At 36.1% G+C, this 144,179-nt stretch overlaps 2 pseudogenes; both read right to left on the reverse strand.

The window, feature by feature from the left end:
• Positions 1–40,944: 40,944 nt before the first annotated feature.
• On the reverse strand, positions 40,945–42,843 carry LOC149151310 (diacylglycerol kinase 1 pseudogene; annotated as a pseudogene).
• A 187-nt stretch (positions 42,844–43,030) lies between these two features.
• On the reverse strand, positions 43,031–121,535 carry LOC149151311 (phosphatidylinositol 4-kinase beta 1 pseudogene; annotated as a pseudogene).
• Positions 121,536–144,179: the final 22,644 nt, after the last annotated feature.

Consider the following 144,179-nt stretch of genomic DNA (forward strand, 5'->3'; position numbering starts at 1 on the left):
CCTACAACGGATCACTTCCTATTGACTTTAGCTCATCATCTAGGAATATGATTTAGAAACCTTCAGTACCTTGAAGCCTGCATGCCTTAATGGTAGGTTTTTGACTTTCGATGACAGGTTATCATCATTGGCCTTCAATTGAACGATTCTATTAGTGTTCAACTTTAGATCACATATTCACATTTCATATATTGTACTGGGAGTACCTTGAGAACCATTTTCATTATTTGTGGTTTCTCTCACGCTTGTTAACATTTCACATTATTGACTGGTAATCAAGTGGTTTCTACCATGTTTGGCTTCAAGACATTCACTCGCATGGTTAGAATCATACTATGGATCGAGAGATGGAGATCAAGACCCTGGATCTAGCTTCATCAATCCAAGTTGCGAGGGTATATTATATTCATGATTATGTAGATAGATGGTTGTGTCCATGATGTGTCTACCATTTATATGATCTTAGTTTTTCCATGCTTTTTCATTGAGTTCGCTTTACTCTGAATATGGGAGTGCCTACCTCAAAGATGATCTTTGATATATATTTTGCATTATGTTCCCTTGAATGTTTCTTGTAGGTTTCTGACCATTGCCTCTAATCCGATCCTTGGAATGATAAAGCGCTTCAATATTTTAAACTTTTTTTTCAGACTTCGCACTTTAGGGGGCAATCTGTTACACGTCAATTTGTCGCCATGACACTTGATCAGTTTATGGATATTATTACCATCCATGAACATGTTGAAACCATCTCCCTTAGAAGTCCAACAACTCAAAATATGTTAAAGTCCATGAGAAATTTGGGTCAAATAGCTCTCACACCTTGTTAAGTTCCACCTGCACCAATTTCTCTAGTGTTTCCCATGCATGCGCTGAAATTTACTCTGAGAACAACGTAGAGTTGTGCTCTGTCTGTAACTATAAACCCGCACAGGTGAATTCTAGAAAGTAAAAATAAAAACTACATTCTAGAAATCTAATTGGTCAAATATTTCCCAACTAAAAGCTTCCAGGTGATGACTATTCGAACTATAACCCTCATAAGATGCATCTCCATCCCTTTTCTCATGGTAACCTAATCCTTCACTAAAGGAGGTTCATCTTCTTCTTAGGGATTTGAAACTTCCCCCTCTTTGATCTATAAAAGGACTAGAGGTTTGGGGGATGAAGGAGGTTAGAATTAAGAGAATACAAACTTATGTTGCTAGTTTGAGATTGGAGAGCTTATTATCTAAGGAGGATATTGAAGGCATTTGAGAGGGACCTCACGACATCAAGACGAAGGTTGTAAGGCTCCTCTTATCTTCTGATTAATATAAATGAGCACTTTCTCCTATTAATTTTGTCTTTTGTGAATGATGAATAGTTTGCAATTGTTTATTATGTTCATCAAGGCAAGTTCAATCCCTAATTTCCTTGATCATTAGGCTAAGTTGTTTGAATTACTATATCACAATTTCTTTTGATCTTGTTTAAGGTTTATGTTTGCAAGTTCTACTAAGCATTGAAGAAGCTACATCAAGTCACAACCAGGGATCTTCATCAGGCATTTCATGAAACTGGTAGGAGGTCTATCCATTAGTTAGACTGCTTGTAATTCAAATAAATTTAACTTAGGGAAAGAGTCAGTTCATTTGTCATGATTGTTTCTAGTTTCCATTTAGGATCTAGGGAGATCGCTCTTGTCCGCAAGAGGGATTGTCCGGTGTAATGGTGGGACACTTTCAGACTGTGTCTGAAAGTGTCTCACTATGATAAGCCACTAGATGCCTTTGCTCAGTAAGAATTGCACTAATTGCATAGTCAGAGGCATCTATATCAATCTCAAATGGTTGTTGCAGGTCTGGTAATGTGAGCACTAGTGCAAAGCAAAAGTACTGCTTCAGCTCGAAAAATGCCTTCTGTTGGGTTTCGGACCAAAATAAATTTGCTTTCACTCCACCCTTGGTGACTTGAATTAAATACCAAGTGATATGAGAGAACCACAACACGAACCTATGGTAGAAATTGGTAAGGCCTAGAAAGCTGCGGAACTCTGTTAGAGTGGCTGAGGCTGGCCAATCCTGAATGACTTGTATCTTGGTTGGGTCCACATGTACACCCTTCTCATCAATGATGTACACTAGATATTGAACTTGGGTTATGCCAAAAGTGCATTTCTCTAGATTGGCACACAACTTGAGTTGTCGCGGGGTTTGGAGGACCTATCAAATATGATGGAGGTGCTCTTCCCAACTCTGGGTAAAGATCTAGATGTCATCTAAATACACCACCACGAACGCATTGGTGCAGGGTCGCAAGATGTCATCCATAAATCTCATGAAGGTTGTGCAGTTGTCAACCCAAAAGGCATGACCAACCATTCAAAAATTCCCTCCTTGGATTTGAATGTAGTCTTCCACACATTAGAGAGTTCGATAGGCACCTTGTGATAACCAGAATTCAAGTCAATCTTGTTGAAATATTTTGCCCCCTTGAGCTGGTCGAGAAGGTCATTAATTTGTGGGATTGGGTACCTATTCTAGACAGTGATCTTATTTAGCACGTGATAGTCAATACAAAGTCTCCAGGTCCCATCCTTCTTTTGTACCCATACAATTGAGCTCCCACAGGGTGACGAGTTTGGCCTAATTTTCCCTTTCTACAACAACTCCTCAATCTACCTCTTGATCTCATTGTTCTCCAAAACAGAGTGTCGATAGATCATTCCATTGGGTAGCAGCATGCCTGGGGTTAGATCAATGGAGTGCTTGACCTGACAGTGGAGAGGTAGCGCCATAGTTGAGGCAAAAATGTCCCTGTACTCCTCCACGATCATATCCATCTGCTGTTGATGTGAAGAGGAGCCCTGTTTGGAAGCCGTGGCCATAATCTTCTTCTTTCCCTGAGGGCAAATCATAAGGAAAACAAATTTCCTGGTCTTTGAAATTATATTACTACATTACTTTGCAGAGATCAAAGAGATGGTGGTAGGCAAGGCTACCTCCGGTATCCTGTACAACTTATTTCCCAAAGTAATAATCACAAAGTGAGGTCTAGACTCATATACAACATGTTGTTTCCACAAGTATGGTTGTCCTAATAATACATCACAAACTTCAAGAGGAGCAACAACACACAGTATCTCATCCCCAAAGGGCTTGATGCTGTAGAGAAGGCAGCGCTATTGGCTAACATGGAGATCTCATCCTTGGTGAAGCCACCCGATGGTGTATGGTTGTGGATGTGTTGTAGTCAATAGAACCAACCTCTTTAAGACCTCTGCTGAAATGAGGTTCTTTTGGCTCCTGCTATCGAAAATGAACTGTAACGGTGAACCCTTCATCCACATCTGTGAGTGGAAGAGGCATTCCCCCTCCTCTATATCTTCAGGCTCATTCTTTTGTATCTTGGTGGTGGCCACGGTCGTACTGGGCTCCACGTCAATGATCTAATTCCATTTTTCATTCCCCTTGTGAGGTTCTAACTCAAATTTGGAACATGCATCTGATTCAGAAGCCTTAAGCTCATCCACTAGTGACTTCTTGCCCCGACACTCACTTGTGTTGTGAGTGGAGCTCTTATGGAACTCACACCATTTTCCTGTGTCCTCCTTTGTCTTTGGGTTGTTGTTCTTTGCTTGCATCTTTGGCGGGTTGTCCTGCTGATCAGGTGCTCAAAAAAATAGCTCAAAATTCAAAGTTCTCGGATCGGTGTGGAACCTAGATGACTGCATAGCTCTCATCATTCTAAATCCACTGCAACTCATATCGCACAAAATGGACACCGTATTCACCCAGAATAATGTTCTGTTCACTTTACCAAACAGGTGAATTTTTTAAAAAATTGATAGCCCAATCAACAATCCATACAACTAACGTGGCGCTGACTAGGTAGATGTATGTGGCAGTTTGACTTGGGCAACGGGATCCTCCGGTGAATGGTATTGTGACAAGTGGCATTTTTTATTGGATTAAATTCTACGTTTTCAATTTCTAGGAATGGTGGCCAACCATGGGCTGACACGTGGCCTAGTCGGAGGCCGCCATGTGGCAGCCTGGGGGCCACCAAAATTATTATTTAAGTCTGGGCAGAAGTAGGGGGGGTCGAACCTGCGACCTCCCAACACAAGTCCAAAGTCTCTGCCAATATGCCATCATAGGTGTTACTTAACCATTACAATTGTAGGTTTCATTTGAATTACACTTGTGTGCCATTTGGGGGTAGGGTCAGCCCATGGGGGCCGACCCTTGGTCACACTACCAACACATGACCATTGTAGAGAGTAGTGCAAGGGCCCAGCTGGTAGGGGTGAGCCGTTGGCCTTAGCCTCAGACACATGATCCCCCACGTGCCCATATTTTTCGGAAGAAAGACGTTAGAGGATATTTAACGCATCCAACAAATTCGCCCTATTTTTGGCAAAATTATCACTCTGTTAGTGCATTTTGGGGAAAATTTGTAGGATGGTGCTGGATTTTGGGAATTTGCAATGTGATTAGTAGAAGATTGGAAAATGCCATAACTTCTTCAGTTTTTTACCAAATCAGGAGCAGAAAGAGGCTACACAGACATTTTTGGGCATTCTAGATCCATTGGAATAGGTTTCAGAGCTTTTTGAGCATTGTAAATTGATGTATTCACACTTTTAAGCATAATAGAGAGGGCCAAGCCATTGGAAGCTAGACTAAGGAGACGTGGCCCAAGAGGGGTGAACTCCTTCATCATGTGCTACTGTGATATTGTTTATGGTGATGTTTATGCCTGTTATATGATGTTTTTCAATCATTTTTTTATGTTAATTTTCATATAAAATTTACATAAAAACACTCAAAAACCCATGTTTAAACTTGAAAATAATTTCATAATCCCTCAAGAACTTTTAATATATTTTGAAAAGGAATTTTAGCACAACAAAACTAATTTTCTCAATCAAATCAAGTTTGGTATCAGAGCTCTTGGTTTTATTTGTGTAAGAAGGATTTAACTGTTTGCAAGTAAATGTCATTCTTACAAGGTTAAAACTCAAGAGAGGAGAAGGGAAGTTGGTTGAAAGCCCTGAAGTTGGGTCAAAGGGAAGGAGGGCAAGGTTGCCACAATCTCCATCACGAGTTCTTCCTTAAGTTGCAGTTGAGACTCCAGTGAGTATGTCTCATGAAGGAGAGCCTACAATGACAAAGGATGAGATGGTCTTCAGGAAGGCTTTCTTTGATATGACAGAGATGGTGAAGGTCCTCTATGAAGAGAGGAATACCAGTCTGTAGGGTTAAGTCTCCAAAAATCCCAAAGGAGAAGGTTCTTCAGGAGGAGGTAATGGAAATGGAGGTAAACCTCCACCCTCTCCACCATATTCTTTGTCTTCTTCTTCACAAGAATCTTCGCCCTCTTCCCCTAACACAACCCTTACTCATACTCCTCAACATACCTCAAAAGGAACTGGTAAATCACCCTTATTAAAACTTGATGTTAAATTTTAACTGCCCATGTATAATGGTGAAGTGAATGTAGAGAAGCTTGATAATTGGGTTCGTCAGTTGGAGGTTTATTGTAGAATTCAAAACCTTCAAGAGGATGACATAAAGATTCAATTATCTTCCTTGAGGATGAGTGCAACACTAGTATGGTGGGAATCAAACACACAATAAGAGATAATAAAAAAACACTGTAAGATCTCAATTTATTGGTCTAATTTCATTGTTGCAATTAAAATACAATTCTACCCTCTAGCTTATATGCATAAATCCATCATGAATTGGAATAACTTTAGACAACTTAAAGGTCAAAATGTGCAAGTTTACACCCAAGAATTCAGAAAAAGGTCTCTAATGTTAGGTGTAGATTTGCAATCACAAGACACGTTGCTAAAGTACATAGGGGGATTACATAGTTACCTTAGGCATACTATCCTTATGTTTAATCCAAATAATCTAGATGAGGTGTGTGTGAAAGCCACTCATCTTAAGGCAAGAGGGAAAAACACTCCAAAAGAGGGTAGTAAAAATACATTTAAGGGTAAAGGAAAAGAAAAGGGTTTCAAAGGGAAGGGAAATAAAAATGCATCTATTAAGAAGGAAGGAGAGAAATTAACATGCAAGCATCGTTCCAAAGAGGGTCACAATGAAGCTCATTGTTGGAAGCTTCATCCCGAAATGAAACCAAAAAAATTCAACAACAAGGGAAGAAAAAAGACAATTGCAACCACTCAATAAGATTTGGGATCTGATTCGTGTGATGAAACTAAAATTACAGCCATGGGTATGAAGGGAAAAGAATCCATTGGTAGCACTATTACTTCAAATTCACACAATGAAACTCCAAATGAAAAGAAGAGGATAAAACTTTTTCACATAAGGGTAATCTCAAAAAAGAGAAAAATTGATTCTCTTTTAGACAGTGGCTCTCAAGCTAATCTTATCTCTGAAAACATTGTCAAAAGTTTAAACTTGGAAACCATTCCACATAATAAACCATATACACTTGGATGGGTGTGTGACAATCCATAATTGCAAGTAACTAGAAAGTGTAAAATGAAATTTGTCATTTCTGCAAATTTAATAGCTAAAGTGGAGCTTGGTGTTGTGCCATTAGACATATGTGGTATATTTTTGGGCAGCCCATATCTCTACGACAAAAAAACTATCTTCCATAGACATGAAAACAAATACCATTTTTTCAAAGATGGAGTGGAATATATTGTGACAGCTCATATCAAGAAACTAAATCTTTCACTTGTTAATGTGGGGCAGACGAAAAAGCTAGTGAATTCAAGAAAGAATTTTTTTCTTTTAATGATCAAACCCAAGAATGATGTTGATAATGAAGCTTTTCAAGGTTTTGATTCAAAATTGAAATCTGAATTGGTTGATGTTGTTAACCAATATGATGAGATGTTCCAGGAACCAAAAGGATTTCCTAATAAGAGAGGAATCCAACATGAGATACAGTTGCAACAAGATAGTCATCTTCCTAACATTGGCATGTGCGAGATTTCAGTGATGGAAAGTGCAGAAATTAAAAATCTAATTCAAGAGTTTTTGGATAAAGGGATCATCAGGCCATCTTCTTCACCATGTGGTTCACCTGTTGTTTTGGTGGTAAAGAAGGATGGAACATGGCGCATGTGTGTGGACTTCTGTGCATTGAACAAGATTACGGTAAAGAACCGCTACCCATTGCCTAGAATAGATGATTTACTTGATCAATTGAAAGATGCAAAGTATTTTACTAAGTTGGATTTAAGGAGTGGCTACCCTCAAATTATAATTTCTGAAGGAGACATTTGGAAGACAACATTGAAAAAAAAGGTTCATTTGAATGGCTAGTTATGCCTTTTGGTTTTTGTAATGCTCCTGCTACCTTCATGCATGTGATGAATGATGTGTTGCGGCCATTTATTAATGAGTTTGTTATAGTATACTTAGATGACATCTTAATTTTCAGTAAATCTCGTGATGAACATGTCATGCATGTGAGAAAAGTACTTGATGTCTTAAAAAAAAAAAACATTTGTATTTAAAGTTGTCAAAGTGTGAGTTTGGAAAAAAATTTGTAGTTTACTTGGGTCATATTGTTGGGGGAGGTGAGTTGAAAATAGATCACTCCAAGGTTGATGTCATTTTGAATTGGCCAATTCCCAAGACAGTTACTGAGGCAAGAATTTTTTTGGGAGCAACCCAATATTGGAGGAAATTCATTGCTAGCTTTTCTTCTATAGCATCTCCTTTGCATGCATTGACAAGTGTGAAAAAGGTTTTTTAGTGGGGAGGAAAACAACAAAAGGCCTTTTATGCATTCAATTAAAAGATCAGTTCAACTCCAATACTTGCACTTCCAAACTTGAGACAGTCATTTGAGATACAAACTGATGCTAGTGACTATGCCATGGGTGTATTCCTCATGCAACATGGTAAGCTTATCTGTTTTCATTCAGAAACTTTCAGTGGTGCAATGATTAATTATCTTACATATGACAAGGAATTGTATGCCTTGATGCAAAGTGTGAAAAAGTGGAAACACTACTTGATGGGTAAGGAAACAATAATTCACACTGATCATTAACCATGGCAATACTTACAATCTTAATCTAAGTTCCAGTAATCAAGGAGCTTTCGATGGATGGGTTTTCTTCAACAATTCCACTTGGTAATAAGGTTTAAGAAAGGTATATACAATAAAGTTGTCGATATGCTTTCTAGGCCTATTATTAGTGCAGATGCTTTACTCAAGCATAATTTTGTTTTGCATGAAAGTTATATTGAGCAATATGCATTAGACAATGAATTTCAGGATGTTTATGCAAGCTTGAGTTAAGGTAACCAAGTAGAGGAATTGGATTATCATTTTCTTGATAACTTGTTGTACCATCTTGGCAAGCTTTGGATTCCACAGGGAGAAATAGTCAACATCATAAGAGAGGCACATACTTCTCTTATTGCTGGTCATTTCAGTGTAAGTAAGACTGTGGCACAGCTACAGAGGTATTGCTATTGGCTTCGTATGATTGAAAGTGTGTCACGTTTTATTAAAGGATGTTCATTATGTGCAGTCAGTAAGCCTAGAAATAGGAAGTTACGATTGTGCACTCCACTTCCAGTTCCTTCACGGCCGTAGGAGAGTGTTTCTATGAATTTTGTAGGAGGTCTTCCATTTTCAAAAATAGGTCATGATTATTTGTATGTAGTTGTGGATAGGTTTAGAAAAATGTGTATTTTGATGCCATGTAAAAATAAAATTAGAGCTAAACAAACTGCTCAGTTATTCTTTCAGAATGTATGGGTGCATTTTGGATTTCCCACATCCATTGTTAGTGATCAAGATTCTCGCTTTGTTGGGAATTTTGTAGAAAATCCTATAGATTCACAAGCTCATGCAATTTACTAAAGCACAGGACAAGAATCTACTTCTACTTTCAACCAACGGAAGCCAATAGATCGATGAAAGCAATATGAACAAGAAGAAGATAAATCAATGGCACATAACACAATATGTATTCGGGGAAAGCCTCAACCCAAAACCCCTACTATCTATATTTCATTAATCAAAAATTCAAGATGGTAATAAAATTCTTGTTCTCACAAGAACAATCCCAACACTCAATATGATCAATCTCCCTGGTCACAAGCAATCTCAATTCAATCTCTAGCCTCTTCTGCTGCTCTCTAAGCCCCTGATTCCTTGCGTCCTTGGTCAAATAATTTTGATGAATAAAATATTCTCTTCTCAAACTTGAGCTTAACCTACACAAGTATTTCCTATCCTCCACCTAATGACTTCCTTTGGCCAATACTTAGCCAAATTTCCAAGCCTCCAAGATTTTGATTCTTTGCACAATTCCTAAGAGAACTAGCCTATATTTAAAGGGAAATTCCTCATCCATAACTGCGTAATCCAAAATTAGGTCCTTGTCTGATTGCATTCATGATATTTACAACTCAGTAAATCATACAAATGATATTACGTTGTCCCTGCACTCTAGTCTCAACTGGGTATTTCTTAGAATTGACATGCATGAGTTTCTGATGAGGGAATCTTTAGTTAACTAAAGTGACACTTGTGGATGCACTAGTGCACTAAATGTTAACTCTTTATTGGTTCCACAAATAGTTAGAACTAATTTAACTGACCATAACTCAGTAAACTAAGTTATCTAATTACGACTCATAAATAAACTCATCATGGACCCTGAAATTTAGGGATCACACTTACATGACTTCAGATAGACTTTTAACTCGAAATTACTAAGTTAACTAAGTCAACTTAACTTAGCTAACTATTACAATTTCCTATGAGAAAAGAATTACAATTTTAATTCACAATTTAATTCAAGGACAAATTAAATTGGAATTTCTGGATTCTATTTTTAACATTTCTTGTTGCTATTTTCAACACTCCCTCTCAACAAGAAAGGAATTCAACTCGATCCCAATCCTGAACCTTTAGAATGTTCTACATGCAACACTTTTCTCTAGTTTTGTTGCTACAACAACTCTAGAATAAAAAAAAACCATCCAACCTGAATCAGTATGATGCATCTGTCATCAAAGTCTCTGATTGTTATTGCCTCTGTCCACTGAAAACTTTGCACTTTTTTTGACTCTCCCTTTATGCACTATTGTCAAACCTTCTCTGTGCTCTTCAATATCTGAATACTCTAGCCTCTATCACTTTGATCTCTGATTGCATCAATCCCACTAATTCCTCCTGCTACTATGTACTTTGGGCTCTCATAGCAAGGTATGATCCATGAAATAAAACCTCTCAATTGAACTTGCCCAATTTCAGCCCTCTTGGGACTATCACTTCACATCGCCCACCTCACACCTAGAGGTATGGCTACATGTTCTCCCTCTGCCAACTTGGCTCGAAATTTCCCCCTACTAGAGGTCTCTACTGAGTGGATGCCTCCAATCGATCTCCTCTTGGCTTCTCCAATTGTGGTTGCTCCACAATAATCTGAGACTGCTTCTGAGAATGCTTCTTCTGGGGTTTCATGTTGAGAGGTAATTTACTCTTCCTCTCAACCACCATGTCTCTAACATTTTCCTTTCTCATCAAGGCTTTGCATGCATCTTGTACCTCAAGTGCATACAGGTTAGTCATGCAGATTCACAAGTTCATGCAATTTAATAAATCACAAGATAAGAATCTACTTCTATTTTCAACCAACGGAAGCTGATAGATCGATGAAAACAATATGTACTAGAAGAAGATAAATCAATGGAACATAACACAATACATATCCAGGGAAATCCTCTACCTAAAACCCCTACTATCTATATTTCATTAATCAGAAATCCAAGATGATAATACAATGCTTGTTCTCACAAGAACAATCCCAACACTTAGTATGATCAATCTCCCTGCTCACAAGCAAGCTGAAGCCAATCTCTAGCCTTTTATGTTGCTCTCCAAGCCCATGATTCCTTGCACCCTTGGTCAAATAATTTAGATGGATACAATATGCTTTGATTAACCTTGAGCTTAACCTACACAAGTATTTCCTATCCTCCACATGATGACTTCCTTTGGCCAATACTTAGCCAAATTTCCAAGCCTCCAAGCTTCTAATTCTTTGCACAATTCCTAAGAGAATTAGCCCATGTTTAAAGGGAAATTCCTCATCCATAACTGTGAAATAAAAAATTAGGTCCTTCTCTGATTGCATGCATGAGTTTCTAATGAGGGAATATTCAGTTAACTAGAGTGACACTTGTGGATGCACTAGTGCACCAATTGACTATTAACTCTCTATTAGTTCCACAAACAGTTAGAACTAATTTAACTGGCCATGACTCAATAAATTGAGTTATCTAATTACAACTCATAAATAAACTCATCCTTGACCCCTAAAACTTAGGGATCATTCTCACATGACTTCAGATAGACTTCCAACTTGAAATTCCTAAGTTAACTAAATAAAATTAACTTAGTTAGCTATTACAAGTTGCTATGAGAAAAGAATTACAATTTTAATTCACAATTTAATTCAAGGAAAAATTAAATTGGAATTTCTAGATTCTATTTTTAACATTTCTTGTTGCTATTTTCAACACTCCCTCTCAAAAAGAAAGGAATTCAACTTGATCCCAATCCTGAACCTTTGGAATGTTCTACATGCAACAATTCTCTTTAGTAACAACCCCTCAAACAAAAAAAAACATCTAACCTGAATCAGTATGATGCATCTGTCATCAAAGTCTCTGACTATTATTGCCTATGTCTACTGAAAACTTTGTGCTTCTGCTGACTCTACCTTTATGTATTGTTGACAACCCTTCTCTATGCTCTTCAATATTTAACTTCTCTTGCCTTTATCACTCTGATATCTGACTGCATCAATCCCACTGATTCCTCCTGTTACTATGTACTTTGGGTTCCTGTAGCAAGATACGATCCATGAGATAAAACCTCTCAATGGACCTTGCCCAATTTCAGCCCTCTTGGGACTATCACTTCACATCACCCCACCTCACACCTGGAGGTATGGTTACATGTGCTCCCTCTACCCACTTGGGTCAAAATTCCCCCCTACTGGAGGTCTCTGCATGAGTGGATGCCTCCACTCAGTCTCCTCTTGGCTTCTCCAATTCTGGCTGCTCCATAATTGTATGATACTGCTTCTTCTGGGGTTGCATGTTGAGAGGTAATTTACTCTCCCCCTCAACCACCAAGTCTCTAACATTTTCCTAGCTCATCAAGGATTTTCATGCATCTTGTACCTCAAGTGCATACAGGTTCTTGGCTAGCACATCAATCTGTTTCATTGTCCTGCTGTCACGAAATTTTCTAGAAAAAGAGCTAATTTTAAATTAGCAATATCTCCCTCATCCAAACTCTGATTCAACTGATTTTTTTTGAATTTGGGTATGTTCTCACAAGGAATCTAGATCTGCTATTTATTTATTTATTTTTTTTTTTTCTCTGAAAATGTTGCAAAAAAAAATAATTCAAATATGCTCTGCAAACGTGCGGCCCAAAAATAAATCCGGCTCCGATACCATGTGGAAAATTTCATGTAAATCTAGCTCTGATACCATGTAGAAAATCCTATAGATTCACAAGTTCATGCAATTTACTAAAGCACAAGACAAGAATCTACTTCTACTTTCAACCAGTGAAAGCCAATAGATCGATGAAAACAATATGAACAAGAAGAAGATAAATTAATGGCACATAACACAATATGTATCCGGGGAAAGCCTCAGCCCAAAACCCCTACTATATATATTTCATTAATCAAAAATCCAAGATGATAATACAATGCTTGTTCTCACAATAAAATTCCCAGCACTCGGTATGATCAATTTCCCTGGTCACAAGCAAGCTCAAGCCAATCTCTACCCTCTTCGGCTGCTCTCCAAACCCCTAATTCCTTGTGCCCTTTGTCAAAGAATTTGGATGAATAAAATATGCTCTTCTCAACATACACAAGTATTTCATATCCTCCACCTAATGTCCTCCTTTGGCCAATACTTAGCCAAATTTCCAAGCCTTCAAGCTTCTAATTTTTTGCACAATTCTTGAGAGAATTAGTCCGTATTTAAAGGAAAATTCCTCATCCATAACTACGCAATCCAAAATTAGGTCCTTCTCTGATTTCATGCATGATATTTACAACTCAATAAATCATACAACGGAGAGTACATTGTCCCTGCACTCTAGTATCAATTGGGTCTTTCTCATAATCGACATGCATGAGTTTCTGATAAGGGAATCTTGAGTTAACTAGAGTGACACTTGTGGGTGCACTAGTGCATCAACTGACTGTTAACTCTCTATTAGTTCCACAAGTAGTTAGAACTAATTTAACTGACCATAACTCAGTAAACTGAGTTATCTAATTACAACCCATAAATAAACTCATCCTGGACCCCTAAAACTTAGGGATCACACTTACATGATTTCAGATAGACTTCCAACTCGAAATTCCTAAGTTAACTAAGTCAACTTAACTTAGTTAACTATTACACGTTCCTATGAGAAAAGAATTACAATTTTAATTCACAATTTAATTCAAGGAAAAATTAAATTGGAATTTTTGGATTCTATTTTTAACATTTCTTGTTGCTATTTTCAACATTGGTCAAGCTTGTGGGGATTCACAGGCACCAAATTGAAAAAGAGTACAACATTTCATCCGCAAACAGATGGTCAAACAGAGGTGGTGAATAAGATAGTGATACATCTTCTTCGTGGGCATTGTAGCAAGCATCCTATGTTGGGGGATGAACGTTTGCACTACATTTAGCATGCGTACAATCAGGCAAAGCACTCTTCAATTCAAACATCGCCATTTGAAGCATGTTTGGGATACTTTCCTAAGTCTCCTTTGGATTTCATTTTTGGAAAATATGTTGCTATTGATGGTCATAATGACATAGACAAAGAAAGAAGGTTGATTGAACAAATCCAATTGTTACACCAAAGAGTTCAAGAACAACTTGAAAAGAGCCAAGGCAAGTACAAAGCAAGGCATGACAAGCATCGTATAGATCACAAGTTCCAATTCGGTGATGAAGTTTGGCTTCTCATTAGCAAAGAGAGGCTCCAAGGAGAAGGTAAAAAGCTAAAACCAATTAGATGTGGTCCATTCAGAATTTTGGAAAAGATTGGTAACAATGCCTTCAGGTTGGATTTACCTTCATATATGAAAATTTATGTTGTTGTTAATGTTGAGAACTTAAGGTTGTATGAGCCTCCTTTGATTCAAGATCAAGGAGAAAATATCCAAATTCTTTTAATTGAGTATTTTCTCCTGAATACCTTAATGAACTATAGCAAGACACCATTCTTGACAGAAGAACAAGGTCTTAAAAACGAGGGAATGTGGATTACCTTCGAGTAGGACTCAAGGGAACAAATCCTTCAAAGGCTAAATGGATCGAGATTGGAAAGGTAAGGGAACTGTACCCTCACTTGCTGGACAGCTGAAAGTGATATTTTGGGGTCCAAAAGGCTTCCAATGGGGAGGAACAATCAGATGCTAAAAAAATAGATCAAAATTAAAAGTTGTCAAATTGGTGTGAAACTTGGATGACCACGTAGTGCTCATCATCCTGAATTCAACGCAACTCATTTCACGTGAAACGAACACCGTATGCTACCAGAATCATGTTCTGTTCACTTTCCCAAACAAGTGAATTTTAAAAAAAAATTAACAGCCCAGTCAACAATCTGTACTACTAACTAGACGAGTGTATGTGGCAATTTGACTTGGTCAACGAGCTCCTCTGACGAATGGTATTGTGACAAGTGGAATTTTGTTATTGGATGAAATTTTGCGTTTTTGATTGGTAGGAATGGTAGCCAACCACGGGCTGACACATGGCAGCCCGGGGGCCACCAAAATTATTGTTTAAGTCTGGGCAGAGGCAGCAGAGGTCAAACCCGCGACCTCCCAATACAAGTCCAAAGTCTCCGCCAATACACCATCACAGGTGCTGCTTAACCATTACAGTCATGGGTTTCATTTGAGTTACACTTGCGCGCCGTTTGGGGATAGGGCCAGCCCTTGGTCGCACTACCAACACATGACCACTGGTAGAGAGCAATGCGGGGGCCCAGCCATTGGCCTTAGCCTCGGGCACGTGGCCCCCCAAGCACACATATTTTTTGGAAAAAAGGCATTAGAGGACATTTAACGCCTCTGACAAATTCGCTCGATTTTCAGCGAAATTGTCACTCTGTTAGCACTTTTTGGGGCAAATTTTGTAGGATGGTGCTGGATTTTGGGGAATTTGCAGTGCGATTAGTAGAATATTGGAAAAGGCCATAACTTCTTCATTTTTTGACCAAATTAGGAGCAGAAAGAGGCTATATTGGCATTTTTGAGCATTATGGAGGCATTGTAACATGTTTCATAGATTTCTAACCATTGTAAACTAATGTTTTCACACTTTTGATCATAATAGAGAGGGCTAAGCCATTGGAAGCTAGACCAAGGAGACGTAGCCCAGGAGGGGTGAACTCCTTCATCATGTGCTATTGTGATACTGTTTATGGTGATGTTTACGTCTGTTATATGTTGTTGTTCAGCCATTTGTTTATTTAAATTTGCAGATAAAACACTCAAAAACCCATGTTTAAACTTGTAAATAATTTCATAATCCCTCAAGCACTTTTAAATATATTCTAAAATGAATTTTAGCACATCAAAAATAATTTTCTCAACCAGATCACTGGGGTTCCACTCTTTGGCTTTGTCCTTTGCTTTGCGGTTTGGGGGCGCCTTTCCCTTGCTTCAAATTCACAGATTCAAAGTCTCACTTCTTCTATTTAAACTTATGCTCAATCTTGACAGTGTATCGGTACGTCAAGTTGAGTGAGGAGATGTCCAGGAACTCCATCTTGTCTTGGATGTATCTTTGTAGACAACCGTGGTTCTTGAGTACAAAATTTCACTTAGAATCCTTGATACCCAACTTCGTGCAAAGGGTTTGAAAACATTGGTAAACTCTGGCACATCTTGGTCCCTTCCATTCCGCAATGTGGTCCACTTTATGTATTTATCCTCATATCTCCTAACAGAGTAGTATTTCTCCTTGATGGAACCCCTGAACGAATTCCAAGTGGATGCGGCTGAAAATAATGACGGTGTAATTTTGTCCTTCTTCTCACAGGAGGTTTCCCACTAGTCCTTGACATGGGGGCAGCTTTGAGAAGTGCAAAAGTGATCTTTTCTTGACTAGAAAAATCATGAATAGAAATATATCCTTCTAGCATATTTAACCATTTATCTACGACGTCTGCATCTATCTAACCTTCAAATATGGGGATGTCAAATTTAACTTGTATAGTAAAGGGCATTGTGTTTCCAGAGTGAATGCTAGAAGAATATGTGTCTCCTTTGGGTAGCTGCTGAAGGATCTGGGAAAAGTTGTCCATCATCACGTTCCTATCTCACTTGAGGGCTTCTTCAGGCAATATTTTGAAAGGATCTCCTGTCCCCTCGTCTTTCTTCTCTTCTGCCATGGGAGGCCATCAGGATGTGCAAGACTGGTCTTGCAAAGGTTCGACCAGTTTGAGCCCTAACTCCTTATATCCTGACCTCGTTGGGGACATGCAAAGAAAAATAGAGAAAGAGAAGACTGCTCTGATACCACTAATATGAACTTAAACAAGAACGCAACAAATCACAAATATAACCATAAATACAAAGATGCAACATAAATAACACTCCATTTCATTAATATCAAATACTAAAATATGCTTACAAACATAATGGAAATAAAATAGCTCAGGCGATGATAGCTTATCTCCAAGAAGAGATGTGGTGTCTACATGCCTCTAAATTGTGTTACAACGAGGCTCGAAGGCGTATTTATTATGGAGAAACAATGGAAAACCCTAAACATACAAAAACCTAACCCTAGGAGATGAAGCACCAAAACTATGGGCCCCGTTTGGGTAAATTGGTACATTAATTTCCCAAGGTCATAACTTTGGCATATGATCTCTGTTTGATGTGCACAATAACTCGTTAGAAAGAATTGTCCGAGGACTACAAATTTTGAACAAAAACATGAGTCTTTGACTCATGTTTGCTTGGTTTTCCCAAAAAATGTCATTTAGGGCCTAAAAACAACTTCAGAATTTCAGGACCTGAAAAACAACCAAAAATAGTAATTTGTGCTACAATTAAGGAAACTAACAAACTAAAAGAGACAATGTTGGGGGTCCAAGTGGAATAGGCGGGTGGCCACCAATATCCACCTAGATCACTGTGCGAGCCAAAAACCAAGATAGAAGAGTGTCTTATCATGATGTCCAAATGAGGTTGAGGCCACTTGTATTTATAGCCTTCCAAGGGTGTCCACTTTTCTCTGGGGCCGACCTTAGTAAATATGCACATGTGGGCTTTTCTTCATAAGTACTCTTTCCCTTATCCATTTTGAGTGATCTTTAGGTTGATTTTGGTTCTCTCAAAAAGAGGAATTCAATGAAATAATTATCTCCATAAAATGAGGTGACCAAAGTGGAATTTGACCGCAGTTGCATATTTTAACATTAGCGAGGAGATATAATGCAATTTGTTTACTTTCACTTCCCTTTGAAATTTTTTTTTTTCTTGATCTACAGCTAATGAATGCATCAATTGTAGCCAAACATGGAATTCTGAGGATGAGGGGATGTCCACCCATATTAGATTTAGGTTGTATAACTAAGAAGTCTACTAGATATTCCTATGAATCCAAGGAGATTATAATATCTACAATTACAACCTCTGGTTATATTCTTGATCTATCAACTAATTCAATAATTGTAGTTGTTGGTAAAAAATTAGGTAAATTTAAACATTAAATTGTGTTCATTGTCATCAGATTAATAGTTTCACACCCTTAATATATTTGGAATTGAAAGATTGTTGATAATAACTATTACCATAGGTATTCCAAGATCAACATATTTTTCAGTTTCGAATGTTTTTTACATTAAGTTGGACAAGTTTTCAATAGGATGAATTGTAGCCAAATATTTTCTTTTTTTTTAATAAATTTATTAAAATATAATTCCTTAATTGTTTTTACATAAATAAATATTTCCTTAATATCTTTCAATAAAGGAATTTTAATAAAAATATTCTTTAGTTGACTATTATGCTTAGGACTGATCACCGATGTTTCCAAAATAAAATTCTCTAGAAAAGGAGGTGTTTTGGTTACTAGTGATTGGTCCTAGTAAGATTTTGTGCTTTTGTGTAACTAATTTGTGCCAACATTACTAGGATTTTCCTCAATTTCCTCTTCATGTTACTATATGATTATGGGAGATTCCTTTTGCAAAACGTTTCTTGACCTTAAGTGAATATTTTCAACATAGACAATTGAATAGGTGGTAAGTTTTCTTTCCTCAATGTTATATATAGGTATTTCCACTTTTCTATTAGGATTTTCCACTAGCTGGGCCCGTATTTTTGTATGTCTAGGTTGAGGTTAGTTAGATGGAATTTGATGTTGCTAAGGTTGGGTTATTTGTGGTACATGAAATTATTGTTGAACATAAATATTTAGTGGTTGTTGGAATTGCTAAAAATGAATGGGTTTTTGTTGGTATGACTATTGAGGGTATGATGGATAATAAGGCTATTGATGGTTGTAGGGAGGTTGGTTTCCATATTTTTGTCCTCGCCAACCTTGTTGATAAGGTTGGCTTGGGAATTGCTAAGGAGGCCAAGCCTACCATGGCATAGGAGTGTTCCATCTATTTTGTACAAGATATCGAGAGTATTGAGGAATCTATTTAATTGGGTCTTGAGACATACCTATAGGTCAAGGCTATCAATGCCTTCTTGGTGGTGCAACATAGTAGAGTGACTTCACTATTTCACCTTTTATTTTATAGGTTTTCTTTAGCTTCAATATTGTTGGAAAAAGATTTATTGAGTGTTTCTATGCACAAATTCCACAAATTTCAATATTATGTAAAGGACATTCACATAAAGGATATTTCTTACTATATTTAGGTGAAAATATAGATAATAACTCAATATGTTCTTATTTTATATTTTTAGCTTTTAACATATCAGTTTGAGAACTAAGATCATTTATGAGTTTAGTTTTCAAATTTAGTAAGAGACTACCAAGTTTTTCTCTTGTAACTCCTCCAAAATCTAACTTAAACACTTTTGAGAGAGCATCCCATTGTCCCTCACTAGATGTAGCTCTTCCTCTAGAGTATTTAAGACAAAATTTAGTAATTTGATTGTAAGGTAAATGAGAAATATCACCTGCACCCATAAGATTAAGGACATCTATATAATCTTCTTGCATTACTTTTGAGAAAAATGTTTAGGTAACCTTAGGATTTAGATAACTTTTCTTAGAATTTTGTAGATTATATGTTAAATACCTCTAAGTAATATTCCATGCTTTCATCCTCTTGTTGACTCATCCTAAAAATTCTTTATTTAGAATTTCTAGATCTACAATAAAGTTGATATTTTCTCAAAAACTTCGTTCATATCATATCAATATAGTATAGTGGATTCTCCTAATCCGATAAACCATTTCAATGTAGAGCCTCCTAAAGTAGCAGAGAATAGATGAAGTTTTTGTGGATCACTTGTGTATCCACAAGTGCAACACTAAATATCAAATTCAAATAGGATTTCATCGAGGTCTTTGTTGGGTAGGGGTCCCCCAGCTCTAAGTTTTGTCCAAGTCATGTAAAGACTCTACATTTTGAGGACCGGAGCACGATTAGCACATGGTTATAAGAGTCAAAGGGGCTTTAGGGCGGGTCAAAGCCCCTTCTTTTGTAAAGGGATGGGATTATCTAGAGTATTTTGAGCTCCACCCATGGTTTTTCGGACCATGGTATTGTAAGGGTAAAAGAATATAAAGGGATGTCTTATCAAGTCTAGGGGAGTAAGCTAAGTTGAATGTAATGTTTTTGAGTCAGTGATTAGGATATCTTTCTGTATTCGAGTGAAGGGGAAGGCTCTTGTAGCTGTGTGCGTATAGACCTTGGTAAGTCTGTAGTTGTGTGTGTAGGACCCTGCAGTTGTGTACATAGGGTCAGAAAGATTTTATCTGTGAAGACTTGAACTAATAAAGAATAATTTGAGACAGATATGTGTACTTTCTTAAGTTCACATAGTTTCTGTGTTTTCACTTGTTTATGGTTTTTTTTTATACATTTCTTCTTCAATTGTATCATGAAAGTTCAAATACTATTTTATATGATGAATAATACATGTTAGACTAGTTATGTACATATTGCAAGTCTGTTAAGTAGGAAAACGCTTTATGACTGTAACAATAAGCTTAATGGTTCGCAATGTTTAGATTAAGCCCTAAACTGATAGAAACCTTACAAAAACACTGCATAACCCCTCTAGATGAAAAAACCTGGTTTTAGCATCCCCCAATATTGCCTCAGGTGAGACTATGGTTTGGGCTACACAGATCGTTGCTGAAAGGGCCGATAGTATAGGGTTTTGTTGGTTAGCGCAATTAACTTTGAACCTGGGTCTAAGCCCCTGAAGCTAACAAATGGTTCTATTGCTGGGATCAGGATCTATCTGAGGGATGTGTGATGTGGCAACCAACTAGAAAAGAGATGCAAAATTGGGTAGATCGAAAGTTGCATGAATTTGCAACACAAGAAAGAAGAAATTTGCACCAGTCCACAGAAAGGTGGTTACAGGGGTATATCTATACGAAACAACACGAGATCTTTTCACATCATTTGCTAACAAGATGCATGAGTGGCTTTCAAAGCTACCTACAAATGAGCCCTATTGGAAACACGACGATCCTATTATGTGGACCCCAGAGCTAGTTAAGAGAATTAAGGAGTCTGAAAATAAGGTCGCAAGAGCTATTGATTACTAGATCAATAGTATCCTCGAAGGCTTCATTACTAAATTCACAATTGACACAACAATATCCTATAGTGAAGCTGAGTGCAGATTTTTCAAAGGTCCATGAGGTAAGTATCTGAATTCCTTAAAGCTCTGGATTAAGATGTTGTTATGTGAAAAGGGTGTTATGCCTATAGATTGATGTTTAAAAGAAGCCAGATTGGATCTACGTGAAGCAGAAAAAGATTCAGAGTAGATCGTGACAAATTTATTGAGGGTGAGTACAGTCCATTATTGGGTGAATCAGAAAGTGAAGAAGAAAGGAGCAACCCTAGTACACCTAGAGGTGCAGCGCAGTCAGAAACTCAAGGCACTTCTGGGATTCCTCACTCGTCCACTCCACCTCCACCTTTGCCTCCACCTCATACACCTACACCTCCACCTCCACCATCACTATTCGACATGGCTAACGCAGTAAAGATGCCTATCTTTAAGGGTTAGGGATCAGAGAATATTGATCAATTTTGGTTTGTCCCCAAAGTTGTGTGGAAAGCGCAGCAGATCAATGATGATGATATGAAGAAAGCGCAGCGTTTCACAACGTTGCAAGACAAAGCGTTGTCATGGTATATCAAGTACAGTATGACGAATCCAACTGATTCATTATCTATGATGAAGAACACACTTAACGCATAGTTTAAGAAGCCCAAGTTGCAGTCACAATGAATTACATAAATAAAATAAATTAAGCAAGTCATCAATGAGACTGCCTGGGATGTAGATCAAAGGTTAAAATTTTTCCTGGGACAAGTTAACTTCTAGATCTCTGAAGAGCAACAAAAAGAGTGTTATATAGTTGCATTATTGCCACACCTCATATTACCACTATCACAGCAAAAGATTAGGACGCAGGCGGAAGTATTAGAAATTATGATGAAGTTAGAAGATTCACAGGTACAAGACACTCACATAGGGGTTCAGCAGATATAGTCCCAGTTAGCAAGCTTGCATATTGAACTGAAAGATTTGAAGAAAGGTAAGGAAGATCTGTTTGAGATACACTCAGAAGTTTGGTGTCTAAAGTGTAAAAAGGAAGGTCACTATAAGGAAAAATTTCATGTTTATCCTAATTATGTGGCTGGCAAAGGTCCCAATCCTTTGAAGCTAGAGCCTAGTGCTGGACCAAGTACCAAACCGAGCATATCGTGTAGTATTTGTCGAGTTGCAGGACAAACCCCAATCGATCACTGTTATTTTCTACAGAATAATGTGCAGATGCCGAAACAATTATTTTGTAAGTTTTTTCGATCAGTAGGAAATGATGAGAGCCATTATCGTAGCTATGACTTGATGGCAGAGCAAACTTCGACATATAGGATGCAAGATGAAGGCTGTGCGCACGATGATAATGGTTCACCTACAGTCCGTGGAGGATTTCAAGATTGAGGATGTGGTTGAGGAGGAGGCATTGGATGAGGACAGGGTCAAATCATATGTTATAATTGTGGCAAAGCTGGACATTATGCACAAGATTGTCAGAATCCCACTCGCCCTTTATGTCAGTATTGTAGGCAGTTTAACCATGTGATATAAGATTTCCCTATTTTAATGGCTAATATGCAGGAAAAGAAGAATCAACAACCTACACATAATTTACAAATGATGTGATTTGAGCCACACGAAGATAACCCAAGCATTAATATTGTGACACAAAGTGGTGCGGCTACAGGTGAAGATCGAGCAAAGGGTAAAAAGCCTATGGTAGATACATGGGTTAGGAAGGAGGGATAGAAGAATATTAGGTTTGATCTGCAAAATGAGAAGGTGACTTTCTTGGAGGTGAAGAATATTTTCATGGACCCCGGAGCTTCGACATCAACGATGCAGATGCAACTAGTACCCTAAAAGAACACTCCTGAAGTAGGTACTATGACGGAGAACCTTGATTCGACTGTTCTGAAGTCTTTTTTGCAGATGTGTATGAAGTTGCTAAGGGACCATAAAGTAGTGGAAGGGTTGCAAGAATTGATTGACAATTGTGCCAGTAAAGAGAAGCCACAACCTGAATAATGCGCAGTAAACAAGGTCAACAAAAAAAATAAGAGAACTAGCTGTAAAATGTGATTAACTACGCAGATTGGCGAATTTAAAATGGATATAGTAATTTTGGACTTGGGATCGGAATAAAATGTCTTATAAGCGGATGGGACAACCAAAGTTGTAATGGTCACCAATTCAGCTGCGCTTGGAAAATCAACAAAAGATTATCATGATGGGTTGATTGTAGGGTATCGTTATAGACATTGAGGGAGCAAGCATGATGGTGTATTTTGAAGTCATTGAGACTTTGGATGATAGTAATCCATATCTAGCCTTACTCAGAATTGATCGGGATTTTGATATGGAGAAGTATGGTATTTAAAAAGAACGATACCAAGGTCGTTGTTCCTTTAGATCCCTCTAAAGGAGTGTAATAGACAGAACCCATCCGCGAAGTATACGGTGATGAATACCACATCTATAAGTTAACTACACGAGATGATAATTGGATCAACCCCACCATATATGGAAGGCTAAACTAGGAGAAGGATAGCTCATGTCATTCAAACTTAGATGAAGAATTGGAGAACTGGTAGAACCGGTTGCATGAAGTTTCTACTCTGCGTTGTAATAGAATGAAAAAATCTCTTCATTGCATATCAACTGAGGTACATAATTTACCATATTATGATGGAATACACGATGTTAGTTTATTTTTTGGATAAATTTGAAAGGGATGTACCAAAAGAACAATGATTCCAGGCCTTGGATATATCTTTGAGGGCTACTTCTGCGCATTGGTGGAGCACACACAAGGATAATATAAGACATTGGAGGAGTACCAAAGGTTGATGAGGCTCAAGTGTGGTCATGAAAAAACAAGGATCACAAAGAAGTACAATGGAAAGGATGATCCTCGAGATCATTTGTCTCATTAGACTAAGGTATGGGGCGAAGAACCTCGACCAGAATGGGTACATGTATTTGTTCACACTTTGGATGTGATACCAATGAATTGGTATCTTGAAACAGAGTTGTGCCATGGCACCACCAATTGGAATGAGATGAAGGAAAGTTTTATATTGACCTTTAGATTTGAGAATGGTTTTCAGTGTATAGATGATGCCCTTGAATAAATTAGATCAACAATTTTGCGGACACCTAATGAGCCAATGACTTGGGTATAGCCCGACTTAAACATGTAGCTGCATCATGCACTGGACTGCTATAATATGACTGTTGAGGATGGAGAGGAAGATCTGTGCAACATTAATATTCTTGATTCAGAAGGAAAACATGAAATGGCAGGACCCAATGTTGAAATAACTGATGTAACGCAACCTGTTAAGACGAGGCAGGTCAACATAGGCTTAGAGGCGGAGCCCAAGTTCGCGCGCATAGGAGATTACTGAGCTGAAGATAGAGTAGGAAAGGTCTTTGAGTTACTGCATGAGTACCTGGAGTTGTTCCCAATGAAGTTCACGAAGTTTAATGGCATCATGGGAGACCTGGGTGTCATGAAAATCACTTTGAAACCAGATGTGAAGCCTGTAAAACATCAATTGTATAGGCTCAACCCAAAATACAAGGAGAAGGTGAAGGAGAAACTTGAGAAGATGGTCACAGCTGGAATAATCGAACCTGTGGAAGAATCTAACTGGGTGAGTCCAATGGTAGTACAGGAGAAAAATACCAAGGGAGAAATAAGGATCTATGTCGATTTAAGGAAGCTAAATGACACATGTGTACATGACATGTTCCCAACACCATTCACGGATGAAGTTTTGGAAAATTTTGGAGGACATGAGGCCTACTCCTTTATAGATGGGTTTTCTGGGTACCATCATATTAAGATAGAACCGGAAGATAGGAGTAAGACCACCTTCGCTACTGAATGGGGATCCTTTCAATATACAGTCATGTCATTTGGGTTGAAGAATGCACCGACGATATTTTCTAGATTTGTCGTCACAGCGTTTAAATAATTCATTCACAAGTTTAAGGATGTTTACTTTGATGACTAGACAATCTTTAGACTGTTAAAAAAGCATGTCTCGATCCTACGCTTGATGTTGGATATCTGCACAAAGTATCAAATCTCATTAAACCTGAAGAAGTGTATTTTTTGTTTACCTTATGGAATTTTACTAGGACATGTTGTCTGTAAGCAAGGGCTGATGGTGGATCCTACAAAAATCGTTGTAATTATTAATTTGGATTTGTCAAAGAATGTGAAGCAGCTAGGCACAACTCTTGGACACACTAGATATTATCGAAAATTGATTAAGGCGTACACGAATATCACTGCATTGATGGAGAAATTACTAAAGAAAGATGCCACCTTTTGTTGGGACAATGAGTGTCAGAAGAGCCTTGACGTCTTAAAGGAGAAAATGGTCACTGCGTTGATCCTGGTGTTTCTAGATTGGAAGAAGGAGTTCCACGTTCATGTGGATGCATCATGTATAGATTTGGGAGATGTCTTAGCACAACCAAGAGAGGGGAATCTTAATCACCCCATTTCATTTGTGAGTCAAAAATTATCTAAGGCGGAGAAGAATTATTCCACGACGGAATGGGAGGGCTTGGCTATGGTGTACGCACTGCAGAAGTTCAGTCATTACTTGTTGGGTGTGCACTTCAAGATGTTCACAGATCATTCTACACTGAAATACTTGGTGAACAAGCCTGTGTTGGGGGGGGAGATTTTCAAATGGCTATTATTGTTCCAAGAATATGATTTTGAAGTAATAGTCAAGCTAGGATGACTAAACATTGGGTCGAATCATCTGCCTAGAATTGAGACCGACAAAGAACTGAGCAACATTGAATATGGATTGCCTAATGCACAAATATTCTTAGTAAGGGTTGCTAATGAAAATTTTGCAAATATTATTTACTTTTTGACTACTGGAGTAGATCTTGTGAAGTATATAATGCAATAGAAAAAAGAACTAGTAGTCAAAGTGGCGGATTTTTCTCTAATTGTTGGGTATATGTATAAAATGGTCCTTGGTGAAATATTGCACAAATATGTTCCTGAGCATGAAAGAAAAAATATTTTGGTAGAAGCGCATGGTGGTGTCACGGGAGGGCACTGCGTAGGAAAAGTGACCATGCAGAAAATTTTGAGGGCAAGACTATGGTGGCCCACAATGCACAAGGATTCTAAGGACTATTGTAGTGCTTGCGATATTTGCTAGAGGATTGGAAGACCATCACGAAGAGATGAATTGTCACTGAATCCACAAGCTACTTTGTAGACTTTTGACAAGTGGGCGATTGATTTTGTGGGGTTGATCAATCCACTAAGAAATAAGACCAATGCATGATATGTTATTACTATGATGGATTATCTAACTAGGTGGGCTGAGGAAAAACTGGTAAAGGATTGCAGAACAGACGCTGCTGCGCATTTCATATTTTATTATATATTGTCGACGTTTGGGTGCCCAAATATCTTGATGAGCGATAGAGGAATGCACTTCCTCAACAACACTATTGAAGCATTAATATAGGAGTTTTAGGTACATCACCAGAAGAGCATGCCTTATCATCCTCAGACGAATGGCACGATTGAGGCATTTAATAAAATTTTGGAGAACTCTCTAACAAAGGTGTGCAATGTCAATAGGAATGATTGGGATGTGTGCATACCCACAGTGTTATGGGCATACAGGACTACTTACAAGAATTTTACAAGGTAGACTTCGTTTATACTAGTGTATGGACAACAAGTTGTAATGTCGATGGAATATATAGTACCAAATCTTAGAATTGCAATAGTCACGAATATGGTGGATAGCGATATTATGGAAGAAATATTGGAACAACTTCTCGTACTGGAAGAAGATTGTTTTCTTGCAGTATTTCACCAACAAGTATAGAAAGCACGGGAAAAGGCATGGCATGATCGACATATTAAGCAACGAATTGTTAAGAATGGAGACTTGATTTTGCTATAGGATAGTAAGTTCGCGTAGTACCCTGGTAAGTTCACGATGCATTGGCTAGGCCCATACATTATCTGGGATATCTTAGATGGTGGCATAATTCATCTCGTGAAGCTTAATGGAGAATTATTTGTTGGGTGAGTAAATGGGAGTAGGTTGAAACTCTACAAGGACGATTCCATTCTTGGTGCTGCACGATGACTATATGAATGTAGAATAGTCTTAGTGATACAAGCAATTAGAATGAAGCCTGGGACTGTAAAGTACTCTACCATTGAAGTACCTTGTCGAAAAAGGAGGGTTGTGCAACATTCAGGAGGATAGAACAGGTGGAGGAAGCTACGACAAAGCAGGGGTAACTACATTGCAGGGAAGGCTCTAACACAATTCATCTAGAGTATGACCGTTGGGGTTGATGTATTTGATTTGATAGGAAAATTTTCGTTAAAAGGAGCAAGGGAAATGCATTTAAGAAGCATATCCGGGAAAATCTGCTGCCAAATTCGCATTTATGGGAAGGATCTGGAGGGGATTGAGTGGTTTAAATTTGAAAAAGGTTATAAATATGGTACCCCACTCCACATTCGAAAACTTTGTTTGTTGAGAATTCGTTGTGTGATTTTGCACCTAAATGTGAGCTGAGCATTATGTTGCATGTCTGGTTGGAGTTGGAAGGAGCTTGAGCAAGAGTTTTTGATTCGAGAGATAGAATCCATCATGCACGCTTCACAACCAACGCATACTACTACACCAAGATCGCCAAGAACTAAGCCTACTATCGTAGCAGCAAAGACCAAGAAGCAGAAGAAGCCCCAAAGGACTCTGATTAGGAAATCACCGAGGAATATCCCCTGAGAGCAAGGGAGTAAGGAAAGAATGGATACACAAAAGCAACCAATGGAGCCCCAAGATCTAGATGAGGAAGAAATAGCCAGCATATTTGAGGATATTAGTGTAGAAGAGGTGGAACCAATATTCAGTTTGCCACCCTATATGCGATTGAGGAAGCTAACTCCAAAGGTGAAAAAGGACCCATATTCTATCAAATACAAGATATTTACACCCTTGCTACCAGAGGAAGTGCCGATTGAGGGAGATTTTTTGGCTAGGGTACCACAACTTCGCATGGAGGAGTAGGATTTTAATGATCATAGCAAGTATCCCCAATTTGATCCCAGCAAGTACCTCTAATTTGTTTATTACAAAGAAGATGGTGTGACAAGGGTTGAGCCGATGAAGTGGGTAGCAGGGATTCAACTTGCTGGGTTGCTGAATATGATTTATGTTCCACATTTTGGGTGTAGCATCATAAACACAATCTATGTGTGCAAACTATTGGCATTGGTACATGATGGGTGTCTGTGGCTCAGAATGCCAATTTTGATTAATGATATGTTAATCCAAAGGATTATTGCATTGTCCTACGAAGGAGCGAACCCCGACGACACATTTTTCGGGAAGTCTCAGGAGAAAAAGTTGGTCAATCAAATGAAGAATGACATCGACTTAGTCAAGAAGTCTCGGGACAATGCTATTAGTTCTATTAATGATGATGTTGTGAATTTTTCCGCGTCCATTTTGGCCGGTAAGATTATGAGGAAGTATTGGGCGGATGAAGTGTCAACCCCAGTTGTATCCTTGGCTATGTAGTGCAACAAGGGGGTCCAATTTAGCTGGGTTAGGTATATATGTTAGGATTTTTTGGATGAATATCGAGAAGCGTAGGAATAAGGGAAGTCATTCCACTACACGTGGATATTTCTCTTAATCGCATTGGTAGCATGGGGAATGTTGGAGTCACAATTCCCCACTATGGACCCTAATGTGTGTGAGGCTGCGAAGTATGCCACGCTGTGGACATCTAAGGAACCAACCTGGGTTACAAAGAACAAAATTTTTTGGGTTCTATTTGAGATGGATCTACGCACATTCATCAACAAAAGGCCACAACTATCACCCGCATTATTTCAACAATATAGCGACATTTCTGGCTTTAAAATGGATTTTCAGAGTGTCTTTATCCACACCAAGAAAGATTTGGAGAAGGTGTGGTATGAGCTACCATACTTAGTTTCTGAAGAGGACATCCTAATGGTCATCAACAAGTGGTCAAGTAATTGGCTAACCCCATCTGAAACAAAGACAGAGAAGGCAGGCACAAGTACAACCACTAAAGTTACACAAGCCAAAAAATCAGTGGCCAAGAAGGATACAAAGAAGGTGTCTCAAACAGTCCCAATTGACCTCGAGGAAAACTCTATGCAGGAAACCAAACGTGCAATTGAGTAGGAGACTGACGAGGAGGATTAGGGTGGTGAAGACCCTGTTGTGGACATGGAGGACATTGATTCCCCATTTATAAAAAGGACACGACAAAGGAAGAGTGTTGGCGGTGCGCAGAAGAAGTAGAAGTCAGATAAATCTACCACCACAGAACCATTGGTCCTCATTGAGGGGGGACTTTGATGAAATTGGTGACACCATCCGAGCTGCGACGAAGGATATGTGGGGGAATATTGAAGATCAATACAAGGTAGTATTGACAAAGTTCCAGCATGGCCTTAAAGAATTTCAGGTTCAGACGAGCATGATCCAAGCGAGCGTGGTACCTTCGATAGAAGATCTTACCACAAACCTCTGAGTAGTACAATTTCCAGAAGGATCACTACATGTCGAGACTGCAGAAGAAAGGGAGAGCACACAAAAATTAAAGAATATGAGCCTCAATCTTGTGTCACTCCCCCTTCAGACGTTTCATGAGCTACATTAGGGAATCACATATGAGCTCAAGGTATGGGAGAATCGAGCTGTGTTGGTCATCAATGAAGTCAAAATAAATAACCAACAAATGTTCAAAGAAAAGACTAAAGTGATGCAATATCACGAGGAGGTAGCTACATGCATCCAGCAGCTAGAAGAGGCCATCACCTAAGTATGAAGTGAGCTTCTAGAGCTCCATATCCTAGCTAAGGCATCTTCAGCATAAAAAATTCAGAAACTGACAGCAACAGTCAAAGAATCGAAGGCAAAGGTGGGAAATATTAGATTTTAGTTGCAAATGCAAATTATAGAACTTCAGATGAAGCTGCAGCCTACAATTCCACCAGAAGATCGAGAGCAACGTGAAGCTGCCATAAAAGTTGATATGGCACAAATAGCGTCTGCAGTCAAGGATTATAGTCAACTTTTTGAAGATACAATGGAAGTGCGGGCCTCGCTGAAGGAGGATCCATATGTGCAGATGATCGAAGTGGAAATCAGAGACAAGCAACTGCATTTCGATGAGCTTAAAGCAACGGTTCGGAACTTAGCACCTGTGCAATAGTTCGCCCATCTTCCAGAAGCAACACTTCTACAGGGAGAGATTGATGAGATGCGAAGGAAGGCACAAATCATCTTTGCGTGGAAATAGCCTTGGGAAAATGAGGCCTGCCAGCTCTCATAGGCAGTAGAGGGAAAATTGAAGAGCATGCAACAAACACAAAGGACAATTGGCCTCGCAGCAAAAGGGCCGATAATAGAGAAGTTCGTGGAAAAAGTTCGACAGGTCGCAAAGCAATGCACAAAAACACTTCATCCATTGAATTCTGCATACAGAGGCCTAAAATAAAATATAGAGGGCATACCAGTTGAGTGACTCGAGGAAGAGTCACATCTTTGTGTTCGGGGCCTATTAGGTAGGGGTCCCTATTGAGCCTCAAAATTACTCTTTCCCTAACAACTCTTCTCATTCCTTTTCTTTGTTTTTCCCTAAGAAAGATGCATTCTCATCACCAATAACCAGTATACACTGTCTTGAGGAGAACATTTAATGATTTACATGTTATGCTTTTTATGTTTTTCTATTTGAATAAATTTTTGTATATTAGCTACGGAACGTAGCCTATTATATAACTAACTGACTGTTCCGTAGCTACCTTCATGCTCTAACAGTTTCCAGGAGTCAGAAGGAGAAACTAGCCACATGGGCAGCTTTGAAATCATCATGACATGGACCCTGTCCTATTCAGTCAGCCCAGGTCGACAAAGAAGATGGCATAATACTACAGTCAATGGATAAGTCAAACACAAAGAGGCCGAAGGTAACATGACTCTATTTCGTGGTTAATTAATGTGTTTCACAGTGATGGGAAGCATTATCTGAAGCAACTACGTGTACCTACGGACTCCAACAGCCACCTGTACAAATGAATTCAACAACCACCATGTCTTGGATTTATTTCTCCAACAGCCGAGGAAGAAATTTCGCATATCTGTCTTCTACATGTTTGGCTGTAGCATGATTTTCTACACAAACAGTTATATGATTTTTCTTATAAATACCTGTGTAAGGGACCGAAGAAGTTAGTAATAGTAATAGTTTTAATGTGAAATCGAAGTTCTAAACTCTTTAATTTTTGGACGTTTTGTGTCCCTGTTTTAATATGAGAAGACCACACGTTTTTATGAACATCTGAAGGAATTTTCTTAGAGTTGATTAAGCAAGCATAGCCTAATCAGTTGCATAGGGCCCCTGCACTTAAGAAGATTTCATTCATTTTATTTTTCTTCTTCTTGTTAACTGTAAATTCATCATTTTCTTTCTAAAATAATGTTTATAATCATTTTCTTACTAACAGTGTTTATAATGCAATTTATATCATTTTCTTACTTACAGTGTTTATAATTTAGAGTAGTTTCCATTAGCTTGATTTCTTTTTAGTTTTTATCAATAGTTTAGAAGATAGAACTCAATGGTGTAATCTTGTTTCTTCAATTAAAAACTAACCTTGTTTCAGGATGAGAGGAGTATTGAAGAATGATAAGGATATACTATTGGATAGTTTACTTCATTCACTATTTTGCTAGTTTAAATTCTCAATTAAACTGATCAGTGTCATATACTATCTTTTCCATTTCATTTTTAGCTTACTGACTCATGGTGTTAATGAATGTTTATGGAAAGCCCTTCAAGTTGATAATTCATCCTTAAGTGGTTGAACATTTCATCTATGTAATGAGTTATTTTTTCATCTTTGTATTTGCTTTCTCTTAGATTAATGAAGTACATAATTACTTAAATGTCATCCCAAGGAGACTTTCTCCCAAAATTGAGAGGCAGAGTAACCAAGTATTTCATTTAGTTTTATTTCTGTAATTAGTTAGACATCAATTGCAAATTTCACTTTCAGTTTTTATTCATGATTTGGAAATAATGGTAAAATAAGAATAGAAACTTTGTTTCATTTCTTAGCTTTGTTTCCATATTTTTCTTAGCTCTGTTTTCATTTTTATATTTTGAGCAGTCTTTAAGAAAGTTAGGTTTAGTTTTGATAGTTTACATTGTAAATCATTAGGAATTAAAAGACTAAAAGCCCCCAAAACAACATAAAACATAAAAACGACGAAGTAAGAAGGGTTAGCTAGCACAAATAGTGCACTACACTTCATCAGTTTACGATACCTGAATTGATAATTTATGTAGAGAAATTTAGGACACTAAATTGACCAAACATTTTGGTGTCGTTGTCGGGGAAGTGTAACTAGGTAGACTTATCTCTTACATTCAAAAACAAAACATGATATGCATAGAGAAAGAGACTCTAGGGGTATATTTATAACTAGGGGCAAAAGTTCAATTCCTACAACACCACCTACTCCACCAAGAACAAGAAAAGATACACCTCCATCCCAAACTCATACTCCCATTCATAGAAATCCTGAAATTCCAGGGGTACAAATTCAATCAAAAGAATCTCCTATTTCATCTACCAAGTTAGTCCTAGAGGAGAAAAAATTTTAATCTCCAACAGCAGGAATAGCCTTTTTCACCTCCACAGGAGAGAACATTTTAGTTGAAGAATTAGGAATACCTGGTGAGGAAGAAGAAGTAGAACCTCTCTCCCATATCCCATTAATAGAAGAACCAGGGGAGGAGAAAGTAACATTGTAGGTTGAACCTTATACTGACTTTGAGGAAACTATAATGGCAGAAGAAGGAGAAGATGGGGAATTCAGGCTGTTTGGAGGGAGTAGAGGAAGAAGTAGAGGAAATAATGGAGGAGGTAGAGGAAATAATGGAGAAGGTAGAGGAAACAATGGAGGAGGCAGAGGAAATAGGGAAATAGATAATTCTTTTGGATTCCCTATAGTGGATGAGGAAACAAATGCCACAATGAAAAATATCTCACCTTCTGTCCTCCCAAACTTCCATGGGTTAAAAAGTGAGGATCCTGAAACATTCTTATTTGAGTTTGAAGTCTTGTGCAGAACCTATGACTATCTAGAAGACTCTCAAAAACTCAAATTGTTTCCTTCAACACTAAAAGGAGTTGCTTTGAAGTGGTTCATGGGGTTAGTCACTCAGTCCATTAGAACATGGAATGACATGAAAAAAACGTTTTTGGATAGGTATTTGGATTATTGCATGCCTACCAATCACAAATATGAAGTGTTCAAAATGATGCAAAGAGAGGATGAAAACTTAGAGGATTTGATTGAGAGATTCAACTATAATTTGAAAAGAGAAAAAATGAACAATTTAGATGAAGATACCTTGAAAGCTCTTTTATTAAAAGCCATTAGAGATGAGTGGATAGATATCCTTAACATGATGGGGAAGGGAGATATCTCTCAACTCCCATTAAATGATATAGGAGAATTATGTGTTCATCTCTCAAGAGGGAAATCTAAAACTAGGAAAGGTCCAAGAGATCCTTCTCTTGTTAGAGTAAACAAATCTGCACCTAGATTTGTAAGTAGGGCAGAAATTGGTAATATGCTTGATGAATTTAAAACTGACATTCTAGGGAGTCTTAGTGAGCAAATAGACACCCTTAAATTACAAAACAAGCAGAAAACCGAGGCTGATGCTTTAGCCATTTTTTGTCCAAAATGCAAAAAAAACCATGCTCTAAGAGAATGTCCTTTGGATGCAAAAGTTGTAGAAACTTGTATGATTTACTCAAGAAGCCATGAGACCAAGGGTTGTCCTTCAATTCCAAGTCTTAAGGCTGTCTTTCAAGAAGAAACAATCCCAAATTCTGCAGAACCTCTTTGTTTTGTTGCTAGAAGACCTTGGCAGGGACCACAAAATCATAGATTTAACAATCAAATGTATCTTCAGCCCCCACCAAATTGGAATTCTTGGCAGCAACCTTGGCCTCAACCTCAATCTCAATCTCAACCGTGGACATAAGGAGTACAAATTCCTTATGGGAGATTTTCTCAATATTATCAATATCCTCCATCATATCATAATTATCCTCCCCCATACATTCAACAACAAAATCATCAGCCACAACTTCAAAATCATAACCTCAACTTTCTTTACCATTTCCACAACAATCTCCACAACAAAACCAAAATCCTCAACTCTTACTGCCATTTCAGCAAAAACCAAATTAGCTACCTGCCCAACCATTACCAAACCCCAACAATAAAAATCGTCAGAATGCATACATGGTAGAAGGACAACAATTTCCAACTTATATGATCACTCGTCTAGATCTTAATGATGTTCAACTAAGATCTAGTAGGATATCAGAAAAGGAAATACCTTCTGTAGTTATTCAGGAACAAGACAGTTCTGAGGAAGATTCTCTAAAGGTCAATAAAAGTTTTGAGGGAACATCTCTCCAAAACCAAAAAATTGAAAAAGAAAAATGAAAAGAATCAGTGAACACAACTCCTATCAACGAGCAACCAGTATCTACTTCTACAACTCCTTTTCCTAAAATATTACAAATTGATAGAGGAGTAGAAAAGCAGATTACGTTGCCAAATTATGATTTTCTAGATGGATTGAAGAATGTATGTATCAAAATCTCTTTGCTACAAGCCATTAAAGAAATTCCAATTCTAGCCAAAAAAATAAAGGAGTTAAGCATAAAGAAACTAGGAAGAAAAACAAAGGAAACAAAAAGAATTCACCTGGTAGGAAAAATAGTAGACATAATGATGGGAAAAATTGTCATACAAAAATATGTGGATCCAGGAAGTCCAATTATGAAAACACATATCAATGGAGTTGAAATTCCAAATACATTGATTGACTTAGGGGCAGCAATAAACATCATGAGCAAACAAACTATGGAGTAGCTCAAGCTTCCTAATCTTCTTTACACACCTACCTTACTACAACTAGCAGATAGATCAGTAATCAAACCAGATGGAGTGTTAGAAGATATTTCAGTATCCTTATATTCTTGGGAATATCCTATTGATTTCATGATCTTAACTCCCAAGAACAATCTAGGAGGACATCCACTCATATTAGGAAGACCTTGGCTGGCCACAGCTGATGCTTTTATTAGCTATAGATCTGGTGACATGTATATTTCTGATGGTAATTCAACAAAAAAAATTTACTCTATATCCTCTAGCAAAAGCAATCACCGAAGTAGATGACAAAGAATGGATTGATGATGAAGATGATATTCAGCCTCTCTTTACTATTTCATATATTAGTGAAGATAGTCAAATTTTAAATACATTGGAAAATTTTGAATCATCTTCAGAATATGACCATGAGAAATTTCAAGAAAAATCTAATGTTGAATATTTGTCATCTAGGCAGATGTCTCTCTATTCTATGGAAGAGTTTGGTAGCTCTACAATTGAAATTTTTCTAGGTAGGACATTAAACATAAACAAAAACTTGGAGAAACTACAACAAGAAGAGCTAATAAAAACATTACAAAAACATTCTGCTACATTTGCATGGGAATACACTGACATGAAAGGCATTAATCCTAAGACTTGTATCCATCACATCTACATTGAGGAAAATTGTAGACCTATTAGACAACCTCAAAGAAGGATGAATCCAAATCTTAGGGAGATTGTGAAAGAAGAGCTCCAAAAATTACTGAATGTAAACTTCATTTACCCAATTTCAGATAGCCAATGGATTTCTCCTTTGGTAATTGTGCCTAAAAAGAATGATAAATGGAGGGTGTGCATTGATTACTGAGAACTGAATAAAGCAACCCTTAAAGATCATTTTCCTTTGCCTTTTATAGATCAAGTGTTAGATACATTAGCAGGTAAGAAGTATTTCTCATTCTTGGATGGTTTTAGTGGTTATAATCAAATTTAGGTAGCACCTAAAGATCAGGATAAAACCACATTTACTTGTCGATGGGGAACTTCTGCCTATCTAGTACTTCCTTTTGGGTTATGTAATACACCTGCAACATTCCAAAGAGCAATACTAGGGATTTTTTCTGATCTAATCATGATTGTGTAGAGGTATATATGGATAATTTTATAGTCTATGGGAATACATTTGAAGAAGCTTTGGAAAATTTGGAAAAAGTTCTTAAAGATGTAAAGAAACAAACCTTTCACTAAGCCATGAAAAATGTTTTATGATGTTTACAGAAGGTATTGTTTTAGGACATCACATTTCAGGAGATGGGATTAAAGTTGACAAATCTAAAGTTGAAGTCATCTCTAAATTATCAATTCCAAATTGCCAAAAGGATGTTAGAAGTTTTCTAGGATTTACAGGATACTATAGAAGGTTTATAGAAAATTTCACTAAAATAGCATCCCCACTCTTCAAATTTCTTACCAAAGATTGTGAATTCAATTGGAATTCTGATTGCCAGTTGGCATTTGAAACCTTAAAAACAAAAATTTCTGAAGCACCCATTTTAAGAGGTCCAAATTGGAAACTCCCTTTCCATATTTCAACAGATGCTTCAGATACAGCTCTGGGAGCTGTATTGGGACAAAAAGATTTGATTCCTTATGCCATTTACTATACAAGTAAGAATTTGACTCCCACTGAGTTAAATTATATTGTGATTGAAAAGGAATTTTTAGTTGTTGTTCATGCAATTAACAAGTTCAGACACTATATAACAGGCTATGAAACCTTTGTTCATATATATCACTCTGCAATTAGATATTTACTGAATAAACCTATTACTAATGGAAGAGTTACAAGATGGCTTTTACTTTTGCAAGAATTCAACATTACTGTGCTAGATACACCTGGAAAGCAAAACACAGTTGCTGATTTCTTGTCCAGGATTTAGAATATCAAAGAAGATTCTCCGGTGGAAGATAAGTTTCCTGATGAATATATTTTTGCAATAACTACTCAAACTCCTTGGTTTGTACATATTGCTAACTATTTGGTTACAGGAAAGTTACCTTCACATTTGTTTCCTAGAGAGAAAAGAAAAATTATTCAAGTAAGTGCAAGATATTCATGGATCACTAACGAATTGTATAAAACAAGCCTAGATCTTATGATCAGAAGGTGTGTTAGGGAAGATGAAATGCCCAAGATTCTTAAGGCATGTCATGATGATCCATGTGGTGGACACTTTACTGAGAAGAGGACATCCTATAAAATCCTTTCTTTAGGATATTATTGGCCATCCATCTTCAAAGATGCTAAAGAATATGTCAGGAGATGTGACAGCTACCAAAGGGTAGGGAAACATGCTCCCTCAAATGAAATGCCATTACAAATTTAGGTACTCATCAAACCTTTTGAAAAGTAGGCCTTAGATTTGATTGGGCCAATTAATCCTCCATCTAAGAAGAAGAAGTATATATTGGTATGCACTGATTATTTCACTAAATGGGTAGAAGGCAAAGCATTACCTTTTGCTAATGAAAAATCTATAGTTAATTTTCTTTTTCAAGACATGCTTCACTTGTTTTGGTGTTCCAAGAGAAATTATAACAGATCAGGGATCTCAATTTACATCTAACATGGTGGAAGGGATTGTGGAAGAATACAAGATCAAACATAGGAAATCTACTCCCTATCATCCACAAGCAAATGGTCAAGTGGAATCTACAAATAAAGTGATTGAAGGAATCCTCACCAAGACTGTGCATCTATATAGAAGAGATTGGGTGGAAAGGCTTCCTGAAGCCTTATGGGCCTATAGAACTACATGGAGGAACACAATGGGACATACACCCTATGAACTTGTTTATGGGAAACAAGTCATGTTCCCTATAGAGTTCCAAATCAGAACTTTCAAGATGGCAGTCTAACTGGGACTAGATTTATCAGAGGCACAAAAGCACAGGCTAGAGCAATTAAATGAACTTTTGATGAAATCAAGAAAGAGGCAGTTCAAAGGGCTAGTATAGTCCAACAACATAAGGCTAAATGGCATGAAAAATATATCAAGGACAAGAGGTTTCAAGTGGGAGATTGGACACTATTTTTTGATTCAAAGTTTACAGATTTTCAAGGGAAGTTTCAAACTCATTAGCTTGGGCCATATGAGATTGAAAAATTATTTAGTAATGGAGCAGTGAGGATAAGAACAATAGATGAAATTGAAACTCCTCTTCTTGTGAATGGTCATAGATTAAAGATATATCAGAAACCAATTTCAAAAGACGAGTTCATTAAGATTTTCCAAGACAATTCTGAAATGAAGCTAGTGAAGGAGAATTCTTCTTCGCCACTAACTTAGTCTTTATTTTTTACTTATATATATATATATATATATATATATATATATATCTATATCTATATATAGATATAACAAATAAAAAATAAATAAATTGTATAAGGTTGAAAAACAATCATTGATTGGCATACTTATACAGAAAATACAGGGTGAAAATCAGAGGTTTCTGACACCCTATATTTTCCATTTTCTTTATGTAATAAGTAGTGACAAAAATCTACAGTCACTCTGCAGTTTAGATTCTGCAAATTCATCATCTCATCTCACCTCACTCCATTTTATTTTTGCAGTTTCACTTCATCTCATTGTCATATTTCATCAATAAATTTTTCAATTTTTCCTTTTATAGCTTTCATTCCATTTTCATTTCATTTATCATCTTGTCTTACATCTCATCTCATTTCACTTACATAACCACTTCCATTTCATTCATGATCCATAAGCCATATTTCACTTTCTTTTTCACGTTCTGCAACTGATTCTGTTCTGTAGCTAATCTGATTCTGCAACTACAATTTGTTTATCAGTTCAGGCACAAGTGTACAACTCATAATAAAATCATGTATGTAGGGAATTGAAAAGAAATCAATTTTTGAAGACCAACCATGCTCAAGGTACCTGTGGATCAACATCAAAAAAATTAGCAAGCGAAAGGTAAAGGTTCCAAAGGTAAATGCAAAGATTTATTTCAAAAATCAATTTGAAAACATAAGTTTGTATAGTATGTATAATCACATGTCTCCTTAATCAACCATCATTTGATTTGACCGCCACTATATCTCCACCATATCTTCCATCTTTAATGACAAACGGTCTTAATGATTCTTTCATAAGAAACCTCTACTTCAAACTCCATAACCTGTACTCAAACAGTCCTCCACAACTCCACTTGTTAACGGTCAAGATGACGACGTGACCTACCTATCTACGACTCTCTAAACCCTTACTATTTATTTATTACACATAAACCCTTAAGTTTATCTCTCATATACACACAGTCATTTCATATACACGGTCTTTCCATTTTCTATATACACAGTCATTCCAATTTTTCATATACACATAGTCTTTCCATTTTCATATATATGCAGTCATTCCATTTCCATACACACAATTATTCCATTTCTTAAATAGCACTCATTTTATAGACAGTAAGAGTAATTTTGAAGGTTAACAAAAAACAGGGGATATGGGGCTTATTGTCAGGACAGAGCCCGTAGGGGTAAAGTATATGGAGGGGTATCCACAGCTTAAAGGGATGCTACAGAAGGCCAGATGTTTAAACTTTATTGAGAAATTTGATGGCTACCACAAGGAAATTACCAAGTCTTTTGCAAGGTCATTTGATGGCACAGAAGTGTAGATAGGAGATATTAAATTTGCAATCATAGAATCCTTCATAGAAGAAGCAACAGAGCTGCCGAGACAAGGAGAAAGATGGTTTAAAAACAAGGAATTTCATGGTGAATCTTGGAAAGTGATCCTTAGAAACCCAGGTATGGATGTTATAGTATTTAGGAAGGGAATTCCTATTTCAGCACTCAAGCACAAATGGGGTAATATGTTGTTGATATTGCAAGAATTCACTACATGTGAAGGAAGATTTTGGTTTATGTATGTTTACCATATACGCTTATCAATGAATTTCTTAGAAAATGGAACCATCAACCTTCCCTTATTCCTTCTAAACAGTCTGAGAAGGATGGCTACAAATGTCCAAAAGAAAATTGAATCCATAGAAACAACTATGTATCATCATGGATTAGTGAAAATACTAGTTGAATTCCTTTTGAAAAGTATAGGGGATACCTGGTGTTATCTCAAAATCGGACCCTGATAGGCTGCTGGTCAAGTTGATTCTAAGTAACTATTTCAAACCTACTTTAGGCTGAGGCTTAGCCTCCTCAACCTGAGAGGGCTCTCTCTAGATGGGCTAATGATTTTGATTAAGATAAGATGGCTAACTCTTTGTGAAATAACTGAGACAAATATGGATGCTGGAAAAACATTAAACAAGTTTCCATTGGGCCTATGGAGTCAACAATATCTTAATAAACAATGATCTTGACTTTACATAGAAGTCAGGGCATTCAGCATTTGAATATTCAGAACACAACTCATATGGAACCACAGTTTATAAATGCATACAGGAAATCAGAGCACAATCAGTGAATTCTGAGTGATTATACATTTGTACAACTGTAAAAAATTAAGGAAAAGACAAGATCACACATTCTGAACATAGAAATCCTTCATGAATCCTAAGAAGTAAAGCCAAATTATATTACTGAAACTCTGTCTTTACATAAGCCAACTACAATGCTCTGTCATAAAGTTTTCCAACCCTCATTACATTGCTGTTACAGCTATATATAGAGTTCTTATTCTAACTGATCGAGATTCCTCCTCAAGCATGAGGGGAATTCGAAAAATACTTCTATTGACACCTATTAACCTTTAACTAACTAATAAATACAACCGACTGTTGACTGGAGTTTTTAGAGATCTAAATCAAGTAGGATTCTAACATCGTGTTATGCTAATAATAGCCTTGATTACAATGGTTCTTGTTCTTTGACATCTGGTTCCCTTCTGGTGGTGGCTGTGATGGATGTTTGTAGCTGCTTGCTGGCCTTTAATGTCGTATCTTTTTACCTCTGCTGAGAAACAGGAAACTGTCCCTGTTTTTATGCCTTTGTTTTCCTCAAAGATATTCGGAAGTAATTAGCCATGTTCTTTATCCTTTAATTACCCAAAATGGAGCAGACTGCCACGTCCTTGATGTGCTGTAAGCTTTTCCCATGTACCTGCCAATGTTCGTTACAAGGACACCTTCTGCATCCTCAGGAACTTCAATGTCCACACCATCCACTTCTAGTCGAATATGCCAAGGCAAATCAGCACATGTTCTATCCATAATGTCCTTGGCACCTTCTCTTGCATACAAAAGCTTATTCAGAAACTGGTTATAAAACTTCTCAGGGTTTTCTTCTCTTAGGATATGAATGTCTAATGCAACCTTTGCATCACATCCAATTCCAAGATAATTGTTCAAGAATTTCACCGTTTGGTCACTGTTCTGATATTCTTTCGTGGATTTTAATGATTGATCGCCATCACCATTCTGAATCTGCTGTGATATTTTCCCACTTATTGTGACTCGCCAGCGATCAAGCATCGTAACTGCTGCATGATCGATATGGTGCAGAACCATACTTAACCCCCCTTGTCTCTCTACTTCACCAAGGCCTCCTCCCCATGACAAAACTCTAGCTAAATCATTTCCTGTCCCAATAGGGAGTATGGCAACAGGTGGGGGGAATTCATAATTGTGCTTCTCAATAGCATCAAGCACCCAACCGACTGTACCATCACCATCACAAACAAGAACTCTGAAGTGTAGCACTTGGTCAAACAAGGCCAAACCCATCTCAGGCCCCTGTTTAGAGCTCGGCTCAAACACCTGGACAGGGTTTAGAAGAATATTTAAGCGCCTTGTAAGAGAAAGGCCATGTTGAGCACCGCTCTTTTTGTTGACGAAAACCAAAAGAGGCCTACAATCAGGAGGTAAATTGACTAATTCATATTGCTGTTTCATCTCCTGCAAACCACTGCTGGACTTTACTGATGCACACTTTGTCTGGCCCTCTTTGACTCCTGCTCCTCTGCTATTTTCATCGTCCTGATATGAATCTCTTCCATTTCCACAATCATTGGTCCTTTTGTCTCCTCCTGTAATTCCATTAAGTTCTTGCTGTGAATCTTTGGTACTGTCTCCACAAATGTCCAATATGCCATTGCTCATAGCATTCTGAAGTGAAGAATCATTCCCTCGTTTACTCTTCCGCCGCCTTTTTCTGATACGGCCCTGAACAGAGGATGCCAATTCATTTGCTCCCTGGGTAATAGAACATAAAAACCCACCAGTAATAGTCTTATTACCTAAATCTTTAACACACAGTGGTGATATAACAAGCCTTTTGTAAAAACCCAAATCACAAACAACGTCCAATTTTTCTAACATTTTTGTATGACATTCAATATGAACCAGACGTTGACACCACAGACAACGCCAGATAGGAGAAACCGCCAGATACGAAGCACATCATGGCTCTTTACAAAAAGTACAGTAAAAAGATGTTTCAGGAATGTCCTCTATTTCATTCCATACTTCAGTCCAGTGATGCAGCAGCTGTTGAGAATCAGCCTGCGCAACACATTTACAATCTCTGGATGCAATCTTAGAACAGGACAGATGTGCCGCCACGCCACAAACAATACAGCATTGAATTGAAGAATTCGAAATTGCCACGGGACCAAGGGACTGTGGTGGCAGAAATGACTTCAAACACACACAACAGGTGGAAGGTTGTCCGCGATAACCAAACTCTTGGTTCCACGAATGGTGAGCCTCCGGGGTTCTCAACTTTGTTTTCGACTTTCGCGTTGCTCTAGCTGCAGCTTTCATTGACATCCAACGAAGAGAAATATTTCTTTTCCATTGTAAAATAACATAGGAAATAGCTACAACCCCCACCAACGCAGAGAGTAGCAACGCCGACACAAATAAACTGGAGTCATAAAAACTTGATCGTGAGAACTCAAGGACTCCGACAAACGCCTTGAAGCTATCCATTCAAAACTTGTTTCGCTTTGTCGGTTGCGAAGTCCTGTGCCTTGATTTCGAGCAATGCTAGGAAATAACCGTTCTTTATGTGAAGGCTGTTTCGTGTCAAGATATCTGTATCCTCCTGAAGGTGAAGCAAAAGCTCCTCAACAGAGATGGCTAACGGAAAACAGAAACCTGAGAATGAAATGCGCCCGAGCAATATAAATTCTCACAAGATACCATTCAGCACACGTTGGTAATAATCATACTGCCTTGTCCGCCAGGCATCTAAACTGCTGTTGATGAGAGATAGAACCAAAGAAACACATTGCTCTTCTGTCAAACTTAAATGAAAGCGCTTTCGCAAATTTTGTATTGTTTTTGGTCCACCTTTGAAACATGGGAAACCGGAGTCCTGCAACATTTCAACCAGCAATATGATTCGTTCTGCATGTTTTCTACATGTCAAAAATCCCTGAATGCATAGGACTTTGAAATAGTCGAAGAACTCGCTCGGACTACCCTCTGCATCAGAATCCATTACCTCTAGAAGTTCTCGAGTCAACTTGAAGGGAGCACTTTCAAAATTCACACCACCAGGAGAATTGGATAGCATAAAACCAAAATCAATATGTATGATATGTCCTTCCTCATCCATCAACAAGTTTCCATTATGTCGATCTTTCACCTGAAGTAGGTAGCACAATATGGAATATCCAGCCATGCTCTCAACAAAGTTTCTCTGAGCAAGCTTGAAAGAAGGTGAGTTTTCCTTGTATTTGTCTGTAAAGAACTCCCGCAAGCTTGTGATGTTTGGATGCCTGCTTTTAATAGCATGTAATGATGCCGTGTCTGGAATCGTTTCGATCAAAGCAGTATACGAAGAAGTAACAAGAACTTCATAAGGACGCAACCAAAGCGGTAGCCCTGCCTCCTGGAAAATATCATAGAAATGAGAAATAAGCTGCACAGCAAGATGCTCCTGCCTGCAATCATCACCACTTTTCACAATAATAGAGCGGAGATCCCAGCCAGGTAATTTCCCATAGATAGAAGCCTTTCTGATCCTTTCCTTTTTCACCTCCCATAGCTCCCCTGCTAATGCATCTGTTGCCTTTGGCTGGTCACCAGAGTCTTTTGATTGATGCCAGCAAGCAACTTTCCATTAAATACATGTCTCTTTCTCAGCAACAACTGCAAACATGTGCCAGTACCAAGATACCTAACGACCTAAGACACAGCGGATTCTGATAAATATGACAGCTGGGTGAGATTTGTTATGGATCAGCATGAAATCACCTAAAACATGTTGCGCTGCGAAACTGCTAAAAGGATTTATGCGCTGCGGAAACACTTCAAAATTATTACATGAGCTACGAAATAACCTAAGGAGCTTTGTGACACATAGTAACCTTTGAACAAAACTGACACATGGCTATGAGACCGGGGATGAATGAGAATACATAGTTGACTCAAGACTCTAAAAACAAAAATCAAACTTAGACTAGCACCGACCTTTTTTTTTTTTTTTACCATCAAACTAATGTGAGCGGTTTTGGAATTAGAATTCTTAAGTGATAACACTTGGGAAGATTTCTTGGTAAGAAATTTTTTCCAGGATGCTCCAAAGTCACCTGAGGAGAGTCATGTTAAGAAAAGTAGGAGGAGAAAGATCAGCATTAACATTCAAAACAAATCTGGAACCTCCTCACAAAAGAATGATGCAGAAACTGTTTCTAAACCAGAGGTTAGAAAACAGACTAAACAGAAAGGAAAAATGAAAGAGAGAGCTGAAGAAATCAATCAAGGCATTCCTGAACCTTCATCACCACAAGAAGATGAACATTTACTCTCCAAAAGGCTGACCAATATTAAGGAGCAAATCAAGAAAAAGAAGGAGATAGGGAAGAGGAAGAAGGACACAAGAGAAGAAACCATAAGCTTCCAAAACCTGAAAAGGAGCTCTAGACTCCGAGGTAAGGTGAGGAAGGTAACATCAAAAGGATCCCAGTTCATAAACTTAGAGGAAGAAACCACAGTTCAATCTCCTGACAATATTCCACCTGAACATAGTCCAAAAAAATCTCCTCCACAAAATTTTGAAGGCAGCTCAAGCAGAGCTTCTCCTGGCATAGATCCAGTACAGCGGCAAATCTATGGCTACATAGAGTCATTAGAGAGAAAGGATACCGCAATGGATCTAGGATCCTCAACCAATCTAGAGTAGCTTGTCAATCCACAAGAACCTCTAACTAGCTCTCTCAAACAAGAAATCTTTGAGTTAGAGATTTTGAATAGGCATATTCAAAAAGAAAATGAAACCTTGAGGGAACAGAACAAGTTGGATAGAGCCATTCATGACAACACAATGTTACACCTAGGATTATGGTACAAGAAAACTAGGAAGTTGAAGAGGAAAAATATGAATTTGAGCAGAACACTTATCAACCTCAAATACAGAGTTCCTATGAAGAAGCCCAGGATGGCAGTTAGTGCAAGGAGAAGTAAGAAAAGGAAGTTGGATGTGCTAGAAAAAGTGTTAGAATAGATGCAATAGGAGAAATAAGTTCACATTTTTGAAAATTGCATGGGGACATGCAATGATTTTGCAGTGGGGTTATGTTGAGCCTCAAAATTACTCTTTCCCTAGAACCTCTTCTCATTCCTTTTCTTTGTTTTTCCCTAAGAAAGATGCATTCTCATCACCAATAACTGGTATATACTCTCTTGAGGAGGACATTTAGTGATTTACATGTTATGCTTTTTATGTTTTGTTGTTTGAATAAATGTTTGTATATTAGCTACGAAACACAGCCTATTCTGTAGCTAATCCGCTGTTTTGCAGCTACCTTCATGCTCTAACAGGTTCCAGGTGTTATAAGGAGAAACTAGCCACATGGACAGCTTTGAAATCATCATGACATGGACCCTGTCCTATTCATTCAGCCCAGGTCAACAAAGAAGATGGCATAATACTACGGTCAATGGATATGTCAAACACAAGGAGACCGAAGGTAACAGGACTCCGTTTCGTGGTTAATTAATGAGTTTCACAGTGATGGGAAGCGTTCTACGGAGCAACTACCTGTACCTACGGACTCCAAAAGCCACCTGTACAAATGAATCCAACAGCCACCACATCTTGGATTTATTTCTCTAATAGCTGAGGAAGAAATTCTGCATATATGTATTCTACGTGTTTGGTTGTAGCATGCTCTCCTCCAAAAACAGTTATATGATTTTTCTTATAGATACATGTGTAAGGGACCGAAAACGTTAGTAATAGTAATCGTTTTAATGTGAAATCGAAGTTCTAAACTCTGTAATTTTGGGTGTTTTGTGTCCCTATTTTAATATGAGAAGACCGCATGTTTTTATGAAAATCTGAAGGATTTTTCTTGGAGTTGATTGAGAAACCGTAGCCTAATAAGTTGCAGAGGGCCTATGCAATGAAGAAGGTTTCATTTCATTTTATTTTTCTTCTTCTTGTTAACTGTAAATTCATCATTTTCTTTCTAAAACAATGTTTATAATCATTTTCTTACTAACAGTGTTTATAATGCAGTTTCAATCATTTTCTTACTAACAGTGTTTATAATGCAGTTTCAATCATTTTCTTACTAACAGTGTATATAATTTAGAGCAATTTCCATTAGCTTGATTTCTTTTTAGTTTTTATCAGTAGTTTAGAAGATAGAACTCAATGGTGTAATCTTGTTTCTTCAATTAAAAACTAACCTTGTTTCAGGATGAGAGTAGGATTGAAGAATGATAAGGATACATTGTTGGATAGTTTACTTCATTCACTGTTTTGCTAGTTTAAATTCTCAATTAAAATGATCAATGTATTTACTATCTTTGCCATTTCATTTTTAGCTTACTAACTCATGGTGTTAATGAATGTTTATGGAAGACCCTTCAAGTTGATAATTCAACCTTAACTAAGTGGTTGAACATTTCATCTATGCAATGAGTTATTTATGCATCTTTGTATTTTCTTTCTCTTAGATTAATGAAGTACAGAATTACTTAAATGTCATCCCAAGGAGACTTTCTCCCAAAATTGAGAGGCAGAGTAACCAAGTATTTCATTTAGTTTTATTTCTGTAATTAGTTAGACATCAATTGCAAATTTCACTTTCAGTTTTTATTCATGATTTAGAAATAATGGTAAAATAAGAATAGAAACTTTGTTTTCATTTCTTAGCTTTGTTTCCATATTTTTCTTAGCTTTTTTTTCATTTCTTTTTTAGATTTTGAGCAGTCTTTAAGAAAGTTAGATTTAGTTGTGATAGTTTACATTGTAAATCATTAAGAATTAAAAGACCAAAAACCCCCAAAACAACATAAAACATAAAAACAACAAAGTAAGAAGGGCTAGCTAGCACAAACAGTGCACTACACTTCATCAATATACGATACCCAGATTGATAATTTATGTAGAGCAATTTAGGACACTAAATTGACCAAACAGTTCCCCAAGTCTAAGTTTTGTCTGAGTCATGTAAAGACTCCACATTTTGATGGATCAAGTCTTCATGGATCAAATCTTGAAATTGTACATCATGCCTACTCCAATTGTGTCAGATCATGATCCCACCTTCACTAGAAATTTTTGGCAGGAGTTGTTCAAACTACCTAGTACGCAACTCCAAAATAGTACATCATATAAACCCCAAACATATGGTCAAACCAAAGCGATAAAAAAATGTTTGGAGACATACCCGTGGTGTTTTGCTTTGGACATACAACATCAATGGGAACAATGGTTACTTTTGGTTGAATGGTGGTATAATACCAATTATCATGACACAACCAAGATGACATTGTATGAGATGGTGTATGTCCAACTCCAACCTTTGCTAACTTCTTATCTCATGGGATCTTCCAAAGTGTAGGCAGTTGATAAGTTGCTTCAAACTAAGCCACCACTCTTTCTCTTCTGAAGGGTAATCTCCATCAAGCATAGAACCAGATTAAACAATACGTTGACCAACATTTCTCAAAAAGTTCTTTTCAAGAGGGTGACCTAGTGTTTCTTCGACTCCAACCCTATAAGAAAACGTCTCTTAAATAAAAGGCTTCCAAAAATTAGCTCTAAAATTTTATGGGCCTTATATGGTGATTTAGCATATTGGCTCCGTTGCTTAAAAAGTGGCCCTACCATCTACTTCCAAAAGCCACCCTAAATTTCATGTCTCTTTCCTCAAGAAAGTAGTGGGGCATAATTGCAAGTTCCAAACCATACTGCCTGAATTGGATGAGGAAGGTTCTATTTGGCTCCAACTAGAATGGGCCCTAGATTCAAGAGAATGACATCTTCATAGCCTCACTATCAAGGAACTCCTCATCCAATGGAAAGACACCTTACAAAAAGACGTTCCATGGCAAGCAAGAACTATTCTCCATAAATTTTTGCAACTCTAGCCTTGAGGATAAGTCTATTTTTGAAGGGGGAGGGAATTTTAGGGTCCAAATCTAACCTCCTTTATTAATTTAATAAGTCCAAGGGTCCCCATAAGAGTCATGATTAGTTAGTGTAATAAGTAAATATCGTAAACATTCTAAGTGGTTGACCTGCATTATAAAAAAGGGGCCACAATCAGTTATAATAAGCCATAGCTAATGAATAAAGTGGTTAACCTGCATTAGACAAGGGACCATAAGTAATTAGGGTTTTTGGTCTCATGAAACTATATATTGTCATATATAGTAAGGGAAGTATTGTCTTGTGATGTGTAATTGAGCTCTACTCTACTAGAGGTTACCCCCTCAAAGAGGCAAGTAAACATTATTGCCGCAGATCTTAATAAAACATTTCCATTTCTTATCATCTCTTGTGTTCTTTTTTATGGTATCTCTGGCATATTTCACACTTCTGATATTCTCGATAGGATAAGCATATTACGCTAATGGTTGATCTAGTAGCATGCACTTTCAATTGGTTGATGGAAATTAAGTTTATGTATGCTTGTTTCTACCAAAAAAAAAACCATAAAAGGAAGCAATCAACAACTTGTCAAGAAAAAATGATAGTTGTGAGGTTGATCTAAAGAGAAGAGAAGCTTCGTTGAGAAAGGAGCAACATCTAAATATGCTAGGTAATATTTTTTTTAATCTTATCTTTTGATGTCTTCACACACATTGATAAAAAAAGTGAGTCACATTATTAAATAACAACAAAAATAAAAATAAATTATTAATGAAGGGAACCATTTATAGTTATGTTAGAAAATTATATATTATAGAGCAATGGAACACATAAAATATATTGCAGAAATATAAACACAGAAAATGCATAAAACAAGAGAGACACAGATATATGTGGTTCACCCAATTTGGGCTACGTCCACAAAGAAATAGCTCGTCCTTCCTTTTATATTATCCAACAAACAAAAAAGATACAACCTACAACAAATCCGTTGTAATTCCCTCTTCGCTCTCACACAATCTCCTCTCTCTTTCTAGCTCAGAATACAGATCTACATAGACGCAACACAATTCCCTCATATAAACATAACTTCTACCATCAAATCTCCGCCTAATGAACGACCCAGATTGACTACGAAATTACAACATTTTACAAGGAAATTTTACATCTATTTTTAGCTTTGGGGGCGTTGCCCCCGATCCCCCGCCAGGGGGGCTCCAAATAATCATCGTCACCCCCCTAACGGCGTACATTTTATGGGTGGCGTTGCTGCCACATTACGAACTGGGGTCCAATGTGGCGATACCTCTACATAAAGAAGATAATTAGGCTTCACACCCAACAAGTTATGGGAATTAAATAAATGCTTTAGAAATAAAGGTTATAATTTGCAAAGATGGAAAGAGACATAAACAATGTGAGGGGTCAAAGTACACTTAAATGAAAGTTAAAAGTATAATCCCAAGCAAGTTAAGTAGTGCTAGAAAGGTTTATTTTTTTAGTTCGAAGATTTTCAAAGATTGTATATACTCGATGAATATAAATTTCTCCAGTTAAAATTATGAAAGTGTCACATAAGTTCAAATATTTGAGTATATAAGTCAGAGTACTTGAGCCAAAGCTAAGGCATGAAAGGTCAAGAGTTTGTTAATTTGTATAATTTGAGAAAATTTCATGTCACAAAGATATGGGAAATGCCAAAGTTTGTAATGAAATATTTGTACAAGTTAGGCTCTTTTTGAAGTTAAGTTAGTATCAATTACTAGTTAAATTTATGGGTGCATGTTTGGGGTTACCTAGTACCCAAAGTTTAATATCATGGTCAAGTCATTACATGAGAGCATTTTGATGTAATGAAGCCTTGTAAAGTCAAGCGAGTAAAATTTATTGAAGGTGACAAAACTAAGACAATCTTTTCAAAGTTGATTAAAATATTTAGAAATTGTCATGTCATGAAAAGTATGTTTAAAATAATCTAGTTATCATCATAGTGACATTTATTTTGGCCAACTATTGTCACAAGTTTGAGTCCATGTTGGAACTAGCCATTCTGATACTAGATAATGTTTGTAGGAATTGTTGGATACTAGACAAAACATGATCATGTGAACAATATCATGATGAAGATCTCAAACAAGTTGCTGATAAAAGAAGTATAATTTGATGTAGATGATGCAACCTTTGTAGGATGAAAAAGATGTCAGCAAAAGGAAGATCGATGAAGAGTAAATATGATACTTCTATACAAACAAAATCATATGATAATGTAATCAAAAAGAAAAGAAGAGAGAAAATGAGTGGTAAGAAGAAGACCCACACATTTTGAATTCTAAAGAATAAAAAATATAGAGAGAAGTTCCAAGGTAAATAAGGACCATAAATACCGAAAGCCCAGGTCTAGGGAAAGAGACAACCTAGGTGAGATACCTAGCGAGATGAGGAAAACCTGAAAAGGAAGAAGAGGCACATTAAAGCTTGAAATGGAAGAGAGAGGAAGGGTAGCACATTGAATCTCAAAGGAATGGATTAATAGAAGGAAAATTCCATAGAAAAATGAAAGAAGATGCATACTTCATAATAGAGAAATATGACAATTTGAGTGACATGAATAAAATGTAATAAGAAAAAAGGAAAATGTAGACTCTTAGAAATTATAAAAAGAAAAAAGAACATGGACACAATGAAGTAGAAAAAGCAAAGAACAAAAGAAATAGAAGAAAAAGGTAAGAAACAACAAAAGGAACGAAGAAATGCAGGGAAAGTGCAAAAAAGGGAGATGTAGATACAAAATAGATGTAGCGATAAGGAATCAAATCAAGGTAAGAATAAAGACAAATGTTAAATGCAGATGCAATAAATCCATAAAAATGACATCCCTTATGAATTTTCCTTAATAATTTATTTTTAGTAATGATGGAAAGAAAATAGTCTTGGTTATATATTGTATATAGGATAATTTAGCCTAAAATGAAAGTTGAAATAGTATGTTCCCGAGTCAATGATGATGCATGCCTAATGAGGCAAGTACACCCCCACTAAAAATTTTATGGTGAAGTAAAAATCACTTTGTAATGTATTGTTCATGTTCAACTGAAACCATTGATGTAATGAAGGTTAGTGGAAAACTAAACACTTTATAATGTATGGTTCATGGTTAGCCAAAATGATTGATGTAATGAAAGTTCATGGTAAACCAAAATCCAATTGCTATCAAATAGAACCCATTGAATAAGATGTAAAGGTGGTGAGTTAGGAAAAGAAGCTCCATAGTGGGTAGACTCACCAATTTAAGGCAATTCACACCTAGTAGAAACACCAATCTTAGTGGCAAGCATATTAAGGTAGATTGCAAGCCATGAAAACTAGAGTTGTGTTGAAGATGTGATGGAGAGAAGAAAAATGTGAAACAAAAGTTTGCAAGATGATAGTTAGAGATAAAGGGAACTCATGGACAAAATCCCATGAAGAATTATTTGTTCCTTAGTAGTCTACTGTAGAATCATGGACAACATGGTTATAGGTAAGCTAAAAATCGAAGATGGGGATGAGGATAATGGAGGGGGAATAAAAGGTACATGTATGCAAACATGTGATGCAATAATAGTTGATGAACCATGTAGGATAGAGAGTGTCTTAGAGAATTGGGGGATATAGAGGTTGGTGACCCATGTATTCTGATGGATGGTTACTCTTTTATATGGATTTCAACAATGTTTATATTTTGTAAGTGCAAGTGAAAAATATTGTGGATGATGAAGAATAAGAATGAAGAAGACCAAAAATCATAGAAGAATACAAAGAGTGGTGAAGGATAATATAATATAATATGAATATGGGACCATTCAAAATATGATTGAAGAGATCACAACTATTCATTAAGGGGGAGTATGAAGGAATAATTCCTATTTATGATCATATTTAAATAAAATGAGGATTTATAATAATGCAGGCCAATTCTATAAGTCTACATAAGAATGAGAGATGGGAAGAAATGGGAGAAGTAAGTGATGAGTATTTTTTTGGAGATTCATGGAAAGATTTGAGGAAATATTTTAAGAGATAATTATGGAAATGATAACTAAAATTTCAGTTATAATGTATTTGTTATGGTCACCTATTCATATATGAATAGACCATTTGTATAATAGAAAATCACATGGGAATGATTTGATAATATAATTTCCCCTTCAATACGTTTTTGAGCATACATGTTTCGATGTTTGTTGCTTTGCTACAATGTATGGTATTGTTTAGTTTTTGGTGCTTTGAACTGTAAGATAATCTTGCATCTTTGATACATCAATATAGCAGGCACTTTTTTCAATGGAACATTTAGATATTGGGTCACCGTGGTGGAACCATGCTTCTCACTCTATCTCTTAGATTCTCATGTCTTTCGATTCAAAGAAACTTATGGTCATAGTACAAACAATTTGGTTGAGTTCAACTCACTACTCTATTTATTAAATTTTTCATTGAAGTTTCATGTTTTTTTGTTATAGGTAATGGGAGATTCATTATTAAAAATAAATTGAATAAATCACTTAGTACAAGTTGTCAAAAACTTGCTTCACTCACTACCATGTGAGCTAAAAGGGATGGTCTTACTATTTCAACATATTGATTTTTCTCATCTTTTTAGGGAGTATATTACAAAAGTTGATGGGATTTCTAAAGCAAGTTTATCTATGGATGAAAATGCATGCATGTTAGAATAATTTTCCTACAAAATAAATGGTTTGATGTTGTAGATGATTTTTAAAGATATTTATGGTGGTTTGGTTGACTGCAGGATTTTACAAACCATGCTTATTTTGGTATGTTTAGAGTCATAAAATATTGACAATGTGAAAATCAATAGTTTTGTCGTTTGTCTAGTCCTTGAAGTCTATTTTTTCCCTATGATGGTAAAGCCTCAATATTTAAGAATATTTTCCCTTTTGACGCTAGAAGCATATGAAGAATACGATTTTTTCCTATAAACAAAAAAATACATTTTTTTGGGAGAAAATATTATTAATTTATTTTTATAGTAATAATAATAGTAAATTAATTTAAAATTATAATTTAACTAAATTCTAAATTGAAATATGCCCATGAGGCATAGAATAGATAGTGATGGGGTATACTATTATGGTTGTTGGAAATACTAAGAGGGGGGCTGAATCAATATTTCACTTAATTTTAATTACTTTTATAGCATTAAATATCAATTCCACAAATCAAATAAGATAATAAACAACACATCACATCACATGAATAGTACATAATAAATTTTTAGGTGGAAACCCTTCCAGGAGAAAAAACATCGAACACTTTTAATATATGTATTGAAAATTACATCAACAGGAAGCTCCAACTTCCAAGATTCTCCAACAACAACTAGAAGGAGGCTCCAACCCCCTGGTTTTATCATCTCTAATTGAATGGATGTGCCAACACCCTTATTTTACTAGCCCCAACTAGAACGATGCTCCAACACCCTATTTTTATCAGCTACAAATGTAAGGATGCTCCAACACCTTGCAAGCTCCAACTTGCCCTAGCACCACCTTCCCACCCTAAAGTGTTATCAAACTCCCTTACTAGGGATAGTGACCCACTTACAATTATATACAAATGAAACTTCACTTTTATTTCTATTGATATGTGCTTAGATCACAAGATATATAAAATGGAATTTCAATCAACAAACTCTAACAAGGTGTCACCGTACAATCAATGCAAATATCAAAAGTTCAAGAATGATTCTTGATTACTACTAAAGGTCTACTATTACTCTTTTGTCCAAAATCTTGTCACAACACTTCACTAACTATTTCAAATATAGGATAAAAAATTAACAAGGATAAATTATTTGGTTCATACCTTAGTTTTTATGAGAAATTCAACATAAGTTTGTAGTCAAAAGTATGCCTTGTCTATCATTTTTTGCTTCAGAATGTATTAAATGGAATTTCCTTGAATATTCTCCTAATTTCTCCTTCAATAACTTCTCAACAATCCTCAAAATAGGCCTTATACAAGTCTATCCTTGGCACTCAACAATGGCCAAAAACACCCCTTACAATTTCTTTAGATTGTATTGTGGATCATCCCTTCAAACAAGTCTTAATTTGATTGTATAAACATAACTCAAAACATGCCATTTTAGCCCCTTTGACTATGGCATGACATCCTCCTTCTTTGCTATAAAACTTGGTCCTGAAATCCCTCTAAACTTAGCTTCAAATATTGTGGCCTAACTCAGTTCAAACAACATCATGATAAAACTATGGGGCTCTACCTACAAGAACAAACTAGTGGTTAAATTTTGGTGTGATCCCGTTGCAACTCTAACCAAACCCAAAAATTATCCTCTTTGAACAACCTTAAATTCTCCTCGGGATGGATAAAGTTTACTTGAAAATTTGGCCGAAAATTTGTGTTATATAGTTCCTTTAAAAAAGTTGTAATATGACTCAAAGAGGAGGCTAAAATCCTATACTGAAAATGGGATAAATATGCCTCAGATTTCCCTAGAAAAGGTGTAAAGGAAACCTTAGGAGTAGGGTGACAATAGACATCAAGAGGTGTTGATGAATCTAGGGCAACTATATAAGGTGTTTTCTCTTACTTTGATAATTACTTGTGATGTATTTTATTTAACTTGATTAGCTTCTTCTTTCACTTGATTATTATTATGATTTTATCATCAAATAGCTACCACACTATGAATATCAAATATACAAGAGGACATAATATATAGTCTATTATCTAGGGCCAAAATCTCTACTCTTGAGAGGAAAACCAACAAGAACTCTTCTCTTCTTATAGAACTTTTTTTAGGTCCCTATACTACTAGTGTATCCCCTTATTTTTATTATCGCAACCCCCTTATTTTATTGTTGTGCCCTTACAATATTATTGTTATGTAGGCTCTGATTATATTGTGACCCCTTAGAATCCTATATATAAAAAGGAGGTCTTTTCATTTGTATCATACAAGAATTGTTCATTTGTGTAATATAAAGGAGGTTTCCCCCTCGAAGAGGCTAATTTTGAAGTCGTTGATCTATCTCTTCTTCTATTTTGTGAGCTGGTTACATAACATTTGGTATCATAGCTTTGGATTCTAGGGTTCTGCTGCATCAAACAGGTTATCGTGGAATTTTTGCTATAAAAATTTTTCTATGAAGCTTCAGAAGCTAAAATCTTAACTAACTTTGTGTCTGAATTTCATATCTTTTCTCACTATATTTTTGGAGATATGAGCTGAGGAAGTTAGGGTTTTTGCAGGCTCCAAAATTCCATCTCAAGCAGGTGACCTATGGAAAATTATCATAACTTTCTCTTTGAGCATCAGATTTGGATTTTGTAAGAAGTGGCAGAAAGAGGATGGATTGTAGGGTTTTTGGTATTAATTTCAGGGCCGAAGGTAGAAAAAGTGACACATGGCACTCCATACAAGTTATCTCTATTGAACCAGTCTATAATCAGGCCATTGTGGGAGATTGGGCATAACTCTTTCTTGAAGAATCCAATCTCGATAATACCCGTGGGGTTGGAAAGAGGACTCAAAGGGATACCACAGGACGAAATTTCATAACTTAAAGAGAAATTTCAGAGTTACAATTGTTTCACAATTGAGCTCCTAAAAGTAAGAAAAAGGTGTGTATTTAAAAAACAAAATTACATAACTTTTGTTTGAAAAATCAGTTTGAAGTAATTCAAAGGGCATATTGAAGCATAGATATCATTGTTTGATTTCAAACTAACTTGAATCAAGAAAATAGAAACACCTATTAAGCAACCCGAGATCTCTACCATAACACATGAAGAAGAGGAAGAAATGCAACATGATATATCAAAATTATGAGACCAAGTGCAACAAATTTCGCTCTCACAAAAAGTAATGAAAGCTAAGATGGATGGTTTGAAGAATGGAATTGAAGCTAAGATAAATGGTTTTATCTATGGCATGGAATCTAATATCGATGGTATAGAATCAAAATTGAAAGGAAACATGGAAGGTTTGAAGGAAAGCTGGACAAAGTTGCTGCAAGAAAGGCTTCCTAATGACAAAAAGGTAGTAGAGGAAACTCGTGATGAGAACAAAAAAAATGTTAATCATGATTTCATAGAATCTAACAATGGATTGAAGACCCACCATATTCCAAATATCGATATGAGGAAGTTTGATGACAAGGATCCCGTAACATGGATACTATAGTTGGAGCAGTATTTTGAAGTCCATAATGTGAAAAACACACAAAAGTTACATATTGAAACTTTATATTTAGACCCCAGTCAGTTTGCATGGTATTGATGGCTTTGGTCTCGTAACAAAGTTTTCATTTGGGCAATTTTCACAGAGGAAATTATAGCACATTATGAGGATACAAAGAGCAACACCTTCTTTAGCCAATTGATAAATCTCAAACAAAAGGGTTCAATGGAATAACACATTGAGGACTTCCAAAAGTTGAATATAAGGGTAAATGATATTCCAAAGAAGCATAGGATTGAAGTCTTCATAGGGATTTTAAAGGATAACATCCAACATGAGGTTTGCCTTTGGAAACCTAATCCATTGGAAAAGGCATTCAGGTTGGAAAGCAAAATTATGGCAACAAGGAAACCTACCACTCATAACTATAAATATGGAAGTGTTGTTGCTCCTAGCCTTCCACAACCTACAAGGTTGACACCACAACAATTGGAAGAAAAAAGAGAAAAAGGGCTTTGTTACAGTTGTGACACTAAAGGTCATAAGTGTGCTGAGAAGAAATTAATTTACATAGAAGGGGAAGAGGAGGAAGAAAAGGAACAAGAAACACCAAAAGAAGAGGAAATACACCAGGAACCAACCCCAAAGAAAGAATAAATGAATATTACAATATCTTGTAATGCATTGACAGTAATTAACACTCCTCAAACTCTCAAGGTAAAAGGACATATCAAGAAGAAAAAGGTAATAGTGTTGATTGATTCTGGTAGTACCCATAATTTTATTCAATGTAAGATAGCATTAAATTGCTTCCTATATCCAACACCAGAGTGTCAAGTGGTGGTTGCAAATGGAGGAACCATAAATTTCTTGGGAAAGTGCCATAATATAAAGCTATCCATGGGAGAATATGTATTTAATGGTCCAATGATTTCCATTCCAATTGGTGGTGCTAATGTTGTACTAGGAGTCAAATGGTTACAATCTTTGGGTACGATAGCTTTTAATTTTCAAGAACTTTTCTTGAATATTTTTTGGGAAGGAAAGGAAGTTGAATTAATGGGTATCACAGGGAAACCAAGAAAGATAATCAGCTCTAATAGCATGACAAAGCTTCTAAAGAAAGAACAACAGGGTGTAATTACACAATTATGTTCACTAGAGGTTCAAACATCGAAATCATCTATTTATCCATATCTCCAAAAAGTATTGGACAATCATTCTAAGGCTCAAGTAGTGGAAGATCACATCGAGAATCAAAAACAAGTTCTCCAACTCTTAACATATAACCTCAATTTGGCGCAGAATAGAATGAAACAACATGCATATCAACATCGCAATGAAAGAAGTTTTGATTTAGGTGACTGGATATTTTTATGGATACAACCATACAAACAAAGGTCCCTCAAGCAAGCTAAGAAGGATAATAAATTATCACCAAAGTATTATGGTCCCTAAAAGGCATTTCAAAATATTGGTACTATGGCATACAAATTGGAGCTTCATGCATCTTCCTGTGTGCACCCAGTTTTCCATGTTTCATGCTTAAACAAGGTTATAGGAGAAAAGATCCCAGCTCAAAAAAAAATTGCCAAAACTTGACGAAGAAGGAAAAATCATATTGGAACTTGAAGTAGCCATGGAAACAAGAACCCAACAGCTACAAAATCGATCAATTTTAGAGTATCTCATCAAGAGGAAGAACTTAGGCGCTGAAGATTCCACATGGGAGGATTAGAATTTTATACAAAAGCATCCAGAACTACTCAAGCGTTGAGGACAACATTTTTTGGAAGGAGAGGGGCATGTTAGATCCCTATACTAGTAGTGTAGCCCCTTATTGTTATTAGTGCAACCCCCTTATTGTATTGTTGTGCCCATGTAGTCCCCATATTTTTATTATTGTGCCCCATAGAAGCCCACTAGTGTTATTGTTGTGCCCTTACAATATTATTGTTATGTAGGATCTAATTATATTGTGACCCCTTAGACTCCTATATATATAAAGGGGGTCTTTTCATTTGTATCATCCAAGAATTGTTCATTTTTTTAATATAAAGGAGGTTTCCCCCTCAAAGAGGCTAATTTTGAAGTCGTTGATATATCTCTTCTTCTATTTTGTGAGATGGTTGCATAACAACTTCAAATGACGAATTCCAAGACCTGTGACCCTTGAAAATGACCCCTCCAAGACCAAGTCAAACTTCTTCTTAATGATCTTCTCTTCCAAAAAGTCAACTTCAGTCAAACTAGCTTTCCAAAAGTTGCAACTTCTCCTTCGACCTCTTTTTCAGACCTTTGATTTCTAACTGCAATTTTGGCTATTGCAATAACCCTATCTTTTGGCACATGTGAGAGAATGATGGATATTTCTTCCTCCTTTTTCCCTCTTTGGGATTGGCTTCTTTTATTTAACTATTCATCTTGTATTTTGATGCTTCTTTGACCCTTGAATTGACTCCTTAAACTTACTATAATTTGGTCTTTCTATAGCTATAGGGATGCCATAACTTTCTCTTTGCACGTGTGAAAAATTCAGCCCAAAAATAGTCCCAAGACTCGGATTCTTCTTCCTTATAATTTTGTTTCTTCGATGGCTCTAGGTCTCCTTATCTTCTCTTGATCAAACTTATTATCAACTTCACGGATTCTCACAAATGTGGTTGACATCCCTCTTATACATAGGCTTCTAGAGAGCCCTATTAGGCTGACATGCCATCTCTAGGAGGTCGAATTCACTAATTGATAGGTCAAATTATTGCTTGAACGTTAATAAGGTCTTGGAGGGTCTTTGAATCTAATTTGATTATAATAAAATTTTTTGACTTGATAGAATAAGCCCAAGATGGTCTTCCATACATGACAATGACTCAATTACAATCCCTATAAGCATTCAATGGGTGCTTGACCTATGAAAAAATTAACCTTGAGCATGAAACCCATGCATCAATAATGAAACTAATAAATTTATTTTTCTCTTCAATATCAAATACATAAAATCATGGTTACATATGTCATTATGAATAACAAACCAAGTTACATATTTCAACACTCCCTCTTACTAGGGAAGTATTCATAATCCATACATGGTACTTGGACATTCTCAAACTGAAGAATTCTCATAAGAAGAGTTGGATTGGTAAGCCATCTCATAAGATATTATTTTAGCTTATCTCATTGCATCTCATCATACCAACCATCATTATCACACAACAAGGCCTTGACTAACAACTTTTTCTCTCCACAAGATCAGAGCATAATGCTGGAAAAACAATGGCTAATAAACACCATCATCATTGTCTCTTAAGGCACATACCCGACCCAGATGTTTACAAGATATGTCCTTTTAGGAAAATTCATGTCTTGGAATAACACATCCTCAAGGAATTTCCTCTTCGACTAATCTTACCTATTGGATTCCCTACCACATCCCAAAGAGTATCAGAAACTAGATGCTTACCCAAACCTCCATTCTTTCTTCATAACATGAAGACAAGAATGATGTGTCTATCTCTCCCTCTCAACTAGGGAGGATATGCTCATTCCTATAAAATGAATATACTCAAGCTCCCTCTTAACCAGGGACTTGCCCAAGCTCCCTCTCAACTAGGGACTTTTTTCCAACAACAACTATATGCTCTTTGGTGAATATCATGGTATTATCAACTGCTTGTAAGGCTCCTCTTTCTGATGTCATGAAATTCAATTTTTTCATCATGGAGCCTTCATCTTCTAGATCTTGTTTGTAGGGAATCAACCATCTTCTTCATCACTTTCCTTAAACGAAACATAGGGTTGAACCAATAGTCATTTCAACCTTATTTTCATTGGAAAGTGATCTTCTAGTCCACATTTGACTTTTCTTCATACAAATACCTCTTCCAAGTAATGTTTCTTTCAGAATATTCCATCCAATCACATGAGTGCTTGTTGTATGTGACATCTACAACTCTCTTTTGGTAGCCATGTTTCAACCCAACCATATGATTCCAAAAATCAAAATGAACATAAAATCAAAATTACCTTTTTATGATGGCCTTTCGTCATGACATCTGCTTCATGCAACATCAACATCCTGCACATGAATGACTCCATATCCAAGACATTCAATATCAAGGGTCTCCTTCTTTTTAAGATGTTATCAGGGTCTTCATACCTTCTCCATGGAGATGGTATAAATAATTCTTATACCTATCAGATGTTGATCACTTATCTTATCTTACATGACTATAAATTTACCTTTCATGAACTCTTCTATACATGGTTCTTACAACATAGAAACCATGATAACGACCTCATATTCCATATGAGGTCATATTATGTTGATTTCATCTTATCAATATGTAGAAGAGTTCAAGGCACATTGTCTACATGCCTTCATGCATCATTATAATGGAATATATCATTCTTCTTCGATCATGCCCATGAGATAGAGAATTCAACCATGTTATCTGCAACTATATGATGACATGAATATATACATAAATTTTCCTTCTTTTGTTCATATAACTTCCTTTTAGAAGCCTCCTCCCATTCCTTGAAGATGAAATTACTTCAACCAATTCAACATGTTGCACATCTTTGTTATCATACCAGACCAGTGGATCCCACACAAGGTGGACCATAGACTATCAGTGAGACACTTTCCTCTTCCAAGTGAACCTTCTCATAAATATTCTAGTGGAGGATCTCAATGATCTTGATTCTGAAAATGCTCCTTTATAACGATGATGTATGATGACCTTTATTTATACTATATCATGCTAGAAAACTTTCTTCCAACCATAAATATTGCTACTTTAGTTGTCCTTATATGCTTCCAATGGAGATTCCATAAACTACTTTCTTTCTATCATGATGACTGCTACAACCATGTAGACTTCTACTTCAGCTTTCTTTCCATGCTTTTATGATGATGTCATCTCCATCAACTTTCTTTCCATGCATCTTATCATACTAGTGATGATTTCTATTCTCTTCTATAACTAAAAATAACTATGTGAATGAGATTATTCAGTCATAGTAGATATTTTTCACTTCCTCCTTTGTTTATTTCTTCTTTTTGGATTCTTCCACTTGTTCAGTAACATGGGCTTCATTTCTTATATTTCTCTTCTTGTTTTCATTATTGAGTTTGGGACAATTCCTTTTAAAGTGCCCATATCCTTTACATTCATAGCATTGTATCTTTGACATATTGTTTTTTTTTTCAAGGATCAAACTTTCTAAACTTTCCTTTTCTTCAGGCCACAGCATCATATGCTTGAACTTGTTCATTTGACCCAACATCGCTCTTTGATTTCAACCTGGTTTCTTCAATATTACATAATGACAAAATTTCAATGAATGGAGTGCCTTCCTTCTTCCTGTAGATACTTGATACAATGTTTCCCCATTCTCAAGTATTGTATTGAGCACAACGGTGGTTATTTCTTTATCGAACATTATTTCCACTATCTTTTAGTTGGTCTCTTATTTGTGACACCCTCATAAGATATGAGGCTATTCATTCTTTCTTTGATACCTTCATCTTATATAGCTCGGTTCTCAATGATATGACTTCTCGTGTAGTGCTTATGGAAAATAGTCCTACCAACTTATCATAGATTTCTTTTGATTTCTACAACTTTACTACATAAGGGATGAGGGAATACTTGATTGATTCTATGAGGATTCTTTGAGCCCTTATTTCCCCTTTCATATACTTCGATATTTCTTGAGATTCTTCTTGTGATGGTTTGGATATTGAACCCTTAACATGTCCAATAACTTCATTCTCTATGAGGATCTAATCTGTCCTCTTTTTCCATGTAAGGAAATTTGATGACCCAACCAGTTTGTTTCTTTCCTTGCATAATGAAGTTATGTTGATAGTAGATTCAGACATAACTATAAAGATACTTGTCAAGTGAAGATGTTCCTAGATGATCATATCTTTGACTTGATGCTTTCTTGATGATATTTCTTCCTTGGTGATATTATTAACGATGTTTGAGATATGATCTTTGCTTCAATGTGAGGGAGATCACCTTGATTCTTTGATGATGATGCTAATTCTTCTTCTTTCTCCCTTGGATGATTATTGTAAAGTGTGTGAGCTTCCCAAGAATTATTTAGGTGTATAATCCTTTGTTGAATGAGGTAGGTTCTTTAAGATCTTGTTCTTCCATAAAGTGTTGATCCTTCTATAAGATATGATCCTTGAGATGAGATGGGTAGTCCTATTTAATGCTGTTTAATTCCTTCCTTCAATATTAGGAGTGGATTAGTCCTTTTCGATGATATCCTTGTACTCGACCCTTATGTGTCCTTCAATTGATGATCTTTGAATTACCTCTTAAATTTGTTGTAGTCACCTTAGCTCTAAAACTATGTTGAGAAGTCTAGGGAAACTAGATAAGGTGGTTTCTCTTACTTCAATAATTGCATATGATGTATTTCTATTTAACTTGATTAGCTTCTTCTTTCCCTTTATTATATTATGCTTTTATCATCAAACAACTACCATACTATGAAGATCAAATATACAAGAGGACATAATATTTAGGCTATCATCTAGGGCCAAAACCTCTCCTCTTAAGAGGAAAACCCACAAGAACTCTTCTCTTCTTAAAGAAATTCAAATGACAAATTCCAAGACCTATGACCCTTGAAAAATACCCCTCCAATACCAAGTCAAACTTCTCCTTGATGAACTTCTCTTCCACAAAGTCAAAATAGCTTTCCAACAAATGCAACTTCTCCTTCAGCCTCTTTTTCAGACCTGCAATTTTTTAGTGCAATTTTGGCTAATTCACTAACCCTAGATTTTGACACGTGTGAGGGAATTATGTAGAGTTCCTCCTCCTTTTTCCTTCATTGGGATTGGCTTATTTTATTTGGCTATTTGGATTGTATTTTTATGCTTCTTTGACCCTTCATTAACCTACTTAACCTGATTGTATTTTGGTCTCGCTATAGTTGTAGGGATTCCCTAACTTCATATTTGCATGTGTGAAAAATTCAGCCCAAAAAACGTCCCAAAACTCAAATTCTTCTTCCTTAGAGTTTTCTCTTTCTACGCTACATCTAGGTCTCCTTATCTTCTCTTGATCAAACTTCTTATTAGCTTCATGTATGCTCTCGAATGTGGTCAACTTCCTTCTTATATATCGACTTCTAGAGAGACATATTAGGCTGAAATACCATCTCTAGGAGGCTGACTTGACTGTTTGATAGGACGACTTGTTTCTTGCACGTTGACAGGGTCTTAGAGGGTCTTTAAATCTAATTTTGATTCAAATAAATTTTGTTTACTTGATACAATAAACCCAATATGGTCTTCCATACATGGAAATGACTCAATTGACTTGTTAACTCAGTGACAAGCCCTAGAAGCACTCAATGGGTGCTTGACCTATGAATAAAATAACCTTGAGCATGAAACCCATGCATCAATAATGACAATAATAAATTTCTTTTTCTCTTCAATATCAAATACATAAAATCATGATTACATATGCCATTATGAAGACTGAACCTAGTTACATATTTCAACAAGAGGGGGTCAAAAATTCCACAGTTTTCCTCAAGAATGGCCTGAATTAGTGCCTCGTAAGGATTCGTGGAACAACCTAAATGTAGCCTCATAATAGGGTCAAAAATTTTCAATGAAGGCCTCACACTTAGCCCTTCTTCTTGACTAGATCATGCATGTCCAACCCAACAATATAACACATCAAACAACCCTCAATTTGTTTGTTTTTTCTATTGAGATACACCAAGAAGATAGACAAAAAATCCCAAATATCCTTAGAAAACTCAAAATCAATCTTTTTGATATGTGTGACTACATATGTTAGGATATTCCGACACATAGGAAATAGTTAAGTACAACTTGGTCTAGTATAGAGTTAGGTAAAGTGTGTTTCTTTACTATGTACATTTTGTAACTTATAATCCGATGGTCACGATATGTAGTGATCCGACGGTTCATTCTCTCCTCGGTATTATCGACACTTGATCCATGGCTTAACACCCGATTGGTCCATGATCTCTATTTAAAGAGCATGGAGGGTCATTTGTAGGGTAATCCATCTATGAGAGAAGCATATGTAAATTTTCATTCTTTTATTAATAAATTGCTTGAAGTGGCCGCGTTGGCTCAGGTCATGGACTGTTTCCCTCTTTGAGGGTTTTAACCACGTCAAAATACTGGTGTATTGATCTGTGATCTGTTTGTGAGCGGTGTCCTTTGGTGTTCTGTCTGAGGAACTTACCCTGTAAATTCCTACATGGTATCAGAGATATTTGAGGGCCACATCCATTGGTGATCCAAATCTGAAGCCGGTAGAACTGCATCTGACTACCGTTTCCTAGATCTACTGTTTCTGACTGCTTTCGGGCCGAGAGGACTACTCTGTTGTGTTGGGAGCATCTGTTCCAGTGAGGAACCCCTTTCGTTTCACGCGAAAAGGTTTCCGGTAGCCCTAGCTACGTCATTTTTAAGATCTGGAGGTATACAGTGTTTATTTGCAGTTTACAGTTATTTTCTCTCTGTTTATTTCGGTTTTCGGTTTATTTAGCTTTTTTTATTACCGGATCTATACCTTTCATTTCTGCGTATGCTCTTTGCCCTGCGACTCTGTGCGATCTGGGCAAATCAGAAACAGAAAGGAAGGATTTTTCTCATGCGTATGCTCTTTTCCGCTGCGCCTTAGTGTGATCTCGGAAAATCAGAAACATTGAGGAAAATATTTAGTTTCCGACTAAAGTTAACTTTGAGCCTCAAGGCTCGTTTTTGAAAATATCTTGTTTCTGGCTAAAGCTAACTTCGAGCCGCAAGGTTCGTTTTTTTTGTATGTCCGTGTTGGGTTTTGTGTTTTTTGTTTTGTAGGGAAAAAGAGCTTTCTCAAAGCAAGCATGCAACCCAAAGCATCAACCGCCGCACCCCCCCCCCCCCCACCCCTCTCTCTCTGTCTCTCTCAAACTTTTTGTATAGCTCACTTGGTGCAAAGCTAATTTATGAGAGTAGAGGTCTTGGGTTCAAGTCTCCATTTTGTGGGGGCAGATTTTTTCATTTCCACACATTCCCGCACTTCGTCAGCGACTTCATCAAATTTTCTTCAAAAAGCCATTACTTCTTCATCGGGAAGCCGTTTTCATAACCATTTTTTTTGAAACAACCTAATTTTTTGAGATCTTTCCATTGAAACACTTAGTTTCAGCATCTATAGCTTCAGTTTTTTTTTTATGGAAAGTCCATGCCAAGTTATTCTTGACAACACCAACTACTTCCAATGGTGGTCCTACATTGTGGATTTACTTAGAAGTAAAGGTCTTTACAAAATAGCCACAGGCCAAGAGACCAAACCGAAAGATGAAGACAAGGCAGCTAAATGGGAAAATAGGCAAGACCAAGCACGTGGGTTGATAGGGATGTCTATTTCTCCAGATCTTAGATTCCATATTGCAGAACTTGATACTCCTGATGAAGCAATGAAACAGATTACTAAAGTCTTTGGAATTAAAAATGAAATTAAAGCCCATCAACTTGAAAATGAATTGCTTACATTGGACCCCAATAATTTTTCTTGCATTGAAGATTTTTTGTCCAAGTTCAAGACCCTTAGACTTCTCTTGGAAGGTGTTAAGGTTAAGAAAAAAGATAGTAGCCTTATCTACTCCATTCTTACTAAGTTGGGACCAGCCTATTCTGTGTTTGTTTCCACCTTCCATTCTACAAGAGAAGCCTTCATTTCTCAAGGACAAACCTACAAGTCCCCTTCCTTTGATTCCTTTTGTGATTCTTTAATAAGAGAACAAGAAAAACTCTTACACCTTGGTCTTCTTCATCTTGGAAACTCTTCTAAGAAAGCGTTAGCCGCCCAGCAGCAACCAAATCCAAAGAATCCTAAGAATTTGTATCCTAAAAAGAATTGTTCTAAAACAAACAAGGGTCCTAAGCAATTTCAGCCTCAAAATGAAAAATCATTTCAACAAAATGATAAGACAAATAAAAACAAAGGGAATAAGACTGATAGACATTGCAACTTTTGTAATTGAGATGGCCACTTAGAATCCAAATGCTTTAAGAAGATGGAAGCCTTGGAAGTAGCAATGAAGAATCATAACATCCATTTGGAGCACTCTTCAACTTCAACTTCATCTTCAGGAATGGCACTTTCTGCATGTGGTTGTCAAGCATCTCAGTCTGGCTATGCACTAAATGTATCTTCTTCTTCTCATTCTCATGAGTGGCTCATTGATTCTGGAGCTTCTTATCACATGGCCAAAAACAAATCCATGTTTTCTTCTTTAAATGATTGTAACACCAAAAATATATATGTTGGTGATGATAGATCTCTTAGTGTTGTAGGGACTGGAACTGTTCATATAGACAATGGTCAGTTTAATGATGTATTATGTGTTCCAACCTTATCCTGCAACCTTCTATCTGTATATCAGATAACTCATTCAGGTGAAGGTAAAATCGTTGAATTTTCACCTCACGATGTTGTAATTAAGGACCTAAGAGATCCTAGACAGATTTTAGCTACTGGAATTGCTGATGATTCTACAAGGTTGTATAAGTTTCACAACTTTGGGTCATCAAATCTTCCCTCAGTATTTGTTGCTCATAATGATGAAGTGAGCAAACTTTGGCATGAACGATTTGGTCACTTAAACTATCGCCCTCTTCAGAATCTATGTAAAGAAAATATGGTGACAGGTCTTCCAATGGTATCTTGCAGAGATGGTGTTTGTTTCGGATGTGTACTCGGAAAACATCATCGGGACAGTTTTGAAAAACGTGCCTCTTGGCACGCCTCAGCCCCTTTACAGCTTGTGCATAGTGATTTATGTGGTCCACTTCCAGTTGCTTCATTCTCTGGCTACAAGTATTTCTTAACTTTTATTGATGATTTCTCCAGACGCAATTGGGTATACTTCTTAAAACTCAAGAGTGAAGTATTTAACATGTTCTTGGCATTTAAGGCCTTTGTTGAAAAACAATCTGGACATCAAATTCTTAAGCTAAGATCTGATAATGGCAGAGAATATGTTAAAAACACATTCATCAACTTTTGCACTGAGAATGGAATTCAAATGCAACATGTTGTTCCATATACTCCACAACAAAATGGTGTAGCTGAAAGGAAGAATCGCACCTTAAAGGAAATGGCTAATTGTATGCTTCAATCTAAAGGACTTAGTCTTAATTATTGGGCAGAAGTAATTAACTGTGCAAATTACATAATAAATCGCACTCCTACTAAGGTTTTAAAGAATATCACTCTAGAAGAAGCATGGAGCTCAAGCAAACCAGATATAAGTCACTTTCGTGTTTTTGGAAGTGAAGCATGGGCCCATATTCCAGATGAAAAACATAAAGCTTTAGAACCTAAGAGTGAAAAATGTATTTTGGTTGGATATTCTGAAGATGTCAAAGGATATAGACTTATTCCACTTAAGTCCAAAAATGTTATCATTAGAAGAGATGTAAAGTTTGCTGAAAATATATCGGCCTGCGAGCCTAGTTCGGCGGATGTGCCACCTCTCCCTATCTCTTCTACTTTTGAAAATATTTCTTCTTCAGATGATGAAAGCGAGGATGAAAATCCTCCCCCACCTTCTCAAGATCCTCCTTCAGCTCCTCAGCTTCCAGAATGGGTCCGTGCTACTTGAGATGCAGCAGGTGATCTTGCTGGTGATCCTACAGATCAGCGACGTACACGTTCTCAGTTCGAGAGAGCCTCTTCTTTACTGGCTCAAGCTTCGGTGAATTATGATCCTGACACCTTTGCAGAAGCTTCAGGCCATCCAGATTGGGAAGCAGCTATGAATGAAGAATATCATTCATTATTGGCAAATGATACATGGGATCTTGTTCCTCTACCAAAGGGACGAAAACTTGTTAGATGGAAATGGGTTTACAGAACCAAGTATGGACCAGATGGGAAAGTTGATAAACATAAAGCTCGTCTTGTTCTAAGGGTTTTTCACAAGTTGAAGGCATTGACTACACTGAAACCTTCTCCCCTGTTGCCAAAATGAACTCTATCCGCCTTGTTCTTTCCCTTGCTGCCTCTTTCAAATGGGAAGTCCATCAGATGGATGTTAAATCTGCCTTCTTGCATGGGGACTTGCATGAAGAAATCTATATGGAACAACCTATTGGCTTTATACAAACAAACTCCAGCCTTGTATGTCGACTTAAGAAATCCCTTTATGGTCTCAAGCAAGCTCCTCGAGTTTGGTATGCCAAAATGGATAACTTTCTTTTAGAAAATGGCTTTTCTAGGTGTCATTCTGACAATACTGTCTACACCAAGAAAGTGGGCAAGTCTCTTATCATTCTTGTTCTTTATGTTGATGATCTTATCCTGACTGGTAGTGATCCAAACCTTATAAACCATGTGAAGTCTAGCCTTAAAAGGAAGTTTGAAATGACAGACTTAGGACACTTACATTATTTTCTCGGTCTTCAAGTCTTGCAATCCAAGGAAGGTATTTCCCTTTCTCAGTCCAAGTATGCCTGTGATATTCTATGCCATTTTCACATGGAAGACTGTAAGCCAGCCCGTTCTCCCTTTCAGTCTGGAGTCAAACTTTCAGTCACTTGTACTTCTCCTGAAGTTGATGCTACTTTATACTGTCACCTTGTAGGAAAACTTTTGTATCTAACCCATACTCGTCCTGACCTTTCCTTTGTCGTTTACCTTGTTGCTCGGTTTATGCAAAACCCACATGAAAGTCATTGGAAAGCAGCTAAAAGAATACTTCGTTATGTTCGAGGTACAGTTCAGTTTGGGATTCATTACAGTGCCGAAGCAGCTCCTCTATTGGTTGGTTTCACTGATTCCGATTGGGTTGGTGACCCTGATGATCAGAAGTCTACTGCAGGTTATGTGTTCACTCTTGGTTCAGGACCTATTACATGGGCTTGCAAGAAACAAGGTGCCATTTCTCTTTCTTTAGGAGAAGCAGAGTATCGTGGTGCCGTAGAAGCTAGTAAGGAAGCCTTGTGGCTTCGTCAGATCCTGTCAGAGTTTGGCTTTCAGCAGCAACATCTGACTACACTTTGGTGTGATAATAAAAGTGCCATTCAACTATGCAAAGATCCAGTCCAACATCAGCGTAACAAACACATTGAACTGCACATGCACTTCATCAGAAAGCTCATTCATGACCATGTTCTGGAAGTGCAATATTGTTCAACAGATGATCAAGTTGCAGACATCTTTACAAAGGCTCTCACAGAGGTGAAGTTCACTAAACTTCGATTTATGGTTGGAGTTCAGGAAGTTGTCACTAAGGGGGGATAGGCTCTAGTTCCTCCTTCCTTCTCCTATTGTGTCATATTTGTAAATCCATCAATCCTATCCCAAGTTGTTCTTAAGGGGGGATGTTAGGATATTCCGACACATAGGAAATAGTTAAGTACAACTTGGTCTAGTATAGAGTTAGGTAAAGTGTGTTTCTTTACTATGTACATTTTGTAACTTACAATCCGATGGTCACGATATGTAGTGATCCGACAGTTCATTCTCTCCTTGGTATTACCGACACTTGATCCGTGGCTTAACACCCGATTGGTCCATGATCTCTATTTAAAGAGCATGGAGGGTCATTTGTAGGGTAATCCGTCTAGTGAGAGAAGCATATGTAAATTTTCATTCTTTTATTAATAAATTGCCTGAAGTGGCCGCGTTGGCTCAAGCCGTGGACTGTTTCCCTCTTTGAGGGTTTTAACCACGTCAAAATACTGATGTATTGATCTGTGATTTGTTTGTAAGCGGTGTCCTTTGGTGTTCTGTCTGAGGAACTTACCCTGTAAATTCCTACAACATAGACCATTCAAAATGAAACAAATTGATAGATGTGAGAAAAATGGTACCACATGGAGGAGAATCAAGCCCTTAAAATAAATTTGAAGGAGGGACCTAGATGAGGATCGAATAGCCCTTAAACCCATGGAGCCAACCTCAATAAATTCAACCTTTGTAGGCCAACTTGACCTTCAAGAAAAGATAAACTCGCCCTTTAAAAAATCTTACCTTAAACCTTCCTTTAAAGCTGAATTCTCAATGAAAATTTCCACTTATGGAGGGTCGACTTGGTCAACATAAGACTCACACAATTTAATAAATATTTTCTTCAAATTTGACCAATCATAAATTTCCCTTTATCATATTATTTGGGGCATCTTCACCACACTATTGTGGCACAACCTTTTTCAAGGCATGTCTCTTCAACCATGAGCAATGATGTGGTGTACCAACTATTGTTAGAAATTGCATGACGATATTATCAGTTGATTATGTTCTAGTGTGAAAATTCATTGTCCTTCCCATCCATTTACTTCAACAATCATGGGGATTCATTTAGTTTTTGCTTGGGTTGACATCAATTACAACAAATTTCTAACAGTCTCCCCCTTTGGCATTGATAGCAACACACTTATTTCCCATATGAGTGTTGCTCCCCTTGACTCCATGCTTCTGATCTTCCTCTCCTAAATTCTCTCCCCCTTTGACATCAATGGAAAAGGGTAACTCCACCTAAAAAAATATCTTCCTCTGTCTTCTTACAATATTCCTTTCTCCCCTTTCTTCTTCTAGGGATTCTTTTCCATTGGAACTTTCAATTAATGTAATTCACTGACATATATTAAAAGCATTCATGACTAGAATTTATTTATTTTCTTCATTGCTCCCAAAGAGGATGAACTCTCATGAATGATTCTAACATCAATGACAACACCCTTCAACCATATCCCCTTGAAAACTTCTCTCCTAGTCATGCATGCCTAACATATTTCACCTAAATAAATCAACATATATGACATGAGACTTTTCACAACTCTATCATCAAGCCACTATGAATCTACCTTCCCAAATAAAACTGCTCAAAGCATAGATCTTCCAATTTGTAACCACTTCTAGTTAGACTACCCATCTTCAACATTCATAATACTAGGGGTATTCAAGCCAAATTTCCTAAAATGATATATGGACCTGCTTTTTTATAAGATCATTCTAAATCTTGACATCTTCCTTTGTACCTATAGATTCATCATAGTCTTGCGACTTTACAAATCCTATGAGCATGACCTCTGGGATTTCTTCATTCACTTTTTCCTATTACTTATGCTTTACTCTACAAACCTTCTTGTACCTAATATCAACATTTTCCCTTATGGAAGACTTCATCATGCTTCCACTATCACGAGCTATGTGCCACCTAAATGACGGAGAAATTGACGTATAGTTTATGTTGATGAAGCCATTTGGATATTTGTCTTGTGTTTATGCAAACTTGATTCTATGGCTTTGATAATAACCTTGATAACCATCCCTATTATAAGTTTTGTTAAAAATAGCAAGAAGAAATCCTAATTTAATTCATCCTTGAATTAAATTAGGAATTAAATTGTAATTATATTCTCATAGCAACTTGTAATAGTTAACTAAGTTAATTTGACTTAGTTGTCTTAGGAAATTCGAGTAAGAAGTCTATCTAGAATCATGTGGAGTGATCCTTAAATTTTAGTGGCCTAGGTTAAGTTATTTTGAGTTGTAATTAATTAACTCAATCTAACTGAGTTATAGTCAGTTAAACTAGTTCCAACTATTGGAGGAACTAGTAGGAGGTCTAGTACTGGGGACGGGCACTAGTGCAACTTCACTACTCCACCAGTTAACTAAAGATTCACTCATAAATAACTCATGCATGTCAATTCAAAGGAGGACCCAGTTGAGATTAGAGTTTAGGGACAATGTACTATCAATTGTATAATTTTCCGAGTTGTACATATGGTGCATGCAATCAGTGGAGGGCCTATTGATGGATTGTGCAATTATGGAGAGAGAATTTCCTAATTAAATTTGGGATAGTTATCTCAGGAATTACACAAGGAGGTAGGGGCTTGGCAGGAAGCAGAATTAGCTAAGTGTTGGCTTGAGTTGGCTTGTGAGGCAGAGAGATAGATTGTAGTTGTGCAAGAATTGTTCGAGTTGAACAAGCATTGTATTTTCTTCCTAGATCTTCTGGTTAATGAAATATAGATAGTCTAAGTTTTAAGAAGTTTCTTTCCCCAGAGAAATATTGTGTTATGCGCGATTTAAATTCTTCCTTTTCTACTTATTGTTTTCAATAAATTTTGTTTTTCGCTGAAGAGTAGAGTAGATTATTGTCTTGTGTTTTAGCATATCACATAAGTTGTTGAATCTACAAGTAAAAGTCTACATGGCATTAGAGCTTAATACAATATAGAAGAGGACAATTCGAGTTTGTTGTGCAGATGAAATCAAATTTGCGGGTTCATACTTCACAGTCATCAATATGTCATTCTACAGTTTGAGACTTGAGTATGCCTTGGAGGGAAGCTCAAATTATATAGCTTGGAAGGATAGGATGGAGGCAGTGCTAGAAGACAAAGGGCTCAAGGAATTCATAGATCATGATAGTTTGAAGCCTCCAACATCTGATGCTAAAGATTTGGCTGAATGGAGAAAGTGTGTGGCAAAAGCGAGAAGGATTATCCTAGAAGGATTTCGAGGTCACATTGTCTCGAATCTCCACGGTAAGGAAACTCCATTTGCAATGTGGAAGGCATTGACGAGCCTATTTCAAAATAGCGGTGACCGCAGGAAGCTGGAACTAAAGGACAAACTCAGAAAGATCAAAATGGAGAAGGCCGACTCAATTCCAAATTACTTGACCAAGTTCACCCAATGCCGAGATGAGCTTGGAAGTATCGGGATTACTATTGCTGAAGACGATCTGGTGAAGGCTAACACTTCTAGGACTTCCCAAGAGTTGGCACAGCTACCAAGACTCATTTAATGGGAGGGAGAAGCTACCAGAGTGCGAGCGGTTGTGGTCTAACTTGGTACAGGAAGATATTCGGCGAACACCAAAGACGGATCCTCATTAAAGCATGATGATGAGGATAATTGTGCCTTAGCGAGTAAGGCAAAGAAAGAGAAGGGGAAGTCATCCCATTCCAGATCACATTCTTATCAAGGCAGGAAGAAGAAGGACATGTCGAAAGTCAAATGCTTTCACTGTCATGAGCTGGGACACTTTGCCACAAAGTGTCTGCTCAAGAAGGCTGATAAGAAACCGTCAAGAGGAGTGGTAGGTGTGTTAGAGTCGGTCTGTTCAGCCCTCCGTCAGAGATCAAACCCTCTTTTGTTTCATTTCATTTTTAGGTGCCTCATTCAGCTCAATCATCTGCATTCCATTAGGAGCATCGATCTTCTGATGGAAGGGTCTTGTCTCCATACTTTCCTCATGTCTTGTACCTGCTAGTTCGTGTCAGATCATCAAAGTTCATCAAAATCAATTTTATAGTCATTATGGATGGTCTTTTGGTCAGCCAAGAGTCATGTCTGTCATTAGGTCTAGGGTTTCACAAATTTTGTCTTTAAAGTGTCTAATAATGCTAGCAGGCCATGAGGATGTTCATAATAAGTTTTTATTCCAGATGTTTCATTGCCAATAATGCTCGAGAATGATTCTTCTTCAAAACTCCGTTTTGAAGAAGAAAGCGTCAAATTTATTTTTTGTAATAAATATGTAAATTTTTTTAAGGTTTTTCAACCTATATAGTTCTTCAGTGTAGTCCTAGTCATCCTTTGCCAAAATCCAAGCCATCATCCCTGCAAAAAATTACCAAGAGGTTCATCATTTAAGTCAAAAAATCAAAAGGAAACAACGAAAACAAAGTTTGTATTAGAAAGTGAAAAGTGCCAAAGCAAAAACATTATAAAAGTGGGTTTCATGAGCTAAAATCTCAAAAGCTCTTGGTCTATAAGCTATTCCTTCCTTTGATAAGCTCATTTTCAAAAGAGAAGCAAGATAGAGCAAATTTGATGAGCAAGTGAGAAATTGGGTGAATTTGGGCGAAAATCGGTCGGCGCGGCGCACTGAGCAGGAGACGCGGCGCACTGGTGAGGCGCGGTGCACTGGGCATGAATACACAGTGTTATTTTACACAGGCGCGGCGCACTGGGGAGGCGCAGCGCATACAGCCAGGAAGCCCGAAAATCACCAGAACGACCTCCAATCGCCAAAATCGCATGAGTTCACCTTGTTCCAAGTAGGTTGAGCTTAACTTTTGTTGTTTATCCAAGTTTGGTGCTGATGTTATGATGGTTGATGTGGTGAATGTTTTAACAAATGATCAAACCCTATCATTACAAATTCCTCAAACAAAAATTGTTGCCTAGGGTTTGATCAACTTTTTTGCTACCAAGTTCATTTTCCCTCCATCATTCCCTTACCCCATTTTTCCCTGTTTTCATGGTTCCCTAAGTTCCCCTACCCCCTAAACTCACTAATCCCCTATCCCAAGTTCCCTTTCCCAAATTTCCTATTATAAAATCCCAAACCCTAACCTTATACAAAACCTCCCAAACATCCCATATTTTCCCTATCTAAATTTATCCCAATAGTCCCAAAAATTCCCACTATTTTCCCCTCTCCTAACAGTCCCTTGTATCATTGTTTTCCCTTGGTAGCAGAGGTTGCACAATTATTAAAGAGAGTCCAACACAGTTTGACACATCAGCACCCATCTCTTCAAGACAGTTTTTCCACCAATAGTCATGGCATCTAATCCTTCATCTGATTATGAAGTGGAGACCCAAAGTGACTCACCTGCAGAAGGACATGCACCCCGGAGGCCTCATAGAGGTGGCAGACATATCAGAGAAGAACAAACCACCCTTACTGAATTACAGGCCTGCCCTCTTGCCATCTCTTGTTTCCAGCATCAGTCATGTTATGAGTTTTGTGAGAAGGTTGCTAATGTTCAATTTCATCATGAGTTGGCTCGTCTATTTGTACTGCATTTACATGGTGGCCAAGCCACTCTATCGGGTGTTACTTTCACACTAACACCAGGTTCCATTTCATTAGCAATCGGCATACCAAACATTGGAGAACCATGGAACAACAGGCAGAAAATTAACCGGCAACACTATGAACCGTACATCAAGCCCAGATTTTTGAGACAGCTCAAGAGAGTGTTTCCATTTCGGTACCTCAAAGATGAATATGCGCCTTTAATGAAATTGATCATGAAGTATTTCAACTGTCAGGGCCGGTTCTCCCGCTTGTATGCCTATCACATCAGGCTGTTGAGGCATTTCACTCGGGTACAGATGATGAACATTCCTTATTTCATATGCCGAAACATAGAAAGGATGACCACCCTTGTGCAGCACAAGACCCCTCAGCAGTAGCTTAACAGTGTTTATCATTTTGTTCTCATCAATATTGTGGTGGTTCATCAGCTTGGATTACAGGGCATCACTTGGGATGATTTTATCTCTCGTGAGTTTTTCAGAGCTTCACAGGGATCTTCAGAGGCTGGACATGAGACAGGTGGACCTTCTTATTAGCATGAAGGTCATGAGACACATACTGCTACTATGCCAGTATTCATTACTTATCAGAAGGGCGCTAGACAGTTATTTGCAGCAGCAAAGCGAGTGTTATCTCCACCTGGGGTGGAAGGGGCCTCGCTTCCGACATCAGCACCACAGGTATAGGAAAAAGGCAAGAGGCCAATGCAGGATGAGGGGCCTTAAGGTGAACGAGATACCGACTTCATTCTCATTCAGGATGACGATACAGACATGGGCCCGCAAAGTGCCAACCTTAGAGATATCATCCAAGAGCAGCAGACAGAGATCAAAGCCTTGTCCCTCAACTTGGAGAGGGCTAAGTGGATTATAAAATACTTGGAGCAAAGGAATAAGCGGCTTGAAGATCAGCAGGTGATTATGGAATTACAAAACATTAGGGAGAATCGTCAAGCTGCGCAAAGGAGGAGGATTGAATTCACTTCATTGGAGCAAGAGATTAATGATGATCGGGAGTCTTGGCTCGAGAGAGTCAACATCCACTTATAGAGACTACTGTACAAGGTCGATAGGGACAAAGCAATTTTGAGACACATGGCTTTCTGTTACATGGCGCGGAACAAGGTTTGCAAGGCACGAATAAGAAATTTAAAGGCAAAACTAAGGAAGGCATCAAAAAGGAAAAAGAGACAAAAAGAGCATGATTGACTCTGGATATTGGCCAAGGCATCCTTGGCCCATCATAGCTCTTGATGAAGAAGGTCCAGCCCAAATTTCAAGAAATTTGGAGCAATTTTTGCATTTTGAAATCTTTTTGCACTAAAAAACAGGGTTTTCCTCCCTATGTGTCGCGCCACGTGGCACTCGCTTTCGCTAGAGGGCTCCAAATCCAAAAAACTTTGAATTTATGTATTTTTCATGATAAATTGTGTTTTCCTACCTATGGCCAAGAAATTTGGGCAGGTTTTGAGCCCTCAAAAGGTCAAAAAACACTCAAAAAATGACCTCACTGCCCTTATTTTGACATACAGGAAGCAATCTTGGGAGATTAGACATTTGGAGGGGAAAATGGACACCAAATCCAAAAATTCCACTTGGGTTGGAAAGTAGACAGGTAGGGCTTTCCAACAAGCTATCATGAGCTCAATTTGGACTTCGGGAAGGGCCTCAAAATCAGCTCCAAAGTTGCACTACGCATAGAGATTTTGGGCGCGACGCATAGAGAATTTTGGCCTATTTTTCACTCTCCAGCTCAGAATTTCGTCCAATTTTGACTAGTTTCACTTTTTGATGTTACCCTTGATCTAAATTGATATAACTGTATGACCATGATGTAATTTTGGCACATTTTTACTTGTTTTAGTAGATTCATTCACCAAAAGGTGAAATGTGAGTGAATGAATAAGTTTCCTAGCATATAGAGGCAAGTTGTTTCTTTACCTATTTTTCAGTTCCTTATTTAGATATGGTTGAAACAGCTCCTAGAATGATGAGCTCGACCCCTAGAGGCATGGGAAGGAGTTAGGCTTGTCTATATCATGTAATTTCTCAGTCATTTTCAGGGTTGGACACTTGGGATTGCTTGGCACTTCATTGTACATCTGATTTCTACATTTTTGGCAAAGGAAAGACTAGGATTTTGCAGCACTTGTTGGGATCCTTGTGGCTCTGTGTTTTGATGGTGTTTTTCTTCATGTAATTGTAAGTTCATTGATGTTTTATGTATGCCATTTCCCTTCTCTTTGCTTCTGAAATTAAACAAATTGAGTGACAAAGGTAGAATTCATTTGGCTTGCTGTGCTCTGCCTTAAAATTTGTTTAGTTTTATATGTTTTCATCTGTTTGGAGAGGATTCTTGCAGCCTCTTGCCCTCTTCAGCTCCTCAGCGGTCTTTTCCATCCATTTATTTAATCTAAAGCATCAAAACTACTGCCTACCTTGCCCCAACTGGAACTCTGCAAAAATTTGGCCTCATCCCCGGACCCAAATTTGCCTTTCCCTTTTTCCAACAAAAAACCCCCAAAAAATCAAATCAAATCCTTGCACTTCATACCTAGCCTAAGATTAGTTGTTAAATCAGTCATCTCAAGCCCCCTCTGATTATCTTTTGCTGAGATTGACCTAGAGAGAGCCCTCTCTTGTCCTCGTAGGGCTAGCTACGAGGCTGAACGTGGTTTGATGTTGGTCCTAGAATCTTACCTTTTCAGCCTGAGGTAAATCTAGGTGCTAACAAGGTGAATATCTTGCTTCACAGTTCGAATTGGAATTTACGCTCATCTCTTGTATGGTGTCATCGATGATGGGTAGTGTGTGGTACCTGGATAGTGGAGCTTCTTTCCACATGACTGGTAACAAATAGATCTTCAGTAACTTGGAGGAGAAGGATCTTCAAATGCATATCTAGATGGGTGATGATGGGAGTTATAGCGCTACCAACATCGATAAAGTTACCTTTCAAAGGGAGTCAACTTCTCTCTTCACTTTGCAAGATGGTATGTATGTTCCTAGTTTGAAGAAGAACTTGCTATATGATTCCATGTTGGAGGATAGAGGCTATGATGTGATATTTAGTAAGGCAACGACATTCCTTTGTCACATAGCCACAAGAAAGGTGAAGAGGATAGGGGTTCGAGTGAAGAACCTACACAATTTGGAGGTAGAAGATTGTTCTGCCTTGAGCACTAAAGAAGAGAAGGTGCACAGTCGAGACATCATTGAGTTGTGGCATAGGATATTTGGTCACTTTCACCATGGCACTTTGAAGATCATGCAACAAATTTCTACCAGTCTTCCCAAGGGTACACTAGAGTAGGTAGACAAATTCAAAGGGTTTACATTGGGAAAGTACACCAAAGCTTTCTTTCATGACAAATACGGTTGAGCACAAGCGATCCTTGATCAAGTTCACTCAAATGTTTGTGGACCATTCTCGACAACATCCATGTCCAAGCATAGGTATTATGTGATATTTGTTGATGATTTTTATTGTAAGTGTTGGATCTTCTTAATGCAGAAGAAAGATCAAACTTTTTCTAAGTGTTGTGTATTTAAATCATTCGTCGAGAAATATACAGGTAGGAAAGTTAAATCTCTCAAGAGTGATAACGATGGAGAGTATGTGTCGAATAAATTCAAAGACGTTTTTGCATCAGAAGGCATTCGATAAGAGTTGATAGCACCTCATAACCCACAACAGAATGGGGTGGATGAAAGGAAGAACATGATTATTGTGGGAGTGGCATGAGCGATGTTGCATGATCAGGGCCTACCATTACACTTTTGGGTTGAATCATGCAACACAACTGTTTATTTGCAGAACATAAGCCCTCATCGAATTCTTGGGATGACTACACCATAAGAGGTTTTTTCAGGGAAGAAACCAAATGTGGCACACTTCCAGACTTTTGGTTCATCAATCTACTACTATGTAACCAAATATGGATGGAAAAATCTTGAGCCAACAAAAAATTTGGGCATATTTGTGGGGTAAACTGATACACCTCACAACTATAGGGTGTACATTCCAACCAATAGGATGACAATGGTTTGAAGAGATGTAAAATTCGATGAAGAGAAGGCCATGAGATGTTCCCTGGAGACAGAAATTCAGCTACATGTGGTTGAGGTTTTATCTCCAAAGGAGGAACCTCAGGATGATGTGGAGTAGCCACATGCAGAGGAGCAGGGAGTGGAGACACCCACTCATGCAAAGTCTTCCAGAGATAGGAGAAACCACACTAGAGAGACTGACAAGTTATTGCATGATTCTAGAGAGAATGTGGGAGCACCCACATCACAGTGCAGGTAGAGGAAGTCACTAGAGAGGTACATTTGCTACATGGCTCTGATGAGAGGATGTGTAGATATTGATCCATCCTCTTTGAGGAAGTAGTGCAACAACCAGTTTGGGTTGATGCCATGGTTTAGGAGTATGACTCCATTGTTAGGAATAGTGTTTGGGATTTGGTCCCAAGACCAACAGACAAGTTAGTGGTGAGTTCCAAATGGATTTACAAAGTAAAGCAAGAAACATATGGTAGTGTGGAGAAACACAAGGCCAGGTTTGTGGCCAAAGGGATTTCTCAGGTGGAGGGGATTGATTATGATGAGAATTTTTCTCTTATTGCAAGGTACTCATCAATTAGGTCCATTCTAGCACTGTCAGTACATATGGTATGGAAGATACATCAGATGGATGTAAAGACAACATTCCTCAACTGCATGATTGAGGAAGAGATGTACATTGAGCATCCTGAAGGATTTGAGACCTTCAACAGAGAGTCACATGTGTGCAGACTCAAGTGACCATTGTATGGACTGAAACAAGCACCCTCTACTTGGTACACCAGGATTGATATCTATTTCACCAGTTTGGGCTTCACCAAAAGTGAAGCAGAGGTGGACCTTTACCATATTGTGTTTGAAGGTAAATTGTTGATTATTGTTTTAAATGTCGACCATTTGATTCTGACAGGTGATGATAAGTTGATCAAGTCTTGCAAAGAGGATCTTGCAAGAGAGTTCAAAATGAAGGACTTGGGGCTCATGCACTACTTTATGGGGATGGAAGTATGGAAAGGAGATGAGGAACTGTTTGTCTCTTAGGTAAATTATGTGAACGAGATACTCAAGGAGTCCCATGTGGAGAGCACTAAACCCATGGAGACTCCTCTATCTAGTAACTAAAGGAAGGAGGATGCTACTTCTGATGAAGTAGTGGAGGCTACTATTTACAGGAATCATGTGTGTTCACTCATGTATTTGGTGAACACACAACCAAACATATGTTGCGCATTTAACCAACTTAGTCAAGCAAAGATCAAACTGACCAAGTTGTATTGGAAGGAAACCAAACATGTTTTGAGATGCCTTAGAGGCACTACTCAGTATGGTCTTTGGTAGAGACGGATAGAGGGAGTGAAGCTTCAAGGATTCACCAATGCATATTGGGAAGGGAGTCCATCTGACAAGAAGAGCACATCAGGTGGGATCTTCGTTATTGGGTCAGCAGATGTTTCTTGGTATAGTAGGAAATAGAGATTAGTTGCACTCAATTCAACAAAAGTAGAGTACATGGCTGCTAGTCAAGTATCTTGTGAGGCTATCTAGATGAGGAAGATTCTTGTTGATTTTTTTGGTCAGCAGATGGATCCAACTGTGATTTAATCAAAGTTGTATCAAACTCTTTGAGAATCTAATTTTTCATGATCGGTCCAATCATATTGATATATGGTATCATCATCTTCGATATTGTGTGCAGAGGAGAATTATGTTGTTGGAGTAGATTCCCACAAAAGAGAATGATGCAGATATTTTGACAAAGGCTTTGTCAAGATGAAAATTTGAGTTTCACAAAGGCAGGATTGGGGTAACAGATAATCCATTTCTTCTTGAGAGGGAGTGTTAAAAATAGCAAGAAGAAATCCTAATTTAATTTGTCCTTGAATTAAATTAGGAATTAAATTGTAATTATATTCTCATAGAAACTTGTAATAGTTAACTAAGTTAATTTCACTTAGTTGTATTAGGAAATTCGAGTTGGAAGTCTATATAGAGTCATGTAGAGTGATCCCTAAATTTTAGGGGCCCAGGTTGAGTTCTTTTGAGTTGTAATTAATTAACTCAGTGTAACTGAGTTATAGTAAGTTAAACTAGTTCCAACTATTGGAGGAACTAGTAGGAGGTCTAGTAGTGGGGACGGGCACTAGTGCAGCTTCACTGCTCCACCAGTTAATTGAAGATTCACTCATAAATAACTCATGCATGTCAGTTCAAAGGAAGACCCAGTTGAGATTAGAGTTCAGGGACAGTGTACTATCAGTTGTATAATTTTCCGAGTTGTACAGATGGTGCATGCAATTAGTTGAGGGCCTATGGATGGATTGCACAGTTATGGAGAGAGAATTTCCCAATTAAATATGGGCTAATTCTCTCAGGAATTTCGCAAGGAAGTAGGGGCTTGGCAGGCAACAAAATTGGCTAAGTGTTGGCTTGAGCTGGCTTGTGAGGCAGAGAGATAGATTGTACTTGTGCAGGAATTGTTTGGGTTGAACAAGCATTGTATTTTATTCTCAGATCTTTTGGTTAATGCAATATAGATAGTCGAGGTTTTGAGAAGTTTCTTTCCCCAGAAAAATATTGTGTTATGTGCGATTGAAATTCTTCATTTTCTGCTTATTGTTTTCATCGATCAATTTTGGTTTCCATTGAAGAGTAGAGTAGATTCTTGTCTTGTGTTTTAGCATATCACATAAGTTTTTGAATCTAAAAGTAAAAATCTACAAGCTTTGCAATCCCTATCCTTTTACCCAATATTTGTACATGAAAAAAAATATCCAAAAAATATATGAGTGTAATTGGATGAGATGGATTTCCTTGATGATCTTCTGAAGACATTATTTCTTGGAGGAGGTTCAATCCTTTGTTGATCCTTTCCCTTGATTACATCAACAACATTTTCAATATTCTTTTGGCTTTCAATTTGATTTGTACTTCAAAGGATAATGAAAATATTTTCTTTGGCCTTACTCTTTTAGGGCTTAGAACTTGTCTCTTCATTGCATGGAACTTCACTTGCTTCTTTTACCATCATATTTAAGACATGATTCTTCTTTTCAACATCCAAAAATTGCTATTTTTTCCATTCCTTGAGCTTGTCCATTTCACCTGGAGTTACATCAAGGTCTTTTTTCTTTTCAATAACTTATACCTCGTGATTATAAATAGATTCCTCTAATCGATTTGTCAATATTTTCTCTCTCCTTTCTAATTATTCTTCTTCATTGATGTCAGATTATTTGATCTAAGTATGTTATCTATTTGTATCATGATCATCATCATCTTCATCTTGACCTACATGCTTCTTTGGGTAGAGATTTTGAAGCTTCTTCCAAATCCTGTTGGTTGATGAGCATTGATCTGCCTTGGCTTTCATGGAATCTAGAAAAGCATTAAAATGTCATTCATGGCTTTTGAATTATACCTTCTTGATTCATTAAGATATGTATTTATAGAAATAATATAATCCCATACATAATAACCATGACCTTGCAAATAGACTTCCATTCTAGATTCCCATATTTCAAATTACATTTCATCGAACAACGAAGCTAGACCAACCTAATTCTCTTCATCAGCTATAATAGGTCCTAAAACTGGTGCATTACTGTAGATTTCCTTTGGTTGTTTGGATGCATGCTTCCTTGAATTTCCCATATATGATCTCCTAATATTTTCCTTCCATCTATTATGATGCAACTGAAGGAACTAGCTCTGATATGAATTGTTGGAAATATTTGGTGGGGCGGGGTAGTGGGTTAGTAAGTATTTCACTTAATTTTAATTACTTTCAAAGTATTAAATATGGATTCCAAAAATAAAATAATATAATCATCAACACATCACATCACATGAACAATACACAATACATTTTTAGGTGGAAACCCTTTCGAGAGAAAAACCATTGAATGATTTTAATATATGTCTTGAAAATTACATATATAGGAAGCTCTAACATCCAATATTCTCCAACAAAAACTAGAAGGAGGATTCAAACCCCTGGTTTTATCATATCCAACTAAAAGGGTGTGTCAATACCCTACTTTTACGAGCTTCAACTAGAAGGATGCTCCAATGCCATAGTTTTATTAGCTCCAACTAAAAGGATGCTCCAACACCTTGCAAGCTCCAACTTTCCTTAGCACCACGCTACCATCCTAAAGTGTTCTCAGGCTCCAAACTAAAGGAGAATTCAATCTATGCGTTGCACCACCCAACCACCCTAAAAATAGAAGATAGAAAAATAAATGTGGGCCCTTGTACTAGGGAGAGTGGCCAACTTACAATGATATAGAAATGAAACTTCATTGTTCTTCTTGTTGATATGTGCTCAAATCATAATATGTATACATTGGAAATAAAATCAACAAACTCTATCAAGCTGTCATGGTGTTATCGATGCAGAGATGAAAAGTTTAGGACTGATTCTTGATTACTACTGAAGTTATGCTATTACTCTTATGTACAAACTTTTTTCACAACACTTCACTAGCTATTTCAAATATAGGTTGAAAATTTAACAATGATAAATGCTTTTGTTAATACCTTAGTTTTTATGAGAAAGTCAACATAAGTTTGTTGTTAAAAGTATGCCTTCTCTATCACTATTTGCTTCAAAAAAATTTAAATGATCTATCCTTGAATATGCTCCTAATCTATCCTTCTTTTGTGGCCACCAACAACCCCCCTACTTCTTTTTAGTATTAGCAATAACGCTAAAGAAGTGGGGACCCTTAGTAATAAAAAATCCAAAAAGATTTTATAAAATTTTTGCATTATACTCCTAAAAAATGCATCGCACGAAGAAGAGTCAAGCATTCCCTTTATGAGCACATTAAAACAACTGCGAAGAAGTGGCGCGAAATTCATCACATTGCATACATTGAGAAGCGCCCATAAATGACTAATCTTAAGAAAATCTCTGATGGCCAATATGCGATATCGCATATCGTAACATCGCATAAGCAGCACACGAAGAACTTGACGAATTGCTGCGATATCTGCGATCTGCGATGCCGCAATACTGCGATCTATGCGATAACTGCAATGCCGCACAACTGCGATATGCGATATGCGATATGCGATCTGCGATCTATGCGAGTCACAGAAATCACCCATCGCAAATTTTTCTCGGCCCAACACCCAAGAAAAGCTGTCCCTAAACCAAAAATTGAGTGCACGGCTTAAAGAAAATTAATGAATGTACGTCAAGGTATTCATGAAGGATAGTTTTGTGTTTTTCAAAGAGTCAGTTCACTGTGGGTGTCATGACTTTACACATTCATAGAACTTGAAGCTTTCATGTCGAAATTTATTATCATTACTTTTTCCTTTGCGTGAACTGCAAGAAACATCTAAAGAAAAAGGGGAAAGCGCCAATGCTCGGAGAACAGGGAAGAGATGCTCTCATACACGGATGCCGCATACAACAGAAACGCAGATTTCAGAGTGTTACTAAACAGATACTGATATCAATAGGCGATTCGACACTCAAGGTCAAGAAACTCACAAAAGCAGCATGTTTACAAAATTCTGAAGCTCATGCCCGGTAAAGGAAAAAGCGCTAAAGGCGGAAAACGCACCAAAAAGGCCCGGATCAAAGAACGGAGGCAGTTTTTGATGGCGCTAATCGCGCATCGCTAAGAAAATTGTTCAGAAAGCAAAGTCCCTAACTTGCTTAGTCATCCACGAGTCCGGAAACCTAGATAGCAAAAGTAGAGGTAGCTAGGAGGAATCTGGGTTGTTACCAAGCATACACGCAGTAAATTCGCTCAACCAGGAGATAATTCTCAAAATTATCTTCCAGTTTACTAAAAAGAGGTGCCAACACTTGTCATTTCTATTTTCGTAGCTCAAACAAAAGCAGAAGACGACCAGCCGACTCTTCCCAGGCAAATGTTGCATACTCACAGCACTAAGGAGCAAATGCAGAAATAGTTAGAAATTAGATTCAATTTTTAGAAATAAGTTTACTTAGATAAAGGGCGGTCATTTTAACCGTATCTGAAATTTATGTAATTAAGTTACTTAGTTAGCAGTATTTAAACCCTTCTCATGCATTTGGAGAAGGGTCTGGAAATTTGTCAAAAACTTGTCCTCAGAACATGCACTTCTGCACCCTCAGAGGAGGGTTTTGATGAATGAATGGATCAAGGTTTATTAATTTTTGCATTTGATGTCTGCTACTGATGTTGCACTTTTGTACTCTTAGTAGATATCAGAACAAGGAGAGATAAATCATCATTACTTGAAGCTTATGAGTAGGACCAGTCATAAATGGTACTTTTATCTCTTGGCCATTTCTGCTTATATTCTTGAAGTGATATACAGTTTTCAGTTGTTTATATGTTATTGCATGAATGTGTGAGTTACCATTTGGCACTTTTGTACGGTGGAGTCATTCATTTATGTTTGATATATGAATAACTTATTATGCGATATGCTGTTCACAACTGTTTTGCCTAACTTTTTATGCAAAGTGGTTCATCTTAATTGATTTCTATTCTTATGATAGCTGAATGATCTTTATTACCAGTTATTGTTTTAAATCTCTTTAGATCGCATAATAGAAGAAATACACCCCAGGTTAGCATAGATTAGATGTGTTGTTTTTATTAGATTACAATAGCATAGAATTAGATTAAAGTAGCTTAGATCAACATAATCAAACTCTGCACACACACACCCTTAGATTGGGAAACTGGTCCCATTATCCCCAGTCGGACCCGCTATACCAAATGGATAAGGAGCTACCAACCAAGGTCCGAACCGGGTGGGTACCCCCTTGTTGTCGACCCGATTTTCGGGGCTTCAACATATTTGGCGCTAGAAGGAGGGCCCAAACTATGAATGGAACTTAAATCAAAATCTAAATACCATTCTAAGAGTAAATCGCCCTTATCATCTCCCCCGACTTCTCCAATATATTTAAATCCAGAGTCGGAAGTCGCTCGAGCATCAATCGCTGCTGCACACCTTGATATTTCAGACCAATTTGCCATTAAACCTCCTAAAGTCGAATATCTGATTCACAAACTTTAGGGATTTTCCATTTCTCCTCAGAGGTCTGATAAATCTCAAAGCAGTGTGACGTCGCAGTACAATCCTGCTCATCCCCTAACCAAATTGAAAAGTGAAAAATTTGGCATCCAGCCGACTGAGTTGCCTCTTCCCACCAGGAAAAGAGCAAGGAAATCACCACAAGAGTCTGACAGTGAGATTCTTTCATCTACATCACCCATTTCAACTACCTCACTGCGAAGTCAACCACCCACACCTCCATTCCAAACCATCATTCATCCATCTACCACAATCCCTCTTCAATCATCCACGATCATAGTATCCTCATCTTCCCAACTGCAGAGATCATCTCCTGCACTTTTCTCTACTAGCAGCTCAACGATGGCCCAATCTCCATGGAACAACCCTGGGGCAGTCTTGATGCCTGCACCCTTGAGCCCAATACCGGCCCACCCTGAGAAATGGCTGCCTAAATTCAATCCAGAAGCAGGCATGCTAGCAGAAGAACACATAAACAATTTCATGCTTTCTATCAATATCAACGGAGTTACTAGTGAAGATGTTGTTGTTCGGCTTTTCCCATACACACTGCAAGGAACAGCCGGGTCATGGTATTTTTCATTACCTTCCAGGTTTATCACAAGTTGGGATATCTTTCACAATCAATTCCTTATCAATTTTGGTGATGACAGATCAACAGCAACATTAATCAATGACCTATCCAATCTCAAGGCCCAAGCTAAAGAACCTATCAAAGATTTCGATTTACGGTTCAATAAAATTCTCAACAAAATTCCTACTGCTTCCCAACCCAGCGAAGAAGTACGATGTGAATGGTATATTACTACTTTACCATCAAACATAGCAATCTTCGTGGATAGAGAAAATAAAACAACTTTAGTTGAAAACATGACAGAGGCGATAGCAGTAGAGAAATGTGTAATCGCCCTGGAAAAGAGATCTGCGATAGAGGAACGAAAGTCTAAAAAAGTCACCTTCAAGGAAGACTCCAAGAAGAAACAAACAAAAGACCCTTTCGATTTGGAAGGGTTGCAGAAAGTATTAAAGACCATGTCTAATGAGATGATTGACATAAAAAAACAAGTAGCAGAAACTTCTTTAAAAAAGCCCTACAGAACTTTTAAAAGAGGTCCTTCAATGGATACAAAACCACCCAATGGCATCTCCAATGCTGAAACTGAGGAAGAGGAAGAAGAAGAAAGTGCCACTGAAGGGCAAACTGATGACGAAGAAGTTGTGGAATTACAAGGAATGTGGGATTTCATCCTCCCACAAGAAGAGGATCAAGAAATATTTCCGGTTAGCACACGAAGCAAAAATCAGCTTGATCCTCCCCAAACTACCCCTAAGCAGAAGGGCGCAAGCCCTACAACAAAAGATAAAGTCGCAACAAAGAAAGCAACAACTAAAGCGACTCAGTCTAGCCCAGTCCGAGCAGATCAAACAACTCCATCAAAAACACTGATAGTGTCGGATGAAATGGAGTAAAATATTGTTGATGACATGAAAAAGACTAGGGCTAATATTACCCTTTATGAATTGAGAAAATTGAAGCATCAACAGAAGATAATGATGAAAGAATTACATGCTGTGCCTATTGTACCTTTGCCTGCCGCTGTACTCTCTCAAGCTTCCCATAACATGGGAAGACCTCCAACTAACGCGATCAATAAGATTGATCCAAATGATATCGCCTTAATTGGAGGAAGATCAAGATCTCACACTCCCCCGTTTCTTCTCACTTACGAGATTTTCAACAAAAATGTGCACAATTGTCTGGTAGATTTCGGTGCTTCTTCGAATATTTTACCCAGATCAATATGTGCTAAGCTAAATGTTCAACCACAAAAATCCGCAGTGCGTATAGTTCAGCTTGATCGATCTCAAGTCGAAGTGATTGGTGAAATTAATCAAGTAACCATAAGATTGTCATCTAACCCGAAGGTATGTCAGGTTATTGACATTCTAGTGGCCGATATCCTAGAATTCTATGGATTAATTCTTAGCAGGGATTGGTCCGAGAAACTCCATGGATACTTTGCAACCGACTGGTCGCACATGTGGTTACCATATAACGGTAAACCGAATCAGATAAAGGTTGAACGATAATTACACCAGAAGTACATAGTAACGGAATTAGAGGGATAAAATGAAGCAGTATCGTATAACAGCAGTATCATAGGCAATTACTCGGTAGATTCTTTTCTCGGTAATTTCAATGCTCACCCATCACCTTACTTAGAAAATTCAGTTTTGTCCCAAGTCGAAATTTTTTCCCAAACTGATAATTCAAAGTCTGTTAATTTTGTAGATGAACCTGTAAATACATCTTTGTTTTGGAAATTATATTTCGATGGCTCTAAATCTAACGAAGGAGCAGGAGCAGGATGCGTTCTGATTAGTCCAGAAGGAAACAAGACCATGCTTACATGCAGACTCAAATTCAATTGCACAAACAACACAGCAGAATATGAGGCCTTGGTGCAAGGCCTATACAAAGCAATCGGGTTAAACGTCAAGTATCTTCAGGTCTTTGGAGACTCTGAGATTATCGTCAAACAGGTACGTAACACTATACATTGCCTATCAGGTCATTTAAAACACTATCAATCTTTAGTACAAGATCTAACTGAGCATTTCATAGCATTTAATATCTCTTCAATCCCGAGACTCCAAAACGCGAGTGCAGACCTTTTGGCTAACGTAGCCTCTAGGCTTATTCCCTCCGAAGATTTTAGTCCAGATAGATTCTCAATAGAATTGATCTTTAGACCATCCATCCTTGACAACATTACAAATTAGAGAGTATTCAATGACGATCCTGATATTGTAAATTTCCTCACTTCTGAAGGATCCTACTCCAATCAGATAATTGACGAAGACCATCACGATCGACAAACACAACAAAATAGCACTGATAATGCTATACCTAAATAGGTGGTTAAGTTATAAGACTTGTACGATTTGAAAAATCGGTTTAAAAGGTCTACCAATTCAAAGCTCCACAGTTCAACTCTGAACTACGAATTAGTAAACCTAGGAACCGATGATAAACCATAAAACATTAACCTAGGCATAGGCCTAGCCCCTCAAGAAAAACTAGTGTATATTTGTCTTTTGAGACAATATAAAAATGTTTTTGCCTGGAATTACGATGAGCTGAAGACATACGACACTTCTATCATTCAACACACTATTCCTATGATTGAAGCCGAAAAACCTATCCAACATAAATTGAGAAAGATCCACCCCAATTTAGAAAATCAGATAAAGACTAAGCTAAATAAGTTATTAAAAGCCAGAATAATTTTCCCCGTCAGACATTCCAAATGGGTCTCCAATATGGTACCCATTAGAAAGAAAAACGGAGATATTAGAATCTGTATCGATTTTCGGAATCTTAACAAAGCCTGTCAAAAAGACAATTTTCCTCTTCCACCTATGGAACAGATATTACAGGCAGTAGCAGGCTCAGAACTAATGTCTTCCTTGGACGGATTTTCAGGATATAATCAAGTGCTGGTGCATCCCAATGATCAGTTGAAAACCACATTCAGAACTAAATGGGGCACATACGCATATCGGAAGATGCCATTTGGTTTGATTAATTCCGGCGCTACATTTCAAAGAGCCATGGACATCGCATTTAAGGGTTTAGTCAACAAATCTGTAGTGATTTATTTGGATGATATAACAGCGTATTCCAAGAAGCGAAGCGACCATCTTAGAGATTTAAAGCAAATTTTTCAACGATGTTTAAGGTATGGGATTTCACTTAACCCGAAGAAATCTTTTTTCGCATTAAGTGAAGGAAAACTTCTAGGATTCATAGTGTCAAAGTCTGGTATTCACATTGATCCTGACAGAATCAAAGAAATCTCAGAAATATCCCTACCTCATAATAAAAAAGCCATGCAATCTTTCCTTGGTCAAATCAATTTTGTAAAAAGATTTGTCCCAGATTTTTCACGAATTGTGTCTCCTTTGCAAACCATGATTAAAAAGAATTCAACTTTCAAATGGGGTCAAGATGAACATGAAGCATTCAACCTGATCAAACAATATATTATTAATGCTCCATCTTTAGCAACCCCGAATTTTTCAGAATCTTTTGTTTTATACACATTTGCCTCAGAAAAATCATATGCCGCGATTCTAACCCAAGCCAATCAAGAAAAAACAGAAGCTCCAATTGCGTTTTTTAGCTCAAATCTACAAGGTGCTAAACTCAATTATTTAGACGTAGAGAAACAGGCCTATGCTGTTTTCAAAGCAGTTAAATATTTTAGACCTTTCTTACTCAAAACCCATATTAAGATCATAGTATCGTTTCCAGCGGTAAGAAATCTTCTAGTACAGAAGGATATGGGCGAGAAAAGAGCGAATTGGATCACTGCTTTACAGGAATATGATCTTGAGATCAAACCAGCAAACATTGTAAGAGGTCAAGGCTTCTGCAAGATGTTAGCTGGAGCATCGCAAATCCCTGAAATGCCATCCGAAGAGGTACAAATGTATGAGGTAAGCCTGAACGATGCAGAATCATTGTATGCTGATATCATTTATTATCTTAAGAACGGGTATGCTCCATCACACCTGGATCACACTAAGAAAAGAGCTCTGAGATTGAAAGCTAAACAATATCAGCTCATAAATGATATTCTCTTTAGAAAGAATTATGATTCTGTTCTTCTTAGATGTCTTGAAAAAACTGAAGCCGAAAAAGTTTTGCAGGAACTCCACGATGGACCAGCAGGCGGACACTATGCTGGAGATACTACTGCACATAAAATTTTACGTGCTGGATATTACTGGCCTACGCTGTTCAAAGATTCACACAGTTACGTGACCAAATGTCAAGTCTGCCAAACTACTGCTGGAAAACAAAAGAAGTCGTCCCTACGACTACAACCGGTAAACATCGAGCAACCATTCAGCCAGTGGGGCTTGGACATAATAGGTGAGATCGTTCCTCACTCTTCTAAGCAGCATAGGTACATCCTCACGGCAACAGATTATTTTACTAAATGGGTAGAGGCAATTCCTCTCAAGACAGCTAATTCTGAAAATATTATCGAATTCATAGATCAATTTATAATCACTAGGTTTGGATTGCCAACGACTTTAATATTTGATAATGCATCATACTTTTCTGGAAATGCAATGACTGAGTTCGCACTTAAAAGGGGATTCAAACTAAAATATTCGGCCAATTACTATCCGCAAGGTAATGGGTTAGCTGAGTCAACAAATAAAAACCTAATCAGGATTATTAAAAGAACAGTTGACCAGAACCAAAAGAATTGGCATAAAGCTTTGATAAACGCTTTATGGGCAGATAGAATAACAAAAAAAGCTTCGATCGGCACTTCCCCCTTTAATTTAGTTTATGGGAAAGAAGCAGTTCTTCCAACTCAGTTAGTCATTCCCTCTTTGTCTTTAATACAGTACATTGATGAAGTACCTACTTCCTCCATACAGCTAAGACAAATGGAAATAATCAAATTAGAAGAACAGCGAGAACAAGCTAAAAGAACCCATGCTCATCATCAAGCGCTAATAAAATCCTCTTTTGATTCAAACAAAATGACCAGAAAAAATTTTCAGATGGGAGATTTAGTTTTAAAATGGGATAAAGCTCATGAAGAAAAGGGCAAACATACAAAATTTCAAAAGATGTGGCTTGGTCCTTTTCAGATTGTTGAAGTCATAGGTCCATCAACGTTTGTCTTACAGGATCTAGCAGGTAGAAGGGATTCTTTGCCTGTGAATGGTCAAGTCCTTAAAATATATTTCCCATAGAAGATTATTCTTCTATTTTGTAGAATAGTTTCTTTTTCTTTTTATTTTTCTTTTTCTTTCTTTCATAATAAAACCGGTTGTTAATGGTTACTATCGGTATTCGCGAAAAAGGCACCAATTCTCTTTCAGATTTTGAGCTTTTCGCTTGTATAAAAAAAAAAAATTTGAAAATCTGATCTTTATTATTGACAGACACAGTTAAAAACTTTAGCCTAGATATGATATTAGTTTCAACTTCAAAAAAAAAAAATTGATGAAAGCAACCTTTAGCGAAGGAATTGTTTTATATCAGCGCAATGAAAGGTATCAATAACAAAATAAAGATTCTCTGTAAAACTGCTATTTGCAAACTCTATTGTTGTCGTCCAGAGCTTTTTTAAGGAAAACAATGATATCCTCCCTGTTAAAGAAAATCGCAGCATTCAGAGGGATATCCAAGAAACACTATATCTCAAAGAATAAGAGGTCTCATCACGAGCCGGCTTATCATGATCACAGATATTATAACTTTGCTGACTTTGCCAAACACTGTCCATCAAAACAGGGCAATGACTCAAGATTATTGAAATCAAAAGACAAGGGGTCTCATCACGAGCCAGCTTGTTCAGCAAAAGTGTAAATCAAGTGAATGACTGTGTCATAATTTGGCTACCAAACCAAGACATTGTTCTTTAAGAATAAAAAAGGAAAAAGTGTCAAAATGGATTTTTCTTTGAGGGTTGTAGGTAACCTTAAACGGGATAAAGGATCATTGCTGGGTAACAGGTAACCCTGTCGAGGCTATGGACGCCTGCTGGCAGCAGAGGCTCTACCTACGGCAAACGAGCATATTTTAAGGCTAGCACACAGAGAAAACTTTATTTTTTTTTCTTTTCATGACCAAGTAATGGCTGATGTAGATACAAGGACAAGAATGAGGAAGCAAACAATTAGAAAAGAAAGAATTTGAAACAAAATATCATTGATAGAACAAGGCATAATGTACTCTGTCTGTCCATAACAAAGTTTAGATTTATGAAAATTTTTCTGTTTTGGAAGTTTAAAGAATTCAATAGAAAAGCAGAGATAACTGGTTCTTCCAAGTGAATCGCCATTGTTGTGGCCACCAACAACCCCCCTACTTATTTTTAATATTAGCAATAACGCTAAAGAAGTGGGGACCCTTAGTAATAAAAAATCCAAAAAGATTTTATAAAATTTTTGTATTATACTCCTAAAAAATGTATCGCACGAAGAAGAGTCAAGCATTCCCTTTATGAGAACATTAAAACAACTACGAAGAAGCGGCGCGAAATTCATCACATCGCATACATTGAGAAGCGCCCATAAATGACTAATCTTAAGAAAATCTCCGATGGCCAATATGCGATATCGCATATCGCAACATCGCATAAGCAGCACACGAATAACTTGACGAATTGCTGCGATATCTGCGATCTGCGATGCCGCAATACTGCGATCTATGCGATAACTGCGATATGCGATATGCGATATGCGATCTGCGATCTATGCGAGTCACAGAAATCACCCATCGCAAATTTTCCTCGGCCCAACACCCAAGAAAAGCTGTCCCTAAACCAAAAATTGAGTGCACGGCTTAAAGAAAATTAATGAATGTACGTCAAGGTATTCATGAAGGATAGTTTTGTGTTTTTCAAAGAGTCAGTTCACTGTGGGTGTCATGATTTTACACATTCGTAGAACTTGAAGCTTTCATGTCGAAATTTATTATCATTACTTTTTCCTTTGCGTGAACTGCAGGAAACATCTAAAGAAAAAGGGGAAAGCGCCAATGCTCGGAGAACAGGGAAGAGATGCTCTCATACACGGATGCCGCATACAACAGAAACGCAGATTTCAGAGTGTTACTAAACAGATACTGATATCAATAGGCGATTCGACACTCAAGGTCAAGAAACTCACAAAAGCAGCATGTTTACAAAATTCTGAAGCTCATGCCCGGTAAAGGAAAAAGCGCTAAAGGCGGAAAATGCACCAGAAAGGCCCGGATCAAAGAACGGAGGCAGTTTTTGATGGCGCTAATCGCGCATCGCTAAGAAAATTGTTCAGAAAGCAAAGTCCCTAACTTGCTTAGTCATCCATGAGTCCGGAAGCCTAGATAGCAAAAGTAGAGGCAGCTAGGAGGAATCTGGGTTGTTACCAAGCATACACGCAGTAAATTCGCTCAACCAGGAGATAATTCTCAAAAATATCTTCCAGTTTACTAAAAAGAGGTGCCAGCACTTGTCATTTCTATTTTCATAGCTCAAACAAAAGCAGAAGACGACCAGCCGACTCTTCCCAGGCAAATGTTGCATACTCACATCACTAAGGAGCAAATGTAGAAATAGTTAGAAATTAGATTCAGTTTTTAGAAATAAGTTTACTTAAATAAAGGGTGGTCATTTTGAACCGTATCTGAAATTTATGTAATTAAGTTACTTAGTTAGCAGTATTTAAACCCTTCTCATGCATTTGGAGAAGGGTCCGGAAATTTGTCAAAAACTTGTCCTCAGAACATGCACTTCTACACCCTTAGAGGAGGGTTTTGATGAATGAATGGATCAAGGTTTATTAATTTTTGCATTTGATGTCTGCTACTGATGTTGCACTTTTGTACTCTTAGTATATATCAGAACAAGGAGAGATAAATCATCATTACTTGAAGCTTATGAGTGGGACCAGTCATAAATGGTACTTTTATCTCTTGGCCATTTCTGCTTATATTCTTGAAGTGATATACAGTTTTCAGTTGTTTATATGTTATTGCATGAATGTGTGAGTTACCATTTGGCACTTTTGTATGGTGGAGTCATTTATTTATGTTTGATATATGAATAACTTATTATGCGATATGCTGTTCACAACTGTTTTGCCTAATTTTTTATGCAAAGTGGTTCATCTTAATTGATTTCTATTCTTATGATAGCTGAATGATCTTTATTACTAGTTATTGTTTGAAATCTCTTTAGATCGCATAATAGAAGAAATACACCCCGGGTTAGCATAGAATAGATGTGTTGTTTTTATTAGATTACAATAGCATAGAATTAGATTAAAGTAGCTTAGATCAAAACTCTTAGATCAGCATAATCAAACTCTGCACACACACACCCTTAGATTGGGAAACTGGTCCCGTTATCCCCAGTCAGACCCGCTATACCAAACGGATAAGGAGCTGCCAACCAAGGTTCGGACCGGGTGGGTATCCCCCTTGTTGTCGACCCGATTTTCGGGGCTTCAACACCTTCAATAACTTCTCAACAAGCCTTAAGAGGGGCCTTATACAGGTCTTTACTTTTCCCTCAACACTGGCCAAAATCACCACTTACAATTGCTTCATAATGTACTGTGAATCAACCCTTCAAATAAGTCTTAATTTGATTGCATAAAAAAAACTCAAGATAAGCCCTTTTAGTACCTTTGGTTATGGCTTGAGCTCCTCCTTTGTTACAAAACTTGTTCCTGAAATGCCTCTAAACTTAGCTTTAGATATTGCGGCCTAACTCAGTTCAGACATCATCATGATGAAGGGCCAACTTGCTCAAGATAAGACTCACACAAATTAATCTATATTTTCTTCAAATTTAACCAATCATAAAGTTGTCTTTAACATCTCATTTGGGGCATCTTGACCAAGCTATTGGGGCTCCAACTTTGACAAGGCATATATCCTCAACCATGAGGATTTATGTGGCATGCCACCTACCATTAGAAACTGCTTGACGAGTATTATCAATTGATGATGCTTTAGTGTGTAAATTCATTGTCCTTCCCATCTATTTACTTCAACAAATTTGAGGTTTCATCTAGTTTTTTCTTGCGTTGACATCAATGGCAACCAATTTCCAGTAAAGGAACTCCTTGATGTGAAGGTCACTAGTTTGAAACTCCGTGGGAAAAAATCTATCCATGTTAAGGACTGGTGTGGCGCAGGTTGGGTGGGATCCCCGAGTGATTTTGAAGGCTTAGATGCCATTGGCTCATGATTTCTCAAGCCAAAGGTTAAGCATGCAGTCATCTCAGGAATCACATAACTTAGCCAAAAAAAATGTTGAGCTGAAATATAAAAAAAATATTATTTATAATTAAGATAATGATTCTTTTTTATACAATGATTTAAAAACTTAAATAGAGATATACAATTTAATAAGATTTTATAATTTTAAAGGGAATATATATATATATATAACTTTGAAACCCACATGCTTTTAATATTTTATTAATATATTAAAGATTGAAATAAATACATTTAAAAAAACAAATATATTCATATATTTATTATTATTTTCTTAAATCATCCTAGATCCATCTTAATTTCGGATCTACCAATGGTCGAGAGGGGTCAAATCTCTTGAGATGAAAACCTCATTTATAGTGAAAATAAATTTGATCCGTCATTCTACAACCCAGTATGATGTGTAACCCTGTGCGTCGGCCATAAAGTTAAAATTTTGCTAATGTCCCCCAAAATATTTTTTTTTAAATCTAAAAAAATAAAATAACCATACAAAACATTTAAATAATGGTTTCTCATTAAAAAAATTGCAAGTGAAGAAATTGGATCCCTCTCGGCTCATTTTAGATCCATATTTAAGATGGATCTATGTTGGTTAAATATTAATGTTCACTTGGATAAAATTTACTTCACATAAAACATTTAAACTGTGATACCAATTTACATAATTTATATATTAAATTTCACTTGGACAAAATTCACCTCACACAAAAACATTTTAAATAGAATATCAATTTACATAATTTATATATGAGACACTTATTAATTTATACTTGATATACCTCCCACAAAAACATTTAAACTATCATATCAATTTACTAAATTTATATATCTGAAATACTAATTATTTTTTACATTGATAAAATTTAGCTCATACAAACATGTTTTAACTATGATGTGGATTTATGTAATTTTTGTAGACAACATTTTAGTTTTATAAGTATTCAAATTTCATGCAACGTTTCATATGAAATAAGAGTTGAGTATGTTTATTCAATTTCACCTTTCGGAAAATAATATTATATGATTTTTCAAATTACAAATAAAATCTAATCTAGTATTTTTTTTGTAGGAATAAGGTGTTGGTAAGTTTTATAGTTGGGCGAGTTTATTGTCTCAATGTGAGTTCATTGTGTTTATTTAGTTTCAGTTTTGGCAAATAATATTATATTATTTTCCGTGTTATAAATAAAATCTAATCTAATATTTTTTTTAGAAATGAGGTGTTGGTAAGTTTCATAGATGGGTGAGTTTGTTGTCTCAATGTGAAGCCAAAAAACATTTACAAACAAATAATCTTATTTCATCACTATAGGTTATAGATTATATAGTTCGAGAATTTTTGAAAAACAAACATATCTTAATTGAAGATTTCGATTCTCCTTTACTAAAATAAATTATACTCTTTTAGTTTTTTTGAATTTTGTCCATACTTTATTTACTTTTGTAATCGATAACATTATTGTTTATATGTGTTTTTTTGTTAAAAAAAAAATTAATTGAGTCAACCTATTCATTATTATTCTTTATTTTTCATTAATTAACCAATATATATATTTTTAAATTTGCTTAACATAATGTTATGTGACAACATCTCTCATACACTGGATAATAGAGTACTTCTTGATATAATAATTAATTAAAAACTAATTAATAATATCTTATATTAAACTATGAAAAGAAAAACTTTTTCATTATTTTAATCATTATTTTTATCCCATTACAAAATTATAATAAATTAATAATATTTTTTTATAAAAATTTTATAAATTTTTAAAACTTATTTAATAAATTATTTTTTATATTATTAAATAATTTAAATACTCACTTTATTTCTCGCTCCATTTTCTCTTCGTCCATCTTTCATACCGTTTTGTAGTTTTGAGATATCCAATGAGGAGACATAGAAAAACATTTATAGCTTTCCATAATTTACACTTTTTAGAGCACTAACCATCTTTTGGATTCCTAATTATGCCTATCTTTTAGCTTGCATACTTATTTCAAACGTTTTTCCAATAAGATGAAATATAGATATTTTTTTGGGTCAAGGGATGGTTTACTTCGTGTCATTGCTTGGTATTCAATATTCATGGTCATAATTAGTTTGTATATTTATTTCAAAATTTATTTTAATAAAGTTGTATATCTTTTTAATTTAATTATTGAATTTTAAAAGTATGTTAACTACTATATTTAAATAAGAGTTATATTGTAGATATTTTCGCTTAGTTTAAGTATAGTTAAATTTGAGTAAAAACAATGAAGACATATATGAATGGATGAACAAAGTGTTTTTCAACATATAGTATCGCTAATGGCCTCGGACTGATATAGTATGTAGACATTGGAATAAATCAACACTAAATATAGTTTAAAGACAAATGGACAATACAACCATAAATCTTACTTACCAACTTCCCTGACAATATTTCATTTATTTAGATGAATATAAAGAGTATGTTGTTTCTTAGACAACTTTGAAAAATATGTTGTGATGTCAACAACCTTCAAAGTCTTTAACAAGCAAACAAGCCAATAAAGTGTACTATGAGAGTAAAGATTTGAACGTGTCTCAAATATTTATGGCAAAGTAATAGCATATTATGAGTTCTTTCTATTTAAATGATACATTTATAAATTTTAAATATATATATATATATATATATATATATAGGAATAGGAGGAATGACCTGTTATAGAGTTTTGTGAACCCAACATTTCGGACTACCAAGTGAGTCCATCATCAGGGGATGCGTCAATAGATATTCTCCGGATCTTAATGATGTATCCAGGAGCTAGATTTAGGTTATATATATAGGATATTAAAGAAAAGATGTAAGAAAATAGGTCGGCTATTATTTTACTAGTTTTTCATTTATTTAATTAATTAATTAATTTAATTTTTTTTTAATAAATTAGCTAATTAATAGGTGTAAAAAGTTTTATATTATAAATTTAAAAAAAAAATACATAACTAAAAAAATAAATGTATTTAGATAGAGAATTTAACTTTTTTAAATAAAAAATAAATGTATGAGATTTTTTCAAAATACTTTTTAAAATTAAAAATTCAAACCAGTAACCAAGTAATTCAAATTCGTGTTGTATTTAAGTGGTTGATAAGTAATTCAAATTCTTGTTGTATTTAGGTGGTTGATAAGTCACCGCATTAATGATACAATTATAATTTAATGGGTATATGGTGATTGGGTGCTCTATTAAGGCACTCCTTGATGTGAAGTCACTAGTTCAATTATGACCCTCAATCGATGTGATACATTGGGCATGATGAAGATGTAGTCCCACCAAACTTACAAAAAAAAAAAGTTTCAATGTGACTCCATTAATAATTCCTTTCCAAATAAAAAAAATAAAATAAATTACACTCGCTAGACAACATTAGAACATTAGCACGGTATCTACCCTATGACCCATTGATAATTCCACTACGCTTTTGACTTGGGCCTTGGTAAAGACTCTTCCCTCTACATGTGGCTAAAGGGACTTTGGCATTGTTTTACGAAGCTCGAAGCATATTTCTCTATTAAATTAAATGATGTATTTGTAATTGCCAGTGGATCCTAATTGTTGCATGTACAAATATGGTGGGTTGCAACTCTAGTGTTCTCTTCAATCCTAGAAGTGGCAATGCAAGTATGAAAATATGGTACATAGAGATGTTATGGTAGGAAGTTTGTGCACGCATTTTGAAGAAACACGAAGGAATTTCTGCAAATGCAATTCACAGGTTTGTTTTGGGGTGAACATTTATAAATTCTTTTGCTTTTTATGGTATTGAATTTGTTGTCATCTGCCCCATTCCATTTTTTGCAAGGGGCCATGGTATAATACAATTCAGTCTTCTTGGTGTTTGCCTCTGACTATGTGATCCCACTGCTCAAATAGTTCTTATCGAATATCTTAATTATCCATTAAAGCAATCGATGAGTTTCATATTTTTGCACGTTGCTTCTCGATATAGAGTTCAGTTAAAAATAAGAGCGAGAAGATGGGCCTGTGGATATTATTGGCTTTAGGGCTCAACGCGTAGCTATTGTAGTCCTAGGCTTAACAATCCTTTCATATCCTGATTGAGGGTTGTGGTTGTACATGCCAGAGTGCCAAGCGGAGCGCTCAAAATCAAAAATCCTTATATTCGATCCTTGTATTCACATTGGAATTGGGCTAAATCAATTTTTGAAAATGCAAAATTGATATAACTTTTAATAGGCAATGAACGATCATAAATGCAACTAACAAATATATCGTACAATAAATAAAACAAAATTAAATTCAAAAAATAATAAGATAAAATATAGATATTTTTTTGGGGAAGGGGACATCTTTTAATAATTATCTACCCTTGCATTCACATTGGAATTGGGCTAAATCAATTTTTGAAAATGCAAAATTGATATAACTTTTAATAGGCAATGAACAATCATAAATGCAACTAACAAATATATCATACAATAAATAAAACAAAATTAATTCAAAAAATAATAAGATAAAATATAGATATTTTTTTGGGGAAGGGGACATCTTTTAATAATTATCTACCCTTGCATTCACATTGGAATTGGGCTAAATCAATTTTTGAAAATGCAAAATTGATATAACTTTTAATAGGCAATGAAAAATCATAAATGCAACTAACAAATATATCGTACAATAAATAAAACAAAATTAAATTCAAAAAATAATAAGATAAAATATAGATATTTATTTGGGAAGGGGACATCTTTTAATAATTATCTACTTCCTGGAACTGCTTATTATTTAAAATCCATGATCATAATGAGGTTTGACATCAGAAATAAATATCCAAAAAAATTCTTTGAATACACATATTTCAAAAGCTATATAGGATCCATAAGGATAAGACAATGAATGATAATGAATTTGTACTAGGAGTGTCTTTTAATTCTAAAAAGCAAATCTGATGGGACAAGGAAATAGATTGAGCTATTCCTATCCTTATCCTTTAAATTGTTTTTCCTAGTGGTTGAATTCTTGTTCCAAAAATGGGTCCATAAAGAATTTGCTTCTTTTACATTAATGACATGTCAAAGATAGTTGATTTTTAACTATAATCACTACACATCTTTGATGATGGAGATAATAGTTGTGTAAATGGAATAAATTTTTAACCATAAGCACTGATGGAGATACTCATTATGTAAACGGAATGAGGTTCAATACATGAATTTGTAAAGTTGACTTAGTTTTGGGTGTGTCCTAATCATTGTAATACATGTAATATGTTAAATGGTAAGGCTCACATATGACCCCATGAACTTTATTTTATGAAAATATATTTATACACATCCATAAGTAATGTTAAATGCATGAATATAGCTTTAGTCATCCCAATCCCATTCCCATATACAATAAAGGTAAATGAATTGACTGATCCACTATAATGCATGTATTATGTTAAATGGTAAGGCTCACATATAACCCCATGACCTTTATTTCATGGGAATATATATATACACATCCATAAGTAATGTTATTTAACTACAATAGTAGCATGCATGAATATAGCCTTAGTCATCCCAATCCCATTCCCATATACAATAAAGATGAATGAATTGACTGACCCACTACACTATGTAGAAGATTATTTATCCCATACTCGACATTATATATATCTTGCATCATAGTTGTAATGGTGAACACAAGATAGGTATAGGGAAAGGTATACGATGAATACCATGTAGTTTTGAAGTAAAAGATACTAAACTTTTATCAAAATGTTATTATTAATAATTTTTCAATACTAATTTTAGGAGATAAGGGTTTATTAGTAAAGTTGTTTAAGAATTTTAATGGTTAGAGAAGAAAATATATATAAGAATGATAAACCACGATTTTTAAGTGTGGATAGGTTTTTAACATTTTTTAAGGATATAATAATGGGAATAGGTAATTGAGAGGAGTTAATTAAAGTTAGAAATATAGAAATTATACCAAAGGAATGGTGCTTAGTAAAATATGTTTGAAAACCTTTATTATGAGATTATTTCAAGAAAAGTTAAGAATTACTACATATAATACATGAAAGGCCATGTTGTTATTAGTAAATTTATGGAGATCTAAACATTAAAGTAAACTCTAACCTAGTAGGTGAGAACCATATGGGAATGTAAAGGGTAGTTGACCTCAAATTTGGCTCTAAGGGATTCTGTTTTTCTATATTCAGTAGCATGGAAGACTATGAAAGTGTATTTATATAGGGACCCTAATTCTTCAACTTTTATAATCTCCACCTAAACCATTGGATACAAATATTTAGCCTAAGAAAATAAGATTTCATATAGGCACCAATTTGGATTCACATGTACTCACTCTTGTAAGAATAATTAAAGGAAGAGACTCTGGTAGGGGTTATAAACACAATATTCATCTTCATCAATACCTCAAAAGTTATGAGGAAAAGTATACAAAATTCTTATGCCTACATATATGTATACGTCAATGGTTCTTGAGTTGTACCAAACTCAATTTTCATCAACTTACAAGATATTGAATGATTACAAACCCTAAACTGTGAATATGCACCTTTTAGATGTTAAAATGGCATGAGTAAGCTCATATCTTAATATATTGTTCCCTTAATTCAACATCAACGTAAGAAAAATAGGTGGAAGAAACAAATCGAGATGGATTTACGAAAGCTCGTTGAAAATGCAAACCAAATATAAAACCCTTATATGAAGTGTCCAAACATACTTAAGAAAATGAAAAGAATTTCAATATATGCTAGAAGAGAACAATGTGATGGAGAATACCCATAAACGACCACCTAATTTGGTTACATGAGAAGTTTCATAACTTAAATTCTACGACTGCTTATGGAGGAGACTAAGAGGAGGAAAACACGTTCCAAGAAATAGAGCTTATGTATAGGAAGATAGAAGACCATCAAATATGAAACCCAAAAATAGAAAAAGGATTAGGACAAGGAAATGGAAGAATGATTGAGAATGGATGTAAATGAATAATTCTCACACTAGTACAATTGGGCTCAAAAAATATATTTTATTATGACAATATCTTTTTAGAAAACCCTTTGTGTATTTTTTTTCCAGAAAATTAGCTACAATTTAATTTTTTTCTTAGATTTTTGTGATATACATCAATATATACATATTTATAAAAGCCCCATTATCATGATGGACAAGTAAATTCGAATTTACCTTATAACTATCATCACATAAATGGCCTATGTAAATGTCATTTTTTCCATGTTATTAGTGTCTATATATCCATGTTTAAGCATCAATATATTGACATATTGACATATAGATGTTATTTTGATTATTCTCCATTGAAAGGTTAAGATTATTATGATCATGGCTACTTATATTTTCAAGATACTTATCAATTAGAAGTCAACAAACCAATGTTATCCTAATAGTTTTTTAAAATCATATAGTGCTTGTAAATATATTATTACCATCGTTCTATTGGAGGGCCTAAAAAACTAGTTGACTAGGCCAAATGGCTAACCATTGTAAAGAGTACGTCAACCAAGTATTGTTATCAACAAGGTAGTTGGGTTCGTTGACTACGTGGTCAAGTAAATCATCGAAGATAGTTATGGTAGTTCTAACTGGCTTCTTCTGATGTTAATGTATAAGTAGACATGGATATGCAATGTAAAGGGTTGTCATTGATGATCATATTATTTTAAAGACTACTTGTTGTGACTTCCACCATTACTTTCTTCTCTTCCTTGTTTTATGCATGCATGCATATATATTTTTGTCTTTTATGTATTAGAGGAAGAAAAAATGAATATAAATCCAAGTGGAATGTGGAAATACAAACCTATGTTCAACCTACAAAAAAATAAATGGAATAAAAAGAAAAAATAATATTTGAAATATGTGATACCATAGACCCTCATCCATCCAAAAGAGAAGAAGATCCAAAGGAATGATAAGTTAATGGAACACCGACCGTATTTGAGTTAGAAGACAAAAATTAATCATGTGCAAAAGTGAAAGTAGCAATGATAGTTATGGAATTGGAGCTCTACAAAATTGCCATTCCTGAACCCATTTTTGTTTTGAGGCCTATTTGGTTGCTAGTTATTGATCCTGTTAAGCTTCCTTGCTTTTTTATGACTCATTTGTGCTAGTTTTGTTATGAATTTCATTAATTTCTTTTTCTTGTTCTTCAATGATTATGGGAGATTCCTTTCGTAACCTTAAGTGGATATTCTCAACAAAAACAATTACATAGATGGGAATTGTCACTTCCTCAGTGTTGTATACAAGTATTTCCACTTTACTATTAGGATTTTCAATTGGCTAGGGTGGTAGTTGTGTAGGTATAGGTTGATGTTGGTTAGATGGAAACTAAAGTTGTTGAGGTTGGGTAATTTCTGGTACATGATATTGTTGTTGAACATAAGGATTTTTTGGTTGTTGGAATTGTTGAAAAGGAGGGGGTTGTTGATCCAAGTGGATCTTCAAAAAGTACCAATGGCATGGTAAAAGGCTCAAAAATTCAAAGTGGAAGAATTTGGATAAACTTAGCATTGGATCGAAGTGCTTGTCATCCTAATTCCAACAGTGTAAACAACACTCAAATCCGAGTTCATATGAAGAAGTTAGAGCAAGTCAAATTTTATGTTTGACTTGGACAGATGGCAGGAGGAGATGACGTGACAGAAACTCTTAGGGAATGGGGAAGCGCCAAGGGGCAGGGTTCCATTGGCCCTACATATCGCAGAAGGAAGAGGTCACGACTTAAAGAAAATCGGCCCCAAGCAAGCCATGATTACAATGCAATCAAATCACAATCGCCCATCACAAAAGGAGAAGGTGAAAGAATCAGCCCCGAAGTAAGTCCTGGTTGCAATGCAATATATCGCAATCACATAATTATGTTGTGATTTGCGATATCGCAATCGCGTTTAGAAAATGGGAAGCAATTGCATGTTGTATTAATTTTGGTTTCTGCCAATTGTGATTTTCGATATGGACTCCCAGACCCGATATATTATATATCGTGGTTAATAGTTCGTCGAGTCAGCGGTTATCGCAGGGTGCCTGATGTATGGGATTTTAGTCTGTCCATCGATTGGAAAAGCCGATAGTAAAAGGTCGTTGGGTTAGATGTGCAGCTAATAGTTTTGCCATATTTATGAGGTTTGTTTCCACATATTATGTGGAACCTGAGATCCTCTATATTAAAGAAAACAGACCTGCCTGCTAAACTTGTCATTGGTTTAAAACTGCCCGAGAATTGAGAGATTTACCACCAACATATATAAAGGACTATTCGCGTTGGTGAGAGAGGGGGAGAAGTTGTGGGATTTCTCAGAATACCATTGCAGAGCAGCGGCACCTGCTCCCGACATGTGGCCAGAACCTTGCCTCAAGTATCTAAAGGTTCTGAGAGGTGCAAGAAGCCCAATTATTAGAATTGGGCATTCGAACAAGCATTTCTGCACGATTTTTCGCTAGGATTTTGGTGTGCTCTCTATTTCTAGAGCTGGGCTCTCCATTTGTCCGTCATCTTCCATATTGGAGGTCTAAGGGTGTTTATGTAAACTCTACTTGTATTTCTTATCTTTTCATGCCACTTAATAAATGAAGGCCTCCCCACTATTGATCCAAGCCCGAAGACATAGTCCAAATTGGATGAACTCCATAATAAAATCTCTATGTCTTGATCTCGTGCATGATTATGTCTTTTTATCTTCGTTTTATATGCTTATGTTCCATGGTTTTTAACAAGCTCAATTACATGTAATTCTGATGCATCTATAAGAAAAAAAATCATGGATCAAGTGGTATCAAAGCAATTCTTAGTTGATGTGAGTGCTTGAGTATGCTAACTAGAAACAAGATTCAAAGGATGTACGCCACGAAGAGGAGACATGGTAGATGTTGAAGCGAGTTGGGAAGAGAAGCAGCCTTTTGCTGATAGGAAATTATGTGCGTGAATGACCGATTGTGCATCCATGGAGGATGATAAAGAAATGCATGAAGCCTTCCTGAGGATGTCCTGAATGGTGGAGATAATGTATGGCACATATGAGAAAAGAAGAGAGGAGGATAAAGGAAGATCCGAAAGAAATGCTTCATCCACATCTTCTGATGCGTATGCATCTTATTCACCGCCTTCCTTGTCTTCTCATCCCTTGAATGAGGAGATTAACCAGAGGCTTCAATAAGAGAATGTTGAATTAAAGAGGCTACTACGGGAAGAGAAAGAAGAGAAACAGAGGTTCTACACCAGCTACAAGCTAAAGATGAGGATTTGGAAAAGCTGCAGCGTAACTCCCATGAGGTAAAGAACAATTCTTCAACTCCGTGTTTTTTTCCTGATAATGGTTTCGCCGTTTTTGAAGAACATACCACAGGTATTAGCTCCAAACTGTTAAAGAGAATGGGTATGAGGGGAAAGGCCTCGGCATTAATGACTAGGGCATCATAAACCCCATCAAAGTAGTGGAATTACCCCGACATACAGGACTTGGGTATGTCAGGAAGGAGATTGGGGAATGCGCTAAAATAGCGAACAAACCATCAATGACAGATGATGAGAAGCCCTCACCAATTCTTTCCAAATCGACCGTGGAGGTAAAAGATGTTGATTTATCTTTAGTTTCATCTTCACATAATATAATTTCTGTTGGAAATGTGGAGATACCCATTACAGGGACAAGCATGAGACTCCTTACCAAGATGAGGTACAAAGGAGAAGGACTTGGTGTTAATGGCCAAGGCATAACTCAACCATTGGAGGTTGAGCAAAAACCTCGATTTGCAAGTTTGGGGTACACTGAAGGACAATGCTCAAAGGTGTCAAAAGCTTCCATGACATTTTTGAACCCGTCAAGGAAAGAGGATGATGGGAATACATCACCATCAACCTATGTCTGTATGCATTGCAGAAAAAGAGCTGAGTCAAGCTCTTGTTCCCATGATCATACCAGAGACCAACAGGAAAGGTATAACAAGACTTGGTATTCTAATGTTAATTTTGATTACAATCATATTTTTAATAATGAATGAAAATCATGGCATAGAAGAACTTGCAGTTTTTTTGCAGATTGCATAACCATGTGCTTGTTGAGTGTTATGGGAGAATAGTAGCACGAAAGAGGATGAGGCATGAAAGACCCTCTCAACAGTAGGCAAAGAAGAAGGTAAAGCATATTTGGAGGAAGAAGACTTATTGTATTCATTGTGGCAGAGGTGGTCATCAAAGAGCCATGTGTTAGAGGCTCCATCCAGAGTAGCGTTGCAAGGACAAAGCGTATGTGCACGAACCAGGTGTAACAATTGTTTAACCAAAAAATGCGCCGCACTGAGACAACTCATTCACTTTGAAAGTGAAAGATGGTTTTTCTAGGTGTGGTAGAATGTCATGGCCTTATTTTTAAAATCATATGTTGCATGTTAAAATGTAAAAGTGATGATGTGTTTTCCATCACTTGTTGTAGCAGCAATGATGTTTGGCCTTATTTTTGTAAATCATATGTTGTAGTGATGATGTGTTTTCCATCACTTGTCAAAGAAGCAATGGTGCTTAGCATTATTTTTTAAATCATGTGTTGCAGTGATGATGTGCTTTCCATCACTTGTTGAAGCAACCATGATGTTTGGCCTTGTATTGATAGTTGGGGTATTGTTTCCATTTTTATGTAAACTTGACCACATAGTATGTGTTATAAACTCATGGAAAGTACAGTTTGCTTGGCTCATTATTGCTCATAGAATTAAGCATGTAATTTGCAAGATTATTGTACTACAGGTTTGTTGGGGATGCAGGTGTTAGCTCATCACTTATGGCTCTGAAGGACAAAGGTGAAGGAGAAGGAAGGATGGACCTATTAGGACACTTGTGGTGCAGACAATGTACACAGCAGCTGCAGATTATTTTAATGCTTTTGGAGGACCAAAAGCTTCTCAATGGTGAGGATTGATCTAGGTGGATCTTCAAAAAGTACCAGTGGCATGGTAAAAGGCTCCAAAATTTAAAGTGGAAGAATTTTGATAAACTTAGCATCAGATCGAAGTTATCATCATCTTGATTCCAACAGTGTGAACGACACTCAAATCCAAGTTCATATGAAGAAGTTAGATCAAGTCAAAGTTTATGTTTGACTTGGATAGGCGGAAGGAGGAGATGATGTGGCAGACACTCTTAGTGAACGGGGAAGCGCCAAGTGGTAGGCTTCCATTGGTCCCACATATCATAGATCGCAGAAGGAAGAGGTTGTGTCTTAAAGAAAATAGGCCCCAAGCAAGCCATGGTTGCGATGCGATCAAATCACAATCGCTCATCGCAAAGGGGGAAGGTGAAAGAATCAGCCCCCGCAGCAAGTCCTGGTTACGATGCGATAAATCGCAATTGCATAATTATGTTGCAATTTGTGATATCACAATCACGTTTCACAAAGGGGCAGCAGTTGCATGTTGTAATAATTTTGGTTTCCGTTGATTGTGATTTGTGATATGGACTCCTGAATCCGATATATTATATATCGTGGTTAATAGTTTGTCGAGTCCACAGTTATCGCAGGGTGCCTGATGTATGGGCTTTTAATATGTCTGCCTATAGGAAACGACGATAGTAAAAGTTCTCCGGGTTAAATGCGCGGTTAAGAGTTTTGCCATATTTATGAGGTTTGTTTCCACATATTATGTGGAACTCAAGATCCTCTGTATTAAAGAAAAAAAACCCGCCTACTAAACTTGTCGTTGGTTTAGAACTGCCCAAGAATTGAGAGATTTACTACCAACATATATAAATGACTATCCGTGTTCGCGAGAGAGGGAGAGAAGCTGTGAGATTTCTCAAAATACCATTGCAAAGTAGTGGCACCTGCTCTCGACAGGTGGCCGGAACCTTACCTCAAGTATCTAAAGGTTCTAAGAGGTGCAGGAAGCTCGATTATCAAAATTGGGTGTTTGGACAGGCGTTTCTACATGATTTTTCACCAAGATTTCGATGATGATGTATGTTTCTAAAGATGGGCTCTCCGTTTGTTAGTTATCTTCCAGATTGGAGGTATAAGGTTGATTATGTAAAATCTACTTGTACTTCTTCTCTTTTCATGCCACTTAATAAATGAAGGCCTCCCCACTGTTGAGTCAGGCCCGAAGACGTAGTCCAAATTGGACAAACTCCGTAATCAAATCTTTGTGCCTTGATCTCATGCATGATTATGTATTTTTATATTCGTTTTATATGCTTATGTTCCATGGTTTTTAACAATCCGAGTTACATGTAATTCCAATGCATCTATAAGAAACAAATCTTGGATCAATTGTTGTTGGTATGGCTATTGGAGGTATGATGGATCATAAGGTTGTTGAGGGTTATAGGGAGGTTGGTTTCCATAGTTGTGTACTCACCAACTTTGTTGATAAGGTTGTTTCAGAAATTATTTGAGGAGGCCAATCCTACCATGGCATAGGAGTATTCCTTGCATTTTTCACTCGATATCAAGAATATTGAGGAAACTAAAGGGGATCCTGAGAGATATCTATAGGTCAAGGCTGCCAAGTCCTTCTTGGTGGTGCAAAATAGTAGGATGAATCTACTCATTCACCTTCTCTTTTATAGGTTCTCTTTAGCTACAAAATTGTTGGAAAATTTTTTATTGAGTGTTTCTATGTGAAGATTCCCCAAATTTCAATACTACCCAAAGGACATTCACGTAACGGTGTTTCTTTCTATGTTTATGGGAAAATATAAATAATACTTCATTGTGTCATTCTTGCCTCTTTTTACCTTTCAACGTATCAATTTTATAACCAAGGGTATTTAAGAGGTTAGTTTTAAATTTTCTAAAAGATTTCCAAGTTCTTCTCTTGTAACTCCTGTCAAAGTTGACATAGTCACCTTTGAGAGAGCATCTCATTGTCGCTTACTAGATTTAGTTGTTCCTCTCGAGTATCTCTTGCACAATTCAATAATTTCATCATAAGGTAAATGAGAAATCTCACCTTCCCCCATAAGTTTAAGGACATCTATATAATCATCCTAGATTCCTTTTAAGAAAATTGTTTGGGTAAACTTAGGACTTAGATTACTTTGCTTTGATTTTTATAGATCATATGTACCTCTCTTAATAGTCTTCTATACTTTCATCCTCTTTTTGATACATCCTCAAATGTCTTCTTAATAATTTTGGATCTACAATAAGGTTAATAGTTTCTCAAAAATGTATTTCTTATGTGATTCCAATATAACACAGTGGATTCCCCTAATCCCATAAACCATTTCAATGTAGAAGTTTTTAAAGTAGAGCATGGAATAGATGAAATCTTTGTGGATCACTTGTTTATCCATATGTGCCACATAAAATATTAAATTCAAATAAGAAAGCATAAGGGTCTTCAATAGGAATACCATAGAAGATTAAAATAATAGAAGGAGGAATATTCTTCCTTTTTACCTCAGTTCCCAAGATTGTAGGTGCATCTAGGATGCAGAATACAAAAGTAGTTTCATCATCTTGGTTTTCTTCTTCTTTGTCTTTAGCTCTTCTTCCTCCTACATTTGATCATCGTTCATCATGGTCTTCCTTTTCTTTTATTTCTCTTTTTGCTTCAATTCTTGCCAATTCTGCTCATATTTCTCTTTCTCTATCAAGAATTTATTGTTCTCTCTCTCTTTCATGTATTTCCGCACATTCCCGCACTTCGTCGGCATCTTCATCAACTTTTCTTCAAAAAGCCATAACTTCTTCATCCAGAAGCCGTTTTCAGAGCCGTTTTTTTTTAACCAGCCTAATTTTTCGAGATCTTTCCATTGGAACACTTAGTTTCAGCATCTATAGCTTCAAATTATGTTAAGATGGAAAGTCCATGCCAAGTTATTCTTGACAACACCAACTACTTCCAATGGTGGTCCTACATTGTGGATTTACTTAGAAGTAAAGGTCTCTACAGAATAGCCTCAGGCCAAGAAACCAAACTGAAAAATGAAGATAAGGCAGCTAAATGGGAAAATAGGCAAGATCAAGCACGTGGATTGATAGGGATGTCTATTTCTCCAGATCTTAGATTCCATATTGCAGAACTTGATACTCCTAAAGAAGCAATGAAACAGATCACTAAAGTTTTTGGAATTAAAAATGAACTTAAAGCCCATCAACTTGAAAATTAGTTGCTTATATTGGACCCCAATAATTTTTCTTGCATTGAAGATTTTTTGTCCAAGTTCAAGACCCTTAGACTTCTCTTGGAAGGTGTTAAGGTTAAGAAAGAAGATAGTAGCCTTATCTACTCCATTCTTACTAAGTTGGGACCAGCCTATTCTGTGTTTGTTTCCACCTTCCATTCTACAAGAGAAGCCTTCATTTCTCAAGGACAAGCCTACAAGTCCCCTTCCTTTGATTCCTTTTGTGATTCTTTAATAAGAGAACAAGAAAAATTCTTACACCTTGGTCTTCTTCATCTTGGAAACTCTTCTAAGAAAGCATTAACCGCCCAGCAGCAACCAAATTCAAAGAATCCTAAGAAGTTGTATCCTAAAAGGAATGGTCCTAAACCAAACAAGGGTCCTAAGCAATTTCAGACTCAAAATGAAAAATCATTTCAAAAAAATGATAAGACAAATAAAAACAAAGGGAAGAAGGCTGATAGACATTGCAACTTTTGTAATCGAGATGGCCACTTAGAATCCAAATGCTTTAAGAAGATGGAAGCGTTGGAAGCAGCAATGAAGAAGCATAATATCCATTTGGAGCACTCTTCAACTTCAACTTCATCTTCAGGAATGGCTCTTTCTGCATGTGGTTGTCAAGCATCTCGGTCTGGCTATGCACTAAATGTATCTTCTTCTTCTCATTCTCATGAGTGGCTCATTGATTCTGGAGCTTCTTATCACATGGCCAAAAACAAAGCCATGTTTTCTTCTTTAAATGATTGTAACACCAAAAATATATATGTTGGTGATGATAGATCTCTTAGTGTTGTAAGGACTGGAACTGTTCATATAGACAATGGTCAATTAATGATGTATTATGTGTTCCAACCTTATCCTGCAACCTTCTATCTGTATATCAGATAACTCATTCAGGTGAAGGTAAAATCATTGAATTTTCACCTCACGATGTTGTAATTAAGGACTTAAGAGATCCTAGATAGATTTTAGCTACTGGCATTGCTGATGATTCTACAAGGTTGTATAAGTTTCACAACTTTGGGTCATCAAATCTTCCCTCAGTATTTGTTGCTCATAACGATGAAGTGAGCAAACTTTGGCATGAGCGATTTGGTCACTTAAACTATCGCTCCCTTCAGAATCTATGTAAATAAAATATGGTGACAGGTCTTCTAATGGTATCTTGCAGAGATGGTGTTTGTTCCGGATGTGTACTCGGAAAACATCATCGGGATAGTTTTGAAAAACGTGCCTCTTGGCATGCCTCAGCCCCTTTATAGCTCGTGCATAGTGATTTATGTGGTCCACTTCCAGTTGTTTCATTCTCTGGCTACAAGTATTTCTTAACTTTCATTGATGATTTCTCCAGACACACTTGGGTATACTTCTTAAAACTCAAGAGTGAAGTATTTAACATGTTCTTGGCCTTTAAGGCCTTTGTTGAAAAACAATCTAGACATCAAATTCTTAAGCTAATATTTGATAATGGCGGAGAATATGTTAACAACAAATTCATCAACTTTTGCACTCAGAATGGAATTCAAATGCAACATACTGTTCCATATACTCCACAACAAAATGGTGTAGCTGAAAGGAAGAATCGCACCTTAAAGGAAATGTCTAATTGTATGCTTCAATCTAAAGGACTTAGTCTTAATTATTGGGCAGAAGCAATTAACTGTGCAAATTACATAATAAATCGAACTCCTACTAAGGTTTTAAAGAATATCATTCCAGAAGAAGCATGGAGCTCAATTAAACCAGATGTAAGTCACTTTCGTGTTTTTGGAAGTGAAGCATGGGCCCATATTCCAGATGAGAAACATAAATCTTTAGAACCTAAGAGTGAAAAATGTATTTTTGTTGGATATTCTGAAGATGTCAAAGGATATAGACTTATTCCACTTAAGTCCAAAAATGTTATCATTAGAAGAGATGTAAAGTTTGCTGAAAATATATCGGCCTACGAGCCTAGTTCGGTGGATGTGCCACCTCTCCCTATCTCTTCTACTTTTGAAAATATTTCTTCTTCAGATGATGAAAGCGAGGATGAAAATCCTCCCCCACCTTCTCAGGATCCTCCTTCAGCTCCTCAGCTTCCAAAATGGGTCCGTGCTACTCGGGATGCAGCAGGGGATCTTGCCGGTGATACTACAGATCAGCGACGTACACGTTCTCAGTTTGATGGAGCCTCTTCTTTACTGGCTCAAGCTTCAGCGAATTATGATCCTGACACCTTTGCAGAAGCTTCAGGCCATCCAGATTGGGAAGCAGCTATGAATGAAGAATATCATTCATTATTGTCAAATGATACATGGGATCTTGTTCCTCTACCAAAGGGACGAAAACTTGTTAGATGCAAATGGGTTTACAGAACCAAGTATGGACCAGATGGGAAAGTTGATAAACATAAAGCTCGTCTTGTTGCTAAGGGTTTTTCACAAGTTGAAGGCATTGACTACACTGAAACCTTCTCCCCTGCTGCCAAAATGAACTCTATCCACCTTGTTCTTTCCCTTGTTGCCTCTTTCAAATGGGAAGTCCATCAGATGGATGTTAAATCTGCCTTCTTGCAATGGGGACTTGCATGAAGAAATCTATATGGAACAACCTATTGGCTTTATACAAACAGACTCTAGCCTTGTATGTCGGCTTAAGAAATCCCTTTATGGTCTCAAGCAAGCTCCTCGAGCTTGGTATGCCAAAATGGATAACTTTCTTTTAGAAAATGGCTTTTCTAGGTGTCATTCTGACAATACTGTCTACACCAAGAAAGTGGGCAAGTCTCTTATCATTCTTGTTCTTTATGTTGATGATCTTATCCTGACTGGTAGTGATCCCAACCTTATAAACCATGTGAAGTCTAGCCTTAAAAGGAAGTTTGAAATGACAGACTTAGGACACTTACATTATTTTCTTGGTCTTCAAGTCTTGCAATCCAAGGAAGTTATTTCCCTTTCCCAGTCCAAGTATGCCTGTGATATTCTACTCCATTTTCACATGGAAGACTGTAAGCCAACCCCTTCTCCCTTTCAGTCTGGAGTCAAACTTTCAGTCACTTGTACTTCTCCTGAAGTTGATGCTACCTTATACCATCAACTTGTAGGAAAACTTTTGTATCTAACCCATACTCGTCCTAACCTTTCCTTTGTCGTTGGCCTTGTTGCTCGGTTTATGCAAAACCCACATGAAAGTCATTGGAAAGCAGCTAAAAGAATACTTCGTTATGTTCGAGGTACAGTTCAGTTTGGGATTCATTACAGTGCCGAAGCAGCTCCTCTATTGGTTGGTTTCACTGATTCCGATTGGGCTGGTGACCCTGATGATCGGAAGTCTACTGCAGGTTATGTGTTCACTCTTGGTTCAGGACCTATTACATGGGCTTGCAAGAAACAAGGTGCCATTTCTCTTTCTTCAGTAGAAGCATAGTATCGTGGTGCCGTAGAAGCTAGTAAGGAAGCCTTGTGGCTTCGTCAGATCCTGTCAGAGTTTGGATTTCAGCAGAAACATCCGACTACACTTTGGTGTGATAATCAAAGTGCCATTCAACTATGCAAAGATCCAATCCAACATCAGCGCAACAAACACATTGAACTGCACATGCACTTCATCAGAAAGCTCATCCACGACCATGTTCTTGAAGTGCAATATTGTTCAACAGATGATCAAGTTGCAGACATCTTTACAAAGGCTCTCACAGAGGCGAAGTTCACTAAACTTCGATTTATGGTTGGATTTCAGGAAGTTGTCACTAAGGGGGGATAGGCTCTAGTGCCTCCTTCCTTCTCCTATTGTGTCATATTTGTAAATCCTTCAATCCTATCCCAAGTTGTTCTTAAGGGGGGATGTTAGGATATTCTGACACATAGGAAATAGTTAAGTATAACTTGGTCTAGTATAGAGTTAGGTAAAGTGTGTTTCTTTACTATGTACATTTTGTAACTTACAATCCGACGGTCATAATATGTAGTGATCCGACGGTTCATTCTCTCCTCGGTATTACCAACACTTGATCCGTGGCTTAACACCCGATTGGTCCATGATCTCTATTTAAAGAGCATGGAGGGTCATTTGTAGGTTAACCGTCCATGAGAGAAGCTTATGTAAATTTTCATTCTTTTATTAATAAATTGCCTGAAGTGGTCGGGTTGGCTCAGGTCGTGGACTGTTTCCCTCTTTGAGGGTTTTAACCACGTCAAAAATACTGGTGTATTGATCTGTGATCTGTTTGTGAGCGGTGTCCTTTGGTGTTCTGTCTGAGGAACTTACCTTGTAAATTCCTACATGTTATCCTTATTTGTTTATGTCTTTGATTTCTCCTTCAAAAAAAATTGAAAATTCTCTAGTCTAATCAAATATTCTCTTTAATGTTTTACTGAGCAAGTGAGGTTTTTCTCTCTCAGATGTTTATAGTTCTTCAAGCACTGGTTGAGGAATTGATTTTCTTAGTTTTTTTACTAAGGAGGTTTTTGGTTGTACTTTTTTCCTCTTTTATTGTTGAGAGAATAATGCTTTTATTTCTACAAGTGTCAACCTTTTCCCTGTGGATTGTTTTTGTTCAAATTTTTCAATATTTATTCTTCTAAAAATTCGTGTAGTTTGTTCTTCTCATTCTTATTTAGTTTTTGATGTTCTTGGTACCACTATAGGTTGATAAGTAGTGGGAGGGTTTTGTTTTATGTAACTAACTTTCTTATCTCTAGGTCTAATGTATTAATGCATATATAATATAATTACAAACTAAAAGGTAATTCAAAATTGCATATATAAACATGATTATGACTCTCAAAGACTCAACTAAAGTAAATATGTAGGTTCTTACCTCTTGTCTTCTTGCCTCACTCCTCCATGTCCTAAATTTTTATATTTTGAAAAATTGAATGTAAAATTTCAAGAAAAAATTCTAGCTCTAACTCTAACCCAACATATGCTTCCCTTGCAATGGTACCAAAATTTTTAGGCTAATTAGAAGCATAAATTAGGACATATTAATTTAATCAATCCGGGTGTCCATAAACTTAGAATAATATGACTATATGTAGAGAATTAGACTCAAAATTTTGTTGCCACGTTAAGAAATGGAAAATGATCATTTGTCCTAAATATTAGAGCTAAGTTACTTAAGTTAACTAGTAGGAAAATTAAAATCTAAAACTCTAAATTGGAAAAATCAAGAAATCATGAAACAAAACTATGATGTAACAACTCAAACAACTGAAAGAAACTAATCACACTTCTTTAAAGTAAAAGAAAATTTCTTGAAATTGAAAGCGCACTACTTAAAATATTTTGGAAGATCAAACATTCACCAACATCCCACAAGTTGTAGTTTCTTTGGATTCAAAAGGAAACAATGGTTGACTCCTAAGTCTCATACTTATCTATCATTGTTTAGTTCAGGAATTAAAATAAAAGGACATATTCAAAAATGGAAAGAATGCTTAAGTAAGTCCAATTTGGTGAACATGCATGCATTGTGACCTTGTCCAAATGGATGGAATCCCCTAATATTTTACTCAACTCTTAAATAAGCTTGTTTTGCAAGACATTTACTAATCTATGAAAGTAAGATTTATAATTCTTTGATGAAATACTAGTTTGATAAGCAATGCATGTACTAGGGCCTTTTCCAATGGATGGACATTCCTAATATTTTACCTAGTCTATCAATAAGCTTGTCTTCAAGAGTCTTAACTAATCTATAATTAAAAAGACTAATTTTTTTTTATGAACAATAATAAAGCTATGATATCTAATAGAGAAATAAGGATAATAATGTAAAATAGAGTATTATGCATAGGTGTAGACAAGTAAAAGAATGAAATTGAAAATAGGATTAAGATAGCTAAAATATCATGAAAGTAAATGTTTTCTCACATACATATGGAAGGGAAACATGTGAAAATATTCACTAGCATATATACTTAAGGACTACAAATGGAAACATGGAAACATGGAAACAAGTAAGAGATTGTGGGGTTAGGTACACCTTAGCTTGCACATTGAAGGCTACCAAATAATGAAAAACCACAAAGGTTGTATGTATTACTAATAAAGAAGCTAAAATTAGAGCTTCAATGATGAATTTTCTTAAGATCAAAGTTATAATACAAATCTAATAGTTTAAAATTAAAAATTTGTTTGGCAAGCTTCACTAGCTTTACTTTTATACACAAGCTTTGAAACAAATTACTATAAATTTTCTTTAGAGCTAACAAGAAAATATTCTAGTATTTCTTCTTAATAAATGTAATCTTACACACATTGGCCAAGATCATTGGAAAAATCACATTTTAGCATATCTAGATGAAGTTCTTGTGTAAATATGTGTTTTAGTAAACAAAGTGGCCACATTGATAGCGCGTTGACTAGACCTTTGCGAGTTTTTTTTCATGAAGTGAAGATGAATATCACCATCCTAGGATCATGGGTGACAAAATCCATGTCCCTATTTTTACCCAACTTGTTTGCAATATCAAAACAAATGGGCATTTACTAAAAATGTCATTTTCCAATAAAAATTAGGTAGATTGGATTTACAATGCATACATCTTCATGAAATTCTAAAATTAAAAATGAATGACAAAATACTTTAGGGAGTCATTTAATGATCAAAATTTGTTCAAAATGTAACGAAAGATATATGAAATGGGTTTATTAAGGTCATAATGTTGTTCAAAATGTAACAAAAGTGATATGAAATAGGTTATTAAGGCTAGGATGTCGTATTTTATCAGAGTAAAATGTCATCAACATAGAGGATCAACAAGGAGTTATAATTTTACTAATAAAATAAATGGAATAAGTCGTGAGATTATCCTTCTGACCTAATTTTGTCTCTACTATTGTATCAAATGAAGAATTACATCCACAAAAATACAGAATAAAACATTTAACTATAATGTAAATTAGGCTCTCTGCAAATTTGATTATCAAAAAGATATTTATACATGTGAGGAGAGGTCTCCACAACCACTATCTCCTATAATCTCTCAATCATCTCTAGAAATATCCCAACAATCACCCCATAAATATCTCACAAATCACTCCACAAATATCTCCATAAATTTCTCTCACACAAAATTAACAACTTTAACAATTACCAATTAACAAATGATTCATTATTCCATCATTTCCACCCCATAATGATCATTTGGAAATATTCCAAGATCATTTGTGAATTGTCTTCACCTTCAGTCTTTTGAATGTCTTGAGTTGTCTTTGTCTTCAATCTTTTGGATTCTTCTCCATGTTCAATCTTCATATTCATTTGTATCCTTAATTATCGTTGTCTTCATGCACTACATCATCTAGATCTTGAGTCAATATTATGAAGTGCATCATCTTTATATCAAGGATTTCTTTCTCTTACCCCTGACCTTAACATAGGTTTTCTTTGTGGTTTACCCTGAACCATTACAAATTCAAAGTGATTTTGGCTTATCACTGACCATCAAGTGGTTTTGGCTAAACACAAACAATTCATTACATCAAGTGGTTTTGGCTGACCATGAACCTACCTCTAACATTACAAAGAGGTTTTCGGATTACCATGAACCATTACAAGAACTATTCAAGCTTCATTTGACTCAAGAAACAACTCTTTCCTTAATAACAATTAACTTTTTGAGAACCAAATAACTCATGAAATTTATGTGAGAAATATTGTTGTACTATTGAAGATTTGACTTTGTAGAAACTCTGAACGTAAAAGAAAACCTTTTCCATTCATTTAAATCAATCCAACCACATTGCATTTTTATGAGTGTTTGATATATCCTTATTCCAACAGCTATAATGATCATGACTTGACCACAAACACTGCAAGGATGTAGATTCCAACAATTAGCTTGTAGATGTCCTTTCCTTCTATAATGATTGTGATATTGTTCTTGCTTCTTCATTTGATAGGGATGTAAATTCCAACATTTAGCTTGTAGATTTCCTTTACTTCTACAATGATTACAATATTGTTCTTGCTTCTTCGTTTGATATGTTGTACTGCTAGATGATTCACCTATTATCAATGTTTCTCCTTTGACAAATTTGTTAGCCGCATCACTCGTGTGCCCTTCATAACCAAGGCCTTCATACTTTGTTCTTACACTTATTTGTATAGGTTTTTGAATTCGTTGACCTACCTTTCCTAAACTTCTTCCATCATAACACATTTTGTTAAGAAGTTTAGAACCAAATCCCTTTGTATGCTTTTCAAAATTTCCAATTTCACCAACTTCAATTTGAGATTCATCACCTTCAACATGTAATTCATTTTTTGAACTATCATCCTCAACTTCATAACATGCAAAAGATACATGGACATTTTCATTCTTAGCATCACAATCACTAATTATGAGGTCACTTGTATCACAGGCTACATCCCATTTTGTTTTTGCTCGACTTAATTGTTTTATTTCTCTTTCTAGTGTTGACAATACATTTTCTTTTGTCATTAGTTCTTGTTGTGAAGCTTCTATCAATTGATCTTTTTTATCATTAGGTTTTAGAAGATCACTTATATGTTCATCCAATTAAAACAACCCTTCTTCTTGCGTATTTACCTAATACCTAATCTTTGGTGGAATCAATATAGTCTTTAAAATACTTGTTTCTTATCTAATTGTCTTGTTTATATTGTTTAATTAGTTTGTCAATTTGGTGAAGTGTATCATTTAGATCCTATTGTAGCATTTCTATTTCATAATTTGCATTTTGTAGCATTTTTCCTCCTTTTCCCATTTTGCAGTGCTAATTGTTTCACATTCACTTGAACATGCTCACTTGTTGAAGAACAAGGTGTCAAGTTCAATCAATAATGCACCTATATAAAAAATAATAATACTTAAGTGTTGGGTACCACTGAAAATGCACCTTATGGCTCCAACTTTACTCAACTCAACTAGACTCTTTATATTAAAAAAAAAATACTCTCAACTTCAAATCAACTTGACTTAAATATGAACATTAATTCCTTGATTTCAAATTTCTTCATTAACTTGACCTATACATCAATTCTTAACTTTCATTTGACAATGATTTTCACATGCCTTCTCACCTATACTTAAAATAAAAATAAAATTACATGACTTTAAATTGATGTTTCATTCTCAACTTTACACTAATTTCTCATATTTTATTCCATTCTTTCTTATAATACTAACTCTCTTTCCAAACCCTATCTATCATCAACCTTCATTCTTCTCCTATCATGCATATAACAAAAAAATATTCTCATTTCAATAAACCACTAATTCTCTCTATTGCCCAAATCATATTCTACACACTCTCTCAAACTCATTATTCTTGCATTAAAAAATATACATAAAAGAACCATAGAAAATTTAAATCCATGAAAAATTACCCCTCTTATTTCATATTTTATGTTCACTTTATTTTAGATTTTAAGTTAACAAAACCTTCTTGCATACCAGATTTAATATTTAAAAAACTTCATCCATGCCACTCCACACGTCTTTCAAGATGAGTTTTCTCCATGGTTATTTCAACACAGTTTTTTTTAACGTAGGTCTGCTCCACGCAGCTTTCAATACGACTCTGTTCCACGCAGATTTCAACACAATTTTCTCTAATGCAGATCTTCTCAACGTAGCTATTCTCCAACGCAAGTCTACTCCACTCAGCTTTCAATATTTTCAAGAGAAAAAGACTGTAACACTCTCATTAAAAGTACATGTTATACATTGTCGAAGATCTTGTTCACATTACAGAGCATATAATCTTGATGAGAATATCCTAAACGTAGAGCAGAGTCTGACATAGAATTGCCAAGAATGTCACCTTGTAGTCGCATATGGAAACAAAGGAGCATATTCATGGATCTGAAAGAGTTGAGTCTAATTAATGAAACATATTGCCGTCTAATTAATGAAACATATTGCAGAAGATGAAAAAAGGAAAATTACCGAGGCCTGCAAAATGATTAACAAAAATCAAAGGAACTCCAGCAAAGGGAGATCCCCTTAGAAAGAAGGGACATAACATGCTTGGAAAGTGCATCCGCTTCAGATTTTTGTTCCCGATGGACATGTTGGAAGGAGATCTCGGGCGTAATAAAAGTGTTTTAGGCCCGAAATCCGCTGCATCCAGTTGAAAAGTGAGAGGATCTGTAAGGCGTTGCGATCCTGAATCCATCTGATCGTAGACTGGTCTGCTACACGTTGTTCACACACTGTCTGCTTCAGCTGTTCACATGCTAGTATGCTCTGGTTGCTCACATGCTTCGGTTTCTACACACGCTGCTCACCAATATTACAGCATTCACACTATGTGACTTCTCCAGCATTCACACCGTCTATGCATTCACACAATTTTTAAGGTCACAAATTTCTCAAACTCTTTGTAATGGATACCAAATGAAAAATGATATCAGGAAAATTACAGAGCAAAACATTTAACTATAATGTAAAAGAGGTTCTTTGCAAATTTGATTATTAAACACAGATATTTATACATGTGAGGAGAGGAGGTCTTGCAATTACCATCTCCTATAATCTTTCAATCATCTCTAGAAATATCCTAATAATCACTTCATAAATGTCCCACAAATCACTCTGCAAATCTATCCATAAATTTCTCTCACACAAAAATAACAATTTTAACAATTACCAATTACCAAATGATTCATTATTCCATCCTCTAATGGTCAATGGAAATATGAAATGGTAAATCCAATTAGGACCTCTTAACACTAGTGTTGTGGATAATTTTTCAAGTTTCTCAAAAGAAATTTGGAAGTTAGAATTCCAATAAAATTGAATATCATTAGCAAGCAATTTGAACAATCGCAGGGCTATTTTGCTAAAGTTTTTGACGAACCAACAATAATACCCTCCATGACCTAGGAAACTTCTTTTTTCTCTTTGATTTGATGGAATTAGTAATTTAGCAAAGATTTCAATCTTGCATGGATCTATTATGATTCCTACAACATATATATGATGTCCCCATACAATCCCTTGCACTCAATGGGTGCTTGACCTAAAAATAAATTTCCTTTGAGCATGAAACCCATGCCTCAAGAACACAAATAAAAAAATTATTTTTCTCATTTCATTAAATACATAAAATTACGATTACTTATGTCATTATGAAGACCGAAACTAGTTACATATTTCAACAGAAAGAATAAGTAGGGAATCACACAAGTTGTTGCATATGAGATATTTGTCTTTTAATTCCTTCATTGATAACCTGAGTGAAGATAAATTTAAAAAACATCTTATGGACCTAGCCAATCAAAAACAATTTTGAATCCATACCTAGTCTTACTATACAAGAATATACTTCTTATCCCCCAAGCCACATGAGAATTCCAGTCATCATGGAGAGCCTACTATATGGCAAATTCATGATGATTACAGCTTATTATGAAGACTAGATGGTGCACTTCAAATTAAGCACCCAATCAAAATGGAGAAACTATCTAGCTAATTTTAAGAGTGTTAAATATTTCATTTTATTATATCTATAAATTATGCCAAGTTGAAGAGTTGTAGTTAACCTCAAAGAAGTTCAATAATCACATAATTATGTTACTAATTCATTCTATAAATATTGTAAAAGTCTCAGTAAGAGAGGTTGAATTTTTTTGAATGGTGTTGATAGTGACTACAAACCAGAGCTAGGAGGTTGGTACTTCTATACTCATTGTTTAATATTAAGAAGTCTTGAAGACCATTACTAGAACTATATTATTGCATGCATCTTATCATTTTTTTAATGCTCTTAAGTATTTCATGTATGTGTATACTTGGGAGATGTATACTTCCAGGTTACAAAATATTCTGTAAGTAGATGGTTTCTCTCATTTGCTTACTACTTTAGTTCTATACCTTTCATTCTATGAGCACTTATTAGTTTGGTATACTAACTAATCTATAGTTGTTCTAGTAATTTAATCATCCAATTTTCTATCTGATCTCAACTAATTGTTTTCTTAATTTTGCAGCTATATGTTCATTAACTCAGTGCTTCCTACTTCTTCTCTATCTTCCACTACTAGCTAGCTTCATCATTTTCATCTTAGTGCATTTAGTAAGTTTTAGCTTCAAATCTACATACCCCTCCTATGAAAACCCCTCATATCTCATAGCATTCTTGAAAAACCAAGAATGGTTATTAGGTGATAATCTAGATGGGTTTTTTACCCAAAATGGTGTGAGGTATAATTGGGACCTTATAGTAGAGAAAATTCATTGACTATTTCTGGGTCCTTTTTCCTTGTCAATAGTTAATTTGGTGTTATAAGGAGGGCCTAAATTTTCATGGTTGGTAAGATCTCTCAATCATACCATTTAGATATTCCTAGAGATCAAATTCATACCCAACAACCTCATACCCCTCTAATATTTCATATACCAAAAGGGAAACATGCTATGAAGATGTTCCCTTAGAACTAGAACACTTTAGTCTCCCCATGAAGAATTCTTATATTCCATTCCCTACTCCAAAGTAATCACCTTTAGATGTAACATTTATGCATACACTAAGCATATTAGACAATTGCCTATAGTTCCTCTCCTTCCAAGGTGAAAAGGAATAGAATATCTCTCACCAAAGAAAGTGTTTTGGTTGAGTCTATCAAATACCTTATTGAACTATCCCTTAAAAATTTATTTTAACCTTTTGATCAAATCTCCCTCACTCCATCTAGTTCTCCTCCTCATATTTCTCATACCAATCACATTGATACCTCCTGCAATTCTCAAGAATAAATTACTAATGCTTATATAATGGTAGGTCAACCTCAACCTAGGTGGTTATCATAAAGGGCACTTAATTTCTAGTCCCTATTCCATCCTCTTCCCAACCGCCTCAAAAGAATTTTTCCAAAATTTGATCCTGAAAAATATGTTACTTCTAAAGATAATATTTAGAATTTTTATCTGGTATTGTTTCTAATGGATGTGGAATATGAAGATGTAGTCTACAAGTTATTTCCATAAACATTTGAGAATAAATCAAAACCATCATACTAAAATATTGTAGCTACATCGAAAGTTGGATGGGATGCTTTTGAAAGAGCCGTCCTAAGTAAATTTGAAGAAGAAAAGTTCTCAACTACACTGCTTAAAGAGCTCATTGCAATCAAAATGGATAAGAAGGATAAGGTCAAAGAATTCAACCAAAACTTCATTACTTTGTTGAAGATTTGGGTTGCTTCTCAACTTGTTGATTCTATGGTAGTCAAATCTTACACCTCATATTTTGTCTATTCTATATCCATGTTTGTGAAGAGAGCAAGAAAGAATATTTTGGCTAACAATTTCAATGAATCTTTGATAGTGGAAAAGGAAATACTACCCTTGGTTGGGAACTCAACCAAACAATAACCAAAGGCCAATGGGAAGATGACTCTTATTAACACAATTGGAAAAGAGAGAGGATATATACTTGGATAGTGTGCTCAAACTTGTTAAAAAAAATGTTAAACAAAGTGGTAGATCTAAAAAAGAATTCAGGGGAAAGGTCATCAGGACAAAGGCCCTCTAGACCCCTTCAAAAGAAGAAAAATAACCATTCAAAGCTTCTTGAAATATCCATTATGAATCTAAATTTATATTACTTTGGCATGGAAAACATATTCTCATATCATCAAGTCAACCATTCTAAAAGGAAATGCACACAATGGGTCAACTCCATGACTCCAGTCATCAATTAGCTCTTGGAACAACAATCGTTATCTGACAAGCAACTTAGTGTTGGACCAAAAGTTACACTAAGAGGGGGAGGATGAATTTGTGAGAAGACAATTTACAATTTAATAATATTTTTATAAGCATACATCCATACAACAATAAACCATAAACATTTTATCATCAGTTATAACAATGCATCATAACACGATAAACAACAATCAACAACACAAGAAAACATCACATCATAAGGAGGCACAATTTTTTAGGTGGAAATCCAAATAGGAGAAAGCCACAAACTCTTCTTCTATTTAATGTTTAATTTATTTACATCAATTTTCAGGCCCTAAACCACAGGAGGAAACTACCCCCAAAATATGCAATATGCCACTTGCGATCGGCTACAACCTAATTGAGGCACCGACCTCGAAGATGCAAGAAACTACTCACCATAGGATACAACCTAATTGAGGCTCCAAGTTCAAGGATGAGTAGGCTCCAACCTAAATAATGAGTAAGATACAACCTGCTCTAGGCTCCAACCTCAGCAATGAGTAGGCTTCAACCTCCTTTCTCTGCTTTCTTTTGGACCTCTATTTCATAACATTTTGAAACTAGATTCACCATCATCATATATAACAAAATCATAAGTATGTCCTAAACTGCAATTAATACATATATTCACTACCACTATCTCTAACATAGCATCACTCACTATCTATGCCATACAACCTGCAACTAATATACTGCCATATAACCTATAACCATTGTCATGTAACCTGCAACCATTGTACTTCTATACAACTTGCACCAAAATGGTCATATCAATCACTCCTACCCGTTGTCACACTATTGCCCATATTATGATTCAACCAAAATTTAAATATGATCAATCAAACCCTTCATCATAATTTTTTCACTTCATATATCCAAAACACCTGCAACATGCTCAAAGACCTTCAAGAAAAACAAAAGAGAATTTTGGCCATCAAATATGACTCAAAATAGAAACAAACCATTTTGGTTGCACCTGTCTCTGAACTATGATCATCCCGATTCTTTAGGATCTCAATTTGGATAAATAATGCTCCCAAAATTTATAAAAAAACATATACAACTATATAAATGATCCGAATTTAAACAGGAACACAACAAATTACAGATATAACCATAAATACAGAGATGCAGCAGAAATACTTCATTTCATTAATGTAAAATATTGAAATATGCCTAGTAGCAGAAATGGAAATAAACTAGCTCGGGCGATAGTAGCTTATCCCTAAGAAGAGATGTGGCGGCTACATGCCTCTGAACTGTCTTACAATGAGGCTCGAAGGCCTATTTATTATTGAGAAACAATGGAAAACCCTAAACATCCAAAAACGTAACCCTAGGAGATGAAGCACCAAACTATGGGCCCTGTATGGGTAAATCAATACATCAACTTCCCAGGGTCGTAACTTTGGCATACGATCTCCGTTTGATGCTCACAATACCTTGTTAGAAAGATCTATCTTAGGACTACAACTTTTGGGTGAGCAACATTGATCCATGGACCCATGTTTCTCCCTGTTTTCCCAAAAAACTTCATTTAGGGCCTCAAAATGGCTGCGGAAGTTCAGGACTCGAAAAACTATTAAAAATAGTAAATTGTGCTACAATTTGAAACTGAAAAACTGAAAGAAACAATGGTGGGGGTCCAAGTGGAATTGGCGGGTGGCCACCAATATCCACTTGGATCATTCCTCCCCCCTTAGGAAGAAATGGTCCCCATTGTGTTGAGTTCCTCTATGAGATGAGGAAACGTCTGCTGAACTTGGTCCCTGGTGAGCCACTCGATACAGTTGGATCTTCTGCTGGTGAGTGTGCTTGATCTGTGTGTCCATGATCTAATCAGTTGCAGCTTGCTCCATGCAATCTAGATTTAACTCTGTTGGTGTCAGTTATTCTGCAATGTCAGATGTGTGTAGTAATGGTGGAAAGTATGGTCGAAGGCGGTCCACATTGAACACTAGGTGCAGGCTAAGGAATGGGGGAATGCTGAGCTCAAATGCATTGTCTCCCATAGCCTTGGTAATGGTGTAAGGACCATATTGGAGTGGTCTGAGTTTCTGATAGGCTCCGATAAGGCGTTCCTTTTGCAGATGCAACCAGACTTTGTCACCCACATCAAACTTGTGTGGCACCCAATGTTGATCATGTCGCTACTTGTACTTGGCATTTGATTTCTCCAGAATGTCGTGGACCTGCTGGCGAATATGTTGGATGTGCTCAATGAAGTTGTTTTCATTATCTATTTCGAACTAGACATGAGCTGAATGTGCCTGAGTAGCTGCAAATGGCATGGCCACATCAATGGGACATAGTGGTTGGAATCCCAAGCTGACCTAAAAAGGGTTGTGACCAACCGAGCTGTGGAGAGCCCGGTTATAGCTATGCTAAACATAGGGGAGTCTCTCATCCCATGTGTGTGGATGCTTTGAGTTGTACATGCGCAGAATGTGTATGATCATCCTATTGACAACCTCTGTCTGGCCATTAGTTTGGGGATGGAAGGCTGTGGACTTAGTGAGTTTGGTGTCCAACATCAACCAGAGACTGAACCAAAATGTACTGAGGAACATGTTGTCCCGATCTAAGATGATAAACTGTGGGAGCCCAAAGTGTACCCACACTCGTTCAAAGAAGAGTTTAGCATTGGCTTCTGCAGTGATATTCTTCTTGCAGGCCGGCATAATGGCCATCTTCGAGACCCTGTCGACAACAACAAAAACATAGTCATTTCCATGCTTAGTAGAAGGAAGGCGCGACATGTAATCCATGGAGATGGATTCCCAAGGTCAACTAGGGGTAGGCAGCGGGGTATGGAGGCCTTGCTTCTTGATGGTTAGTTTGGCAATGGCATAGGCAATGCAGGATCTGATGTACTTCCGACATCATATCGAAGATTCAGCCAATAGAAATACTTCTGCAATACTGCCACCATTTTCTTGACCCCAAAATGATTCTTCTTTTCAACATCCAAAAATTGCTATTTTTTCCATTCCTTGAGCTTGTTCATTTCACCTGGAGTTCCATCAAGGTCTTTTTTCTTTTCAATAACTTATACCTCGTGATTATAAATAGATTCCTCTAATCGATTTGTCAATATTTTCTCTCTACTTTCTAATTATTATTCTTCATTGATGTCAGATTATTTGATCTAAGTATGTTATCTATTTGTATCATGATCATCATCATCTTCATCTTGACCTACATGCTTCTTTGGGTAGAGATTTTGAAGCTTCTTCCAAATCCTGTTGGTTGATGAGCATTGATCTGCCTTGGCTTTCATGGAATCTAGAAAAGCATTAAAATGTCATTCATGGCTTTTGAATTATACCTTCTTGATTCATTAAGAGATGTATTTCTAGAAATAATATAATCCCATACATAATAACCATGACCTTGCAAATAGACTTCCATTCTAAATTCCCATATTTCAAATTACATTTCATTGAACAACGGAGCTAGACCAACCTAATTCTCTTCATCACCTATAATAGGTCCTAAAACTGGTGCATTATTGTATATTTCCTTTGGTTGTTTGGATGCATGCTTCCTTGAATTTCCCATATATGATCTCCTAATATTTTCCTTCCATCTATTATGATGCAACTAAAGGAACTAGCTCTGATATGAATTGTTGGAAATATTTGGTGGGCCGGGGGGGGAGGTGGGTTAGTAAGTATTTCACTTAATTTTAATTACTTTCAAAGTATTAAATATGGATTCCAAAAATAAAAAAATATAATCATCAACACATCACATCACATGAACAATACATAATAAATTTTTAGGTGGAAAACCTTTCGAGAGGAAAACCATTGAATGCTTTTAATATATGTCTTGAAAATTACATATACACGAAGCTCTAACATCCAATATTCTCCAACAAAAACTAGAAGGAGGATTCAAACCCCTGGTTTTATCATATCCAACTGAAAGGGTGTGTCAATACCCTACTTTTACGAGCTTCAACTAGAAGGATGCTCCAACGCCATAGTTTTATTAGCTCCAATTGAAAGGATGCTCCAACACCTTGCAAGCTCCAACTTTCCCTAGCACCAGGCTACCATCCTGAAGTGTTCTCAGGCTCCAAACTAAAGGAGAATTCAATCTGTGCCTTGCGCCACCCAACCACCCTGAAAATAGAAGATAGAAAAATAAATGTGGGCCCTTGTACTAGGAAGAGTGACCCACTTACAATGATATAGAAATGAAACTTCATTGTTCTTTTTGTTGATATGTGCTCAAATCACAATATGTATACATTGTAAATAAAATCAACAAACTCTATCAAGCTGTCATGGTGTTATCAATGCAGAGATGAAAAGTTTAGAACTGATTTTTGATTACTACTGAAGTTATGCTATTACTCTTATGTACAAACCTTTTTCACAACACTTCACTAACTATTTCAAATATAGATTGAAAATTTAACAATGATAAATGCTTTGGTTAATACCTTAGTTTTTATGAGAAAGTCAACATAAGTTTGTTGTTAAAAGTATGCATTCGCTATCACTATTTGCTTCAAAAAAATTTAAATGATCTATCCTTGAATATGCTCCTAATCTATCCTTCAATAACTTCTCAACAAGCCTTAAGAGGGGCCTTATACAGGTCTTTCCTTTTCCCTCAACACTGACCAAAATCACCACTTACAATTGCTTCATAATGTACTATGAATCAACCCTTCAAATAAGTCTTAATTTGATTGCATAAACAAAACTCAAGATAAGCCCTTTTAGTACCTTTGGTTATGGCTTGAGCTCCTCCTTTGTTACAAAACTTGTTCCTAAAATGCCTCTAAACTTAGCTTTAGATATTGCGGCCTAACTCAGTTCAAACATCATCATGATGAAGGGCCAACTTGCTCAAGATAAGACTCACACAAATTAATCTATATTTTCTTCAAATTTAACCTTGAATCATAAAGTTGTCTTTAACATCTCATTTGGGGCATCTTGATCAAGCTTTTGGGGCTCCAACTTTGACAAGGCATATCTCCTCAACCATGAGGATTTATGTGGCGTGCCACCTACCATTAAAAACTGCTTGATGAGTATTATCAATTGATGATGCTTTAGTGTGTAAATTCATTGTCCTTCCCATCTATTTACTTCAACAAATTTGAGGTTTCATCTAGTTTTTTCTTGCGTTGACATCAATGGCAACCAATTTCCAGTAAAGGAACTCCTTGATGTGAAGGTCACTAGTTTGAAACTCTATGGGAAAAAATCTATCCATGTTAAGGGCTAGTGTGGCCCAGGTTGGGTGGGATCCCCGGGTGATTTTGAAGACTTAGATGCCATTGGCTCACGGTTTCTCAGGCCAAAGGTTAAGCATGCAGTCATCTCAGGAATCACATAACTTAGCCAAAAAAAATGTTGAGTTGAAAAATAAAAAAATATTATTTATAATTAAGATAATGATTCTTTTTTATACAATGATTTAAAAACTTAAATAGAGATATACAATTTAACCCCTCTCAAGAGATTTGACCCCTCTCGACCATATTCTACAACCCAGTATGATGTGTAACCCTGTGCGTCGGCCATAAAGTTAAAATTTTACTAATGTCCCCCAAAGTATTTTTTTTTTTAAATCTTAAAAAAAAATAAAATAAATAAATAACCATACAAACATTTAAATAATGTTTTCTCATTAAAAAAAATTGCAAGTGAAGAAATTGGATCCCTCTCAGCTCATTTTAGATCCGTATTTAAGATGGATCTATGTTGGTTAAATATTAATGTTCACTTGGATAAAATTTACTTCACATAAAAACATTTAAACTATGATACCAATTTACATAATTTATATATTAATTTTCACTTAGACAAAATTCACCTCACACAAAAACATTTTAAATAGAATATCAATTTACATAATTTATATATGAGACACTTATTAATTTATACTTGATAAATTTTACCTCCCACAAAAACATTTAAACTATCATATCAATTTACTAAATTTATATATACTAATTATTTTTTACATTGATCAAATTTAGTTCATACAAACATGTTTTAACTATGATGTGGATTTATGTAATTTTTGTAGACAACATTTTAGTTTTGTAAGTATTCAAATTTCATGCAACGTTTCATATGAAATAAGAGTTGAGTTTCATATGAAATAAGAGTTGAGTATATTTATTCATTTTGACCTTTTGGAAAATAATATTATATGATTTTTCAAATTACAAATAAAATCTAATCTAATATTTTTTTGTAGGAATAAAGTGTTGGTAAGTTTTATAGTTGGGCGAGTTTATTGTCTCAATGTGAGTTCACAGTGTTTATTTCATTTTAGTTTTGACAAATAATATTATATTATTTTCCGCGTTATAAATAAAATCTAATCTAATATTTTTTTTAGAAATGAGGTGTTGGTAAGTTTCATAGTTGGGTGAGTTTGTTGTCTCAATGTGAACCCAAAAAACATTTACAAACAAATAATTTTATTTCATCACTATAGGTTATAGATTATATAGTTCAAGAATTTTTGAAGAACAAACATATCTTAATTGAAGATTTCGATTCTCCTTTACTAAAAAAAATTATACTCTTTTAGTTTTTTTGAATTTTGTCCATACTTTATTTACTTTTGTAATCGATAATATTATTGTTTATATGTATTTTTTGTTAAAAAAAATTAATTGAGCCAACCTATTCATTATTATTCTTTATTTTTCATTAATTAATCAATATATATTTTTTAAATTTGCTTAACATAATGTTATGTGACAACATCTCTCATATACTGAGTTGTAAAGTACTTCTTGATATAATAATTAATTAAAAACTAATTAATAATATCTTATATTAAACTATGAAAAATAACTTTTTCATTATTTTAATCATTATTTTTATCCCATTAAAAAATTAATAATATTTTTTTTATAAAAACTTTATAAATTTATAAAACTTATTTAATAAATTATTTTTTATATTATTAAATAATTTAAATACTCACTTTATTTCTCGCTCCATTTTCTCTTCGTCCATCTTTCATACCGTTTTGTAGTTTTGAGATATCCAATGAGGAGACATAGAAAAACATTTATAGCTTTCCATAATTTACACTTTTTAGAGCACTAACCATCTTTTGGATTCCTCATTATGCCTATCTTTTAGCTTGCACACTTATTTCAAACGTTTTTCCAATAAGATGAAATATAGATATTTTTTTGGGTCAAGGGATGGTTTACTTCGTGTCATTGCTTGGTATTCAATATTCATGGTCATAATGAATTTGTATATTTATTTCAAAATTTATTTTAATAAAGTTGTATATCTTTTTAATTTAATTATTGAATTTTAAAAAGTATGGATTAACTACTATATTTAAATAAGAGTTACATTGTAGGTATTTTCACTTAGTTTAAGTATAGTTAAATTTGAGTAAAAACAATGAAGACATACATGAATGGATGAACAAAGTGTTTTTCAACATATAGTATCGCTAATGGCCTCGAACTTATATAGTATGTAGACATTGGAATAAATCAACACTAAATATAGTTTAAAGACAAATGGACAATACAACCATAAATCTTACTTACCAACTTCCCTGACAATATTTCATTTATTTAGACGAATATAAAGAGTATGTTGTTTCTTAGACAACTTTGAAAAATATGTTGTGATGTCAACAACCTTCAAAGTCTTTAACAAGCAAACAAGCCAATAAAGTGTACTATGAGAGTAAAGATTTGAACGTGTCTCAAATATTTATGGCAAAATAATAGCATATTATGAGTTCTTTCTATTTAAATGATACATTTATAAATTTTTAATATATATATAGAGAGAGAGAGAGAGGAGGAATGACCTGTTATAGAGTTTTGTGAACCCAACATTTTGGACTACCAAGTGAGTCCATCATCAGGGGATGCGTCAATAGATATTCTCCGGATCTTAATGATGTATCCAGGAGCTAGATTTAGGTTATATATATGGGATATTAAAGAAAAGATGTAAGAAAATACGTCCGCTATTATTTTACTAGTTTTTCATTTATTTAATTAATTAATTAATTTAATTTATTTTTTTTAATAAATTAGCTAATTAATAGGTGTAAAAAGTTTTATATTATAACTTTAAAAAAAAATACATAACTAAAAAAGTAAATGCATTTAGATAGAGAATTTAACTTTTTTAAATAAAAAATAAATATATGAGATTTTTTCAAAATACTTTTTAAAATTAAAAATTCAAACCAGTAACCATGTAATTCAAATTCGTGTTGTATTTAAGTGGTTGATAAGTAATTCAAATTCTTGTTGTATTTAGGTGGTTGATAAGTCACCGCATTAATGATACAATTATAATTTAATGGGTATATGGTGATTGGGTGCTCTATTAAGGCACTCCTTGATGTGAAGTCACTAGTTCAATTATGACCCCCAATAGGTGTGATACATTGGGCATGATGAAGATGTAGTCCCACCAAACTTACAAAAAAAAAAGTTTCAATGTGGCTCCATTAATAATTCCTTTCCAAATAAAATAAAATAAATTACACTCGCTAGACAACATTAGCACGGTATCTACCCTATGACCCATTGATAATTCCACTACGCTTTTGACTTGGCCTTGGTAAAGACTCTTCCCTCTACGTGTGGCTAAAGGGACTTTGGCCTTGTTTTACGAAGCTCGAAGCATATTTCTCTATTAAATTAAATGATGTATTTGTAATTGCTAGTGGATCCTAATTGTTGCATGTACAAATATGGTGGGTTGCAACTCTAGTGTTCTCTTCAATCCTAGAGGTGGCAATGCAAGCATGAAAATATGGTACATAGAGATGTTATGGTAGGAAATTTGTGCACGCATTTTGAAGAAACACGAAGGAATTTCTGCAAATGCAATTCACAGGTTTGTTTTGGGGTGAACATTTATAAATTCTTTTGCTTTTTATGGTATTGAATTTGTTGTCATCTGCCCCATTCCATTTTTTTGCAAGGGGCCATGGTATAATACAATTCAGTCTTCTTGGTGTTTGCCACTGACTATGTGATCCCACTGTTCAAATAGTTCTTATCGAATATCTTAATTATCCATTAAAGCAATCGATGAGTTTCATATTTTTGCACGTTGCTTCTCGATATAGAGTTCAGTTAAAAATAAGAGCGAGAAGATGGGCCTGTGGATATTATTGGCTTTGGGGCTCAGCGCGTAGCTATTGTAGTCTTAGGCTTAACAATCCTTTCATATCCTGATTGAGGGTTGTGGTTGTACATGCCAGAGTGCCAAGCGGAGCGCTCAAAATAAAAAATCCTTATATTCAATCCTTGTATTCACATTGGAATTGGGCTAAATCAATTTTTGAAAATGCAAAATTGATATAAATTTTAATAGGCAATGAACGATCATAAACGCAACTAACAAATATATCGTACAATAAATAAAACAAAATTAAATTCAAAAAATAATAAGATAAAATATAGATATTTTTTTGGGAAGGGGACATCTTTTAATAATTATCTACCCTTGTATTCACATTGGAATTGGGCTAAATCAATTTTTGAAAATGCAAAATTGATATAGCTTTTAATAGGCAATGAACGATCATAAATGCAACTAACAAATATATTGTACAATAAATAAAACAAAATTAAATTCAAAAAATAATAAGATAAAATATAGATATTTTTTGGGGAAGGGGACATCTTTTAATAATTATCTACCCTTGTATTCACATTGGAATTGGGCTAAATCAATTTTTGAAAATGCAAAATTGATATAACTTTTAATAGGCAATGAATGATCATAAATGCAACTAACAAATATATTGTACAATAAATAAAACAAAATTAAATTCAAAAAATAATAAGATAAAATATAGATATTTTTTGGGGAAGGGGACATCTTTTAATAATTATCTACCCTTGTATTCACATTGGAATTGGGCTAAATCAATTTTTGAAAATGCAAAATTGATATAACTTTTAATAGGCAATGAACGATCATAAATGCAACTAACAGATCATAAATGCAACTAACAAATATATCGTACAATAAATAAAACAAAATTAAATTCAAAAAATAATAAGATAAAATATAGATATTTTTTGGGGAAGGGGACATCTTTTAATAATTATCTACCTCTTGGCACTGCTTATTATTTAATATCCATGATCATAATGAGGTTTGACATCAGAAATAAATATCCAAAAAAATTCTTTGAATACACATATTTCAAAAGCTATATAGGATCCATAAGGATAAGATAATGAATGATAATGAATTTGTACTAGGAGTGTCTTTTAATTCTAAAAAGCAAATCTGATGGGACAAGGAAATAGATTGAGCTATTCCTATCCTTATCCTTTAAATTGTTTTTCCTAGTGGTTGAATTCTTGTTCCAAAAATGGGTCCATAAAGAATTTGCTTCTTTTACATTAATGACATGTCAAAGATAGTTGATTTTTAACTATAATCACTACACATCTTTGACGATGGAGATAATAGTTGTGTAAATGGAATAAATTTTTAACCATAAACACTGATGGAGATACTCATTATGTAAAGGGAATGAGGTTCAATACATGAATTTGTAAACTTGACTTAGTTTTGGGTGTGTCCTAATCATTGTAATGCATGTAGTATGTTAAATGGTAAGGCTCACATATGACCCCATGAACTTTATTTCATGAGAATATATTTATACACATCCATAAGTAATGTTATTTAACTACAAAAGTGGCATGCATGAATATAGCTTTAGTCATCCCAATCCCATTCCCATATACAATAAAGGGGAATGAATTGACTGATCCATTGTAATGCATGTAGTATGTTAAATGGTAAGGCTCACATATACCCCATGACCTTTATTTCATGGGAATATATATATACACATCCATAAGTAATGTTATTTAACTACAATAGTGGCATGCATGAATATAGCCTTAGTCATCCCAATCCCATTCCCATATACAATAAAGATGAATGAATTCACTGACCCACTACACTATGTAGAAGATTATTTATCCCATACTCGACATTATATATATCTTGCATCATAGTTGTAATGGTGAACACAAGATAGGTATAGGGAAAGGTATACGATGAATACCATGTAGTTTTGAAGTAAAAGGTACTAAACTTTTATCAAAATGTTATTATTAATAATTTTTCAATACTAATTTTAGGAGATAAGGGTTTATTAGTAAAGTTGTTTAAGAATTTTAATGGTTAGAGAAGAAAATATATATAAGAATGATAAACCATGGTTTCTAAGTGTGGATAGGTTTTTAACATTTTTTAAGGATATAATAATGGGAATAGGTAATTGAGAAGATTTAATTAAAGTTAGAAATATAGAAATTAGACCAAAGGAATGGTGCTTAGTAAAATATGTTTGAAAACCTTTATTATGAGATTATTTCAAGAAAAGTTAAGAATTACTACATATAATACATGAAAGGCCATGTTGTTATTAGTAAATTTATGGAGATCTAAACATTAAAGTAAACTCTAACCTAGTAGGTGAGAACCATATGGGAATGTAAAGGGTAGTTGACCTCAAATTTGGCTCTAAGGGATTCTGTTTTTCTATATTCAGTAGCATGGAAGACTATGAAAGTGTATTTATAGAGGGACCCTAATTCTTCAACTTTTGTAATCTCCACCTAAACCATTGGATACAAATATTTAGCCTAAGAAAATAAGATTTCACATAGGCACCAATTTGGATTCACATGTACTCACTCTTGTAAGAATAATTAAAGGAAGAGACTCTGGTAGGGGTTATAAACACAAGATTCATCTTCATCAATACCTCAAAAGTTATGAGGAAACGTATACAAAATTCTTATGCCTACATATATGTATACATCAATGGTTCTTGAGTTGTACCAAACTCAATTTGCATCAACTTAAAAGATATTGAATGATTACAAACCCTAAATCGTGAATATGCACCTTTTAGATGTTAAAATGGCATGAGTAAGCTCATATCTTAATATATAGTTCCCTTAATTCAACATCAACGTAAGAAAAATACGTGGAAGAGACAAATCGAGATGGATTTATGAAAGCTCGTTGAAAATGCAAACCAAATATAAAACCCTTATATGAAGTGTCCAAACATACTTAAGAAAATGAAAATAATTTCAATATATGCTAGAAGAGAACAATGTGATGGAGAATACCCATTAACGACCACCTAATTTGGTTACATGAGAAGTTTCATAACTTAAATTCTACGACTGCTTATGGAGGAGACTAAGAGGAGGAAAACACGTTCCAAGAAATAGAGCTTATGTATAGGAAGATAGAAGACCATCAAATATGAAACCCAAAAATAGAAAAAGGATTAGGACAAGGAAATGGAAGAATGATTGAGAATGGATGTAAATGAATAATTCTCACACTAGTACAATTGGGCTCAAAAAATATATTTTATTATGACAATATTTTTTTAGAAAACCCCTTTGTGTATTTTTTGTCCAGAAAATTGGCTACAATTTAATTTTTTTCTTAGATTTTTGTGATATACATCAATATATACATATTTATAAAAGCCCCATTATCATGATGGACAAGTAAATTTGAATTTACCTTGTAACTATCATCACATAAATGGCCTATGTAAATGTCATTTTTTCCATGTTATTAATGTCTATATATCCATGTTTAAGCATCGATATATTGACATATAGATGTTATTTTGATTATTCTCCATTGAAAGGTTAAGATTATTATGATCATGGCTACTTATATTTTCAAGATACTTATCAATTAGAAGTCAACAAACCAATGTTATCCTAATTGTTTTTTAAAATCATATAGTGCTTGTAAATATATTATTGCAATCGTTCTATTGGAGGGCCTAAAAAACTAGTTGACTAGTTCAAATGGTCAACCATTGTAAAGAGTACGTCAACCAAGTATTGTTATCAACAAGGTAGTTGGGTTCGTTGACTACGTGATCAAGTAAATCATCGAAGATAGTTATGGTAATTCTAACTGGCTTCACTTGATGTTAATGTATAAGTAGACATGGATATGCAATGTAAAGGGTTGTCATTGATGATCATATTATTTTAAAGACTACTTGTTGTGACTTCCACCATTACTTTCTTCTCTTCCTTGTTTTATGCATGCATGCATATATATTTTTGTCTTTTATGTATTAGAGGAAGAAAAAATGAATATAAATCCAAGTGGAATGTGGAAATACAAACCTATGTTCAACCTACAAAAAAATAAATGGAATAAAAAGAAAAAATAATATTTGAAATGTGTGATACCATAGACCCTCATCCATCCAAAAGAGAAGAAGATCCAAAGGAATGATAAGTTAATGGAACACCGACAGTATTTGAGTTAGAAGACAAAAATTAATCATGTGCAAAAGTGAAAGTAGCAATGATAGTTATGGAATTGGAGCTCTACAAAATTGCCATTCCTGAACCCATTTTTGTTTTGAGGCCTATTTGGTTGCTGGTTATTGATCCTGTTAAGCTTCCTTGCTCTTTTATGACTAATTTGTGCTAGTTTTGTTATGAATTTCATTAATTTCTTTTTCTTGTTCTTCAATGATTATGGGAGATTCCTTTCGTAAAAAAAATCTTGACCTTAAGTGGATATTCTCAACAAAAACAATTACATAGATGGGAAGTGTCACTTCCTCAGTGTTGTATACAAGTATTTCCACTTTACTATTATGATTTTCAATTGGCTAGGGTGGTAGTTGTGTAGGTATAGGTTGATGTTGGTTAGATGGAAACTAAAGTTGTTGAGGTTGGGTAATTTCTAGTACATGATATTGTTGTTGAACATAAGGATTTTTTGGTTGTTGGAATTGTTGAAAAGGAGGGGGTTGTTGATCCAAGTGGATCTTCAAAAAGTACCAATGGCATGGTAAAAGGCTCAAAAATTCAAAGTGGAAGAATTTGGATAAACTTAGCATTGGATCGAAGTGCTTGTCATCTTAATTCCAACAGTGTGAACAACACTCAAATCCGAGTTCATATGAAGAAGTTAGAGCAAGTCAAATTTTATGTTTGACTTGGACAGATGGCAGGAGGAGATGACATGACAAACACTCTCAGTGAATGGGGAAGCGCCAAGTGGCAGGGTTCCATTGGCCCCACATATCACAGATCACAGAAGGAAGAGGTCACGACTTAAAGAAAATCGGCCCCAAGCAAGCCATGATTACAATGCAACAAATCACAATCGCCCATCACAAAAGGAGAAGGTGAAAGAACCGGCCCCCGAAGCAAGTCCTGGTTGCAATGCAATATATCGCAATCACAGAATTATGTTGTGATTTGCGATATCGCAATCGCATTTAGAAAACGGGAAGCAATTGCATGTTGTATTAATTTTGGTTTCTGCCAATTGTGATTTGCGATATGGACTCCCAAACCCGATATATTATATATCGTGGCTAATAGTTCGTCAAGTCGGCGATTATCGCAGGGTGCTTGATGTATGGGATTTTAGTCTGTCCGTTGATTGGAAACGTCGATCGTAAAAGGTCGTTGGGTTAGATGCGCAACTAATAGTTTTGCCATATTTATGAGGTTTGTTTCCACATATTATGTGGAACCTGAGATCCTCTATATTAAAGAAAACAAACCTGCCTTCTAAACTTGTCATTGGTTTAAAACTGCCCGGGAATTCAGAGATTTACCACCACCATATATAAAGGACTATTCGCGTTGGTGAGAGAGGGGGAGAAGTTGCGGGATTTCTCAAAATACCATTTCAGAGCAGCGACACCTGCTCCCGGCATGTGGCCAGGACCTTGCCTCAAGTATCTAAAGGTTCCGAGAGGTGCAGGAAGCCCAATTATTAGAATTGGGCATTCGAACAAGCATTTCTGCATGATTTTTCGCTAGGATTTTGGTGTGCTCTTTGTTTCTAGAGTTGGGCTCTCCATTTGTCAGTCATCTTCCATATTGGAGGTCTAAGGGTGTTTATGTAAACTCTACTTGTATTTCTTATATTTTCATGCCACTTAATAAATGAAGGCCTCCCCACTATTGATCCAGGCCCGGAGACGTATTCCAAATTGGATGAACTCCATAATAAAATCTCTGTGTCTTGATCTCGTGCATGATTATGTCTTTTTATCTTCGTTTTATATGCTTATGTTCCATGGTTTTTAACAAGCTCAATTACATGTAATTCCGATGCATCTATATGAAAAAAAATCCTGGATCAAGTGGTATCAGAACAAGTCTTAGTTGATGTGAGTGCTTGAGTATGCTAACCAGAAACAAGCTTCAAAGGATGTACACTACGAAGAGGAGACATGGCAGATGTTGAAGCGAGTTGGGAAGAGAGGTGGCCTTTTACTGATAGGAAATTATGTGCGTGAATGACCGAATGTGCATCCATGGAGGATGATAAAGAAATGCACGAAGCCTTCCTGAGGATGTCCTGAATGGTGGACATCATGTATGGCACATATGAGAAAAGAAGAGAGGAGGAGAAAGGAAGATCTGAAAGTAATGCTTCATCCACATCTTCTGATGCTTATGCATCTTATTCACCGCCTTCCTTGTCTTCTCATCCCTTGAATGAGGAGATTAACCAGAGGCTTCAAGAAGAGAATGTTGAATTAAAGAGGCTACTACGGGAAGAGAAAGAGGAGAAACAGAGGTTCTACACCAGCTGCAAGTTAAAGATGAGGATTTGGAAAAGCTGCAGCGTAACTCCCGTGAGGTAAAGAGAAATTCTTCAACTCCGTGTTTTTTTTCCTGATAATGGTTTCGTCGCTTTTGAAGAACATACCACAGGTATTAGCTCCAAACTGTTAAAGAGAATGGGGTATGAGGGGAAAGGCCTCGGCATTAATGACTAGGGCATCATAAACCCCATCAAAGTAGTGGAATTACCTCGACATACAGGACTTGGGTATGTCAGGAAGTAGATTGGGGAATGCGTTAAAATAATGAACAAACCATCAATGACAGATGATGAGAAGCCCTCTCCAATTCTTTCCAAATCGACCGTGGAGGTAAAAGATGTTGATTTATCTTTAGTTTCATCTTCACATAATATAATTTATGTTGGAAATGTGGAGATACCCATTACAGGGACAAGCATGAGACTCCTTACCAAGATGAGGTACAAAGGAGAAGGACTTGGTGTTAATGGCCAAGGCATAACTCAACCATGGAGGTTGAGCAAAAACCTCGATTTGCAAGTTTGGGGTACACTGAGGAACAGTGCTCAAAGGTGTCAAAAGCTTCCATGACATTTTTGAACCCGTCAAGAAAAGAGGATGATGGGAATACATCACCATCAACCTATGTCTGTATGCATTGCAGAAAAATAGCTGAGTCAAGCTCTTGTTCCCATGATCGTACCAGAGACCAACAGGAAAGGTATAACAAGACTTGGTATTCTAATGTTAATTTTGATTACAATCATATTGTTAATAATGAATGAAAATCATGGCATAGAAGAACTTGCAGTTTTTTTGTGGATTGCATAACCATGTGCTTGTTGAGTGTTACAGGCGAATAGCAGCACGAAAGAGGATGAGGCGTGAAAGACCCTCTCAACAGTAGGCAAAGAAGAAGGTAAAGCATATTTGGAGGAAGAAGACTTATTGTATTCATTATGGCAGAGGTGGTCATCAAAGAGCCACGTGTTGGAGGCTCCATCCAAAGTAGCGTTGCAAGGACAAAGCGTATGTGCATGAACCAGGTGTAACAATTGTTTAACCAAAAAATGCGCCGCAGGGAGACAACTCATTCACTTTGAAAGTGAAAGATGGTTTTTCTAGGTGTGGTAGAATGTCATGGCCTTATTTTTAAAATCATGTGTTGCGTGTTAAACTGTAAAAGTGATGATGTGTTTTCCATCACTTGTTGTAGCAACAATGATGTTTGGCCTTATTTTTGTAAATCATATGTTGTAGTGATGATGTGTTTTCCATCACTTGTCAAAGAAGCAATGGTGTTAGGCCTTATTTTTTAAATCATGTGTTGCAGTGATGATGTGCTTTCCATCACTTGTTGAAGCAACCATGATGTTTGGCCTTGTATTGATAGTTGGGGTATTGTTTCCATTTTTATGTAAACTTGACCACAGAGTATGTGTTATAAACTCATGGAAAGTATGGGATGCTTGGCTCATTATTGGTCATAGAATTAAGCATGTAATTTGCAAGATTATTGTACTACAGGTTTGTAGGGGATGCAGGTGTTAGCTCATCGCTTATGGCTCCGAAGGACAAAGGTGAAGGAGAAGGAAGGATGGACCTATTAAGACACTTGTGGTGCAGACAATGTACACAGCAGCTGCAGATTATTTTAATGCTTTTGGAGGACCAAAAGCTTATCAATGGTGAGGATTGATCCAGGTGGATCTTCAAAAAGTACCAGTGGCATGGTAAAAGGCTCCAAAATTTAAAGTGGAAGAATTTTGATAAACTTAGCATCAGATCAAAGTTCTTGTCATCTTGATTCCAACAGTGTGAATGCCACTCAAATCCAAGTTCATATGAAGAAGTTAGAGCAAGTCAAAGTTTATGTTTGAATTGGATAGGCGGAAGGAGGAGATGATGTGGCAGACACTCTCAGTGAATGGGGAAGCACCAAGTGGTAGGCTTCCATTGGTCCCACATATCGTAGATCGCAGAAGGAAGAGGTTGTGTCTTAAAGAAAATAGGCCCCAAGCAAGCCATGGTTGCGATGCGATCAAATCACAATCGCTCATCGCAAAAGGGGAAGGTGAAAGAATCGGCCACCGTAGCAAGTTTTGGTTACGATGCGATATATCGCAATTGCATAATTATGTTGGAATTTGTGATATCACAATCACGTTTCACAAAGGGGAAGCAGTTGCATGTTGTACTAATTTTGGTTTCCATTGATTGTGATTTGCGATATGGACTCCCGAACCCGATATATTATATATCGTGGTTAATAGTTTGTCGAGTCCACGGTTATCGCAGGGCACTTGATGTATGGGCTTTTAGTTTGTCCGCCGATAGGAAACGCCAATAGTAAAAGTCCTCCGGGTTAAATGCGTGGTTAAGAGTTTTGCCATATTTATGAGGTTTGTTTCCACATATTATGTGGAACTTGAGATCCTCTGTATTAAAGAAAACAGACCCGCCTGCTAAACTTGTCGTTGGTTTAGAACTGCCCAAGAATTGAGAGATTTACTGCCAACATATATAAATGACTATCCGCGTTTGCCAGAGAGGGAGAGAAGCTGTGAGATTTCTCAAAATACCATTGTAGAGTAGTGGCACCTGCTCTTGGCAGGTGGCTGGAACCTTGCCTCAAGTATCTAAAGGTTCTGAGAGGTGCAGGAAACCCGATTATCAAAATTGGGTGTTTGGACAGGCGTTTCTACATGATTTTTCACCAGGATTTCAGTGATGATGTATGTTTCTAGAGATGGGCTCTCCATTTGTCAGTTATCTTCCAGATTGGAGGTATAAGGGTGTTTATGTAAAATCTACTTGTACTTCTTCTCTTTTCATGCCACTTAATAAATGAAGGCCTCCCCACTGTTGAGTCGGGCCCGGAGACGTAGTCCAAATTGGACAAACTCCGTAATCAAATCTTTGTGTCTTGATCTCATGCGTGATTATGTATTTTTATCTTCGTTTTATATGCTTATGTTCCATGGTTTTTAACAATCCGAGTTACATGTAATTCCAATGCATCTATAAGAAACAAATCTTGGATCAATTGTTGTTGGTATGGCTATTGGATGTATGATGGATCATAAGGTTGTTGAGGGTTATAGGGAGGTTGGTTTCCATAGGTGTGTACTCACCAACTTTGTTGATAAGGTTGGTTCAGAAATTATTTGAGGAGGCCAATCCTACCATAGCATAGGAGTATTCCATGCATTTTTCACTCGATATCAAGAATATTGAGGAAACTGAAGGGGATCCTGAGAGATATCTATAGGTCAAGGTTGCAAAGTCCTTCTTGGCAGTGCAAAATACTAGGATGAATCTACTCATTCACCTTCTCTTTTATAGGTTCTCTTTAGCTACAAAATTGTTGGAAAATTTTCCATTGAGTGTTTCTATGTGAAGATTCCCCAAATTTCAATACTACCCAAAGGAAATTCACGTAACGGTGTTTCTTTCT

The sequence above is a fragment of the Pinus tabuliformis genome, chromosome 9 (genome assembly GCF_031772625.1).
Source record: "Pinus tabuliformis cultivar Carrire ecotype Pingquan chromosome 9, CPIR1, whole genome shotgun sequence".
Classification (NCBI taxonomy): Eukaryota; Viridiplantae; Streptophyta; class Pinopsida; order Pinales; family Pinaceae; genus Pinus; species Pinus tabuliformis.